The sequence below is a fragment of the Populus nigra genome, chromosome 1 (genome assembly GCF_951802175.1).
Source record: "Populus nigra chromosome 1, ddPopNigr1.1, whole genome shotgun sequence".
In the NCBI taxonomy this organism is placed as follows: domain Eukaryota; kingdom Viridiplantae; phylum Streptophyta; class Magnoliopsida; order Malpighiales; family Salicaceae; genus Populus; species Populus nigra.
The window spans coordinates 22,652,690-22,768,049 of NC_084852.1; the positions used below are offsets into that span (position 1 = coordinate 22,652,690).

The 115,360-nt window shown below is 34.1% G+C and overlaps 12 protein-coding genes, 2 non-coding genes and 1 pseudogene across 16 annotated transcripts; 9 read left to right on the forward strand and 6 right to left on the reverse strand.

The window, feature by feature from the left end:
* The first annotated feature begins 20,701 nt into the window (after positions 1-20,701).
* LOC133697494 (polyamine oxidase 1-like) lies at positions 20,702-26,910 on the forward strand. The gene is made up of 10 exons (XM_062120091.1): positions 20,702-20,787; positions 20,879-21,128; positions 21,285-21,404; positions 21,529-21,590; positions 21,783-21,937; positions 23,334-23,477; positions 24,754-24,903; positions 25,717-25,971; positions 26,128-26,209; positions 26,323-26,910. The coding sequence occupies exons 1-10, from the start codon at positions 20,736-20,738 to the stop codon at positions 26,532-26,534; spliced, it is 1,482 nt and encodes a 493-aa protein (XP_061976075.1). The 5' UTR covers positions 20,702-20,735; the 3' UTR covers positions 26,535-26,910.
* A 1,001-nt stretch (positions 26,911-27,911) lies between these two features.
* LOC133677158 (notchless protein homolog) lies at positions 27,912-31,181 on the forward strand (annotated as a pseudogene).
* A 431-nt stretch (positions 31,182-31,612) lies between these two features.
* On the reverse strand, positions 31,613-33,498 carry LOC133687691 (phospholipase A1-Igamma1, chloroplastic-like). Its single transcript, XM_062107059.1, has one exon. The coding sequence runs from the start codon at positions 33,419-33,421 to the stop codon at positions 31,832-31,834; it is 1,590 nt and encodes a 529-aa protein (XP_061963043.1). The 5' UTR covers positions 33,422-33,498; the 3' UTR covers positions 31,613-31,831.
* Positions 33,499-38,621: 5,123 nt separating this feature from the next.
* Positions 38,622-38,695, forward strand: TRNAR-UCG (transfer RNA arginine (anticodon UCG)). The gene has a single exon. It is a non-coding gene; the product is annotated as a tRNA-Arg (tRNA).
* Positions 38,696-40,844: 2,149 nt separating this feature from the next.
* Positions 40,845-42,906, forward strand: LOC133669633 (polyubiquitin-like). Its single transcript, XM_062089850.1, has 2 exons — positions 40,845-40,935; positions 41,537-42,906. The coding sequence occupies exon 2, from the start codon at positions 41,537-41,539 to the stop codon at positions 42,680-42,682; it is 1,146 nt and encodes a 381-aa protein (XP_061945834.1). The 5' UTR covers positions 40,845-40,935; the 3' UTR covers positions 42,683-42,906.
* Positions 42,907-43,626: 720 nt separating this feature from the next.
* LOC133677303 (F-box protein CPR1-like) lies at positions 43,627-45,084 on the reverse strand. Its single transcript, XM_062099293.1, has 4 exons — positions 44,792-45,084; positions 44,239-44,705; positions 44,015-44,133; positions 43,627-43,917 (listed from the first exon to the last, which is right to left on the reverse strand). The coding sequence occupies exons 1-4, from the start codon at positions 45,082-45,084 to the stop codon at positions 43,627-43,629; spliced, it is 1,170 nt and encodes a 389-aa protein (XP_061955277.1).
* Positions 45,085-46,657: 1,573 nt separating this feature from the next.
* Positions 46,658-50,044, reverse strand: LOC133701846 (receptor-like protein EIX2). The gene has a single exon (XM_062125982.1). It carries the CDS (start codon positions 49,942-49,944, stop codon positions 46,858-46,860), a length of 3,087 nt encoding a protein of 1,028 aa, XP_061981966.1. The 5' UTR covers positions 49,945-50,044; the 3' UTR covers positions 46,658-46,857.
* A 7,344-nt stretch (positions 50,045-57,388) lies between these two features.
* Positions 57,389-57,460, reverse strand: TRNAG-UCC (transfer RNA glycine (anticodon UCC)). Its single transcript has one exon. It is a non-coding gene; the product is annotated as a tRNA-Gly (tRNA).
* A 2,363-nt stretch (positions 57,461-59,823) lies between these two features.
* Positions 59,824-74,576, forward strand: LOC133704647 (structural maintenance of chromosomes protein 5). Of its 3 annotated transcripts, XM_062129541.1 has the most exons (30): positions 59,825-60,131; positions 60,680-60,857; positions 60,940-61,093; positions 61,747-61,820; positions 62,368-62,517; positions 62,612-62,716; positions 62,788-62,933; positions 64,405-64,516; positions 64,624-64,779; positions 64,998-65,119; positions 65,210-65,354; positions 65,443-65,508; positions 66,608-66,736; positions 66,817-66,915; positions 67,079-67,244; positions 67,365-67,510; positions 67,689-67,752; positions 67,837-67,961; positions 68,059-68,136; positions 68,591-68,663; positions 69,160-69,263; positions 70,842-70,958; positions 71,046-71,123; positions 72,194-72,293; positions 72,380-72,434; positions 72,860-72,908; positions 72,986-73,073; positions 73,159-73,231; positions 73,871-73,974; positions 74,097-74,576. In XM_062129541.1, the coding sequence occupies exons 1-30, from the start codon at positions 60,076-60,078 to the stop codon at positions 74,156-74,158; spliced, it is 3,174 nt and encodes a 1,057-aa protein (XP_061985525.1). In that variant the 5' UTR covers positions 59,825-60,075; the 3' UTR covers positions 74,159-74,576. The 3 variants fall into 3 exon arrangements, with proteins under 3 accessions (XP_061985542.1, XP_061985525.1, XP_061985534.1); XM_062129550.1 differs by lacking the exon at positions 66,608-66,736; XM_062129558.1 differs by lacking the exons at positions 72,194-72,293; positions 72,380-72,434; positions 72,860-72,908; ... (2 more) ...; positions 73,871-73,974; positions 74,097-74,576 and having other exon boundaries at positions 59,824-60,131; positions 71,038-71,109.
* A 353-nt stretch (positions 74,577-74,929) lies between these two features.
* LOC133704664 (large ribosomal subunit protein uL1c-like) lies at positions 74,930-79,921 on the reverse strand. Its single transcript, XM_062129572.1, has 7 exons — positions 79,413-79,921; positions 78,782-78,961; positions 78,619-78,673; positions 76,594-76,721; positions 75,835-75,918; positions 75,393-75,518; positions 74,930-75,271 (listed from the first exon to the last, which is right to left on the reverse strand). The coding sequence occupies exons 1-7, from the start codon at positions 79,767-79,769 to the stop codon at positions 75,134-75,136; spliced, it is 1,068 nt and encodes a 355-aa protein (XP_061985556.1). The 5' UTR covers positions 79,770-79,921; the 3' UTR covers positions 74,930-75,133.
* Positions 79,922-86,555: 6,634 nt separating this feature from the next.
* Positions 86,556-91,103, forward strand: LOC133680852 (protein RETICULATA-RELATED 4, chloroplastic-like). Its single transcript, XM_062103864.1, has 9 exons — positions 86,556-86,991; positions 87,095-87,310; positions 87,805-87,873; positions 88,337-88,468; positions 88,555-88,608; positions 88,689-88,733; positions 90,015-90,154; positions 90,609-90,734; positions 90,814-91,103. Exons 1-9 carry the CDS (start codon positions 86,674-86,676, stop codon positions 90,860-90,862), a joined length of 1,149 nt encoding a protein of 382 aa, XP_061959848.1. The 5' UTR covers positions 86,556-86,673; the 3' UTR covers positions 90,863-91,103.
* A 3,304-nt stretch (positions 91,104-94,407) lies between these two features.
* LOC133680835 (small ribosomal subunit protein eS8-like) lies at positions 94,408-97,704 on the forward strand. The gene is made up of 5 exons (XM_062103843.1): positions 94,408-94,552; positions 94,633-94,705; positions 95,603-95,936; positions 97,128-97,297; positions 97,420-97,704. Exons 1-5 carry the CDS (start codon positions 94,549-94,551, stop codon positions 97,499-97,501), a joined length of 663 nt encoding a protein of 220 aa, XP_061959827.1. The 5' UTR covers positions 94,408-94,548; the 3' UTR covers positions 97,502-97,704.
* Positions 97,705-98,936: 1,232 nt separating this feature from the next.
* On the forward strand, positions 98,937-100,533 carry LOC133700402 (uncharacterized). Its single transcript, XM_062123921.1, has 3 exons — positions 98,937-99,104; positions 99,190-99,242; positions 100,147-100,533. The coding sequence occupies exons 1-3, from the start codon at positions 99,014-99,016 to the stop codon at positions 100,267-100,269; spliced, it is 267 nt and encodes an 88-aa protein (XP_061979905.1). The 5' UTR covers positions 98,937-99,013; the 3' UTR covers positions 100,270-100,533.
* Positions 100,534-104,482: 3,949 nt separating this feature from the next.
* LOC133694764 (protein PNS1-like) lies at positions 104,483-107,471 on the forward strand. Its single transcript, XM_062116455.1, has 5 exons — positions 104,483-104,623; positions 104,731-105,045; positions 105,499-106,410; positions 106,734-106,967; positions 107,115-107,471. Exons 1-5 carry the CDS (start codon positions 104,606-104,608, stop codon positions 107,286-107,288), a joined length of 1,653 nt encoding a protein of 550 aa, XP_061972439.1. The 5' UTR covers positions 104,483-104,605; the 3' UTR covers positions 107,289-107,471.
* A 2,506-nt stretch (positions 107,472-109,977) lies between these two features.
* Positions 109,978-111,481, reverse strand: LOC133685165 (N-terminal acetyltransferase A complex catalytic subunit NAA10-like). Its single transcript, XM_062106883.1, has 2 exons — positions 111,076-111,481; positions 109,978-110,517 (listed from the first exon to the last, which is right to left on the reverse strand). The coding sequence occupies exons 1-2, from the start codon at positions 111,373-111,375 to the stop codon at positions 110,233-110,235; spliced, it is 585 nt and encodes a 194-aa protein (XP_061962867.1). The 5' UTR covers positions 111,376-111,481; the 3' UTR covers positions 109,978-110,232.
* Between the last annotated feature and the right edge of the window lie 3,879 nt (positions 111,482-115,360).

Genomic DNA, 115,360 nt, shown 5'->3' on the forward strand with positions numbered 1-115,360 from the left:
TAATTTCAGATTTGTTTTAACCATATGGTTAGTCATCATATCATTTGAATTAATTGATATTCAAATCAAAATATATTTCTCCAAAACTAATATTAGGCACCCATTTTTCGGTTTTTAACTACAATTTTTATCTATCTTCTCTCATATTCATATGATCATACGCCAGCATTGGATTACAGATCAATTTGAAATATATTTCGAAAGTGCAGTTTCATTCTGAAAATCATCTAATATGCCACTCAAGATGGGAAATTGACGTTTAACATGCCCTTTTCATCCATTAAAAACAGCAACTTCATATTTAACAGGAGAAAAAAAACAGAAAAAGAAAAACAAATGTAAGTGTGAAAGGAACGACACATACAGAGCGGGCGGCAAAAATGCAAGAATTGAAAACCTTAATGATGAGTCTTCGGAGGACAAGACCTTTTCTGGTTAGAACTCTCAAATTGCTGTGACACGGCAGGAGAGATGAAGTTGACAATTGACATGACCGATATTATTTATACTCTTAAGACAGGCGAGTAGCTTCTAATGGAGCAATCAGCATGACTAGAAGAACATGCTGTTAGTAATCATGGTATCATATCTTTTTCAAAGACAAGCCTCAAATAATATTATTACATCTACGAAAATTGCAACACCCCAATAGTTTAGGAAAAAGGGAGACTAGACGTCCGAGGGTCAATTCCAAGGATTTGTTTTTTTGGTAAGCTTGCATTATGAGCTTGAATGTGAAAGCACCTTGATCCATGCTCATTTTTCCTAGGTCAACAGTAAACCGACTGCCTGCCGGCCAGACCACTTAGACATGGTGGAGGGACGAGCCTTGAACTCCATTTAGAATGCTGAGTACACACAGTGCTTTTGGATAAATTATATGTCGACACATTTACCATGGCATCGTTTGATTTATAACCGAGTTTCGCTTCTAGTTGATAACTAATGAGTTTCGTTTTTTATATTATCATTCAGAGTTTTATAACCTTGTTTTTTATTCGATGGTAAAAGAATTTTTCAAGTGAGATAACGTGTCAATGAATATTAGATTTTTCCTTCGATCTGGAAGCATATATATTCTCTATGTTATTATGGTATATTAAAAAATCCAATAAATTTATTTGGCTATTGCTTTTAGATTTGGTCCTAATAAATCAATGAAAATTGATTATATTTTTTGGATTCAAGGAAACCCCACCCCGCAGAAAATATATTTTGTGGGTCCAGGTGAGTGAGTAAAACCTTGGCTATCCTAAACTTTTAGAAGTGATGCACGCTCTGACTCGAACTCGAGACCTGCTGTACAAATCTCAAACACTAATTATTTATGTGTATCATGTTAACTTTTGAGATGCTTAACTTTGTTTAGGTAGCAATAAATCAGAGTTTTATTCAATTATTACCCAACCATGGTTCAACCATTTGTAATGTGAAGCCTTGTGTTAAATTTGGTTAAATTTGTGCAATATGGTGATTAATATTCTAAAACATTACAAATGAAGTTGAAGAGTTATAGAATATCTAGAATTAATGACCTTTCTCTTTTTAAAAGGTCCGAGTCAGGATCTATCATCTATAAAAAAAAATAAACAATAAAAAATAAAATCAGAGCTCGAGTTAATTATCAGAATTAAGGGTCTAAGCTAGGTTCAATGATTCTCTTGAAACAAAAATCACATCAAGCTTACGAGACATGGACGCAAGATCATGTATTTCAACAAGTACTTGAAGGCTGTTCATTTCGAAATTCCATACTTATCAAAGTTGTGTGTATATGATAATTATTCCTGTCACTTTTCTCTACATATGTAATGTAATTATGTAACATCATGTGCTAAGATGAATAAATGCTGCTTGTTACTTTCACAGCCAACTTTCTCAACTACTGAGAAAACTGGCATTCTTGTAAGCTCGTGTGTGTGTGTGTGTGTGTCCTGTCCACCTACTAACACTAGAACAAAAGGAAAATCATGCTAGATGGATAAGCATCGCTGCTCTAAAGTCTTGCCGAAATGATTTCAAATATCGTCTGTCATGATTTTCCTTCAGAAATGTGGTTTCTAGCTAGTAATGCCATTCATTTCTTCTATCTTCTCCTTATCAAATACATGGGCCACATTTACGCGTTTAATTATGCTGTAACGCGGAGGAAGGTGTGCCTGAGATATAATGGCAATGCTGGATAGAAGATAAACATCTTCTTCGGTGTCAGTTTCAGCTATCAACCATGGTTTTAATTGTGGTTTTGGTCGCACTCACTGTCCTTGTGTAATGCTTTATTAAAATAACCTAGCTATAATCCATGATTATAATTTTATAAAATCAAGAGCTCTTCAAAAAACTTTCGATGGATTGTTATACTCTTAACAGAATAGTATCTTATGTTGTCACCGGGAAAAGAAAAAACGTATAAAACTATGTCACCGGACATTGATATGGGTGTCCATGGCCCAAATTTGTACATGTAAAAATTGCAGTGATCACCGATCATGGACGGCGTATTCTTTGTTTCAACCTATCCCAAGTGGCATGGAATTGAACATGGAACTGTATCGGCAAGTTGAGTTCCTTCATCGATTCTCTGCCACCGTTACCACGTACAATTACTTTGGAATTATTATGTTATAAGCTATATATATATTGACATCTTTATATCTAAATGTCTAATTATACATGTCCGTACTTCCATGGAAACTTGGAGAAATGTTCTTCTACATGTCTCTTTATTTTTCTCTCTCTCAAGCCACCACAATAATGCGTCTTTGAACCAGTATTTGGCATTTGGTGTTGTAGAATCAAGTGATAAAAAGAACAATTATACCAAAGGTGAAAACGAAGTTTAATGATGGAATACGTATCTTTCGGTTTAAACAGGAGTCTTTTCTGTTTGTAGAAAGTATATACTCGGAGAAATGAAACAATTTGACAAGTCTTTGTCTGGAACAATAAGATCTAGGGATGGTTTGAAGTGTGGTTGCGGTTATTTTTTAAAATATTTTTTTATTTGGAAATACATGAAAATAATAATTTTTTTAATTTTTTTTATATATATTTCTAACATCAGCATATCAAAACAATTCAAAAACACCAAAAAAATTCAAGCAAAAAGTTTTTTCAAAATTTTGTAAAACACAATTTCTACTGCAAAAACAAAAAGGTCCTTAAGTACTACTATTCATCTTGAGAGATGGTCATCTAGAACTTTCAAGATAAAGTAGAAAGCCACCACCAGAAAATTAGCAAATACAAATGGAAACACCAACATAATTTTTCCGTTGATATATTCCAATGATCTTTACCGATAATTTTTCTATCTTTGTATCTATTGGTAAACACCGACAAAAAAATTCTCTCGGTATATACCGAGGGAATTGTAGTGGAAAAATAAGAAATGAAAAAAAAAATCAAATAGTACGATGCCATGTAACTTTTACAGACAACATTATCGATGGAATTAACTTAACAGTAGAGTACATCCATAAATGTGCCTATAATTTTTTTTTCTCATTACATATATCGAGGATTCAAAAAAGACAAATTGTATTACATTGTGATTCAAAAAGACAAATTGTACTGTTACGTGATATTTTTATCACAATGATTGATGGAGTTTCTAACAAAATAATTTCGTCGGTCATGTCATCATTAATATTTAATTTATGATCTGACAATCGACCCCTTCCCCCCGCCCCCATTTCTTATTCTTCCTTATACATTTTTTTCCTACAACAAACAACAACCCCTCCCCCCTAATCTTAACACAATTCAACCTCCCACAAAATATTCGAGCACTAGAACACTCAGTTTGTTAGCATTTCGTGTTTTGATTCAAATTTTATTGAGGTTTCTCCATTTTAAGTAAGTTAATCTATCTTTTTTTTTATTTGAACTCAATTTTAAAATGTAATTTTTTCTTGCATATTTTTGAAGTATATGTATTTTGTTTGGGTGTTTACTTGTTTTATAGTTTTTTCTCATCCAAATTTATTTTATGGATTTATGATTTGTACATGTTAGGGTTTGTTTTAAATTTTATAAAATTATATTTGTTTGTGCATTGATGAAACTTATGTTGAATTTTGACTTAGGTGTTTTTTGATGAAATAAATAATGACTTATTTAACGGGTCTGTTTTATATTTTGTCAATATATTGTCGAGTTGAAATTTTTGGTAAATGTGTACAAAATTTAAATTTATGTAGATAATTGATAATGAATTAAGAGTACTATTAAAATAGATTGAATAAGTTTGAGTTAGATCAATATTTTTGAAAATTTATTTAGTTAAAGTAGTTAATTAATACATGTTGTCATCATTATTTTATATATATTTGATATAAGTAATAGATGATCGTTTATGGATGTATAAAAATTCACCCCAAGAGTTGTAGATGATGAATTATTGTAATGAGATTCAGGATTTTATTAATTACGCATTATCTAATCTGAGAAATATTAGTGGAGGGGATATTAGATGTCTATACAAGAGGTGTAAAAATAAAAAAAAGATTTATGGAGAAGTACCTTTGTTGGTATGCACACGGAAAACCATATGTTCCTCATGATACCATGGTAAAAAGGATGGTTAATTTAACTTCTAGTTCTAGCAACGTCCATGGAGATATAGATGACAATAGGAATTCTTATAGGAATATGGTTATGGATGCGATGAGAATGAATCAGGGTATGCCGGTTAATGTTCAATCGTAGATGAAGAACATAATGTAGAAGCAGCTATGGTTTTTAATCTTTTGAAATATTCTAATAAACTATTATGGGATGGTTCACAAATCGCAATAAATTATTGGCTATTACACAAGTGTTCACTATTAAGTCAGATCATGGGTTGAGAAATGTCGATTATGAAAACATTGTTGAATGAGCAAAAAACATTTTATTTGAAGGGAACAGACTGAAAGAGAACTTCTATGCTACTAAGTCCATGATGAAGCCCCTCGTTCTAAGAAGAAAATTAATAAGTGTCCAAACTTCTGTATGTTATACTACCTTGAAAATGTATAGTTAACTAAGTGCAGAGGTTATTCATATTACAAAAGGCTACTGAGCACATGACATGACACCAATCACATGGTACAATGGATGGAGTGATGGTGCACCCTTCTAATGGTGAAGTCTGGAAACACTTTAACAGAGTGTATGCTTAGTTTTCGATAAAGACAAGGAACGTGCATCTTAGGTTATATACAGATGAATTCAATCTATTCAGGTAATTTGTTGCTTCTTTTTCTTGTTAGCCAATGATATTCACGGTTTACAACTTGTCATTGAGGATGAGTATAAGGTCAGAGTTCATGTTTTTATCTACGATCATACCTGGTCCTAATAGTCTGATTCGAAATATAGATGTTTGTCTTCGATCGTTGACTGTTGAGTTGGAGTAATTGTAATCATCCTGGGTTTTGAATTATGATGTATTGAGGAATGATATTTTGAGCTATAGCGGACACACACAAGTCGATGAAGATGATAGCGATGAAATCAACATAGAAGATTATGATGGAGATAAAGACAAGTCAATTAATGATGAGGAAGAAAATTCTGATTAATTTATCCAACACAAATGTGTAATGCTATAAACTATAATGTAATATTTATGAATGAAATTTATTCCAATGTAATGATTATGATGTTAATTTATTATTGAATGACAAGGAAATATTTATTTTATTATTGTGATGTAAATTGATGTTATGATGTTGTGTGTGCAGCTATAAATTTAAGAATTTGCAGGATGATTAGATATGAAATACAAATATAATTTGGCATTAGACACTATTTTACATCGATGAAAATACCAGAAGACTGTACATTACATACAGGTATACCAACAAAATATGTCCATCGGTATTCCAATGACAATAAGAACTGTTCCCCTTCCCCAGACACTGTTCATGGTGTTTATTAGATACAGGTATACTGATTAAATATGTTCGTCGATATATTCTAGTGGCTATGAGAACTGTTCATTTCTCAATATGATGATAATTAATGTTCTTTTGACTGATTAGTTTTTTCCTAACAGCATCATCAATGGGATGAAAAGATGTCTGTAATATTTGGAGGGCTTTATGAAAATTTTCTTACAAGTTAAAATTTTTTATTTGACTTTACAGAATGAATCACCAGCATAATTATTAAAAATATTAATATTTAATTTTTCATTTGTGATTTCATTGGTAAAAGGCACCCAAATTAATAACAAAACCATTAAATTTTCATTTCACTTTACAAACGAAATCACTGATTGAAATATTAAAAATATTAATATTTATTATTTTGTAGATAATTTTGTTGGTAAAAATAAATTAAAAGACCAGAATCAGAACAAACAGAGCTTCATCTTTTTCTTTCTTCTTCTCTGTTCTTCTCTCACAGAGTTGTTTCTCTCTCTTTCTCATCTTTTCTCTCTCTCATTCTCAGCCAAAATCAAGCATTCTCTTCTCTTATCATCCCCATGTATGTTGTTTTTCTTAATTTTTCTTCTTATTTTTGGGTTTATTAACAATCTCTTTTCTTCTTTTCTTCTTCTTTTTTTAATTATTAGCTGAAATTAAGCACGCCATTAAAGTAAGAATTTTTCATTTCTTTTTCTTCCTTTTTGTATTTATTTTGCTTTATTCTTATTTTTTGTCATTATTTGTTTTTCAATTTTTTGCTCTTCATAATTTTATGAATTAATAAATGTTTGAATTTTAGTTGTTATTGAAATAAGTTTTGTATTTTTTGTTGAATTTTAGTTATTTTTTTTTCAAATTTGGTGTTCAACTTCAATTAAATGAGTAAGATTAATTTTAATTAATATTTTGTATTTATTCCATTTACAATAATTTTTTTTAATTTAGGATTAAAAATATTATCACTTAGAAATAATTGTGTTGAATTTTAGCTGTTATTGTAATAATTTTTGCATTATTTTGTTTAATTTTTTTTTTCATTTTGTTGCTAAATTTCAATTAAATGTCTAGGATTAATTTTAATTATTGTTTTTTTTTTTGTAAATTTAGAATATATTTTTTTTTTGTAAATTTAGGGTTAAAAATACTATCATGTAGAAAATGAAAATTTTCTATGAAATTAAATTATGCTAAATTATTAGAAGTAAAATAAAATAACCTAGTTTGTGGCATTTATGTTATCTATTTGTAGGTTTAATAATTTTGGGTAGTCTCCTGTATATGGAAGGTGTCATCAAATTTTTTTAAAAATACAAATCAGTTAATGTTTTTATATGTTAATTTGTGTAGATACCTAGAGAAAAGTCTATTGCATGTCACGAGTACATGATCTCGCTAGTTCTTTTAGCAGCGATGCTGACGACCATGAGTCATTAGGTGTCGATCAAGAACAGGTACTTGAGACACAAACATCAACTCACGAGGCGGGATTGTCGAGTGCAATGCCGCAACATAAAGGGAGTCCTTTCACAATGAGATCCATTTAGCCACAAGCATGAGGCCTGGTGGAAGGATGACATTTCAATGTAAGTTTGTTTTGCTTTCACAATGTCATGGTGAATCATTTTTTAAGAAATAATTTCATTTAATGAATGCAATTCCAGGGTTTATAAAACATTGAGGTTGCGAGAACAATAACATCGACCTTTAAATCATCGATGAAAATTCAATTGTTTCAATGGAGCTAGGTTTCCAAACATCCTGAATTAAAATCGCAAGTCAATGCATGGTTTTCAAAGTTTAAGGTTAGTATTAATTTAAATATTATTTTATGTTAATTTTGTTAGTTTATTGAAATTACTGAAATTTTTTTCCATAAATTTTTGCTTTAAGTGAAAATTTGAATGGGAGATAGCTGGTAATAACGTTGCGATGAAGGTTTGAGAGAATCACGCTGCAATTAGATAAGATCAAATTTAAAATAATTTTTTTATTCCAAATATTAAAATTTTATTTTTCATTTACTAACAGATAATTAATTTGTATCATATAGGTTGCATGATTTTTTGTAAGAGGCGCAAAAGAAAGTCAAAAAAATATTCAAAAGAAAAGGAGCTTCTAGGTTGGAATGACTTGGTGTGTGGAAGGATTTCAGACCACCGTACGTCTCAGAGCCTGTATTGACATAATACATTCAACGTGTGACGTCTATGCATTTCATGTGACAGTCACAGTTTGGTACGGAAAATATAAACCGACGTGTTCACAGTTGCTTTACCATAAACACCATCGACTCTGTTCTGTTCGTTTCGCATGTGAAGTTGATGGTATGATTTTTTTTTATTACATCTATTTTTTATTAATTTTTCTTATAAATATATTTAATTGACACCATTTTTTTCTTGCAGGCTACAGTTCTTGGACGCGAGCCAAGCCCGATGAAGATTTTTGTTGAAATGCATATGCGGAGTGATAACCGCCAAAAAGAGATGCAGTAGTTCGTGGATAGCCGAACTCATCACTTTATGGTATGTTGGTTTTCAATCATTTTTTCCGGAGGACCCGATAGATATTGGGTGTACGGACTCTCTAATACTACGACCGAGAACTTGCAGACGACCCACAATGTTTGAATTGTTGGATGCTTGTAATTGATTCTAAGCACTAAAACCTCGGAGTTCACAGCAATGGTGGACCAACTAGTATAGGCTCAGACATCCAATTTTAATGAAAATATGAACGACTCACTGCTGATTATGAAGAACTTCGCCGATTGGTAATGGAGATGAGATCACATATAAGTGGTACAAGTGTACCTCGTAATTAGCCCCACAGTTTTAGTGACAACCAACCTTTTTCTCCTCCAACGCCAACTCTATTTTAGATTTATTGTATTTGAATGTAATATGTTTAAATTTGCAATACATTTTTTATTTTTATATTATTTTAAGTATTTGTCTACTTTTGTTCATTATATGTTTTTGTTTAAATATTTTTAAAATATTACTGATGGGGTTACCAACAGAACAACTCCATCAGTATATTTCAGAGAGAGTTGAAAAAGAATTACTACAAATATAACTGTTACTGTTAACTCAACGACGAAATTACAGATGATATTTTGTTAGTGACATGTTATATTTTCCGATGGATTTACTAACGGACAAATAAAAACACTGATGACATTACATATGGTTTTCTTATCGGTGATATGTTAAATTGACCGATGGAATGAAACGAGTAGTTTTTTTTGACGTGCTTTATCCATCTGTAAATCTATTGGTATATTTATTAACAACAGACAATAAATTACTGATGAGAGTTTTTTTGACGGATTGTTTCTGTCCATGAGCTCATTGGTAATATACATATTGAAAAACTATGAGTATAAATATAGATAAAAATTTCAATATGTAAAAGTGTTACATCTGATAGTTAACTATGGCTACATTGGTTATATATACATGAAATTATGCTGTGAAGTATATTAACTAATCACTTCAGAAGTGAACTTTTCTTAACCATGTCGGAGTGTGGAAAGAGTATCAATCTCCTAGATAGTGTCTGTTATGGACACCCCAAAAGTCAAAAAACAGAGGAAGAAAAATACACCTTTTGTCCACTAATTTTAGTATGTGCTTAAAACTCGGTGCTAGTAAATGGACCATGATTGAGCCCGAGAAAACAAGATATAATGACATTTTCCCGACCATTTTTGGCTAATGGAAGAACAAGACATGCATAGATTGCATGTTGTGAAAAAAGAATAATGGTGTTTCCGACCATTTGTGTCAATTGGATGAATGAACATCGAAGTTTCTAAGAGATGATCGAGTCGATTTTGAATTATCTTTTATAGTTTCGATCATTTTAAATCAAGTGAGCCCCGCACGTCTACAGCACCCGTCTTCGGCCCTTTTCCTGTAATCTATTTCGTTCTCGTCTTAACGTGTCCACCCCCCCTAAAAAAGAAAAAAGAAAAAAAAAAGAATCATGAATAAACATTGTAGTTAAAGCGAAACCAGCCCTGTGTCGTGGGGTTCACCTAAAAACATAAAAAAAATTTCACCGAATATATCAAACTATAGAGTGTAGTAGAGTGAGTCATTGAAAATCAATTTTTAAAATTGAAAATTTCACCGAATAATTCTTAGAGGCAGAGTCATCAATTTTTTTTAAAATAAATTATAAAAGTTAATATTAAAAAAATCTAATATTAAAGGATGAAATTAAAAAAAAATTAAAAATTAAAAAAATCCACAAAAATTTTAAGGACCAAAATAAAAAAAAATTTAGCATTTCATTGTTTATTACTGCTGTGAAATGTCGAAACCATGTTAATATTTAGACCCTCATCAAGTGCCCCTTGCTCTTATCTTGTGCTGCACAAAAGATTTAAGCGTGTATTTGTCTTAACAAATAAATTAAATTGATATATTTTTTTTTCTAAAAATATTAAAAATTAAAATAATTAAAATAATGGCACAGAATCTCTTAATTAAAATAATGATAGCAAATTATACCGTATATGGATAAAAGGCAACAGCATTAATTGCATTATAAGGTTGTTTGCATGTCAATTAGAGAATTGTGTGGTGGTTAAGAGTTTATTAGCCGTTTTGGCTTGTTTTTATGCCCCCACTAGATTTAAATTAAAGTGATTTTTAAATTTTTTTTATTCAGAAATATATTAAAATAATATTTTTTTTAAAATTATTTCTAACATTAGTACACAAAAAATGATATAAAAATACTCAAAAAATTTAAATTTAAAATAAAAAATAAAAAAATTTAATTTTTTTTAAATATATTTTTAAAACATAAAAATAAACATCAACTTAATTATAGTTATGACAGCTTTTCTTGTTCAGATTTTTGCATAGCTATACCCAAAAATTTTAGATTTGGCTGCAACACTTGATCCAAGAGCAATATTTATAATATTATTAATAACATTAAACTAGCATGACCTAGGTTTAAGTGGGTCTGACTGCAATACCAGACCCAATAGCTTTGGATGTGGGTTTTGCTGCAAGGTCGTGTTCTAAAAATGTGATAATTAAATGGATTAATTAAAAAGAAAAAAATAAAAAAAAACCCACATGAAGAAAAAAACTAATGAAGAAAAAGAAAAAAAATATGAATTAACTGGGTTAACCCTTCAAATCAGTTTAACCCGTCAAACCTGAGATTCGTGTCGTGAAACTTTGATAACTAAATAGGAAAAAAAAATTAACGGGTTAACCCAGAATTAACTGGGCTAACCCATCAAACCCGGGATCCGTGTCATGAAAGTTTGATAACTAAATAGAAAAAAAATTTAACATTAACAAACTAAACTAAATGAAAAAAATTAATTAAAAAGAAAAAAAAATTATGGGTTAACTCATCAAACCTGGTTAACCCGTTAAACCCGGGATCCGTATCATGAAAGTCTGATAACTAAATAAAAAAATTAACGCTGACAAACTAAATTAAATAAAAAAATTATTAAAAGAAAAAAACAAAAAAAATTGACGGGTTAACCCAGATTTAACTGGGTTTACCCATCAAACCTGAGATATGTATCATGAAAGTCTGATAACTAAATAGAAAGAAATTTAACATTAACAAACTAAAGTAAACAAAAAAAAACAAAAAAAAAAACAAAAAAAAAAATTCAGGTTAACTCGTCAAATCAGGTTAACCTGTTAAACCCATAATTCGTATCATAAAGTCTGATAACTAAATAAAAAAAATAACATTAACAAACTAAATTAAGAAAAAATTATTAAAAGAAAAACAAACAAAAAAAAGAAGCAAAAAACAAAGCCTGAAATGCATAAAACACAAAAAACAAAACAGCTAAAAAATAAAAAAACAAAAAAAAAGACAACTCAAAAAAAAAAAAACTAAAGAGTATTTTACTGTGGATTGCACTATGCAATCCACAATAAAACACTGATGCTTTTAGTACATGTTATAATATAATAATAGAACTAATTCTTGCCTATGAGAAAAAAAATCATTATAACTAACCTGTAAAGGTAGATAAGTATTTTTATAGGGTTCATTTTTTCATTCTTCAATTGTTAAAGGGACATTTTTATCCTATCATAAACTTTTTATATAGTACGTTTATTTTAGTGCTCTTAGAAGCAATTTTTAACTTAATTATAGTTATGGGCATGGTTGATTTTTCACTTTTTTAAAACAATATAATTACTCTATTATCCTTAAAAAGAAGATTCTCAAAGCATCTTTGCATGGGTCAATTCATCATATCATGATGATTTTTTAGCTATAATTTTTTTTTTTTTTTTTTTTTTTTTTTTTGTTTGGTCTTAGGGTTGATGTTGTCTTTTGACACATAAAAAAATGATAAGCTATTGACATTTGTATAGCATGTGTCGGCCACTCCATTACCTTTGGACAGCGCGCGCGTGTATGAAGATGATGTTTGGTTTGACGCTGGTTCAATTTTCTTTTTTCCCCGTCATTTCTCTCTCTTATAACTTGGTTTTTGCATTGCCCATGCGAAAAAAAACATAGTAGCCCTTGAACTTCTTTTCTTTTTAGATTCAATCCCTGTTTTATTTGGAAAAATCACTTCAAATTGGAAAATTTTTTCAATTTTATCCTCAAGTTTTTCATCTCTCGGATTTGGTTCCCACTCTTTTAATTTTTTTTAGATGGCTTATAGATTTTATTTGTTTCTTACAATTTCATCCTCATTGTTTTTTCTTCCTTGGCTCTTTTGACAAAGTTTTTATAATTTTAAATTTTATACTTCAAATCAATTTATGATTTTTTTCAAAAGTAATAATATTTTTTTTAAGTTTGGTCCTTCTTCTTTTGATTTTTTATTTGTTTCCTTTGCCATTTAATCAAAGTTTTTACGGTTTTTAATTTTATCATTCAAATCAAGTTTATGATTTTTGTCATACTACTAGTAGTAATAGTAGTAGTAGTACTAACAATGTTATTAATAATACTACTAATAGTGATGATAATGTTAATAATAGTGATGACGATAATGATAATAATAATAATAATAATAATAATAATAATAATAATAATAATAATAATGAAACTAATAATAATACTAATAATAATGATAATAATTGTAGTGATGGTAATAGTTTTTTATGACAGTAATAGTTGCAATGATAGTAATAATTGTGACAATAATAATAATAGTTATGATTATGGTAGTAGTAGTAATAATAATAATAATAATATTAATAGTTTGGTAATGATAATAGTAATGCTGGTGCTAATAATAGTAATAAATGATAATATTAGTAGGGTTGTGATAATGATAATACTACTGATTATGATAATTGTTGTGATAATAATTATTTATTAATATAGTAATAGTGACGATGATAGTAGTAGTAATAGTAGTAGTAGTTTATTATGATGATTGTAGTGGCAATAATAGTAATAATTGTGGCAATAATAATAATAATTGTGATGATAATATTAATAACAACTAAAATAATAATATTAGTAGTAGTAGTAATGCTATTAATAATAATAGTAATAGTAATAATCAAAATAGTAATTGTAATATTAATTCTATAGTTAAAGCAATTATAATAATTATAATTATAATAATAGTCACAGTAGGAGTGATAATATGTAGTGATGATATTAATGAATAATAATAATGTTAATGCTAATAATAATAATATTATAATAATAGTTTGTTATAATAATAATAGTAGTAGTTATAACAATAATAAAAATAATAATAATAGTGATAAGAATAAAAATAATAGTTGTAGTATAGTAGTGGTGGTGGTGTTAATAATTATAATAATATTATTAATAATTATAATAATAATGGTAATGATGATGTGATAATGATCACAAAGATAAACAGTAACACTAATAATAATAATAATAATAGCTGTAATGATAGTGGTAGTGGTAGTAATGATACTAATAACGATGATAATAGTAATGGTTATAATAATAACAGTGATAATTCATCGTTATGTGTTCTAAAAATTGAGTTTTATCGTTTTTTCATGTACGAAATTTCCAATCTAATAACTCAAATTATAAGTTTAATTAAAAGTTTACTTGGCTTTGCGTATTTGTTTATTTATTTCTTATTATTTTTTAATTAATTTTATCGTTCATTACTGAAGAACCATCCATATTTCACTTTAATATTTTTACAAGAGATGATATCAAAATCGAATTACTTCAGATTCTAGTAGTGTTGTTGGTCTGATTATGCAACCACAACATTTTTTTTAACGTGAATATACAAAAAGTTATTTATGACCGTCCTTTCGGTTTCCAAAGGTCATATAAATAGATAGGTGGTGCTGACTTTTTTTTGTCGTGAAATATTTTGTTTTTACGGGTGAATCTTATTTTAACGACGGAGAACGTTTTTGTAGTGAGGAATGTTTTTTTTTTTTTTTTGAATAACTGGAAAAAGCATTGAGTTGGATAATAGTTATTTAATTTTTTAAATAAAACATGATATATTTTAAAAATAAATTAAAAAATTTAAACTAAATCATCAAATTAATCGAGTCAGGATAATTTTTTTACAGGAGAAGCATGGAGTCGAGGCGGGGCAGCCAGAGAACATATCTGCTGACAATACCGTGAAGGGTTTAACAACGAGATATCAGTGTGCTCAGCCTATAAAAGGCACCTTATCACCGCCACCTTTTATTGAAAAAGAGAGAGAGAGAGTTGAATTTGACACTACTCTTCATGTAACTATCAGTTTGTGAACAACGTATGATAAGCATCTCACCCGCACGTACGGCAGCACCATTGGACTATGATTCAGCACTTTATATTTCATTCTATCGGTGCTCGCTTATATGCATACTTTTATTTTATTACACATTTTCCTTTAAAGCAAAGGACAAAATCTTGAGTCGCCAAAGCTAACTCTTTCGGGTTTTTTTCCCTTGTCGGTAAGTGAAAGCTTCCACACAATATGCAATGAAATTTCCATAAATTACGTGTTGAGAAGAAAGACGTTCTAATAATACAAGCAGGGCAGTCGTCAAGAACGGTTTATTAATTAATATGGTCGGTCATTAATGGAGTCGTGACCTGGACGTGCTAGCTAGAGATGTATCAGACTATCAGTACTTTTGTTCCTGTCTGCGTTCATGACTGGGAAGCTGGGAGAGGGCCTGATATTAAAATTATTTATGAGGTTTTAAATGATATATATAGCCTTCAATTTTTTGCAAGAAAAGGCGGGGGAGTGTTGAAGGGATATTCGATGGAAATTGACATTACGTGTCACGTTGTAAATGGTTGTTCAACCAGGAGTTTTGGAGGCTCAGGAAGCAGGATGCAATTTTTAACAATTTATCACGTGCCATGGCCAGCTAGCCCGCCAACCTAAATCAAATTAACAAGGGCTGCTGTCTTCATCCTGTTCAACTGGCATTTGTGATGTTAGGTTTTGTCCAAGAGGATGACAAGGATGAAAATGGATTGTTAGGCTCAATATGGAAATACACAATACTAATGATAAACAATATTAATTTTCTACTTACATTAACTAACCTGTTTTTTGTATAATTAAATTTAATCACACAATTGGGTCATGGTAGCATAAGCTTAACTCTAAAAAAAAACATAAGTCTGGATAAGGGGCATGTCACATAACCAACAAGGCATGTTGTCACGCTCAACCTTGTCGGGAGTGTACCTTAGAACTCTAAGCCCAACGTGTTTGTGTTCAAAAATCGAGTTTGGATCTATTTTTCATTTTTAATAAGCTCGGACACCCTTCTCGAGCCCAACATTTCTTTGTAAGTTTTTTCTAGGACTCCACACGAGTCCCTCAGTATTTTACACTGATCTTATATGTATCGTTTTAAGTATAATAAAACTCAAAATATCACAAGAGTAAAATTACACTTTAGCCCCTCATCTCCACAAAAAAACAAGATTCATGAGCTATAAATATACCACGACTCCTTCAAACTCAAGGTCTATAATCTCTCAAGTCTTAACACTTTCAGCATATATATTTTTAAAGTCTATATCTCTAAAATATCATTGTACTTTCTCTCTCTACAAAGTTACTAACTTAAGAATCTGAGAGTCCCCACATCTATCAAAGGGGATCTTTTGCAGGTATCATCTACCAGCCATCTTGGCTTACCTGATACCACCAGCTATTGGCTACCAGCTACCATGACTTTCCATATCAAGCCACCATACATATTAACTACGAAGAATGAATCAGATTGCTGGAACTAAGAGATTAATTGATTATTCAACATATTAACCTTATTTTTAAGCATTTTAGATTTTAGGACTCATCAATTGGTGTCGTCTTTAGGAAACTAATAAAAAAGCATTAGTTTCTAAAACTTGTTTTTGACATTTCCAAGTCATTTCATAGCGCACAACCAAGACACACCTATGTTAGGATGCATGACAAATCTACTCAATACCACAATACTTCTACCCAACTGGACTTTCAACAACTCACCAGTTAGGTGCAACTTCTCACTAAGACCGTGTTGGCAACCCAAAGGTAAAATTAGACTTTATCACCCCAATAAGTGTTGACACCCACAACAACATAGAACACCCCAATGCCATGACCACCGACCGTACTAGGCGCCCATAAATGATTACATTACTCAAAAGAGACTAAACATGATGACAATTTTGAGAGTCCATTAAGGGGTCATTCGTGCCATTACAATATCTATGTATAGAGCCAATACTCTAAATATCCTTCCCCTAGTTATCGTGAGATGGACACCAGTTACCGTAACCATCATTCCATACCAAAATCTCAAGCTCCCAAGAGCCTAACAGAAAAAAGACTAAAAGAAGGTTTGTACATGAACATACCTAGAAGAATGACTATAATCCTCATCAATGAAGGGTTTTCCCTTAACCAAATGAGTACTGAACACTTTACTCCCTAAAGACTACATTTCCACAAAAATAAGTCTGAGCAACTATGATGACCTCATCGACCTGATAGAGCATGTACATAATGTACGCGATAGCTTAGAGTTGGTCATCTAGGGGTTTGTACGTGCATGATACAATAATCTTAAGCCAAACTCCATTGATGGTTTCAATGACCTCTGTGCTAAGTTAGTGAGGCGTTTCAGCACCAACATACTTTCCACGAAAAGCTCCACGAAACTATTTGGTGTTACCCAATAAGAGGGTGAGTCTACACGAGTATATTTGAAAATGTTCAATGGGAAGATACTTAAGGTGGAAGAATTTCTTGAGTCTGTAGGCTTAAAGATCTTGATAAAAGGGGTAAGAGAACATTTCATCTAGAGAAAATTTTATGCTTTATTAGATAGAAGCTTGCTAAAGGTCAAACAAGTCATGAAAAATCACATACGGGAGGAAGAGACTAGTTTACTATGACACGAGCCTTTTTTTTTTATATAAGAACAATCAACATAAAAGACCTTCCAGGTGAAGTCATTCTTATAGTAGCAATGAAATCTTAAGGAAGAACCATGAAAGATCAACTCGTGGTCATTTAGTGTATCCTAAAGATCACTAATTCAAATTTATCAGGGAAGTCAGCAAACATCTTGTCGCTACCTCCAGGACATGTTTATTATAAGGACCTCTCTCATACATATCACTACGATCACCTTAGGATGCATAAGTCTTAATAGGAATGTAAGTTTATTTTTAAAATAAAAATAAAGTATCTTTAACATATAGTTTCTAACTACAAATCTCTAATGGAGGCTTTCCGACACTTTTCAAGGAAGGAATTGACTTAGTCTTCCTGATGCAATAACATTACTCTCCTTGAAGGGGATGCACTTGGTCTTCATAAGGCAATAACCCTATAATCTCTAATGGATGAGTATAAGATCTCCTTATTGCAATGACACATTCTCTAAATGATGCTTAAAGGCCTCTTAATAATATGTCAAGGGTTGATCTTGGACCCCCCATTCTCCAGTGCAGTCATGGACTGAAATATTTTTCTAGGTGATGCCAAAAGACCTCTGACCAATTTGTCAGGGGTTGATCTCAAATATCACATTTTCCAGTGCAGTCTCGGATTGACACATTCTCTAGGTGATGCCCAATGGCCTCTCACCAATTCATAAGTGGTTGATCTCAAATCCCTCATTATCCAGTACAGTCTCAGACTGACATGTTCTTCAAGTGATGCTAAAACACCTCTCATCAATTCGTTACGGATTGTTCTTAGATCTCTTACCTCTTTAATATAGTTTTGAACTGGCACCACTCTTTAATGGAGGGCTCTCATGTCACATGCCATCTTAGAAAGGTCATATACCACTCACACACCATTGACCACTTTTCAATCGAGGGTTTCCAAGCCACCACACCATCATTAGGAAGGCTATATACCTCCCATTCTTCGGTGAGATTTCCCTCCAATTAAGGGCTTTCATGTCTCATGCCATCCTAGGGAAGTCATATACCTCCCACACTCTAGTGCGGCCACTCTCAAGCAGATGAAATTGGTTTCCTCGGTGCAATAACACTACCCTTCATGGGTTCATCACCTCTACCACTTAGCAATTTTTCTAAGTATAGGCGTTCATATAGATTTGTCCTCCTAGCCATTTAGAAATTTTTCTAAGCATGGACGTTGATATGGGTTCGTCCCCATAACCATTTGAGAATTTTCTAAGTATGGGTTCCCCCTTTGTATACTTGGATTTTTTTTTACCATGGTACATGCATTTACACATGGGCTCTCTGATATATTACTCAGGGTTTTCACTTCTTTTCTCATACAAAAAAAATTCAATGAACTTGTCATGATAACCGAGTATTTTTACAAGTCTTTAAAGATTAATAACACAAAGACTCGTAAAGCTACTAATGGATCCAAAAAAAACGGGCCCAATAAATCCATCAAAAAAGGCAAAAAACCCAAAAAAATACCCAAGAAGCACTTAAGTCATCGCACTCAAGTCCAACATGTTTGGGTTTAGGCAGCGTGTTTTGACCCATTTTTCATCTCTATGGGCTCGAGCACCTTGCCCTAGCCCAACACTCTTTTGAAAATTTTCTAGGACTCCACGCGGGTCCCTTATTATTTTACATTAATCATATATATTATTTTGAGTGGAATACAACTCAAAATATCACAAGGCTAAAATTACACTTTAGCTCTTCTTTTCCAGAAAAAGACAAGACTAATGAGCTATAAATACACCATGAGTCTTTAAATTCAAGGTTTACAATCTCTTCATTCTTAACACTTTCAGTATATCTATTTTTTAAGTCTATCTCTTTAAAATATCATTGTTCTTTCTCTCTTTATAAAATTACTAACATAAATATATCAGAATAAACACATCTATCAAAGAAAACTTTTGGAGGTACCAATTATCAGCCATATTGGCTTACTTAACACCACCAGGTAGTAACCACTTGAGTTTTTAACACCAAGCCACTAGATATCTTGACTAAAAGAAATAAATCATATTGCTTGACTAAGAGATTAATCGATTATTCAACGTATTGGTATTATTTCTAAACAACTTCATTATACAGTTTGTACATCTCGTCATCGATCTGTTCTATTTCAATTGGCTTTCTTTTAAGAGTGGATAAAGGAACATTTCAAATCAAGCTACATTTGTTTCATTTAATATAGTCTAAGAGCCATATCACCCTAACGAAACGTATGCATCTTTGCAAAAGCAATCTTGTGACAAGAACCTGTAATAACTGAACAAACGTCATAAACAAACGGACACCTGATCTCTTTGGTATTTTCCTTCCCCGATACTTGTATGAACTGTGTAGTGGTCGACTCTTAAAAAATGCAATGTAAGGCCACGATTGAGCTGAGTTCTTATTGACAAACGTGACAGCCCAATGTAAACTAGCCGTTAAATCGATGCCACAGGTGTACAAAATAACGAATGTCACGGGCAGCTCGCCCCGCCCCCCCACCCCCCCTATTTAATGCCATTCACACTCGAAAATTGACAGCTCGGACACGCTAACTCCTTGAATTCAATGACTCGCAGAGAAATTCAGGTGAGACGAGCGGAAGAATGAGAGAAGAACCAATTTTTCATTTTACAAGTTAGAGTTTATTTTTTTTTAGGCTTTCCAAAATTAATTAATTTTTCCAAGATTAAAGCTCAACAAAACACAAACACCCCCCTCTAGTTTTTTTTTTTTAAATTATCTTCTAGTTTTTTTAAAAACACTAACACAAAATTATCTTCTAGTAGGCTGCTAGCTATACCAAATCCACAACTAGCTAGTTTTATATTGTGTTAGGATTAGTTGTACCAGCTCATATTAATTCTTGGATCAATGACGGACGAGAATGTTTTTTTATATACTAAGATTAATGTTTTGAAAATTTAAGAAGGGTAAATTGCCCGCTTCACCTACACGTAACTCCCCCCCTTGTCTTCATATATATAAAAAAGAAGAGTATACTTTTTTTTATAATATACTAATAATTATTACTTGTGCTTACAGCCGAGAAAAATAAAAATAATATTACTAGACCGTCACTTGGCCCTTAATATATATATAAAACCTTTTGAATCTCAAAAAATAATTAATAAAATATTACTAATAACTCCATAAGCACAGTAAAAAAATTCGCATATTGATATCACATTCTAAGTTTCGATCTAATACCAGCACTACCTACCTATATCGACGTCAGTCAACCGGTCAAACTTCATGATGATAGAGAAAGAGACACACGTCCATCGACCACCGTTAAAAAATAAAAATAACAGAAAAACACCTATATAAACTGACTCCCGCTATTTCTTCATGTCTTAGCGCACAAAACACGCACACCTCTCTCCCTCCCTCCCTCTCATGGATTCCCCTCCACGCTCCTCCGTCATCATCATCGGCGCTGGAATCTCCGGTAATTCCCAACCTACACATACATACATGCACGAACACTTGTAATTCGAGACTAAAAATTAAGCTATTTTGTTCTGTTTCTTGTCTTAAAGGTGTATCCGCGGGAAAGGTATTGGCGGAGAATGGAATAGAGGATATGGTGATTTTGGAAGCTTCAGACCGTATAGGTGGTAGGATCCGAAAGGATAATTTCGGTGGCGTCTCGGTTGAGCTTGGAGCCGGTTGGATCGCCGGAGTTGGTGGGAAAGAGTCCAACCCTGTTTGGGAACTTGCTTCCCAATCTGGCCTCCGCACTTGTTTCTCTGATTACAGCAATGCTCGTTATAATATCTATGATCGCAGGTATCTGTATCCCGGCTAGATTCTGAGCTTTCTATTTTTCTTCACATGTTTTTTTTTTTTAAAAATGATGTAAAATGCTACAACATTTGGACACTGAAATCTCAAGAACATAATTTTTTTCGGACGCTAAAGAAAGTGGTTGTGTTGTTGGTGTAGTGGGAAAATATATCCTAGTGGAGTGGCGGCAGACTCGTACAAGAAGGCGGTGGACTTAGCAATTGAGAATCTGAAGAGTTTAGAAGCAAACCTTGTCGGTGAAGTAAATGAACCACCTAGGTAAATTCCAAGTCTTTAATGTGATGTTTTGGTTTTTACCGCTAAAATTAATCAATAAAGATATAGTTCCTGATGGTCTTAACTAATTTTATTCTTAAATTTTTGATGTTTTGTGCTTGTTTAGTTCACCAAAGACGCCAATAGAGCTTGCCATTGACTTTATCCTTCATGACTTTGAGATGGCAGGTTGGTTTTCCAATTGATTTTACACTCTATTTTCTGCTGGTTTCCCAGGAAAAGAAAGTATCTTGTTAGTCTGGTTTAGCTTGTAAAACAATTAGTACAGATTAATAAACACAAACGGGTTTATTTTCTTTTATTGTAATGATTGATTGAAGACAGAAACAGAGACTCTAATGGGTTATTTTGTGAAAACAGAGGTAGAGCCAATATCAACGTTTGTAGATTTTGGAGAAAGAGAATTTCTAGTAGCAGATGAAAGAGGCTATGAGCACCTGCTTTACAAAATGGCTGAGAATTTTCTTCTTACCTCCGAGGGCAAAATCTTGGACAACCGTCTCAAACTCAACAAGGTAATTAAAACAGACAAGAAAGAAAGAAAGAAGTGGAAAAGCCTTTTGATTTCTATTTTATTTTTTTGTTGTTTCTGATTTGTTCTGTTTTAGATTTGTTTATCGCTTTTATGCAATTATTAAGGCAAAGGGGCACAGTTAATTCTTAATAGAGTGAAAACATAAAAGAAGGAACAGAAAAAAAAGAAGAAAAAAATCGGAAACTGTGCTCTGTTCTGTATGCATGCAGATGCAAAGCTATCTTGTTGCTGTTAAGATTGATCGACCAACTTCTGGAGCTTGCAGATAATGACGTTTTAAGCCTTTTCTTAGATATTCTTTTCTTACTACCATTTTGCCAAGAATCCAGCAATTTTATTTTCTGGGTTCTATTATTTTTCCAATATTTCAACAGTGGTAAAGTTTTAAATATTTTCCCCTCATATCATTATAACATTGGAGCTACGAAAGGAATATTTTTGCTGGGCTTTTGTTGAAATGTTCACCACCTTTCATGGAAATGGACTCTGTCGATTAGCATTCACTGTTAGTATTATATTATATTTTACATAATTTCAGTCCGTGGAAAAGCTGAAAGGAAACCAGGTCACTAGCAATCCAGCCAGACCTAGAAATTTCCAGTCTTTGACCCTTTGCTAAATCCCGATGATGAAAACAAACCAAACTATCAGTGAACTTTTTGAGTGAGGACCCCTACATAGAGCCATTAAAAACTGACCCACCAACATGCTTCGTTTTTCTTCGTTTTTCAATCATATAGCCATTGATTGGCAAAAGGTTCCTCGTCATCTTTCAATCAGTAAAGTGCTTTTTACCGCTTTTGAATCTGTAGGTCCATGAACACCAAGTTGCTCTAACACTGACAAGAATTAGACCACTACGGTTAGGAGGTTGAGATGTCATATCAACTCAAAGAACATGAGATTAGCTAGGCCTGTCAATTTCTTCATTTATGTTTCCTGTATTCTGTTACCTAAAGCAAAATAGAAGGGGAGAAAAAAAAAAGATTGCCTAGTTTGCTCTAAAAAGTCAGAGCTCAGAACCTAATGAAACCTTAGGGTGATTGAACAGTGAGCTAGCACTACTATATACTTTAATGTTGGGTGTTTTTTTTTTTTAATAGATACATCTAGATTCTTCTTCGACTCTGTTCCATCTCCATCTTTTGCTTTGACTTCACAGAATCTGATCATTTGAGTTGTAATAATTGTTGATTTGCTTGGATTCTGCTAGTAGTACTATTCATTTTTACCCTCTCATATTTGAGAGCTTTAAAAATAAATTTTAAAAAATATAAAAAATACTTTTAAAAATAACCATTAAAATTCTTATAATCTTATTGCCTCTTAGTATTTTTTTTAATGTATGATGATTTTGTGGCACGTATTTGGGGCAGGTTGTCAGGGAATTACAGCACTCGAGAAACGGCGTTGTTGTGAAAACGGAGGATGGTTGCATCTACGAAGCCAATTATGTGATTTTGTCAGTAAGCATTGGTGTCCTCCAGAGTGATCTCATTTCATTCAGGCCTCCCTTACCCGTACGTCTTCTCTTCCTCTATTTAACTTACCTAGCGAGTCATGTGTGTGCTGCTTCCAAATATCCATAAATGATCCCTCTCAGGTGATGGTTCTGATACTCTTTTTATCTGTCTTAATGCACGACGCCTGCAATGTCTTTATTTTGTTTCCCTTTGGTTTGCAATGGTCACATCTTGAGCTTTCAATGTGTCCTGGTCCAATGGAGGGGAATCTATACCTGTATAGGGACAAGGACCTAGGCCCTGGGGAGTAGGAGTAGCAGGATTCTTCCCTCGATATTTAGGGTTGTGGCCCAGGAAATTAAATACTATCATTAAGTAGAAGAGTCAAGAAGTCATGGCAGCTAGGGCCTGTATTAAACAAGGTTTAGGTGGTTTGATGATGCAAAAGATATCTTTTCGAGGTGGCTTACTGTCTTTATGAGAGCAAAAACCGTGGGTTGCATGTAAGGTGATCCACAGAATTGGTAACCCACAGGCTCACAAATGGCTGGCTGGCTGTTCCTTGGTGGATCATTTGGTTGAATCACCACGCGTAGGGCCCTAATGAGACAACTCAAGTTTTTATCTTTTATTTTGTAACAGTTGTTTCCCATCAACACTGCCAGTGAACAATGATAGCTAGGGATCTCTTCAAAGTAAATTAATAAATAAAATCAATGTCAGGGATAACTCTTTTTTCCCTTTTCTTCTTTAACCTTAGCCTACATTTGGTGGATTCCTCTTGGACACACTGGTGTGTCAACTCCAACATCTAGCCATGAACCGTACGTAAGAATCTTTGTGATTTGATCAATTGACCTGGGAAACAGGCAAGTGAGCAGTTTGTGTGATGTAAGATTATTACTCTGAAAAGGAAGAGCTAAACATCGCAAATTACAAGGCACCGGTTAAGAATCTTGCGGTTTGATTGCTTCAATTACGTAATTTTCTTTTTCTTGCCTTGCCGGACTTTCAACGGAAAAATCATTGTCAAATTGCCCAAGCCTATGTGTTGTCAAATACACAGGGGCTCAGCATGTGATCTGTACCTTCTAGTGAAGGTTATAGGATGCCAATCTGTTCACATGATTTGCGTAATTGCTGGGTAGATCTTCCTGGAATGCCTCAGGGGAGTATGAACTTTTATTCCCTTGATTTTAAATTGAGGAAATACATCACCTGGATTATTTTTTTCCGTAGGAAGTTAGGATATCAAAGCTGACTCCCATCATATTATAAGTAATTGTTCTCTGTACAAGTATTTAATTAAATGAAAATAATAATAATAATGCAGAGGTGGAAAACAGAAGCCATAGAGAAATGTGATGTGATGGTATATACAAAGATTTTCCTGAACTTCCCATACAAATTCTGGCCATGTGGTCCCGGAAAAGAGTTCTTCATCTACGCTCACGAGCGAAGGGGATACTACACTTTCTGGCAGGTTATTTCTCCTCCTTGTTTTTGCTTCCCAAGCTGCTGTTCCCCATTCTGCATTGCTTGCTTCTGTATATTGAGTGGAATTTGAAAACAATTGTTTACATTTGGAACTTCTTGCCCTTTTCAAGACAACGATTCGATTCTGTGCCTGTCCCAACGTGCCTTGCATTTAAAATTTCCAATAACAGCAACTCCAGGCCAACCTTTAGTCTAGGAGGTCAACTTGTCAAGAGACTGCATGATGTTGATATTTTATTTCCAATCGAAAATACGCGCACAGCTTGCTGCTTGGCAACTTAGATCTAGCGTCAAACAGTTTCAGCATCATGATAAAAAAATGTTGATTAGCTTTCTTGCACAGATAGCAAACTAGAATCTCTTGCATTATTTGTTTTTTATTGTTCTTCGAGCTACGACGCACCTGGTTTTTCTGTCATTGTATTAGAGCTGGTGAGATTAGTTTAATTGAGGGAATCGGTTGCAATGTCAGCCTGTTCTTACTTTCTATTTTTCTATGCGGAGACATGATAATCAATTTTGAGACCCACAACATCTAAAATTATTTCCTCTCACTTGATTAGGAGAGGATTGAAATAATTTAATGATCATCTGTGGTCTATTGCGGAGGCAATGTGGGATCTCACTATCCCCATTATTTTCAGTGTTTTTTTATGTAATATCAATGCAGATTCTATGCCGTTAAAATGGCAAATAGATTTGATTGATTGATAAGCATAGTATCTCTTAATAATCAAATCATAGTTAGTAACTCACTGGATTTATCCAAGCTGGCTGCTGATTTTTGCTTTGTCATCAGCACATGGAAAATGCATATCCTGGTTCGAATATCCTTGTCGTGACTTTGACGAATGGGGAATCGAAACGCGTTGAAGCACAGTCTGACAAGGAGACGTTGGAAGAAGCCATGGGGGTGCTTAGGGACATGTTTGGACCCCATATACCCAATGCCACTGATATACTTGTGCCCCGCTGGTGGAACAACAGATTCCAGCGTGGCAGCTACAGCAACTACCCCATCATTTCAGACAATCAAGATGTTCATGACATTAAGGTATTTCCATCTTATTTCTGTTGCATGTGTTTGTCTGTTTTCACTCTGGCTGTACATGGCAATTCGAAGTTACAGTTCTTTCATAGAAAGGGAGGGGAAAAATAAATAAAGAGTGTGCTTTGAAATGCATTTCGAAATCTTGCTTGTTTTGATCAGGCCCCAGTAGGACGCATCTTCTTCACTGGTGAACACACCAGTGAACGATTTAGTGGTTACGTCCATGGTGGATATCTTGCTGGTGAGAATACAGAATTTCTTTTTATGACTTCTAATGGAGGAACTCTATATGCCAATGTGCTTTCTGGATCTTACATTTTATATATATATATATATTCTTGATCGACTAAATAGGTATTGACACAAGCAATTCACTAGTGGAAGAAATGAGAAAAGAGAAGGAAAGAAAAAGTGGGAGTCAAACATTCTTGTTAGAGCCCTTGCTGGCATTGACAGGATCATTAACACTCACACAGACAGAGGCAGTCCCAAGCCTTCATAAATGTGACATTCCTACTCACCTGTATCTTAGTGGCAAGGTTGGTCTTCAAGAAGCGATATTATGACTACATGGACCTACTAACGAATCCAGCTTTGATGATGCTAGCTAATGATGATAATATATATGTTTGATGAAAAAGGAGCTGGCTGGATCAGTTTGGACCCAAATTCAATCCAGATCCTTCATGCCCTTCAGAAAATAGAATGAAACGGGAAAAACTGCAGGAAAACGGGCAGATGTATGCGACGGGGTGAACAGACATGTCCAACTCCTGATGCTTATAGATTCGTAGAGGGGCCTTGCTTGTTTGGCGCCTGGGAGGGGATTGTTTTAGGCATACATGTAAAGTTGGCTAATTGGGGATCGATGAAAAAGAAGCAGACTTCTGATTCTAATTGTACTAGCCACTTGTTTATACAAGAAAACCCCTTCTTCCAAAATCATCTACCTTCTGAATTGTGCTGCAACTTGGTGTTTGTCGCACTGGCAACATCTATAGCAATGAACAGTCAAATTCCAGTGATAAAAACTTGGGATCAAGAGGTTTGTTTTTTTTGTGGTCTTAGATTCGAGCTTTATGATTGTTCATATGATAATCACTTGAGGCTTACATGATCGTTTTGCGTGATCGCTCGGATATCCACGTTAAACTATATATATATATATATATATATATATATATATATGATGATGATGATGATGATGATGATGAACACTGGATAAAAAAGTTCAAGGCCGTCAGATTTGGACAAGGCCTTGCTTCTGAATGGAATACTGAGAGAAACGAAACAACCAAAAGATTCTCTGTAAAGCCTAAAATAAGAAGGGCTCCCAGAGACATTATTATCCATGCATATAAATGTAAAGGTTTTTACGGCATTCTTTGCAGTTATGAGCCCACTGCATTGTGTTTTTTTTTAATAAATAAATAAATTGGACAAATAGTATACAAAATAAAAATAAATCACAAACTAACATGGAGAAATAGTATACTTTTGAATACCGTGATTTAAATTAGGGATGAGCAGATCTATTGGTTTATAATTTTCAGTTAAATCGGACAGCTAATTGACACTAAAAATTAAAAAATAACTATTATGTGAATAATAATCTTTTATTAGTTTAATTAGAATTTATTTTTAATTTACAAATTGATCTATATTTTAACTTTTTAAAAAAATTATAAAATTATAGTTCAGGTAAATCGATTCAGACAATTATATCAACCGGCATATTAGTTGAGCTAAAAAATTAACAAAGAGACTACTTATTAAATTGTTAGACTTTAAAAATAAATTATGTTTAAATATTATTATTTTAAAGCGTAATAATTATATTGTTGTGTTTAAAAATAATAGTATTTAATCAATTTTTTTAAGCCCCATTAAATAAAAATATGTATTTCACAGCATCTTTTTGAAATGTCGGCATTCTACAAAATCGTTGTTCTGCGACTATTACTGGTATAATAGTGGTTTCCTTCTTGTATCGAGAGTTATTGTATGAACAATTTAGGGGACTGTTTAACTGCTTGCTTAACTACAGTTATGAGTGATGGAAATGTTGCTTTCTTTCTGCTGTTATATCGGTTTTGAGTAACTAGCTAGTTTCGGTCATCTCCAATGAAACTCTTTTAGTTCTACCTCTCAAGAATTTTATCCCCCATTACATGTACGATCTGTTTTCATTGTTTTGTTTGGTCAAATTACCAGCACCCCAGGTGAGTGGTGTTAAGTTGTTTTTCTTACATGTTCTGCCTTTTCTTTTTATGTTACTCCAGGTCATGCAGAAGCTGTACTTTCAGTTGCCTTTAGTCCAGATGGGCGACAATTGGCCAGTGGCTCTGAGGACACCACTGTTCGTCTATGGGATCTGAACACCCAGACACCGATGTTTACATGTACAGGTTGATAATCTAAGCCATCTCTCCTTTTCATCCTGCTTGCGCTAATTAGTAGTTGAAGTTGCTGCTTAAGAATACAAAAAAAGACAGTACCTGGCCACACACTTGCAACAACTTGCAACAACTTGTATTGTACTTCTCTTGGGTGGGTCTTATAACATTAAGGAAATCAATTATTTGTCTCAGTGGCCACACACTTGCAATAACTTGTGTGAAATGGGGTGGGGATGGAGTAATATATACTGGGTTCGTATGCTTTTCTGTTCCGCAATTCTGTGAAATATTCATCAGACAACCACCACTCCTATTCTTATCTGAGAGCTTAAAATTTACAAAGGGAAGGTCTTCGGCTGATCCACCCAAGAATCCTGGTTTACATTATAGCTGATCAGTACTAGAGAGAACATAGGACTGGAATAAATTGACACTTAAACTACTGGATGTAGATGACTCTGTCCCAACTATTGTCCAAAACCTACTGGAAGCTGATCATATAAACAAGTGAGATAAATTCAATCACTACAGAAGATTTGTGTTTAAGTGACTTGAAAAAATTAGAAGATTCCACAGTCCATAACAAAATTGACTGAATTTCTTTCCTTCCATAAACAAGAAGTGGATGGTGGATGGGGGTCCTTTCTAGAAGATTAGCTGGCATTATCTGCCTTTGCGCTTTTCTTACCATCACAGATTAGTCTTTTGACTGATAAATCTAGTCTCAGAAAATCAAATGCTGTCAAAATGCGGTTCATATCCATTGCTCTTGCGTTAGCCCTATATTTCACCTGTATTCATCACAATGGTGCAGCTCCCAGGATTGTACCGTTAAAGTGTGGGAAACTTCGCAAGGGAAGTTGATTCGTGAATTAAAGGTAATTGTATGCACATATTTTGTTTATTTGACAGTGATTTTAGTACTGTTTTTCTTACCACATTTATCTTGTAGAGTTTTGCTTGTTTTCTGTGGAAAATAATATTCCCTGCTATATTTACCAAGTAGATTTTAGGTTTCCAATTGATAATCTCAAACTTCAATTGTTGATGTGTAACTGTTTTTCCTCTCTTAATGACTCCCCCCTTGGGCATATGGTTCTTGTTTTAGGGTCATGGGCATTGGGTTAACTCTCTTGGATTGAGCACTGAATATGTTCTTCGCACAGGAGCTTTTGATTATACAGGAAGAACATGTTCCTCTACAGAGGAAATGAAGAAGGTAAAGTTACTATTTGCTTCAGTTGTTGCATTGTGATGAAGATGGCTCTAGACATTTATCATCTATGAATTAGCTTAATATTCGAGGGATATGAGCATGGCTTTTGTAATGTAATTTCAGATTTTAAAACCATCATCGGTTAACAAGTGTTCACCCTTGTGGTAACTATCGGTTGTAAATATTCAAGTACTATGTATGCAGTAGTTGAATGGTCAATGGATCTTTGCGTAGTTCTGGAACTCTGTTGATTTGTACCTTGAAGCTGGGCTCTTACTCATTTACTCATAGAAGGATACAGCAATCTAAATATGAATGGGGAAAAAAAGGCTGAAGTTTCTTTTTTGGGAGACTCTTTTGGGCCTGGTCTTCAATCCCAGCATATACCTGTAACCTTTTTCTTTTTGATCTGATATCATACACTCAAATTTAAAAATATTCTATTGCCGAAGCTTATATAGAATATTTTACTATCTGTCTGTCAAGGACATCATTTGAGTTTATGGGAGAGGGGATTTATCCAGGTGTTTGCTTAATTTATTTGCTCCTAGATCTAGGCAATTTAACATGAGAAATGCAAGCACTTGTTTTCTTTTCCCCTTTGGTTTGCTCAATGGAATGGTATAATTGAGTTAGAGCTGCAAATTTAGGATGTTCCATGATTTCCAGAAAACTGCAGCAAAATTAAAAAAAAGCATCAATTTCCAGCATTTAAAGTTTTCTGTGTTACATTGTGCTTTTGTACTAAAGAGTGATTAGGATTCTGTCTATATGGAACTGATTATTCCGACCTATTTATAAATGTTATAGGTTGCTCTGGAAAGGTACACAATAAAATGAAGGACGGTGCTCCTGAAAGACTAGTTTCAGGTTCTGATGATTTCACCATGTTCCTCTGGGAACCAGCTGTCAGCAAACACCCTAAAGCTCGTATGACAGGCCATCAACAGGTACAAAGGATACAAATGATTTTCTGTTTTGCTTGCCATCCTTGTTCTTGATCCTTGTTTTTTGGGAGTGCAATGTGAAGAGCTAATTTTTAACATTTCTGTGAATCTTGCAAATTCTGCCGGTCAAGTGTTATTTTTTTAGCTAAAGTATTGAACTACTTTTTGGTTGATGCAGCTTGTAAATCATGTATACTTCTCACCTGATGGGCAATGGGTGGCTAGTGCATCATTTGACAAGTCTGTGAAGCTATGGAATGGCATCACTAGAAAATTTGTTCCTGCTTTTCGAGCCATGTTGGACCTGTTTATCGGATCAGGTTTGATTTGTTTCAATCACTTTGGAACACCCATACTCTTATTTTTACAGTGGTTCTCATTATAATTGCATGATGCCCCGCCAGCTGGTCTGCAGACAGCAGGCTTCTTTTAAGTGGGAGCAAAGACTCTACACTGAAGGTATTTCTTTTAAGTGTAGAACATCTGTTATCCACTGAAGTAAAAATACGAAAAATCTTTCTACTCTAGCAGGTTTATTAAGCTAGGCGGTCATTGTCTGTGCTGCTAAATGTGGACGAATGGCAGGCCAAGTGGCCAACAAATATGGGGTGCTTTATAACGTTTGAGGATTCAAGAGTTGGTGTTAGCTAGTGCAAAAAAACATAACATGGAACTTTCCTTGAGGATGCGCTCACTGAAATTGTAATTGAATTTCCGAATTTTGTAGGTAAAAAATGAACTTATAACATCTTTTTATTGAATCAAAGTGATATCTGCATAAGCCGATAACTTGGGCCAAAAAGAGCTTGGATGGCATTCGGTTTGTTCCGCCTCTGCTTCGGCTTCAGTTCAAGCCTTTTGCAAATCAATGGCAAATAAACTCGGAACTTACCATTTTAATATAAAAGCTAAAAAAGGCAGGGAAAGCACTGAAATTCTCCTCACAGAACATTGTAATTCTCCTGGAAAAACACTATGAATTGTTATAGTGTCTTTCCATTTTATTTGAATATCGAAGACATGTTGCTTATCTTTTTGTGTCGAGAGACGTAAAAGATTAGAAGCGGAGAAACGCAGCCAAGAATGCTCAGCCAAATTCCAACTCATGATTAACGAATACAAGAGAGAATAATGACAACACGACGTTTCCAGTAGAAAAAAATTGGGCTTCAAGTGTAAAAAATAAAGCAAAGCAGTTACAACTTTCGAGACGAGTTAAAAAAAATAATAAATAAATAAATTTGACGCCTTTATACATATTAACAGAAGAATTGGACCAGTGATTTTGGTCAGTGCGAAATCTAAAATGGGCGAGGGCGATCATGTTTCGGTGGTGTTTCGACACCAAGTGGAGAAGGGATGTCTTCGGGCTGTCGGCCAGGTTTAACCCATCTACCATATTTGTTCAGCACGAGTCCCTTGTATGGAAAGTCGTACCAAAACTCTGGTATTCTTAGATCCTCTATCAGCATGTCACTACCCTTGTTTACCAATGCCAGGTCTCTCCTAGCATTCCATCTATGCTTTGATGTGCTGCTCAAAAACCCATCTATCAGGTGAAGATATAGCTCCAGATTATGACACCCTGACAGGTCAGATTCATGCTTCAAGTATGGTGATGTAAACGCATCAAGCTTCAACTGGGTCCCTACATGCCTATAAACCCAGTTCAACTTTCCAGTTAATCCATGAAACTTGTTAAGCATCCTGTTCAACAGGCCAGGCAGTTTCGGGACTATATCTTGCTTAACAACAACGCGTAGGGTCTTGACTCCTAGCTCGTTGAGCTTCTCCTTGAAGGCGATGTTTCCGACCCTTGGTGCGCCAAAAGAAATGACGCTAACAAACAGATCCGGAATGACAGTCTTTGCCTCATAAGCATTTAGGAGTGCTAATGCTCCTCCTAAGCTATGGCCTGTAACCGTCAAGCTGACCTCTTCACCCTTTCCTCTATAAAAATTCACCAGTCTTACCACTTCTTGCATAACTTGCTCAGAGGCACTTAACTTGTTATACCTGGTGGACTCATCCTTGGATTTGTAAATGCCGAGGAACCCTTCTTGAACCTTCACATTTGTGTTGTCAATAAGCTCTAGACCTGTCCTGAGGTCTGAAAACCACTCTGATGGTGCGATGGTGCCCCGCCATGCGACCATTATGTCTCTACGGCCGATTCTATGCGACTCTTCTTTTCTGCTTACAGCAACATAACCCATCCAATTGGAATCTTTGCTCCACATAGCGTGTGACCTCTTTAACCATTGAGGCACATCGACATGGGACAAGGCATAAATGTACCTTTTCACCTTGTAACCATGCTTGGTAAGGCCTAACGTTTCGAAAATCTTATGTCGGTTGTACCTACAACTCCCGCAGTACTCCGATAAAGGATCAAAGTCGAAGGCATCATAAGTAGCTTCAACAAATTCTCCATATTTGAGAATTTCTCGTCGAAGATTCGGGTGGAGAGGGTCAAGAAGGTTGTCCCAATTACTTAAGCCATGGATTTCTTGCCACATTGCTGATATATTCTGCTTGGGAGACATTGTAGGAGTCATGTGATCTCCTAGGTCTACAAAATCCAATGCTGTATACGGCACATGGAAGAGATGAGAAAGTGTTTTGTTGGGATGGCAGGCCTTTTTCTTTGATTTGTTATCTTTATGGGGCTTTACATCTGACTCTTGATGGATTCGGTTAGTGGAAAGCTGTCTCAGGCTTCTTGCACAGCTTAAATGAAGACGGAGACCCGTGGGACGTTTCTTGATGCTGCCATTGACTGCCTTCTTGATAGCCTGCCATGTGATATTAAGCTTCAACTTCCACGCCCTTCTGGTTTTCTTTGACCTTGTTTTCTTTGTTGTGACTTGTGTTAATGGTGACATCTCCATGGTGGTTCACTGGTTGTAGAATTCCTGAAAAGCTTGTGATTTGAATCAAAGGAAGCCAAATTCTTAGGAAGGAAAGCGTAAAGTGTTTGTCAGGGTGTTGATGAAATCTAGGGAGGGGCTTATATAGACACACAGCACTGATGAACATACTGGTTCTAAGAAACTCATCATACGAGTAATTGAACCATCAATAAAGTTGACTTGTTCTTTTTTCATTTTTTCTGACGAGTAAATTATACAACCTTTAGAAGAAATATGAAATTAGAATCCTTCTTGAAGATTTCTAAATTACAATCTTTTAGTCTTTTTTTTAATGATAAATTTTATGATTTAAGTTTATCTTTACTATCTTGATTTTGTTGACTATGTTAATGTAAGAAAAATTACAGAGACATGGTCTGAAGAAAAATTATCTATATAATTTATATTTTCGCTATGGTTTTAGTCATAGCTTGGATTTCTCTATCTCCCACCTGGTCCCACAATTTGCTATAGTTTATAGTTTTTTGCGACCTTATAGTCTCGATCGCTCTTGGTGTATATTAAATTATAATAGCATTTGATTTTTTCACTTACAGGGATTTGAAAATCAAAGCTAGACCATGCATGCTCTGACCATTCCACCCAGTTGCATGCATGGACCATGTCAAAATTGAGGAGCCCACGACAGATTGGTATTCTGAATGTCTGACGTCGTTTGTCTGTTTGAATTAATGTTTGCAGGAAATATATACATGTACTCGGTCCTCCCATCATAGGGGATTAGGTGGGCTAATACTTTGCAAGAAATGAACAAGGAAAATTAACGATGCTTCGCATTTCCTGGAAATTTCTTTTACGATTTTTGGTTCCAGAAGTCTTAGCAGAATGTGGATTTTAAAGTAGATTTCTCACATTCAACACCTGGTGCAAGTTACCCCTACTGTTGATTCCAACTTCCTCTGAGCCTGAGGAACCTGAAGTTTTGACGAGTTCCAAGTCAAGCAATTCGTGAAGCCTTGAGCTTTATAAAGCAAGATTTGAGTTCAAAAACCACTCCGTTAAAATAAACAAGGCAGATTATCAATTGATATGTACCTGTCTACTGACTATTGCCTGATAAACCAACTGATAAACCAGAGGAAGAGTGTGTTACGTAACTAGCAAGTCAGTTACAGTTAGTTACATATAACAGAAAGTTAGTTAGGCAGTTATGTTAGTTAAGCCAGCTGTGCTGGCAGTTAAGTCGTCTTCTTGTAACATCTTGAATATATATATATATATATATATATATATATATATATATATATATATATGGTTATCTCTGCTCTTAAAAATGCAGAGAAACAGAGATTAATATTCTCAAATTCTATCTTGGTATCAGAGCCTCCTCTTGTTAGCCATGGCTTCTGCATTTAATCAATCTTCATCTACCTCTGGTCTGGTTGACTCTGGACAAAGCACAACAATGGCGTCCATCCCCACTCATCAGATGCTCAATCATACACTGCCTGTTAAGCTTGATCGATCGAATTATGTCTTATGGAGGTCTCAGATTGACAATGTTGTCTTTGCCAATGGATTTGAGGATTTCATAGATGGCACAACCATCTGTACAGAGAAGGAGTTAAGTCCAAGAGTAATTAATCCATCATTTGTCGCTTGGAGAAGACAAGATCGCATGATTCTTAGCTGGATATACTCATCTCTCACGCCAGCTATCATGGCACAGATCATTGGCTACAATACGTCTCACACTGCATGGAATGCTTTGGAGAAAACCTTTTCGTCTTCTTCAAAAGCCAGAATCATGCAACTCAGGCTTGAATTACAATCCACGAAGAAAGGATCTCTATCCATGATAGATTACATCATGAAGGTTAAAGGCGCTGCAGACAATCTAGCAGCCATTGGAGAACCTGTTTCAGAATAAGATCAGGTAATGAATCTTCTTGGAGGCCTTGGTTCTGACTATAATGCAGTAGTTACTGCCATCAACATTCGAGATGACAAGATCTCTATTGAAGCAGTTCATAATATGTTACTAGCATTTGAGCATCATCTTGAGCAACAAAGCTCAATTGATCATGTCTCCTCTATGTCTGCTTGTTATGCTTCTCCCTCTAATAACAGAGGTGGTGAAAGAAAATACAATGGCAGCCGAGGACAAAGCCATATCTCAAATACCAGCAACTACACCTACAGAGGTCGTAGTCGTGGGGGTAGGAACAATTATAATGGGAGACACAATTCAACCAACTCTGAAAAGCCACAATGTCAATTATGTGGCAAGTTTGGTCATACTGTTCATGTTTGTTATCATCGGTTTGATATTTCATATCAAAACTCACAAAATAATGGTACTTCCTTTGCTGGAAATCAAAACACAATACCTGCTATGGTTGCATCTTCTCATAATCCTGCAGGTGATGATTGGTATCTTGACTCTGGAGCAAGTCATCATCTGACTCAAAATGAAGGGAACCTCAACAATTCTACACCTCAAACAGGCACAGAAAGAGTCACAGTTGGTAATGGTAAGCATCTATCCATTTCCAACACTGGTTCTCATTGGCTAGTCTCTAATTCACATTCTTTTCAGCTCAGAAAAGTATTTCATGTTCCTTTTATCTCAGCCAATCTGATCAGTGTTGCTAAATTCTGCTCTGATACCAAGATAGAATTTGAGAATATTAATCTCTATTTCTCTGCATTCTTAAGAGCAGAGATAACCATATATATATATATGTGTGTGTGTGTGTGTGTGTGTGTGTGTGTGTGTGTGTGTGTGTGTGTGTGTGTTCAAGCTGTTACAAGAAGACGACTTAACTGCCAGCACAGCTGGCTTAACTAACATAACTGCCTAACTAACTTTCTGGTATAACTAACTTTCTATTATATGTAACTAACTGTAACTGACTTGCTAGTTACGTAACAGACTCCTCCTCTTCCATCGTTGGTTTATCAGTTGGTTTATCATCCCCCCGCAAGTGGAAGGGTCTGGGAATGATACACAGTTGAGACTTGAGGAACAAGAACCTTGCACTTGGGAGATGTTTGGTTAAGAGATCAGCTGGCTGCTCTTCAGTGGGAACAAATTGCAGCTGTAACTTGCCTTGGAGAACTTGGTCACGAATGAAGTGGAGATCAATCTCTATGTGCTTCGTTCGTGCATCAAAGACAGGGTTTTTTGCCATATGATAAGCACTAATATTGTCATACCAGAGAAGAGGAATAGCAGGAGGAGAAATACATAGCTCTTGTAGTAAAGCCTGCATCCAAATGATTTCAGCAGTAGCTAAAACCAGGCCACGATACTCTGATTCGGCACTGCTGCGAGACACGACCTTCTACTTGGTAGAGGACCAGGAGACTAAGTTATCCCCTAGATAAACTAGATATCCACTCACACTGCGCCGATCATCAGGTTGAGCTCCCCAGTCTGCATCGGTGAAACCTTTGACTGTCAAATGAGTTGAAGGACGTAGCAGCAATCCATCATGCAATGTGCCTTTGAGATATCGAAGGATTCTTTTGACAGATAACCAGTGAGCTGTGGTTGGTTGTTGCATGAATTGGCATGCCTTATTAACAGCAAAGGTAATGTCAGGCCTGGTAATGGTAAGGTATTGAAGAGCACCTATTATACTGCGATATTGAGTGATCTCTTCCACAGGAGTACCATCAAATTTGGACAAATTTTGCCCAACAGCGCCAAAAGTTTTGGCAGCTTTGGTATTAAACATTGTCGTGCGATGCAGTAAGTCAGAGGTATACTTAGTCTGGCTTAAATGCATAGATCCTTCATGGTAAGAAACCTCTATTCCTAAAAAATAAGAAAGTCGCCCCAAGTCTCGTAAAGCAAAGACAGAATCAAGTCTAGTAATGAGTGAAGAGATCTGTTGAGAGGAGCTGCCGGTGATAAGAATATCATCCACGTATATGAGAACTATTAAAGTTGTTGATGCACCAAAGTGAAGGAACATGGAGCTGTCAGTTCTAGAGTTGCTGAATTCCCATTGTAAAAAGGCAGAGCCAAGCCGTTGAAACCAAGCTCGTGAAACTTGTTTCAAACCATATAAGACTTTCTTCAATCTACATATCTTGGTGGGAAACTGAGGATCCGCGTAGCCTAGAGGGCTGAGCCATATAAACTTGCTCCCCTTATTACACTCTCTTTCACAAAATGACTGAGTACAAGTCTTTCAGAGTGACGAGAAATGGATTTGAAACGCAAATTCAGTTCGTGATGCATGATTTCTTTTCTTTTCTTTTTTACGTTCAGAATGCATTTATTACGATACCATTCACTGTGCTACTGACCACACATTTCAAAAGATAAGAATTGAACAGTTGTTTTGTTTGGTCTTTTTTTTTAATGATGATCTGGTTCGGAAGTATTAAAAGATTTACCAATTTTTGTTCTAAGAGTATATTTAATTCTAACTTCTGTCTATTCATTTCTTTCAAATGACTTTGATATGTCAATTCTAATTCAGTTGTTTCCCCTCACTGAGTATGAGTAAGCAGTAAATTTCCACCTTCCGGAGAGGATCAGAAGCACCACTATCGCTGATGTCTTAGATCAGTGTTTGAACTTGTCTTATATTCCAGATTTGAGAAAATGGAGTTTATTTTGTGCTAGTTGATGATGTAACTACTGATGCGTCCTAAATAGAGCAAAACAAAAGGATAGTTATTGGATCTGTTAGGTTGGATCAAGCATATGAGTTATGTATTAGTTACAGTTTACACACTTCTGTTTCTATTTTGGAGGAACTTGGCAGTGGTGCCTCCTCCATACGCTGTAAAACCCTACTTGATCCAACTAGATGAACTGAAGAATAAAATTTTTTAATTGAACCATTCAAGTATTTGGTGACTGAGTCAAAACTTGAATGAATAAGAGGAAATTGTCTGTGGTTTATTATGAAAATCCTGCTAACATGATGCTATATATATAATAACCATGTCAAAAATCCTGTACAAGAGCGTAAACTCTAAATCCAAGCAATGCCATAAATCATCATCACCTTTCTAGTTTGACAGTTGGGCATAGTACAACATCAAATCAAGCTATATTTCTTCGTTTAAATCTTTATCATGATTTGCTGTTACAATGATAAGGCTAGTTAGATTGCATTTCTGGCTGATAATAGTGTTTATTGAATTTTTAAAGAGATTATAAAAATATATGATGCTTGACAAGAGAGACAGACAGGACCGCATAGCGCAGTGGATTAGCGCGTTTGACTTCGGATCAAAAGGTCGTGGGTTCGACTCCCACTGTGGTCGTAGAGTTTTTTTAATTATAGTGAAATGCATGCGCACATTAATTACCACGAATTTTGAGTTGTTTCCGACAGCCCTTCTCCTTCCAAGCAAGATTGTCAATTTCATTTTGATAGGTATTTTGTTATTTTAATTAGAATGAAATATTTTAATTTTGAAGTATTTTATTGTTTTATTTTAAGATTGTATTATATATATATATATATATAACAAATATAATTCAAATTCAAGATAAATTAATTATAAATGATGCAATACAAATATAATATCAAACAAATATAATTTTAAAATTTAAAATATTTCTAAATAGTTAAGATTAAATAGATCTTTAACTTAAAGTAATTCAACTTAAACAAAATATCATGAAAGTAAAATGTTTTAACACAAATATTTTAAATATAAAGTTAGATCAATGTTATCAAGGCTAATAGAATCTAAAACATCCATTGTTTTGCTTAAATTCCTACAAAGTATAAACATGAAAAAAACAACATGAGTATAAACCATATATATTAGTTATAAATCTAATTTTAAAAAATTAATATAATTGTTAATGAAAATAAAAATATTAATTTTTAATATTATTATTAATATCATTGTTATTGAAAATAGTAATGAAAAAGAGCTTTTTTATAATTGGATGATTTAATTAATTAAATTGAACAATGTTCAATTTGATTCAATGACTTTTCAAGAGCGGAACGGAACATGTGGAATGAAACAGGAACGTTCCGAGCGGAATTTAGCAGCAAAATCCGGAACGGATCGAGATTTAAAATGAGATGAAATTTGTTCCGTTTTGTTTCGTTTTTTGAATTGGTATGGAATGTTTCGGCCATTCCGGACGAAACGAAACGGAATTTACAACCTTACTTTAAAGCCCTGCTTTGAAACGTGATTGAAACCTTTTTCTTTCAAACTTAATTTTTAAAAAAAATAATTATTTTTTTAATATTTTCAAATAATTTTGATATGATAATTTAAAAAGTAAATTTTTTAAAATAAAAAAATATTATTTTAATATATTTTTAAATAAAAAATATTTTAAACTACAATTACTGCTAGTCAAACTTATAAAGGTCGTTTCCAATAAAAAAAAAAAGAAAAAAAAAAGAGTGAGCTCAATTCCCAGTTTGCTGGGTATTTATGTTACTGTTATTTTATAAAATGTTTTTTAAAAAAATATATTAAAAATTTGATTAGCATCAGAATATTAAATTGATATAAAAAATAAAATTATACCAACTGTTTATTTGAGCCGCAAACCCAAAAAAGTAAAAATAGAGAGATTCATGGATCCAAAAATCTGATAACACATATTTACGCAAACCAAATATAGGACACTTATGTATTTGCTGACCTCAGCACTTTTTTGTTGCGCTCAATTTTCACAATAGTTGCGTCATCGACATCAGCTTAAAAAGACATGTTGCCTTATTATCGAAATAGATGGTTCTGGAAAAAAACAGTCTGCAATAATATATATATATATATATATATATATATATATATATATATATGGGAGGGTTGTACACGTGTGTGCGTATATTATATTAATATTAAGATACCAAAATTTGGTTTGGATTGAATTTTGAATTATAATTTTTATATTTTATTTATTATTAAAATGGAATAATTATATATATAAAAAACTTCACATATTTGAATTAATTCAAATCTATCCACTAAGATTAAACTATCATCTTTAATTTTAATATTTCAATTCAAGACAATACTGGGTTGGGTGAGCGACAAACCCTAAAATAAAGCAAAGCACAAGCACCACTGGCTTTGAAATAAAAAATAGCAGTATATTTCGTTTTTTTTTTAAAGTATTTCAAAAAAAGTTGGGGGTTGGGAGTCTTTTGGTTATTTTTTAAAATATTTTTTATTTAAAAATATATTAAAATAATATATTTTTTATTTTTAAAAAATTATTTTTGATATTACATAAAAACATATTTTTTTAAAAAATACTTTTAAAATATAAAAATTAACATAAAAATAAAAATTTATAAAAAGAAACTGCGCCGGCCATATGTTTTAGCGCGTGTCCTCACGCGCGATAAAAAACCGTGGCTTGCTTCTTTCCAAACCTCCAGGGCAGTCTCGTAACTCCGTGCTCTAATTCCTCCTATAAATAGAGCTCACATTCTTGTCACAAGCAATCGTTCAATCAAAATCCCTAATTAACAAATCTCTCGATCTCTCTCTAACAAATCAATCTCTCTCTCTCTGTCAAGGTATGTACGATTCAGCTTCATTTCGTTTTTAGTTATTACTTTATTTATTGATTAATTGCTGTCTTTGATTTGTTTATGAGTTTTCTCTCTTGATTCTTAAATTAGGGTTTCTTTGTGTCGTTCTGGGTGATTGATTTTGATTGGTTCCTTATGGATTTGATTGGAATTGATAGAATTTTTAGGATTCTCACAAGTGCTTGAATTCATCAGGGTTTTGTTAATACAGAGATCGTAATTATGTATAACTGCGTCTTGTTCTTTGACTGAAATAGTTGGAGTATCTATTTTAAAGGTCTGAGAACCTTCATTAACTGTGATTTTTTTTCTTGGTATACGTTCCTCTTTCCCCGTGTTACTGTGTTTTTTATCATGTTAGTTTGATTTAGGGTTTTGTTTGTTTTCTGATATTACGTGATCATTTGTTGTAAATTTAGATGTTTTTATCCCTATATTCTAATGGAATTTGCTCAGGTCTCTTATTCTTTATTGAGCTAGAGGATCTGTTTGGTGGATATTTCTATATTGTGATTAATTGAGGTTGATTGCCGTGGATAAACTTTTGGACTGTTCTGATCATGTCTTGTGTTTGTTATATGAGCAGATGCAAATCTTTGTGAAAACTCTTACTGGTAAGACCATCACTCTTGAGGTTGAAAGCTCAGACACCATTGATAATGTCAAAGCTAAGATCCAGGATAAGGAAGGGATCCCCCCAGATCAGCAAAGGTTGATTTTTGCTGGCAAACAACTTGAGGATGGACGCACTCTTGCTGATTATAACATTCAGAAAGAGTCCACCCTCCACCTAGTGCTTCGTCTCAGAGGTGGCATGCAGATCTTTGTAAAGACTCTCACTGGCAAGACAATTACCTTGGAAGTGGAGAGCTCGGACACAATTGACAATGTCAAGGCCAAGATCCAAGATAAAGAAGGCATCCCTCCAGACCAGCAGAGGCTCATTTTTGCTGGGAAGCAACTTGAGGACGGTCGCACCCTTGCCGACTATAACATCCAGAAGGAGTCCACCCTACACTTGGTGCTCCGACTTCGAGGTGGCATGCAGATCTTTGTTAAGACTTTGACTGGAAAGACCATCACCTTGGAGGTTGAGAGCTCTGACACTATTGATAACGTGAAAGCTAAAATCCAGGACAAGGAGGGCATCCCCCCAGACCAACAGAGGCTCATCTTTGCTGGCAAGCAACTGGAAGATGGACGCACTCTAGCTGACTACAACATTCAAAAGGAATCCACACTCCACCTGGTGCTTCGACTTAGAGGTGGTATGCAAATTTTTGTAAAGACTTTGACTGGGAAGACCATCACGTTGGAGGTCGAGAGCTCTGACACCATTGACAATGTCAAGGCTAAAATCCAGGATAAGGAAGGAATCCCACCAGACCAACAGAGGCTTATTTTTGCTGGTAAACAACTTGAGGATGGACGTACCCTTGCTGACTACAACATTCAGAAGGAATCCACCCTCCACTTGGTGCTTCGATTGAGAGGCGGTATGCAGATTTTTGTCAAGACACTCACTGGAAAAACCATTACCTTGGAAGTCGAGAGCTCTGATACCATTGACAATGTCAAGGCCAAAATTCAGGATAAGGAGGGTATCCCACCAGACCAGCAAAGGTTGATCTTTGCTGGAAAGCAGCTGGAGGATGGACGAACTTTGGCAGATTACAATATCCAGAAGGAGTCGACTCTGCACCTTGTCCTTCGCCTTCGTGGTGGTTATTAAGCATTCGATGTTATATGCTTTGAAGTCTGGTTCGTGTTTACTGGCCATTGTTGGATGGTTTCAAGTAAGATTGCTGAACAACTTTTAAGTTTGCATTTTGGTTTGGTTTGATATGTTGAATCTTGAAATGGTCTTCTGGTCATTTTATGTCACATCTTTGATTTGCTGCAATAAATTTCTGTATGCGAACCAATTCTCTATATGCTCGTCAGAGGCTTTTTTTCTCTCGCTCCTGGCACGTTTAACATCCCATGACAGTAGAGTGTGAATTCTCATGATGACTGACTACATCTGATTGCATAAAATCTCGAATCAAATAGAAATTTGAAAAGTACCATGAGCCCTTCTACGCTTTCATCATGTTCCCTGTTTGTCTTGAAATAAATATTATAAATTAATGGTTTTTTTTCCACGCACACATTTATTAATTAAAAGACCATGATAGTTCGTTCATAAAAAGAAAATCCTACAACCCAGCTAGCTAAAAAAATTATACAAAGAAAATGCTTCAAGATTAAAAAAATAAGTGCGTTAATCACAATTTTTTGAGAAGGAAAAATACAAATAATAAATCAACTAGCTAGAAAAGGAATATTGCATTTATTATCCAAAAAAATATTCAAGATTCAAAAACAGAGTTGCTCTGCACCGGTTCCCTCAACCTGGAAATAAAATCAACTGACATGTGAGAAGATTTTCCAAGAAAGTTACTGCCAGAACTAAGAAAATAACAGGAGCTCAAATTTATGTATTGGACCAATGAATTCAATATGATATCGTTTGGCATCAAAGGTAATATAATTTGCATGTCTAAGACAAAAACAATACACATTTCATCCAAGGCCTTGAATCACTAAGAAATATAAAATATAAGAACAAATTGGAGATAACATTCAGCCAAGAGCTAAAGAAACAGACTCAAATGGCGTTATTCTTCCTCTTGTCTACACTGGCACCAAATGGAAAAATGCTCCATTGATGCTTGACATGTTTAGTTTTGAACAATGTGTCATGCAGAACCAGACTCCAGAAGCATGCTCTTCATTTACTCCATCTAGTAAAGGTGCAATCTCTTTATTCTTCTTGTCTGCTCCATCCTCATGGTCCCTTGACGCACCGCTGGCTTCTTCAATTCCAATTATGGAATGATCACCGGAGGCATCTGCAGGAAGCACTATTTTTTCTTCATCCACTGTCAGAGGGCCCTCCCTGTTTTTATTCCCTTCAATATTCTCCTTCTCCATTGCCAGAAGTATTCTCAACTAAGACCCTATCTGCTTCACTCAGTAAAACAAGACTTTCCACAAAAGTATCCAAATAGAACGAGTCTACATCACCAAATAGTTTGCAATCCCAATTATTGGTATTTGGGTCATATGAAATCAGCTCGCCATCTTCCCCAGGCAACAGAACCTCATTATTTTCTCTAAATGCAACTAACCTTTGTATCCCTTCCAAATGTTCAATATTGAAAAGCTTGGTCCAAGATTCCCCAACACCATACTCTTTCATTACTCAGACAGAACAAGAAGTCTCTTCCCACAACCATTTCTTACATGGAACCAGTGATAGCATTCCATCAAAGACTGTAAGAGATATATCGATAAAATCATCCCATACCAAACAATCTGGAACTGTCATTTGCACAAATACCTCATTCCCCAAATTAAAGGCAACAGTTGCATGGCGTGGCTCATCCCTCTCCAGTGAATTATATCCAATCCAATGACAAGCTCCATTCAAAAAAGCACATGCCGATTGCTCCCTGATAACATACTTTAGATCATTGGTAATCATTCCCCAACACCCTCTTCTCATTGTGTAAACCTCAACCATCGGAGGAACCTCATCAAAGCCAAAACTACAATCTTGCAAATAGACTACTCTCACCAACTTATAGTCATTACTGATGGAATCAAACCCAAACCCGAGAGAGTGCACAAAGGATCCATGTGACGTGAAAGTAACATTTGGCCTAGGAATACTTACAGTCTTTCTAATACTGGGATTCCACAGAGCAGCCCTATCATTATAAGTTTATAACCAAAACCATAATCAACTAGACAAAATACTCCATCACATGAACCAACTATATTACTGTAGCCATACCATGTGCTTTTAAATGGGCAATCAAGTTCCTCTAGATGGTTATCAGGAAAACCCTCATCTGGGTATAAGAAATAATGCTCTATTTCCCCATTTGATTCCCTAGAGCAATACCTAAATAGAAGGATGTCACTGTTCTTGGTCTTGGTGGTTTTGTTGAGGTGATGAGTGGCGAAAGTAGATCTTGATATTAAAGAGTACCATGTTTTTGAAACGCACCTGCATTGCAATATTGTCTTAAACGGCAATCTTGCAAGGATGCCTGTCAACATGTCTTGTGGGAGAAAATACGACATTTTCTGTCGTGTTAACTTTCTGAATCCGAAATCCTCCAAAATACCGATCTTGCAAGGATGGTGATTCTTATCATCGTCTGAGGGGACTCGCTGCCCATCTGCTCTTTCTTGTTGAGCTTGGTCCTCATTTTTTCAGCCTACAAGCTGGGCCTGTTGCTCTTTGTTTCTGCGTTTATTGTTTGGAAACAAAGGGTTGATTGGCGGCACAGCTTTGCTGATTTCTTTTTGCACAGCTGTTATGTTCCTCAACAACAAATCAGTCAGTGATTTTATCCACAAAAATAAAAATACAGCAGGCATCATTCAAGCTTTCCTGATTGCTAGTTTTAGCGCACAAATGAGAGTACCAGCTAGAAATCTCAATTTGATATACAAGTTAATTCGATACTATCTTCTTATGGAATATATATCAAAGAATTATTATTGGATTTACTTGAGCGGAAATTCAAGTGTATCAAATCTTTTCAACCTATTATTTCTCTTAATATATATATATATATATATATATATATATATATATATATATATATATATATATATATATTACATTGAAGGCTTGGGCCTTTGCCAAACCTAAATTCCATACCTTTGTTCTACAAGTTTTATTTGTGGTTGGCCTCATGTTAAAAGAAGGTGTGTTTCATCGGCTCCATCGGCAGCTTCTTGAGTATATTTTACGATGTATTATCGGTTATTTTTCTTGGTTATTTTTTATATAATTTTTTGTATTAAAATATATGTAAATAATTTTTTTTATTTTTTAAAAATTATTTTTAATATTAGTACATCAAAATAATTCAAAACATACAAACCATATTAAATTTTAATAAAAAAAAATATTTGAATTTTCTAGAAAAACAATTTCTTCCATTTAAAAAAATTTAATAGTAGCATGAATTGTTTGTGGTTGCTATTACTATTTGACAGTGATGAACAACAAAATGATTGCTTTTGTGTTTTAGTTGATTAATTGTATACGAGATATAATAAAATATTAAAATAGATATTTTACTATTAATATGTATTATTGTTAAATTTAAATATTAAAAAAATAGATTTTTTTTTGTTTTAGTTAAGTCTTGTCTCGAGTCATCTTTGAATTTTAAAATTATAATAATAATCACTTTTATTTTTACATGCTTTAATTGGATAAGTTTGGAATTAAAAGTTTTTTCAAGAATATTTTATAAATAAAAAATAAAAAATATTATTTTTGAAGACATATACTCTTTGTATTTTTATTTTCAAAACTACATAAACTCACTTTAAAATTAGTCTAAAAAACATATTTATTTTTATATCATATCCCTATCTTTTTAATCAAATATATTTTTATTTCTATTATTTATATTTTTCTTATACCGAAACACTAACTAAACATTATTTAACTTTACTCAAGATATTATATTTAATCCTAATAAAAACCAGTACATACTATAAAAATGTCAGAATATATATAACTTTCATCAGTTCACGCATTTCTAGCAGTGCATTAGCGTGGAGCCTTTGATAAGTTATGTTGCCTGCTATGGAAAATAGATTTTGTCAGCATCACAATTCACAGGCATGCAAATTTCAGGAAATCAGTAAACAAGTAAAGTAATCTCAAAACAGAAGCAATGTCCTTTCTCACAAATTCCTTTCACGACACAAAAACAGCAATCAACATTCCATCTACGATTTGTACATGCAAGTTAAAATGAAATTAAACGGAGAAGAGTGTGCTTTGGGGCTCTGTTGATTTCTAGTATGTATAGCTGTTTAGTCTTGAACTCACAATGCTCGGTCAACGATTTTGTCCACAAAACCAAAGTAGGAAACTCTCCATGGTTTCTTGATTGCAAATAAAAGCATAGGAACCAGAATACCAGCTGCAAATCCCAGTCCAATACTCAAGTAAAACCAACTGTCAATGAAGCCATCATCACTGTCTTCTATAGTACTAGTCCCTCCTTTACCTGAATCATCACCTTGGCACTGGAGGACCAGTGGAGGTCCGCAAAGACCGGGATTCCCAGAAAAAGAGGATGCTTCAAAAGTTGTCATCTGCCCTCTATACGGGATCGTGCCAGATAAATTATTGTTGGACAGGTTCAGGTAGCTTAAAAATGATAATGCTGGCAAGCTGGAAGGAATTGCACCTGAAAGTCTGTTACTTGAGAGGTCAAGAGATGATAGTTGGCGCAAACTTGAAATGTTATCAGGAACATGGCCGCTGACCTGGTTTTTTGACAAGTTCAAAGTCACTAAACCAACCAACTTTGTGATTTGATCAGGGAATTCTCCATTTAAGCTGTTGATGGAAAGGTCTATGCTAGTGACTAGGGAAAGAGTTTTGGTGTATTTTTGAGGACCACCTTTTATGTTCATCACAAATCTCTCTCCATAGTACAGACCTCTGTATTTCCCATAGAGTAGATATTGGTTTACGTATTGCTCCTTCGACATGGCTTTAAAATCTCCCAAAGTTTCTGGAATGGCACCAGTCAACTTGTTATCTGCAAGGTCAAGGACTTGCAGCGAGCTCAAGTTTGCCAGGTTGGATGGAATTTCACCAGAAAATGCATTTGACCTTAGGCTGAGTATTCTAAGTTGTGGAAAGCCACCTCCAATCCACAGTGGAATGTTACCTGATAGTCTGTTGTTTCCGAGATCCAATGTTTCCAAGCTCGATAAATTTTGCAAAGATGATGGAAGTTTTCCTGTGAGATTATTGTTGCTCAGGTGAATTGACTGAAGCTGATTTAATTGACCTAAAAGTTCTGGAATCACCCCGGATAGATTGTTGTGACTAAGGTCTAGAGCCTTTAAAAAAGAAGAATTCCCTATACTTGAAGGGATGTTGCGTTCTAAGCTGTTGTTTGAGAGGTCAATGACTTGAAGAATCAACATATCTCCTATTGAAGCTGGGATAGCTCCTGTCAATTGGTTATTCGAAAGAGAAAGAAAGATCAGGTCTGGCATGGATTCAGTTATGTTCTGTGGAATAGAACCTGAAAAGTGATTATTAGAGAGGTCTAGCGATTCAATCCCCACAGTGGGAAGTGGAATAGGTCCTTCCAAAAGGTTGGAGCTGAAATCAACATCTGCAAAGGGAGCTACACTTAATGGATTTGGTAGAAGGCCCTGTAACTGATTGAAAGAAACATTTAGCAGTGATAGGTTGGAGGATATTTCCCAAAACCAGTTGGGTATAGTATCTGAGATGCTAGCGTTCGAGAAATCTAGAAATCCCACTTCCTTCTGAGTTCTAAGCCAAGCTGGAAAAGAAGGACCCAAATGACAGGAACCAAGATCAAGATTTCGGAGCTGAAATGGAGGTATCCAATTGGAGCTGACATTGAAACTGAATGAATTGGAAGACAAATGCAAGAACTTTAGTTTATGAAGCCTTGAGAAATGCAATTCAGTGATAAAACCTGAGAGATGATTAAAAGAGACATCCAAGCTCCACAATTGAGAAAGCTGTCCAAAACTATCAGGGAGACTTCCATTTAGTTGATTCCCCGCGAGTCCCAAAATAGTCAGGTTATGTAAGTTGCCTAAAGAAGCAGGAATTGGCCCTTGAATCATGTTATAGTCCAGAGTAAGTTCTGCAAGATTTTCAAGCTCGCCTAACCAAGCTGGCAAATTCCCCACTAGATGATTGACACCTAGTCTCAAGTTTATTAAACTAGGCATGGGATTGTTTGAAACACAGCTAGTCCTTTCAAGGACTTCAGGCAAACTACCTGTCAAGTTGTTTCCAGATAAATCGAAAATTTTCAAGTTGCAAAGTTTGCCAATAGAGCTAGGAATCCCACCCTCGACAGAATTGGAAGATAAATCAAAGTTAGTGAGAGATGACATATTTCCTATGGAAGAGGGAAGTTTACCGTGCAGTTTATTTGCAGCCAAACTGAGAACCTCTATTTTTTTCCAACTTCCTTGAAACAACTGAGAGCAACTTGCAGAAAGATCATCGTTCATAGCAAGACTCAAGTACTGAAGACGTGGTAGCTCACTAAAACCAAGGGGTATCCTACCATACAAACCACAATTGCTTAAATCAACGTAGGATAGGCTGCTAATATTTACGAGCCAGTCAGGGAAAATTGAATCAAAGTGGTTCAGACTAAGGTCTATCACAGAAAGAGAAGTAAAATTTACAGAGCTATGAGATAGAACGGAACCAGATAGACCACAACCTGAGAGATGAATTTCAGCCAGATGTGGAAGCATGTTTAATACCCCAAGCCAATTGGATCCTACCATGGAAAGGTCAACTCCATTTATGGCTAGATGTTTCAGTGAGACAAGACCCCTGACCCACTCAAGACTACTAACAGCTAGACCTGAAAATGGAGAAGAAACATCAAGAAACTCCAAGCTAGAAAGGTTTCCTAAATTTAAAGGAACTGCACCACTAAACCCAGCCTCTGACAGATTTAAATATCTCAAACTTCTCATGGATCCTAAGAATGTAGGAATTGGGATATTATTAAATGTGTTGAGACTCAAATCTAAGTGCTGTAACGACTTGAGTTTTAGCAATGAAGGTCTAATCTCCCCACTCAAGTTCCAATACCCATACCTGCTTGAAGATTCAGCAGAACTTACAGGATATGGGTTGTGGAGATCAACGGAAATGACAGCTCCATTAGTATTGTCACAGCTGATTCCCCTCCACTGACAACAGTTTGTCCCTTTCCACGACGAGAGCCTGTTCTCAGGATCTTCAAGTCCATGTTTGAAGTCTGTAAGAGCTTTTAGGTCAGACAGAGAACAATTTATGTAAAGGGTGTCTCCATTACAACCAAATTCTCCAGCCAGGACACCTAGAACTGCAAGAACCAAACCAAGAATCGAAACTTTCCCCATTATTAGTTTTAACTTTTAAATCTCAAGCTGTGGATTAATGCATACAAGAAACTGTTATATAAAAGGTAGCCTCCAGTTTCTTTCGCGTAGTCAAAGTTTGACTTTCATGGGAGAAGAAAGGAAGGAAAATACAGGAATTTAGAGGTGTAGAAAGTCGAAGAGCTGCAAATATTTTATTACGTTTATGCATATAAAAATTCGGGGTAGGGGAGTTGAAAGTTAAGGCAATTGAAAATACAAGGCACGCAGCTGGCAGCTGCTATTATAAAATGCAAAAAAAAAACAGGCTAAGTTAAAGAACCAATCTTGTTTGACATTATAGCAAGATTTGTTGTGATGTTCTGAAAAATAAAGGGAAAGAATTAATACGAAAATGCAACAATACACTTGAAGACTTAGAATTACATGTAAATAAATACTTTGTTAAGTATAAACAGTGTAAGATTCGAACTTTTAACTTATACTCAATTTCAAGTCTAAATCCAATCTAAATTAACCTAATTATATAAGAAAAAGTTATAAGATAATTGTTTTTTCTTTTTCAATTCTTATGGTTGTTGTGACCCTCTTCTCATCAAACTAAGAATTTTAGTTTTTGATCTTAAATTTTTTGGGTTCAAAAAAAATGAAAGTAACAAGTGAATGTTTCTCTCCTATATTATTTTTTATTTTCGAGTTGTTTATGGAAGGATCAAAGAAGATATTGGGGTTTATAAAGATTTGAAGTTTATGTTATTAAGATTGATTCATAATTATTATAGGTATAATGTTAAGTAATTGATTTTGGGTGTGTTATTAGAAATAAGAATTTATGAATTGATTTGTTATGGGTTTAGAAATTTGTTTCAACTTTGCTGGAAAATCTGGACAGAATGGTCTTGAAGTTGAAAATAACAGAATTTTATTATAGTTTTAGATTTATGAAAATTACAGTTTAGTCCATAAACTTTGAAAAATTATTATTTGATCACTGCAACGTATTTTGGAATTCTGAGCAGTTTTCTTATAAGTTTAAGGATGATGAATTTTAGTTTGATAATTTATTTGTGTAATTTTCAGTTTAGTCTCTTTATTTTAGATATTTATAGTTTAGTCCCTGAACTTTGAAAAAATTACAATTTGATCTCTGGAATGTAGATTGAGATTCTGGACAAAATTGAGGATGAATTATGGGTGAAATTTTAGTATGGTTATGTATTTCTTATATTTACAATTTGGTCATCCAATTCTGGTAAAATCATGTTTTCATTTTTTATTTCTAAAAATTATCATTTTGGTTCTTAAACTTAAGAGACTAAATCTAGTTTTCTTTTATGCATTGGAGTCTTTTATTTGTGTTGTTTTAAGTTGTTTTTTTTAGTATATTTTGTATATTCGTTGTAAGTATATATAACAATCTTCTATAAGATTTTCGAGTCTTTCATTTGATATTTCTTTTACTTCTATATTTTTCAGGTGAGTAGGATAATCTTTAATATGCATGTAATATAAATAAATATATATGATGATTATATGATGAGTATGACTAGTTAATTTATTGAATATTTATATTTGTTGCTTTATTTTTCAAGTACTTATCTATTCTTAAATTTGCACTTGGATTCTGTTAAACTAAATTTTATTCGATATGATATACATTACTTTGATGATTATGTGAATATATATTATGTCTTGATATAGAACTTGTCAGTAATTTCATGCTAACAGAGAGTAGTTGGTCTATGTGCACATAATATTATGTATACTTAGCTGGTAAGAGAGGCATCAGCATGTGGCAACTAGTCCTCTCACGGTAGTCACCTTCGAGTATCATCCAGTCACCTTTCGGTGTCACCTGATCTCTGACATGTATTCCACCATTTTATGATAATATGCTTAGTATGTATACGTATATCAAGATAAATTGACTTGTAAATTATTAATATCTTAAATGTATATTAAATGTTATTTTATCATTGAGTTAGTTGAACTCACCCCTCATTTTTTATATTATTTCAAGTTCTTAGTTTTTGTTAGCAGGTGGACTTTGTTAAGTGTTCTTGTTTCTTCAATTTTGGTTAGTATGTCTTGTTTGTTTCACAAGGTTTTCTTTTATTTTTTATTCGATGTTTTAAATGCTCCAATATTACCCTGTTTTAATTAAGTTTAGATTTTAACAATGTAATAAGTATTATGGATTATTGTTTTTGTTTTAATTACTGATGAGAAGTTTTGAACTATCATTTGGTTTCATAGTTTGAATAATATAATATTTTAGAAGATTGTGAAATATTGTGTATTTTTAAATAACTTGTTCTTTTGATATGTTTGTTATGAGGTTTAGCGTAGGTGAAGTGTCCTTACGACACCACTTCAGCGTTGCCGATTATGGACTCGGGATTCGGGTCATGACTAATAGGAAGTAAAAAAAAAAAGAGAAATCTGAATATTTTAGAGAGAGAATTGGCAGGAGAGAAAAAAGGAGAAGAAGAGAAAAGAAAGAAGGATTAGGGAACTATGTTATTAAGGTAAGATTTAAGTTTGAATGTGTATAATTGATGTTATTGGTTAAGATTTTGAAATTGTTGAGGCTTAAGGGTTTTTAAGTTTATGTTTTAAGTTAATTGATGAATTGATTATAATATGATGTGTTAATTAAATTGTTATGAGCTGATTATGTTGGGTTTTGAGGTGTTAGTTAAATTATGTTTTGAAATTTGTCATTATTGAGAGACTGGTGATTGAGAATCTAGAATTATGATGAACCGGTCAACCGTTTGGCCAGTTAGATATCGATCTATTGATTGGATAGAACTGGTAGAACGGTTGGTGTGTTGTATTACGGTCGACCAGTTGATAAATTTTGGTCGATTTGTTTGTCCTAGATGATTTCGATCGACCAGTTGGGTTGAGTCGGTTGACCTAATAGTGAGGTTAGATAATTCTTTTAGGTTTGATTAATTTATGTTATATTTGGGATCAATCAGGTGGACCAATTCCAGTTTATAGTTACGTTTTATTCCTAAACATATAGGTTTATGGGTTAGATCCTAAGTTAAGTGTATTAAATAGTTTGTATGTTCTTTTCGAGTTGTTTTTTAATATGTCTTCTTTTATATTTAGATACTCTTGACACCCTACCTATTGTGCATCATTATGATTTCCTTGGACATCTACTTTTGTGCTTATTCTATTTTTGAGTTAGGTGAGTGGATAATATTTCATATGCTAGAGGAGTAGTATAAATATTCAAATTGTTAATATAAAATTGATCATGTTTCTTGGTAATTCACATATCACTTATTATCTTTTATCTATGATAAAGCATGATCAATTGTTGAGACTAAATTCTTGATATGAATAAATATATATTTATGAATTGACTTCTGAATTGAAAGTTTCTCATTTGATTAATTGTATGAGTTGAGTCTTGACATATAATTCTGTTTGTTTGATTATGATATGAATATATGGTATATCAGCTAAAATACTCATGCTAACAGGGTAGTGTTATTATTTGTGCACATCGTATATGAACCCTAGTTGGTCGGGGGAGTCACCGAGCGTCATGCTCATTATATTTTGATTTTCTGACAAGTTTTACTCGGTGATATTCTTGTTATGGCTTATTTTAGAAACTTTCTTGTAAGAACTTAAAGCTATATTTATTTTTTTATATGTGTTTTTCTCATTGTTGTATTACCTCGTGTACGTATATTAAACATTATCTACTCACTGAGTTGTTGAACATATTCTCTCTTTATTTATCTATTTTAGACTTATAATTTGTTAGGAGATTATTTTTATTGGACCTTCAAAACCTGTTTTTTTTTAATTAATATTTTTTTTATGTCTAGTTAGTACTTTTAAATTATAATATTTATATTAATTTTTTTATTAAAATAATCAATTTATATTATAGAATTAATTATATTATCATGTCGGAGAAATTTATTTTGTTTATATAAAAAAAAATTATGAATAAATTTAGATTTGTATAGGTATAAAAACTTGAAAAAACATCTTATCTATATACTGATCATGAATTTGAAAATCAGATCATGACATCTGTGGACATGATTAAGGTTTCTTTTGATTAAAAACAAGATTTAATGAATGAGTGAAGATAAAATAGTTATTCAACGAAGCCTTTGTCCTGATCCCCATGTTCCGTTTGAAGTTCTTCGGCGTTGTCATTCAATATATATTCTGTGATTAGGACAAGTGGGATCAACGTTAGCGAACCTGGTCTAATTGTTTTCTTCTCCATGTCTGTGTAATCCTGTATTGATTGTTATCGCTATTATGGTTGTTTTTATTTCTAATTTCTTCCGTTGACTCATCATGTCTAAAGTGGTGGTGTTCCTGTCAAGTTATTATGCGACAAGGAGATGAAATGAGGAAGAGATCCCATTTCCACAAAATTGAAAAATTAAAAAGTTTATTTTTTAATTAATTTAATATTAAAAAAATTTCAAAACATTTTAAAAACGCGATTCAGCTGCACCCTTAAACACATCTTTCATCTCTGACCTTAAACAAAATGGATCTGTCAATTAAGAGGCAGTTATCTTATTCTCAGCTAATTGAAAGGAATGTTAATGCATACATAGATGTTCACTGGTCATGACTTTTGTTGTAAAATACTTCCGGCCGGTCATTTTCTTAAGCCAACTCAACATATTGATTCAATCAACAATAATGAAATTTTACCTAACAATGTTGATAAAGTCGCCACTAGTTGACCCAGTCATCCATGATGTAGACTGGCCATGATCTCTCCCGTGCTTTTAAACCAGCGAGAACACGCCGTGTAAATTTAGTGATAGATATCATTGCCATGACTTGTTCTTCCAGGTTTCCACCTGATGGAGATTTTGGAACGGTACTGTGTCAGAATTTCAACACTGCATGTAAGCAACAATGTCGTCTTCGGTGAAACCGAGGAAGGATCACACTTTCTACGTGGTAAATAATTCAGTAAGACAGATACCATCTGTTGTTGGAGTCAATGGTTTTTAACAATTAATAACCTTTCGTTTCCTATTGTTTTTCTTAATAATGAAAGGTTAGAATTTAAAATTTCTGAAGAAAATGAAACTTCCTTGCAGTTCACTCAAATAGAATTCGTATAATTTGTAATATCATCGTTCATGGACTTTTGCATTGGTTCAAAAGGACTGTTTTCGATTTATGTAGAACTTTTAAGTTTCTAGCATTTCATTGCTTCACATCTTCTTAACAACAAGAGCATTTGTTTGTCATGGAAATGCACAAACGATGAACTGCAAAAGATCTGATAGAGAAGCTCTTATGGATTTCAAAACGGGTCCTGACGATCCTGAGCACTGGCTAAGTACTGTCGTCATGGAAAGGAAGCAATTGCTGTCAGTGGTGGGGAATAGCTTGCGACAATAGGACAGGAGCTGTTGTTATGGTTGATCTCCACAACCTAAGTTATGGTTTTTGGGGCGGGTATGGATCTGAGGGCTTCAGTGGGGAGATTAGACCTTTCACTGACAACTCAAGTCCTTGAAACATCTGGACTTGAGCTTCATCAACACATTCAATGGCACAATTCCTGATCTCATTTCCACTTTTTAGAATTTACAATATCTAAACCTATCAAATGCAGGATTTAGTGGTGCATTCCCTCCAAATTTTGGAAACCTCTCCAACTTGCAGGTTCTTGATGTCTCTTCAAACTCTCTTGGTTTAACCGTTAACAGTCTTGAATGGGTGACTGGTCTTGTGTCACTGAAATATTTAGAAATGACAGGAGCAAACCTTTCAGCAGTAGGATTAGGATGGGAAGGGGCACTAGATAAGCTTCCATTTTTAACTGAGTTGCACTTAATTATCTGCTTGTCGCTTATCCAGTTTCACCTCTTCTCTTACCTTTGTTAATTTCACTTCACTTGCTGTCAGAGACCTTGGCAAGAGAATAAGAAAATGTTTTAGCTAGTTTATATGTTTACCTTCAAGGCAAACATTCCAAACAAGGACGAACCTTTTAGAGCATGATAGACACTAGCAGGAACATCAGGAGGCACATTGAAGATGAATAATCCGTATAAGCCCGTGCCAAATATTAGCATCACAGTCCCAGCAAGATAAACATCTACATAGAATGCTTTGTGTTAGGATACAAGTTTATTTACTACAGAAACTCCAAGGAAAATGAATTATTTGGAGGTGCCAAACAAGCGCTCAAGTATGAATCAACGTAACATCATGTACATTGACATGCGCGTTGAGAAAACATGCACGGAGATAGTCGTGTTTGTGCTCTTGATTATGAGTTATGAAATTCCAACTGAATGGTCGACGAGAAGGGGAAAAAAATGGAAGTTTGAACACCCTAGACATTGAATGGGTGTGAACATTGACTGCAGACCTCAGCATCTGCAATGTGTTTTGAACTATCTTACTGTTGCAGTTGTTATTTCTGAACTTCTGAAATAACTAACAATTAAGTTAAAACTGTGAAAATGCGAAGTTGGATGCAACTTGGAAAACTGGAAACCATGGCGAAACGGTTGATGTTCTACTGATAATTCATGTCAAAGCTGCCAAAAAATCAGAGCATCTCAATAGCATAGTATTTCACCAAAAGCTTCAACTAGACGTAGAACCATCTGTCCTGGATGAACTCCTTTGACACAGCTTATCCAATAAACTTGGTATGCATCGATAATATAAACACAGCCCTGAAAAGAGTAGAAGTAATCAGTATTTGGGTGTAGTTCTATGCTATCATGAAGAACTGAACTCTGTTCACAATCCATCAAAAACCAGTATAAACTCTTCTGATCAAATTAGTAAACCCCCACTACACCTTATTTCTAGTTATTCACCTCTTATGCTCTCAAATCTCACAATATTTTAATGGATAAAGGGTAATAGAAATTACATTTAGAAAGCACAAGAGGGAACCAGCAAGTGAGCCTACTACAGCCAGAAGCGCCAAGAAGCGAAAGTCAAAAATTCCCTGTTTAATAAAGGACATGAAAAGGAAGAGCACTGTAGACTTGATATGTCTAGAAAAAAGAGAAAGAATGATGAGATATTGAAGAAATATAAAACTAATGAAGACCATCAAGCATGAGGATGCAAGACCACAAATACATTTCCAAGTGCTTCGAGCAGAATTAGAGGGTTAGATTGACTATAATTAACATAGCATACAAACAGATTTCCCTTCATTACTTGTTACTTTCAAGCTCTATAGTATCTTTAAAAAAACTTCACCATTTTCAATGATGACTAATTTCCACAGCTCTGCACGAAATATTGCTCAACTTTCCACGTCCAGAAATTTTCCGAGCGTCTTGTTAAGTTTGCAACGTTTTGCCAGATTTTGAAATGGGAAATTATTTCAGATGTGAAAAAGAATAGGAGTAACTAGTAAACATAACAGTAACATCAAATCAGAAAGCCATGACGCCTGATGAACTAAAATGGATGCGTCTGCCAGGAATCGAACCCGGGTCTATTGCTTGGAAGGCAATTATCCTAACCGTTGGACTACAAACGCTAGTTGATTTTTCTTAGCCGTATTAATAATTTAAACATTTATGTGGATCGATCTGTCTGCAAAGTGTCAATCTAATCGTGGAAACCTGCATCAGGACTGTTAGGTGTGCTCGGAAGTCTCTGCTTACAAAATTCGGTGTTCCCTCAATTTTCAGTACAAAATCCGTCTGCTTATCTGTCTTTTAATTCAAGCAGACTCATAAAAGGCGTGATTGGCCTAGTTGGATCTTAAACAACTCAGGATTCTGACCTGCATCATAGCATAAATGACCGGAGCCATACCTCCGGAGTGTCATGCTATTTTGACCCAATATCGCTTGATCCAGTTTAAAGGGGGATCTCCTCTCAAAACCTTTCACGTTGAGCGCTTCAGCAATCTCATCATAGGACGGTGAACTCCTTAATTTGTTACCCAGGTCATTGTTAACTCCTGCAACTTCTGCCACCATCATCCGGCTTATCACCAGCAAAATAATACTAATCTACGGTAAAACAACAGGAAGCAGATGTATATTTTTGAAACATGGAATTTCATCACAAGACTCAAACAGATCAGAAAACTCTATGAGCTACAACCCACAACAATGGGGAGAAGTGACACATTATAGCACACCTATAGTTGCAAGGCATCAATTTACGTTACTTGTTAATTCAGCGGTGGCAAGAACTTATTGAATTAATCGTTTGGGCCGATGACGGAGAAGAACTAGTCAGGTTCATTGGGTCTCTTTACCTGAGTCAATGGAACCAGAGACGATTTGATCCACCAGTAAACATATGTTGATAGCTTATATCCTCTTTGTGGATCAAATCTCTCTGATCAAATCTCTTTGCCAATTAAACCAATAACCCAATGAAGTTCCTAGATATTACTTGGAAGAAGAACCGACCAAATGGCCTCTGGCTATGGTATACTCATGTTCAGTGAAAGTAGAAGCAACCAGATATTAGCCATCTCTGTGCAGCACAGACTCATGAAACAAGAAGATTATGCAATAAACCCTGGTAGTGAAAACTACAGTGAGCTGATTTGACGAAAGAGCATAAACAAATTAAAACGGCCTGATGTTTCATGTTCATCGCTTCATAGTTTCCATCGTTAATGGTGGCCAATACCCTTGTCAATTTGCCATCTGTTGTCTGATGTGGTCACCGTCATAATTCCAATAGCATCCACAAAAAAACACAGCCATCAGACTCAGAGGCCCATCAGTAGCATGAGGTAGAAGAAGACAGACAGGGTCCATAAATAGATAAAATTATATGTCTACAAATCAGTGTCATTTCTTTGGTTGCTCGACTACTGTAAAAAACCACTCTTCGTTCTGATCATCAAATTTCAAATCAATACTTGAATGGATGCTCCAAGCGCCTATATCAAGTTAAACTTAGCCATGAATTGATAGAGTGTATTCATTCGTAGTCTGCAAGGTGATCATTGGAATACTTTGTGGTTGAAATATAATTCCAAGAAATTCAGTTGAATAGTAAAACCTATGGATTTGAGCATTCGATCGTCCAGATACAAAGAACAAGGAAAAAACTTAATTGTTTTTGTGGTGGAGGAGTTAATTTTAGCATATAAAATCATTTATTTTTAGAAATAATTTACTTGTTTTTATTCAAGTATTATTTTATTTAAATTCAAACTTTAAATGTTAAGTTGATTACGTGTGAGATTTACTATTCACTTTTTTCTTTTCAATCAAGTTAGTTTACACTTTCTACTTGAATTACAATTAAATTATAAAATCATGATAAATATTAATATTGTAGTTTTAATATTAAATTAATTCAGCTTTATTATAATTTTCTAATTAAACTAGAGTATAGATATACAATTAAGACCTTGTTTATTTGTTGGAAAGTAGTTTTTTTTTAGAAAATAAATTCTAGAAAAATAAATTATTTTCTGATGTTTGGTAGTGTAATGAAAAATAAATTGTAAAATACTTTTCAATGTTTGGTTATGTCATGAAAAATGAGCTGGAAAATAACTTATTAATGTTTTATTTTTTTAAAATTTATTAAAATAATGAGGAACAAATCTTACAAATTAAAAAGTTGAATGAAAATAAAATTGAAAGAAACTATAATTTTATAAATTATCTCAAATAAAATAAATAATAATTAAAATACTAAAGATCAAATCTTAAAAAAATAAAATAATTAAAATAATAATAATTAACATTTTATAAATTATTTTAAATAAAATAAATAAAAATAAAAAATATTTCACCATATAATACCAACTAAGCATTCAATGACTTAGATATGGAAGGTTGACTGGATCACGAGTGGGAGAAGAGGGTCATGCTAAGGAAAGAAAATTAATTGACAGGGAGCTATATTAAAAAAATTACGAAAAACAGGTCACGTTCACTAGCCACGAGCCAATAGCCGCAAATACCACCCTCTCTCACTCCTCACCAGTGGCTTCCCTCTTGTACTTTTTTTTTCGCGCCAATTTTCTCTTCTCGACTTTCTCTGTTTCTCAATGAAACCCTAACCCTCAATCTCATGCCTTCAAGGCTTCAATCTCAACCAACTCAGGGTTTCACAGAGATTTCAATTCCAAAATATCACTAAGTCCAACAAAACGACAACGCTATAACTATGAAACGGCCTTCAACTAGGGAGGAACCTCCCTCAAAACGCGCCAAAACCTCCAGGTCAGTCACAAATTCCAATCTTTTACGATTTCCACCACCTTATTTAATTTTCATTGTATGCCTCGGGGAATTTTGTTCATGTTTTATTGTGTTTGTGTTGTCTCTGGTTTTTCAAAATTAGGGTTTTCGGCTTTTTTTTGTTTGGTTATTGAGAAATGCGGGGGAGAAGGAATTAAATTGACTGTGATTGAAAATAAATTTGAACTTTTAGTAGTTGTAAAGAAAATTATGCAATATAATTGAATGACTTATTGGAAATTATGTTATTACTTTGCTTTCTATAATTGAAATTGTAGTTAACTGTGTTTTGATTTTATGAGTTACTTAAGCAAACCCTTTAAAAAATTGTTCTCGAGGTTAAGCTACAGTACTAATATATCCAATACCAGGACCAAGAAAGAGCCCTGCCATTAGCATGTTTGTGTACCCTCAAGCTTAATTTTATGTTTGGATTATGCTGGCATGATTTGGAAAAATGGAACTTCCAAACTTTTCCAAATTTTCGTGTCAATTTTGGCAATGGCTAATTTTTTCCTTTTTTTTTCCAGAGGAGAAGATGATTACATGCCTGGAAACATAATTGAGATTGAACTTCGTAACTTCATGACTTATGATTGTTTGGTTTGCAAACCTGGATCACGCCTGAACCTTGTAATTGGACCAAATGGGTCGGGTAAGAGCTCAATTGTGTGTGCCATTGCACTTGGACTTGGTGGTGAGCCTCAGGTTGGTTGCAGTCTACTGAGATTCCTCATTTGAGTTATATGTGATTATAATTTTAAAGAGTTTGGGCACTTTATTTCTGCAGTTGCTTGGGAGGGCAACGAGTATTGGGGCATATGTGAAGCGCGGGGAGGAGTCTGGGCACATCAAAATATCCTTGAGAGGAAGTACAAAAGATGAGAAGATTACCATAATCCGCAGAATTGATGCACATAACAAGTCAGAGTGGTTGTTCAATGGTTAGATCTCCATACTTGAAATTGCTTAGCATCCCATTTCATGCTCTGAAAGTTGTCCCAATAATTGAAAATTTTCATGCTCATGTTCATTCAAGTTGGGAAGGACTGTTAGAGATGAATAACAGTCATTCCTTGCAAGATGTGAGATGTTTTTATCTGTCTCATTTGAAATCACTTTGGCTTTTTTTTTCCCCGCAGGGTCTTAATCTTAACACAAACATATTCTTACTTGAAGTTCCTTATAAATAAATATTATCTTGATGACATGTTGAATCTTCCTGTTCCACTTTATGCATAACTGCGGGTTTCTGGTTTCTTTCATCATTTAACTATTCTATATTTCCAGTTCACAATTGTGGTTGGTGCTCTGCCTATAATTTTTTCACGAGACATCTCTTTCACTTGGTATAAACAAATGAATACATGTAATTGAAACTTCCTCCATATTCTGTTGTTTCCAGACATATATATTATTTCCAATGCTAGTAAATAAGGAAACTTATAAGAGTGTCTATTTCTGTCTTCTTCCAAAAGGCTTTAGAATAAGAAAGAATGATCTTAATAGATACAGAAAGGAGATGTCTAGATGTTATTCCATTTTAATTTGCGAAGAGATGTTGAGCTATTGTTCACTCATGGTACATTTATTTCAGGAAAAGTGGCATCTAAGAAAGAGGTCACTGAAATCATGCAACAATTCAACATCCAAGTCAACAATTTGACTCAAGTAAGTTCCAGGACTTGCAACTGACACACTGTTCATGCCATCCTTAATATGACTTCATGGCATGCATTTCCTTTCAATATTTGTATGCCTGTAGATATTTAACTTTTGCCCTTCACGTGGAAGAATGATCTTCTTGTTGTATTTGAGCTCATTGCTTGGCATCCTACAAGTGTTAAAGCTGCTGAATGCTTGAAAACTGGACTCTTAGACAGCCAGTGAATTTTTATAGCTTGCTAGTTTTTAATTAATTTGAAATTGAATGCCACGAGTCTCATACACTACAGCTGCTGAAAAAATAAACAAATTATGAAACTCAAGCATGGGTGAAGAACGTCCGATACAAGTTATTTCAGAAACTTGTATGCTGTCTTCTCTTCCCAGTTCCCCCTCCACTTTTTCCTTTCATCTCAAATAGGTTCTAACATCTCTATTGCTTGTGATATGTTGCTGATGTGTGTATTTGAATCTGGTCTTTTTCAATATTTTTTTCCTCTTTTTTCAGTCTTTCACCCTTTCTTTTCATTTGGTATTGGCACGAGCTTTGCAGTTCTTGCCACAAGATAGGGTATGTGAATTTGCAAAGTTAACTCCTGTGCAACTTCTAGAAGAGACTGAAAAGGCTGTCGGTGATCCTCAACTTCCAATCCAACACCGTGCTCTTGTTGACAAAAGTCGTGAACTGAAGACCATTGAAATGGTGAGGTGTAAATCCATCATTCTCCCTGAAATAATACTGTTGATCTTGGGAGGCTCATGAAATCCTCCTGAACACATTATCTATTCTGTATTAGGCTGTTAAGAGGAATGGGGAAACATTGAATCAGCTGAAAGCTCTTAATGCTGAGCTTGAAAAAGACGTGGAGCGTGTCAGACAAAGGGAAGTGCTTCTAAAGAAGGTAATTATTTAGGTTGATTGATTATTATTTTTTTTTTAAGCTAGTCTAACATCTTAATGGTGAATCTGTAGGCTGAATCCATGAAAAAGAAATTGCCATGGCTGAAGTATGACGCGATAAAGGCTGACTATTTGAAAGCTAAAGAGGCAGAAAAGGACGTAAAACAGAAGCTGGAGGAAGCTGCAAAAACTTTGAATAACTTGAGAGAACCTATCGAGTATGATGTTCTGTTCCTTTTACCAATATACATAATGGTTTGGAAACATTGATTGAGTGATTTGTGGTGTTGGCATGCCTAGTGTGGATTGCTATCAAACTGTTGAAAGTCTAATGCCCAGTATGTCTAATACTGATAATCATGTCATGCTTTAATGGTTGAAGAAGGCAAGGTTAAATATTTCATGCTGGTAGACGAACTGAATCTATTATTTGTTCAAGTGAGAATTTTTTTTCCTCGTGATTGCAAGTAAACACTGATTCTGGAAATGCAAAAGCTTGCAAGATGTTATATATGTTGAGGTTGATTTCAAAGGTCTCCAGTTTGGGCTCAACCTTTAGCTGCCTTTCTGTTATTCAAGACTTCTAAATTTTGAGTCTTGTAAAGTTCTTTTCCTCAATTATCTAAGAATCACACCTTCTTAGGGGTCAAACCTAAAATTCACTGCCCCAAACAACTTCAGAGCATACTTTTTAAAACTATAAATTTGCAGAGCAAAATTTTGTAAAGTATCTCAAAATAGCTGCTCCCTTGTTGAAAAAGTATATAGCTATACTAAAAGTTTTACTACTTGTAGTCCACTAAGGGCTTAACAGATTTCGAAATAAGAAATTACTGTTATATGTATTTAGAATAGTAAAGTCCTAAACAAAAAAGATTAATATTTTATTACTGCTAAAATAAGCCTAAACCTATAAAATTCGCAGAAAATTTTAAATACTGAAATGTACCCCAAGGTTTTAAAGCTAGACTTGACCCTGACTTGAAAAATTAAATAAAAGCACATAAAATTGACCTTTTTGATGGTTGCGCCATCCCATGTTGTAGTGGCAACCATAACCTTGATTGTTGACATGGTCACATGATATATATTTCTGAATGCATGCAAGAAGCATTGGTAGAAATTGGATCCTTCATTGAGATTGGCAAAGACAGCTCCAGCAGGATTTGAGGTCATTGTGAAGGCATCTGCGCTATGGTTTGTGTAAGCATCCATTGAATAGACTTCAACTTGGATGGCGGTACTGTCATTATTGTTTTCATTTCTTGCTATATGTTGCAAGAAATTGTTGGAGGGTTGTAGTAAAAGCATTCAAACTCCAGTTTGTAAAATCATATACTGCTTGACTTCAAGTTGAATATCTATACTGTTAGTGTTGTTTTCAATCTTTTGTGAGATCTTCACTTATTTTTCAGAAAAATGTGAAACTCCTTTTCTGTCTAATTTTCTAAAAGTGATTATTTATGAGCATGCAGAGATTCTTTGTTAATTTCAAAAGAAGCATCTCCCATGGTGATTTTGTTTTCAATAGACAGGACAATTGGAGTGCTGTTTTTTACATCTTTTTGTTGTTATAATGTTGGCAAGGCTGAATGGCTTCTCTCATTTGTTTGTTTTCTGTATGGCACCTGGGGCAAATTACCGTATTAATTTTTTAAATTTACCTTTAGTAAAACAAATTTATTGCAGAAAACAGAAGCTTGAAAAACCCCAAATGGATGCTAAATGTAAAAGATTAAGCAATCTCATGAAGGAAAATGCTAAGCGACGTATGGAGTTACTGGAGAAGGAAAGCAGTTTGGTATGATAAACTTCTTACTGTGTCCTTGTGCTTTGCAGTAGTCCTAGTTTATGGTTGCACAAACACCTTAACTTCTCATTGCATGTTATGTCTATTTACACTTACAGGGGGTGCAAATTCGTGGAAAATACAAGGAAATGGGAGACTTGAAGAAGGAAGAAGAAACACGCCAACAAAGAATCATAAAAGCTAAAGAGGATCTTGCAATTGCTGAAGCAGAACTTCGAAATTTGCCTGTCTATGAACCTCCAAAAGATGTGCTTGTAAGTATACTTTTTAGCTGGAACTGGCATCTTCTTCTGGTGGTACTCAGTGTACCAGGTCAATATGGTAACTTGACACTGGCATTTTTTTACTCAAACATATGGAAGCTGTAGTTTTCTCCATGAACTGCCCTTTAGAGGTTACGAATCCACCTATTTTGTTATGTATACATATGTTCTGCATCTTTTTTAAATTGGCTTTTTTCCATATTTTCCAGGATAAATTACGCACTCAGATTTCTGATTTAAAAGTCTCTGCAAATCAAAAAAGAATTCAGAAGCAGGACAAGGAGAAAGTTTTAAATCAAAAGAACATAGCACTGAGGCATTGTGTTGACAGGTGGCGTTTGAATCAATGATGGAATTCATTCATGGGCCTATATTTTAATTAAATGACATTCATTTAGCACATTTGAATACCCTTTTGCAGGCTGAAGGATATGGAAAATAAAAACAATAAGCTCTTACAAGCATTAAGAAATTCTGGAGCTGAAAAGATATTTGAGGCTTATCATTGGCTGCGAGAACATCGTCAGGAATTGAATAAGGAAGTCTATGGGCCTGTTTTGCTTGAGGTATTTTTTTTGAATTTTGGCTGTCCTGCTTGTAATTACAAATGTTCCTGCTTACAGTACCATAATTTCATTGGGATTGCAAACCCAGGTTAATGTCTCTAATCGGGATCATGCTGACTACTTGGAAGGTCATGTCCCATATTATATCTGGAAGGTACTTTCAAGTCATGGCTTTTCCATAGTTTTGTTTTTAAATTTTGTTTGTCTTAACATCAGAAAATGAAAAAAAAAATCTGTGTTGAGAAGTTCTTTCGATTCTCACTTTAGTGCAGTATGCTTGCTTTGTGTTGTATCCTACACCCATGCCTGCACCTGGATTATCTATTGCTTCTTTTGAGAGCCTCGTTGCATGAGATGAATGCAGATGGAAAATGTGAAAGTGTTTTGGTGCAAGTATGTGGGGAAAGGAGATGCTGACTTACACTGATTTTACAAAATTGAATAAGATTATGTGATGAAGTGGAGGAACGAATCAGAGGTGAATGGACTCAAAATTTAATCTGGAACAAATTCATTAATGAGGGAGTTATCAAGCATTTCCCCTGCACATTTTTACATGTATAGGCAAATAACTCGGTAGGAACAATTCTGTGATACTTTTAGAGGAAATAAAAGATTTGAAGTGCATGTTGCCTAGAGATATGAAGTTGTTTCCTGAATTACTCCTTGCTAAATAAAGGGCAGACCAGGATGTAGCCAGTTGGGTTTATAAATGAGAGATGAAGGTTTGGTGAGGGGACATGAATATGTGATGCCTATTTATCTAAATTTGACCTAGAGCAAATTGCTAAAGGCTTTTTACAAAGGAAGATTATTCTCAAGTTTATGATTGAGTTGATCTAAGAAGAAACTCGTGCATGAGAGTTAAATGTAAATGTGACTTCTGATGGAGTATTCAGGTCTGCATCTCAAATTTGTTGTAGTCATGCTTGGGAGGAATCACAGAAAGTTGTAGAGGTGGCATAATGCATAACCATATCTATATATCTGTATGAACTGTAATTTTATTCTACTCATTTTCTCACTGTTTCTTTAGTGTTGGGTTAGCTTTTTGATATGTTGAATTTTATTGAGAGTTTTTGTCATCCTTTTGTTTTGTGGGCTATCTTTGATGTACATCTGGTACCTTTTTTTCAGCATTCATTCAGCAGAATGCTTTCTCAACATATTTCCAGCATGTATCTATTTGGCCATTTGCAAAAATGGTAGAATTCTATTTATCACATTGGTGGTCAATTTTGCTTGTTTTGTAGTCTTTCATAACCCAGGATCCTCATGACCGGGACTTTTTGGTAAGAAACCTGAAGTCATTTGATGTGCCGATTTTAAACTACGTGAGGGATAAATATCGTCATAAGGAGCCTTTTTTCATTTCCAATGAGGTATCTGTCACATTTTCCTCAAGTACATGTTCCTTGAAGTAGCTTAGCTTACTGTGGTTTTTTGTCTCTGTATCGGACAGATGCGTGAGCTTGGCATCTATTCACGGCTCGACCAAGTTTTTGAAGCTCCTGATGCTGTTAAGGAGGTTTTGATCAGCCAGTTTGGGCTGGAACATTCTGTATGCTCTCTAAACTTGATTTAATAGTTGTTTGGTGTTTGCTCTCTGAGAAGATGTTGCCTTGTGTTATTGAAAACTTTGCAGATATTCTTTTTGCCGTACAGCTTAAATATATTGTGTGTGTGATATTTATGCATGTTTCACACTTGTCTGTTTCTGTCAGTATATTGGGTCAAAGGAAACTGATCAGAAGGCTGCTGAGGTGGCAAAGTTGCGAGTTTTAGATTTTTGGACTCCTGAAAATCACTACCGGTGGTCTGTTTCCAGATATGGTGGTCATGTATCAGGAAGTGTTGATCCAGTTGATCGCTCACGTCTTCTTCTCTGTGGTATGGTTCTTACGAATGATTTTCTGAATCAACATATTTTCAAGCACTTAATTTTTTTTATTCTTTTGTAGAGATTTATTTCAATACTCTGAACTGCCACTTTTGGTTTTGAAATTATAGGTTCAGATGTTGGGGAAATTGAAAGGCTGAGATGCAGGAAAGAGGAGCTGGAAGAAGCTGTTAGTGCTTTAGAGGAGGATTTAAAATTGCTGATGACCGAGCAAAGATCCATAGATGAAGAAGAGGCTAAACTTCATAAACAGCGGGTATGCTGAAAAGGATGCAAGAACCTGTTCTTATGCTATATGCTGAACCCTGATTTCTTGTATTGTATTTTCATGCATACCACTGAACTTGATATATGGGATAAGTAACCACTTGTTGTCTAGCTGACAAATTTAGGTTTCCAGTCTGTAAAATATTCTTTTGTAATGTAATCTGTAGGAGGAGATTGTCAGCAATGTGACACTGGAGATGCGAAAACGGCGTGAAATGGAGAACCGTGTTGGTAAGTACAACAGATTTACTTATTGCTCCCAACAGTACCTTTTCTGTCTGAGGTGACAGTAAATGAAATATTTCCGTGGTTTAGATCAAAGGAAAAGGAAACTAGAGTCATTGCTGAGGGAGGATGACCAGGATGCTGTTATGGCAAAACTGATTGATGAGGCTGCAAACCTTAACACTCGGCGGTTGCAATGTGCAATTGATATTAAGGTGAAATTGGTTTTGAATCTGGCAGATGTGCATATGAAGAGTTGATCCCCTCCAGACTTTTCTTTACCTTGACAAAATGTTTTACAACATTTGACAGAATTTACTCGTCGAGGCTGTTAATTACAAATGGAATTTTGCTGAAAAACATATGACCTCCATTGAGTTTGATGCGAAGGTATTTCCATTGGTCAAGTTGTTATTGGATTAATTATCTTCTCTCAAAGTTATTGGATTAATTATCTTCTCTCAAAAGTTATCATTGAATACCAAGGATTACCTTACTGCAGAGGATATAACAGTTTCCTGCCACCATCTTTTTGAATGTTTCTTAATGCACTGTAAATTCTCATATGGCAAGTGGATCATGTTATCTGTTTGATGTTTGTGATTCAAAACCATCTTGATATTTGCACGGGATTTTTTTTGGTGGATTTTCAATTAGTTAGGGAGGTACAAAAGCTAATTGTCTTCTGCATCAAGAAAAGTGTTTGTAGACAGGATGTCTGTGCATTTAGGTGTCATGTTTTACCTTTTATGTTTGTTTCAGAAAATATTGCTCATTTGAGTAGGCATAATATCCTGTCTTTATTTTAATTTTTTGATATTTTTCTTGTTGCACAATGTCATAGATTAGAGAACTGGAACACGGTCTGAAGCAGCCTGCAAAATTTGCTCAACAAGTAGCATGCCAATTGGAGTATTGTGAGTTACTAGTTTTCCGGGCATGGTTCTGATTTGTGCTGTTGCTGGAAATTTTCAAACTTTTTAGTTCTTGCAGAAACGACAATTTAACACCACATACTTGTGTCTGTGTGCCATGCATTTGAAAATGGGATAGCATATCTGATAATTTGCCACATGATTATGGCAATTGCTTATCCCTGTACTTTTCAGGCATCCCCTCTTCCTATTACCGTGCACTCTTTTATTATCAAGTATGAACATTGAGTTCACTAATCATTTCATTCTTTATTTTCTATCAATGAGGAAATTGGTGCTTCTTGCTGAGGATTTGTTATACGGTTCATATATCTCACAATCATAGATAAAGATAATGCAAGGGTAACAAGTGCTTATGGTTCAGCTAAAACTTTCGTGTAGCATATTGATGATACTTGGAAAATTTCAAGGAGTATTTGAGTATGGCCTTAAGACATTATTTGCAATATTTCTGACTTTTCACTTTCTTTGTGACAAGGCAAGAAGGAAACAGAGGATCATCGACAGCAACTCTTGGCTGCTAAAAGACATGCAGAATCAATTGCTATCATCACTCCAGAACTTGAGAAGGCTTTTCTTGAGGTTTGTTAGTATTATGACTGGAATTTAGATTTTTAAATCTGAGGATTGTTAATTTAACATGATCTAAAGTGTTAAAGAGAGTGTTTGGTGCATAATAAAAGCAACTCTTGGCTTCCATAAGTTGCTGTTTATGAAAGCATGTCTGAGGATAAAAGAACCACTCCACAACATTTTTTAAACCAATTTTTGTACCAACTTTTGTATTTACTTTTTTACTCTGCCTGCAATGTTTTGTCAAATAATGATCTGGATTCTAGAATGAATGAAGTCAAATTTGATTAGATGAACTGTTTAAAGAAGAGTTTTCTGTAAACAGCTTTAGCCTTATGTTTGATGATAGTGCGGCTCATCCTTGTTTAATTCATAAAAATGGTAATGTAATTGGTTAGAATGTTTCAAACCTTTCTTTGGCTTGAATGATCATTTATTTGGACATTGATTCTGGTTGAACCAAACATTGTTAAACGTGGCTTTTGCAATAACATGAATGTGGTTCCTGGCTCAGAATCATAAGTGATATATAGCATTCGGCTTGAGTTGCTGTACCTCATTTCAATTTATAAGTTCCCCCCCCCCCCCCCATGTGGTTGTTATGGCCAAAGTGGCCTTTGAAAGCCTCATGTGGTGCAATTTGGTCCTCATAGTGTCCAAGCGCTAAATAAGACCGACCATCCCCTGCCCTACTAACTGGTAAGTGCTAAGTCCCTGGAGGAGCCATCTTCTTAGACAGCTTAAGATGTATGAAATTTTACTGTCAAAAACAGTGATTAGGTTAATCAAACACTACTTGATCTAAGGTGGGTGAGATGTTGCAACATGGGCCTTACCTTGGAATAAGCATTTCACAATTAAGTGATTGAACTCTCCCAAAGTGAACCTTCAGTGGCATGAGTCCTATTAATTTAGTCAGAATACCTTATGGAAGCTCTGACGGTTTACATTGAACTTTCCTCTACTTGTTTAATTATATGGGCAGCATGAGTGGCCTGCCTTCTTAAAATGCTCTTGCTGAAGTACATAACACTGGATGCAGTTGAAATATTAACATGTATTTCCTAAGAATTGACCGCGGAAGAACAGAAAAGATACTTCCACTTTAGAACCATTTTTTTAAGCGATTAAGATCATGCCTTCTACTTTTCTGTATTATAAACTTAATCCTGCTTTGATGCATTTGCAACTGTGTTCTGTCTTATTGGAAGACTGTTGAGTCTTCATGTCTTCTGTGCCACTCAAATCCTTTTGACTTAACAAGGCTTGCCTCTGCAGCTGGAGTAGCATGTTAACTCACAAATTACAAATCTATTTGTACACAGGAATTTTCAAATTACAAAATTTTGTGTTCTTGTCAACTTTGTTGACTCAGAGCATGAATTAGAATTGTTCTTATTTGGTGATATATACTCTTATTTGTCACGTGGATATATGCTTATTTGATGCTTTAAACTCTTATGCTGTCTCGTGAATATTTTCATTTACTGTTTACACGTGGCTTTTTTGTCTTATGAATATGATGAGTGATGCTTTTTTGTCATGTGAATATGATGAGTGCTGACTCATTTACATGCTTACATGCAGATGCCAACGACTATTGAGGAATTGGAGGCTGCTATTCAAGATACTTTGTCTCAAGCCAATTCCACTCTTTCCCTGAACCAGAATGTGGTGGAAGAATATGAACACCGTCAGGGAAAGGTAATAATTGAGAGTTGAGACTATTTGTTTTTTATATCATTTATAGTTCTCGCTTTGAAACTTCATTTACCATTACAAGCACTGCAGATAGAAGCCATTACCAAAAAACTTGAAGCCGATAAGGAAGAACTAAAAAAGTGTTTAGCTGAAATAGATGCCTTGAAGGTAAGAGATGTTTCGTTGCTTTGCCACACAACTGGCATATATATATAACTGTCATTTTGCTGGATTGCATTTCAGAAATTCTGGGATTGTCTATGGCTACAAATCATGTATGTAGGATGTGATTGAGATTTAAATAGAACAGTGGAATGCAAATAATGAGATAAGTAATGAAAGCTTCAAAAGTGACCATTTTTGGGAATCATTTAGTTGATTTTAGTGTAAAGTTGGAGTTTTCTTATTTTGTTCTAGGTTTTTTTTTTTTAATTATGTTGTCAGCATCTATTCAGGTTAATTTGTATCACAAACCTGTTTTAGTTGAGGTTCATGTAGCGCTGGGAAAACATTGGAAACCAAGAGTATCTTGGAAACTAACTTTACTAGAAATCTATGCACATGAGTAGTGTTAATAGATCATGCTGGAGAAAAGAAAGCTCAGATTTGGTGTTTTCTAGTTTTTCCATTGCTTCATATTCCAAATTCAGATCTGTTGCTACCCAGACTTTGATTCAATTTGGCTTTGTGATTCTTGAAAGTATGTTTATTTAATTTGCATCTGTAGATTCTAATTTGACAAACTTACTAGAGCAGGATATTGAATAGAGATTATTTTTGGGATAATTTGAATATTCACCCTCCCCTCCAGGCGGTAATCTTTGTCGCTGAAGCTTGATATAACTTTAGCATCTTGCTGTACGATCCAACTACTATGGGCACTTAGCAAAAATAGTAACAAGTATAATTGGGGACCATGTAGGTTTTATAAAAATTGAAACAGCAACTAGATAAAAATTAAGATAAATTATGGTGATGCATGAATGGTATGATTCAAGGAGCTTGAGCCAAGTATTTCTTTCAACTTCTTAGTTTATTGTATTTATTTCAGCCAAGCAAATGAATAGACAAAGCAGATAAACTGTATTTAAGTTTGCCATAATTCATCCTATTGTCTATATTAATTCAACTCGCATCTTTTTAGTATTTCTCTCTGTCGCTGATTATTTATTTAGATTAATGTGTAGAATTTTATTGTCTTGTCTCCCCCTAAAAGTTGTTCCTTGGTTAATATGCAGGAGAGTTGGCTTCCAACTTTGAGAAGCCTTGTTACTCAGATTAATGAAACTTTCAGCCATAACTTCCAGGAGATGGCAGTTGCAGGAGAAGTTTCATTGGGTAATTATTATGGTCTTCTAATTACAATTGACTACATAATATATTACCAAATATCACTTGCTCATTTGATTTAGTGTTCTTTGTAGATGAGCATGACAATGACTTTGATCAATTTGGAATATTGATAAAAGTGAAGTTCAGGTGACTGCAGTCTTAACCTTCTATTTGTTTTAGCATATCCAGTTTGGTGTCTTAGAGGTATTTAAATTGGTGAAGCATAAGTCTTTGCTTGTTGAGAATTGCTAATCCTCTTTTACCAAATTTTGATTGGAACTGGAGCTGCAAAAACAACTTTGATTTGAAATTCTCCTTTTCGTGAATAATGGTTATGCAACAACCATTGGACCTAATGCTGAGAGCCAACTCAGTCTCTCACCTTCCTCTTTTATGCCATGCTCTTTGGGAGACAGTCTTCTTCTGGATTTTGTTTATGAGGCCTATGAGTGATTATAAATTAAGTTCCATGATATTGATTTTTTGAGCTAAATGTTTAAGTCTGTAGTTTTAAACTATGCATTGGACTACTTTGGTTCACAACTTATTTGGTTTCTTGTTATTGTCCTCAGAGAAGCCGGACAACTTCAAGTTCTTAGTGCTCATCATCAATCTGGAGGGGTATTTCCCTGACATGAAATTCTGTATTCATTGTTGCAAATACAGTGTCTTTACTGTGTGTTGATTTTTTTTAATAGGAGCGTTCAGTTTCAACCATTCTGTATCTTGTTTCTCTTCAAGACCTCACAAACTGCCCGTTTAGGGTAGTTGATGAGATAAATCAAGGTTAGATGCCACTCAAAGCTTAATTACTTAACGGTTAAATAAGATATAGATGGTGCTGTTGGATATTTTTCCTTTTCCTTTTCAGGAATGGACCCCTCAAACGAAAGAAAGATGTTTCAGCAACTAGTGAGAGCTGCAAGCCAGCCAAACACACCACAGTAAGAATAAATATCGATCTTACCGTACAATTTGAATCTTCAACTTATTATCTCTACCTTGCACACATTTTCCATGACAAGAAGTTTAAACTGTCTCTATCAGGGTTGTAGGATTTTTGGCAAACTCAATGAAAAGGGCTTAGTGAAATATCTGGCAGGTGTTTTAATAACAATTTTTACTAACAATGTGCAGGCACTTTTCAGTTTTGACCGAGTTCATGCTTTGTTAGTCGTGTGCCCTGTGTGTGCTCAAATGCATATTACATGCAAATATCGTCCTTAGACATTAATATATACACGCTAGTGGGCTTGTTTTTGTAGGCTTTATACTCTTGATTTTGTATGCCATCTGCAGTGGTTATTCTGGAGCACAGGATGCCTTTTATTTTGCGAACAGTAAATATTTCAACTAATTGTTGGAAAGTCCTGAGTTGTAATAGCATGACAATGTTATCCGCTTTTAGTGGAACCAAATGAGATCCTGAGGCTGTTTCTGATGGAAGTAGAGTGATTCATATTGGGATTACCCTGCACATATATATTTCCAATTTTCATGCAATTGTGATTGGCTTCTCTTCCACTTTCCTGCAACAAATGAAACGGTAACTGAAATCATATACCTGTATGGATCTTCTATAGGTGTTTCTTACTCACCCCAAAGTTGCTACCTAATTTGGAATACAGCGAGGCATGTAGCATTCTTAATATAATGAATGGACCTTGGATTGAGCAGCCTTCCAAAGGTTAGTGTTAGTTCAAGTTTTTTTGTTATTTATTTATATATTGTTATGATATGGGATGTTGGAAGTTAAACATCTTGTTTATAAACTTTTCTAAGTGGAAAGTTATATTTTTGTTAATTCAGCATGGAGCAGTGGAGAATGTTGGGGGGCTGTCACAGGGCTTTTGGGAGAAAGTCGATGCTGAAATGTCAGTTCTAACAAAGACGCCACCGTGGAATCCTTGACTACTAACGTCCTGTTGAGTCTCCATCTTCAAATAAATGCAAGCACCGTTTAACCCCTCATCAGCCGGTTTTGTGGAAAGCTTGAAAACTTCCTTGAATATGGCTGTATAATTTATCACCTAGTGTCCTTTGCAGTAAATAGTTTTATTTTCATTTTGCGGATGCATTTATCATCCGAAGCAGGGATGAATGGCTGGTTGATTTGGAGATTTTCTTAAGTGATGTCAATAGTAGATTAATAGCCTGCTTGTGCTTTGAGAGCTCACTCATTTGAGAATTTCATGGACAGTTCCCTTGAAACTATAGTGATCAAAAACCTCTTCCCCGGATGCTGTAAATATATTAAATTGAGCAAATCAGATGTTATGTATTTAAACATCCTTGGCATTCTATGTTGTCGGATAAAATCATTGTTCGCATTTCACTTGCTTTTGCTTGTTGGGACAAACACATGAAAATGCTACTGTTGATGTCCTTTGTACTTCAGATCATTTAAAATTTGAGAATTTATTCACCGTCCTTCAATACCCATAATCAGTTGCTTATAAAACATGGAAAGATACCATGAATTTTTTAGGATATGAGGAAATTCTTAATTAGCGTTCTCATCAGGAACAGCTACAGCATTCAAGAAATCCAGCCACAAGCAGAAAACAGTGGTTTAAATGCTTAACCATTGTCCCTCAACAAAACATTGCAAATTAAAATGCCTGGTGAGAGCCGAAAGCGGGTGATAATAAAATGTAATGATATTGATCATCATTGTCATACAAGACTTTCCGAGTCTGCAGAGGAAGACCATGCAATATGTAATACAATTTCCTCCAAAAGCAACAGCCATGGTCACCTCTCTTCATCCTACCTTACCTACCTTTACTGAACATTGGCAAGCTCAGAAAGAGATCCTTAATATCATTTACAGGTGTTAGTTACATTCAGGCATTCGATGGAAGCTTGTAGTCGAGCATCTCCCTTGTATTTAACCGAATGGAAGGCCCCATTGATGAGCATATATGGGCGCTTTTCCAGTACACTCCCTTTGCACCTGATGGCTTGTTTGCTTCAACTGATTTCTGCAAATTGCAACAGCAGACGATAAACAAGTCATTGCCATGCAAACCATCTTGGCAAAAAAAAAGAAGAAAATGAAATGTAAATATATAAGGTGAAAGGGGGGTCAATTTTGAAACATACTACTGCAGCTAGCAAGTTTACAAGGAGGTCTTCTTCTGAGAAGTCAGCTTTTCCAAATGGTATGTGAACAATCCCAGTTTTATCTGCTCTGTACTCAACTTTCCCCCTTTTGAATTCGGCTATTGCCTGAAATGCATTTGATCAATCCATTTAATTAGCAAGATAATAATTGGTAGCAGCCACATCATAATTGTTACTAAAATTTGTATATACTGAGATACATTCACTCAAAGCATGCAGTTCTACCCTTGTCTGTTGGTTCATGCTTAACTCCAGCAATGGTGATAAGAGTGCACTACTTTTTATATTTTTGTAGCATTTGGTAAGCTTATGTGTGTCTAATTGCATGCTAAAGGGATGTTAAGAAAACACCATTTGAAGGTTGAGAGAATGATAGATCCAATTTGGAGGGTGGGTGGGGGTTGGGAGACGAGACCATTACCTGAGGTATGTCGGTTGTAACAGTACCAGCTTTTGGGTTTGGCATGAGTCCTCGTGGTCCTAGAATCTTACCTAAGCTGGCAACCTGATGCACCAAACAAACAGATATAATAAGTAAAGCTCTGCTCAATTAAAGAAACAAGCTCTCCAAAATGAAAAATTCTCATTCCACACACTCAAACAGATGCACAATAAAATGCAATTTGTCTGATCGGTAAATTAGCCATAATAAACCATAATCACATCATAAATTGAAAATGTTCTTAGTGGGAGTGTCCTTTTTCATAATTTATGCTCAAGAACCATGATGCAGGTATTTCCTAAGATTAAATCCCTGATCTAAGTATCAATTAGCCAATCTAACTGTAGACTATACAAACCCAAAAAGACATGTTCTCTTGAAGGGATTGCATTCTACATTAAACTATACATTTTACACCAAACAATACACTAAAAGATTGTGTACGGTAACTTAATGTCATAAATACTTTTTCACCTTTTCTTGTCTGTCATCGGGGGTGCTGGGGTCAAGAAAACAATTGCATGTCTTGGATTGCACATCAAATAGTAACATTAAAAAGTACTGCTATTGATAGGAAAGCATCTAAAAAAAAGATTTGAATATAGGAAGGATATAAAATAGCTCAAGTTTCAAATTTACTATTCCCTGTGACATTTAAAAAAAGTTTCAAATTTACAAATTCAGTTCACAGGCATGGATGCTATTAAAATATCAAACAAAAAGATAGCAGAGCAGCACCTTAGGCATCATATCCGGAGATGCAATTAATTTATCGAACTCCATATATCCTCCTTTTATTTGTTGTATCAGGTCCTCACCACCAACCAAATCTGCTCCTGCATTTTTTGCTTCATCGAACTTTTCACCTGCAAATCTCCGCCACATTTATGATATCAAAGGTTTTTTTTTTTTGGGGGTATAGCTGTGACAGAGATCTAACAATATTAATTTAGCAAAATCTATGATCATCCGGACTTATTCTGGATGAACATACAAGACAAGGAAAAGTGAGCTAGTTTTTGGCAGGCATGAGAAACATTAACGCTTGTTTTCCACAGTAGAGAAAAAAGAGATGGATAGAGATGGCATGTTCAGGGGACAGATGGTATAAGAATCAACAAAAAGCAGGATCCTGAGATAATTAATAGTCAACACAATAGTTGGAACATCTGAAACTCCATGTTACAAATTCCAGAAATTCAAAATGTTCAATGCTTTCACAGCATGGAAGATATTGCAAATTCTGAACTATCTTCTCTCTCCAAAGACTACAAGCTCCAGCAATCATCCCTCAAATCTCTTTCTTCCATGGACTCAGATAACAAAAATAAGGAGATGCAAGTAAGGAATCAACACTCAAGTTTTAATTTTAAATAGCATGCGATACATTTACTTGTAAGAACCTCAGCATCTTAGATTAAGAAAGTCTAAGATCAATACCAAACAAAACCACCTGAATAGACAAAGAAACATTTATAATCCTGACAGCATTCCTAAGGAAGACTTCTTGCCAAGTGAGTTTTGCAACTTTTCTTCTTCTTTCAAAATCATGAAACCATTAAACCATTAAGTATGAAAGAAAAAAAAAATTCTAGAAAAGCAAACACAATCCAGTGTGCTATCATGATTTGTGAACCCAGGCAAGACATCATAATGGCCAAGGAACAACGTCCAAAAACCAATTACCAAGCAAACCATCCAACAAAATTCCCAGTGAAGCAAAAGCTCCACTAGAACCTAGGGAAGACATATTGCCAGATGAGTTGTGCAACATTTCTTCTTTTTTCAAAATCATGAAACCATCAAACCAATAAAAGTAGAAAGTAAAAATTCTAGAAAAGCAAACAAAATCCAAAATGCTATCGATTTGAGCGCAAAGGCAAGAGATCATAATGGCCAGGGAACAACCTCTCCAAAAACCAATCACCAAGCAAACCATCCAACAAAATTCCCAGTGATGCAAATGCTCCACTAGAACCTCCTGAAACCACCTCTCCCCAACTCAATAAACATTTAAATCAAAGTTTCGAGGCTTTTTATTTGGAAGAGTACACAACCAAAAAATCCTCAAAAGATACTAGACTGCAAAATTTCACATAAAAATGGTACTGTTGCAACACAACCACCTCAATCACCAGATTACCTCAAAGAAAGAAAGGAAACAGAACAGGAATCTAACACTACCATCCAATCATTTTCTTAATCACACCTAACTCCTATGCTTATCTTTGAGTTTGTACCTGAGAAGAATAACAATAACGCAAAGGTCAAACATGTTTGAGGACAGCACTTTTTCTTGGGACATTGGCACGTATTTGAATCCTATAGATACAGCTACCAACTCTCAATAACAACAGTACACTTGTGCATCACAATCCACAGGATTCATATATGAATTCCTTAGCCCAGTCAAACATGAAAGTCGTGATGGCTTTCTCAATCAATTGCCAATAAATAATTGGAACAACTTTTAGCCTAAAATGAACTCAAATGGGATGCTACGATAATACAACAGAAATATCTTGGCAGGGTTCCTCATTATGTCTGTCTATCATTATGGGAGTTGGTGATTCAGATTGTCCTCTACGAGACACAGCCAATCCACATGAACTGATTTTTTTGTCTGTACAAAGTCTCTCCTCAATGTCCATTTTTTCCACCGATCAGAAGATACTGAACTGAAACTGATTAACACTGACAGCTTGCTTTCTAAATACACAACTTTATATCTGGTCAAGTCTGAAAATTGAATAGAGCAATTACCTTGAGTAAGGACTGCCACTTTAACAGTCTGTCCTGTTCCCTTGGGCAAATTTACCTATGCAAGGAGAAACAGAAAAAAAAAAAGAAGGAAACTTTAATGCCGCTGCAATAGTTGATTAAGCCATGTATATAACTTTTTATAAACATAAAAGTGATAACTCACTGTTGCTCGCAGCTGTTGGTCATTATATTTGGGATCAATGTTCAGACGAAAATGTGCTTCAGCACTTTCCACAAACTTCGTGCTTGCTGTTTTCTTTAGCAAAGATATTGCTGCCCCCAGGTCATACTCCTTTTTTATTTCCCTCAATTTTTGAATTTCCAAGAACCTCTTAGACCTTGTCTGGCATTTCCAATAAAAGGACAGAAAGTTGAATTCTTGCAAATGTATAATAATCTTGAAAAATGAAAAAAAAAAGTGCAATTCAAAACTCAAACCAAGAGAATTGTCAGACTCTGCCTGCTCTATTAAACAGTTTATTGGACTAAAATTCAGTAGAAGCTAAACCCAGCAAAAACCACCACTCTCGCTTCCTCGATAACCAATCACTCCTTAAGCATTGAAAGAAATAGAGCTCCTTGAAAATAGTAACTAAAACGTTCATCATTCCTTCATCAAATCAAAGAATAAAAGCATCAAGCGATCTCAATCTATCTGCCAAAACAGTCGCCTGTAAGCATATAATCCCCTAAATTGTTGGGCCAAAGTTCAAAAGAATCAGAACCCACACATCAAATCAACCTAAACCCCCGAAAGTCATTATAGAGAGAGAAGCAAACAAGAACACACATACTCTGTCTCTCTTTAGAGGCAATGCAGCCTTGCCTTTCTTGGGCTTAGGAGGAATAACTGTAGCAGTTGCCACGCCACCTCCTTCCTCTCCCTCCGTCTCTTCAACCTCCTCGCCCACCTCTGCCTCTGCAGCCAAAGCAGCAGCCACAACCACTCTGCAAGGTCTAGACTTTGCCTGTGTCTGGGCATAAAACTTGACCCAATTGCTCGATTTTCTCTCTGAAACCAATGGGTAGAGAGAGAGAGTTTTGGGCTTGAAAGAAAGGAGAGAAGGAGTTAGGTCTTGTGGATGAACTGGGGAGGCGGCGTACGTTAGCACGAGGGATGATGTTGTCGAAGTACAAGCTGCCGTTGCCATTGTTGTTTTGGTTTTGTTTTAAATCCGTGTCTTCCTCTCTCCTTGGGAAGTGAAGCTCTCTATATGCTTATCTACTCCACTGTCTCTATACGTCTTGAAATTAAAATAAAGATAAAAAAAGATTTCAGGGTCTGGTGTGGAAGAGAGACTATTTCTGTGGTGTGCAGGGCTCCAAATACCCCCCCCCCTCCCTTTTTTATTCTTCTTTGGAGATATCCAGAAAAACTAGCACCAAATAATTTTGTCATTGAAAAACAAAATGGTATTGTTTATTTATTTTAAAAAGGAGAAGAAAAAATAAAAAAAAAAATTGGTAACGCTCGTTCAGCCCTTTTACGTTCCAAAAAAAAATGTTTTTTTTTAACTTCAAATTAATTTTTTTTATAATCTTTGTTCATCTTAATATATTAATATCAAAAAAATATTAAAAATAAAAAAATATTATTTTAATATATTTTCAAGAAAAGATACTTTAAAAAGTAATACCATAATTTTAAACACTACTTTTATCCATGTTTGTTTTTGTGATCGTGTTTTTTTAAATACTTTTTTAATTTATCTTTTAAAATATTATATGATTATTTTAAAAAATAAAATTTATCTAAACAAAAAATGAAAAAAAGTTATAGATGAATTAAAATAATTTTTTTTAGGAGTTAAATACAAACAACACCATTAAAAATTTCTCTATCCAAAAAAAGTTAAATAAACAATAAAAAAATCACAAATGAGAGATATTAATTGAAATATATGTTTAAAAAATTTAAAAAAAAAACAAATCAAGAAAATATGTCAATTAAAAAAAGCAATATTAGAAGGAAAAAAACATTCTGAGTATTTGGCTTAATTCGTTAAACATGTAATCCAGGTCATGAATTAAATTAGGTTCAATAGATATATAAGCCAAAAAAAAGCTCAGGTTTGCAAGCCTATGGCCTAACACGCGTCGACTACTATAATGAAGAGCCCACACGTGTAGGTGAACCTTTAAACCCGGACCTGCAGGCTAGGAGTTGATTTTATTTTTAAAAACTTTTTTAAAGGGATAAACAACCTATCATCCATCTTTATTTTCTTTTTAAAAATATGTAGGTAACAAATTGTCCACTAAGACATACGACGTGTCGTATACAAGCCTAGATTCCTTTCACCACTATGGTGCCTGAAAAATCTAGCCAGTGCTTCTTTTGCTTAAAAAACCCAATTTTTCAATCATTTCAACCCAAAAAACACTATATCAACACCCTTATAATATTTACAAACCAATTCATCAACTCAAAATACCTAAAAAATAGTCCAAAAAACAAAAATCAAACCAGGATAGTATTGGCTTCCTCGGCTTAAATCTGTTTTTCAAAAAATATTAAGACTTTAAACAACCATCATTAAGTCTCTCTTATCTCATAAAACTTATGGACACCAAGAAAGTTTGGTGGTAAAAAATGGCGTGAACAATGAATTTCTTTCCTATCTTTAAAATCTGACAACCCCTATCTCTCTCCTTTCTCTAACCAAGAATTGAAAAATATACAAATAAACTTTTAAACCAAAACTGATTTGTTGAAATTTAAAGGAACCTGAATTGTATAAATTGCATTATTTTTAAAGATTGAGGACCTATATGTACTTTTATACCGACTGCTAATCTTTCATCCGAATAAAACATCTATATGACTTGTAGAGTATAAGTATTCTAAATATCAAACAACAATAATTCAATGGAGTTAGGTTAAGTTTTTTATTTAACAAATGGTTCAAAAAATATATGAATAGCATGTTGTCTATCTAGCTCGCTCCGATAAAATACCAACACATGTGTTGGATTATTATCAAATATTTACTAGCACACCACCTAACATTATAAATATGTGAGTTTAATTGTATTTTTCTAAAATTACAATTAGATAATATAAATACATATAATTATAAAATAACTTTGCAATACTTGCATCCTAGTAGAAGCTGAAGTGTAACCTCCATAGCTTACACAATCATAGGCCAATATGGGTATTTAGGGCCGACTCACATGAAAATGCTCCCGAGACCATAATTGTTATCAAATAAAAATAAGTTGTTTATTTCGTGTTAACAACAAACATTTAAAATGTAAATAAATATTTTAAATTCTTCAATTCATATATGTAGAAATAGCAAACATGTAGGGGATGATAGCAAACATGTAGGGGATGTTTGCTATATATATATATATATATATATATATATATATATATATATAAGCATGCTGAAACAACAAATCCCCAACTATATATGGGAATGATTTCAAAATCATCCTACAACATCAAATAAATTAAAAGGCACTTATCTCCCTATAAGGTTTGTGAATAATACACTGCAAAAAAAAATACAATATACATGCTCAACATATCTACATAACACATTAAAATTATCATAATAATTAATGCAAACTTAATAAATAATCAACACATTCAAATCATAATAATTAATCGATACCTTCTGAAGACCTCATCGTTACCATCATCTAGTAGTATCGTAAATGTTTTTTCAATCCATTTAAGACATATAACACCCCTTTAATTCAGAAGGAAGGGTTGTCAATCTAAATTATCACTTGTATAACACAATCCAATTATGAACACTAGTAGATGTGACTTCTCGTCCATTAATAGACAATCCAAGCAAAATTATAACGTCCTATAGTATCAGTGTTATCTCCTCATGCCTAAAATAAAATGTGTGTGTCTCATGTCTCCATCACTCAATCAATGTATGAATTATGTTGTGGTCAATCTTGATGTGTTCTAAACAACTAGCATATAAAAAACATGTTTGTAACATATATGGCTGAACTCGTTCATGTAGTCTCATTCACCCATGTGTACAATAATAAATCATGGTCTCATCATGCATAATAATTTAAAATATAAGTATATGAATATATAATATATTTAATGTAAAGTAAATAAAAAAATATATAAAAATTAAATATTCTTACAATGCCAGTGAAAATATCCTCTAATCGATGTCTGCAGCCGCATGACAAAAGTGTTAACGAATCTGGCAGGCATGTACTGTGATGCATACTCTTTATGATTATAGTTATGCTCTTCATGGATGTCATTATTATGTTTTTTTGAGAATATCATCATTGTAATGTGGAAGCTCAGATTGAGGAGACGATCTACCACCTCGAGTGACAACATTCTATATAATAGTATTCATGTTTGATGTTAAATTTAATCAATTTATAAAATATCATAATATATCATAATAAATATATGTTTTTTCATACATACATTTTCAATTAGGACATTTTTTTTCTTTTTTGGTTTGTGTCATTAAATTTGTCACATCTATAATGTGCATAACCCTCTTTTACATCCATCTTGTTATACGAATAAGTAGACATTCGTTGACCACTCCTGGATTTCCATTTAGATGAATCTGTTTGAACTCGAGATTTAGTGTAATCACTCTAATCTAACTCGTCTAGTAATAGACAGAATGACATGTCATATGTTAATCTGTAACTCTAAATCGTGTAATGATTACCAATAAACTATATAAAGTTTAAGTGATTCTCGACACAAGATAAAAGAACATGTGAATATGAACATTGAAATGCATGTCATTTACCATATATGCATGTTTTATCATTCAATCTGATTGTCCATCTGACTTATTTTATAACATATGATTTAACAAGGGTGTTGACTAAGAAAACCTGTTGTTCAGAGTCGAATAACATTACAGTATGATTTTTGATCTATCCTTGTTCGTTGTTAATTCAATCTAAATTGTCGAAGGCCAAATTATTTCATATTGAATAAAATCATTAGTTTTGTGTCTCTGCTTAGCCCAATAACCATTGCATTTGTAAAATGTCAATTGTACTAGAGTTGAAACAGACATTGCATAAACACCTTTCAGAACATGATCAAATGATTTTGAAAAATTAGTTGTCATGTTACCATACTAGTGATCATCATCATAACATAAAGCCTATTTTTCTTTTGGTTCTTGCTTAAGCCATTCTTGATATAATGGGTCCAACTTATATTTTATTTCATATCGCAAATTAAATTTGCACCTTAAATGTTCATAACACATCCTTATCAAAAAAAATTTCATAACTAGGTTTTTGATTTTATGATTGAAGTTGATAATAAAACATGGGGCACAATATTAATGATATCCTATAGGTTCACACTAAATTTTCATTATTCCATTCTTTATGCCTACATATTTATCTGATATTACACATATATTTGTTTTATCACCGATAATGTATCTCTACAAACAAAGAAAAAACATCTCCAATTAAAATTATTTTATTTGATAATGATTGCAAAAGCCAAAAAGAATATCCCATTATTTGCATAAAAAACAACCACAATCAATAACTTCCTATCATAATGCCCGTATAAATATATGTCATCAGCATTGATAAGTGGTCTATAGTACTTAATACCTTCATTATAAGGTCCAAGTGACCAAAAAACTCTTTCAAAAATCATTGTACTATCGTCAAAATTTCTTTTGTATATCCAATCAACAACTGTTCCAGGATTTGATTCATTTACTACCAAAACCAACCTAAGTAATTTTTTAAAAAACTAGTCATGTGAACTAAAAAAATGCTCAAGCACCTTTTATTTTGCAACTCATGCTTTGTCATATAACATTTTATACTTGTAATGCAATTTTACTTTATCATATATGCTTGTAATAGCCATTGAAAGATTATCCATAATAAGGGTTGATATAGCACCATTAATAAAATTTGCATTAAACTGGTGATGGTTTTTTTGGAAAAAGGTCAAAATACATACATATGACTCTTTTAACTTTGTTATCTTAAATGAATCTAACATTTTATGATATCCCCTACACAAATACTAATTGTATTTAGGTGTTTGCACACATTATAATTGAACAAATATAGAGTTCGATCATTGAACTAAATATTCAACTGAATGTGTAATATGTTATCGTTTAATTGCATTAACTAATTCATTTTTACTGCTGAATGTTTGTCCAGCCTCAAAATCAAACTCTCATGTCGTATGTTTATGACTAAGTGCCTAAACATGATAAACAACAAAACTAGATCCAAAGGCATCTCTAAATTCAGGAGTTTGAGGTATCATTTTATCATTATCATTGACAACATTAATATCAACATCAACATTTATTGTCACATTATGTTCTAATGTCTCATCATCTTCATTGTCAATAGGCTCAGAATAGTCAAATATATGTTGATCAATAAATAGATTGTCAAACATAGTATCATTTATCATTTACAACAAATCATCCGATAATAAACTATTTTTACCTTTATTTACTGATTTTGAAGGACCAGAACTGATTTTGAAGGACCAGAAAAAGTTGGAATAAACATAGATTTTGGTCAACTACCCACATACAATATCATCATGTTCAAACCACTTTAGATGAAAGAATTAATTATTTTCTTAAAACTATCATCACACACAGTTGATATAGGATAACTATTGTTTACCAATTTGAAATCTCGAAGTTATTTCAACATCAATATCATTATAATTTCACTGAAGTTCATGACAAATAATTTCTTTCATTTCTGCATATGACATGCCTAAATTACCATTTAACAACAACTTGCTCTCGTTATTATATGTGATACTAATGTTCACATAATAAACAATAGTGTCACCACAATGATATAAAAATAAATATATTATAAGACATCCTATAAAAAAAACAAATCAAATTCTGATCAAGTAGATATAATTTTAACTAATTTTCATTACCCCAACCTTAATTGGAAAAAATAATAGCAAATTCAATCAAATTCCTAAACATTAATGCAAAAACATACTTGACCAAAATTAAATATAATTCATGATACCAAATTTAATTGATATTCATGTTTAATTACATTAAATCAAACCCAAATTAGTAGTAAATTAATATAATTCAAAGAAAATATAAAATTAGTCAACTTATCAATAATTCAATGAACGTGTAATTCGTCATAATTCTACCACATTCATGCTCTGTTTCATTAAATTATCAAGTGTACTTAATTACATTATTAGCTAAATATTCCAATAATCCACACAAGATTTCTAATTCAACAACTTATCCAAAATTAAACGCAACGCATAATTAATTTAATTTATTTTAATATTCAACTATATCAAATTAACTCTTATCGATGATATTCATAATTAATTTATCATTAATTCAATAAACTTTAAATTCACCTTAAACCCTGAATTAAACATAAACAATTATTTCATTTCAACTAAACCAAACACAAATTATAACAATGTAGTATGTTTACCTTGTTTGTAGAGCTAAAAAAAAGATTAGGGTGTTGGCAGTAACAACAATGAATTTTAAACAGAAAAACATATCTAATTATATTTAGATACTAGAATTGATTTGATTTTTTTTAATGTTTTAACTTTTAAGGGAAAAAAACTAGTGTTTTGTGAGTTTTTTTTTTAGAAAGATCAAAGTCTAGAACATCGGTATAGAAAAATAAGGAATTGTTGTGTTTATGTGTTTTTTCATCTAGAGGCATTTAAATTACATGATATGTTGCACTCTAAAATAATAACATTTAAAAATACTGTGCTTTTGAAGTAGAACCATATAAAAATATATTATTTTATCAATTTTTTTCAAATATTATTGTATTGCTAAATCTTTTAACCTAGTGTACTATATTTTTTTTTTTAAAATAATAATATAATAAATCATAATTGTGGAGGAGCGTGTCATACAGTGACATGGAAGACTGCATGTATGGTTTTGTTTTCATTTGTTGAGTCATCGCGCCAGCCCGTACCTAAAACACTCTCTCAACCACCAAACTCTAACAGTCTGATCCTTCTTACCTCCACTGTCCTAAAAGAACACAAACTCTCTTCAAATGGCGCTTGCCACCTTCTCTACACGCGCCTTTTCTCTTCAGTCACCGAACTACCACCATCAATATCACAGCAACAACTTTGCCACAATCTCTCTCTGTGTTCCCATCCCAACTTCTAAACCCTCTGCTACTCCTCTTTCCTGGACCACAACTACTTCTCGTTTTAAAAGATTTCGAACAACCATCGCTCTCTCCTCTGGTGGAGGAGACGGTGGCGTAGGTGGTGGTGGGATTTCTGGTGGTGGAGGTGGTGGGAATGATGATGGTGGTGATGCTGGATCCCGCAACAAGAGTGAGGCCATTCTTGCATTGGCAGAGGTACGTACACATTTACAATACAAATATAAAAATCGATGTATTTGTGATATGGTTTGGTTTGTTGTTTTGAGTTTGATGATTTGCAGTTGGTGATCATTATTAGGTGGGGAGGTCGTTGGAGAGCTTGCCAAAGGACTTGGCTGCGGCAATTGAGGCAGGGAGGGTGCCAGGGTCGATTGTTAGCAGGTACTTTGAACTGGAGAAATCAGCAGTGTTTAGGTGGTTGCTTCAATTTGGAGGGTTTAAAGAAAGGTTGCTTGCTGATGATTTGTTCTTGACTAAAGTTGCCATCGAGTGTGGTGTTGGGATCTTTACCAAGGTTTGTACATCTAAATATCTCAGAGTTCATTATCAACTACTAGAACTGGGTGTATTCATTTTCTTTAATACTGTACTATTGGCAAGAAAGAATGGAAGTTGCTCGTGAGGGGCTGGTTGAAATTTCAATGGCTGGTGAGATCAATTAGATTGGTTGTTGCATGTGTAACTAGCAAGTCAACTAGAGTGGGGTTGACCTTTTTTTCTTCTTGAGAATCTCTGATCATCTGATGATTTGTCGCGATTCTCAGAACATTTAATTTACGTGACATTCTTACCACAAAATATTAAGATTATCAAGCAGTAATGCTAATTGGCTCTATAAGCATGCCTCCTGGATTTGTGGGGATTTTTTTTTTAATTTTTAACCAAGGCTGTTCACGTTCCAAATTGGCATTGTAGCTCTATCTATAAAGCATTGTTAGGTATTTAGCAGATAGTGAGGTATGTGTCACTGATCATGGATAATCTTTCGCAATTTTTCTTGCTCTTCAGACCGCTGCAGAGCTGGAACGGCGCAGAGAAAAGTTCACCAAGGAGCTGGATTTTGTTTTTGCCGATGTGGTATGGCTGTCTATGTAATTTTCTCATGTACCATAAAACTTTTATCAGTGGAAGTTCAAAATGAGTGCAGGCTACCCTTTTGAGCTTGTACCGAGGGAAAATTAAGTGGAAAACTGTCCAAGAATCTTGAACACTAGGGTCTCATAAGAAAAGAAGTGCCAGTGATCCTAATTTTCGTGAAGCTGCTTCCAAACGATTTAATTTTTTAGTCCACTTAATACTGAGTGCATAGAGGACATATTTAATGTTATGTCGGAATCGAGCTAATCATAGTTGAAATCCTTTAGCCTGACCCAGCCTTTTTGCATGTAGACAGAGCCAGCCATGCTTGGATAGGCTTTATTTCTTCAAGTGAACTAAGAAGAGCTGTACTTCTTTATTCTACAGTGAAGACATGCACAATCTATTCCTGCTCTTCTGTTACAATTTATTATATTTTTACTCAATATGGTTCCTGTTTTAGATAATGGCCATAATAGCAGATTTTATGCTCGTTTGGCTTCCTGCTCCTACTGTTTCTCTTCGACCACCTCTTGCACTCAGTGCTGGTCCAGTTTCTAAGTTCTTCTACAGTTGTCCTGATAATGCATTCCAGGTTAATAATTATTTTAGTCTGCAAGTTGTTGTTGATACTGTTAAAGCTTGTTCACCAATTGTGAACTTGCAAAATCCTGCATGCAGGTGGCTTTGGCTGGAACATCTTATTCATTTTTACAGAGAATAGGCGCTATACTGGTATGTACCAGATCATCTAGACAAACCAAGTCTTTTTTATGGAAATTTCAAATTTTCTATCATGTTAATTTGTTTTGCAGCGTAATGGAGCCAAGCTATTTGCAGTCGGTACTGGTGCATCTCTAGTAAGTTATCACCTTAAAGAATCTGAATTTGATATGGTTCCTAGACATTGTAGTTGTGGTGTTTAGAAGTTGGATATTTTTTTAGTGCTATTGGAGAGCGTTGTGTCTCATCGTCAACCAGGAGGCAGGAAGAAATCTTCCTTTATTTGTCAAACTTTCTTTACATAAAATTCCAGCGGAAGAAATAGCCACTCCTTTTCTTTTCCCTGCTATTTTTAAGTGATCGTTTCTTTTTATTTGTGCCATGCTGAAGATATGTTCGTGCGGTGTTCAATTGCCCATTTCATGTCTTTATAGTTTGACTCTTTGAGTACTGAAGATGATGGAGATCCTGCATTGCCAGTGTCATTACACATTCAAATTCATAATTAGATAGGCAAAATGTTCAAAGTTTGAGATTGATGACAGGAACATCATAATGAACTTTGAGACGCTTGTCCCTACAAATAGTTTCAGATTTGATTTGATGCAATTTCATTGTGTTAATTATTGCAATTCCTCTAAGATTAAAGATCATACCCATGAGAACTACCCAGATGATAGAACCAGTGTTGGTATATTCTGATGTCAAGGTAGCAGTAGCACTCGATAAGCCCATGAACATATGTATCTACAAAATGCATCTTGAACGGAAATCATCGATTGAGGCAACAGATCAGTTAATTAAAACTAGACCAGCTCAAGCAAAGAATATTATGGCCTATGTGTGTGCTGCATGTTGGTTTAGCACTTTTTTGAATGCACCGAGCTTTGCTAGTGCAGTTCATATCTATATGCTTGATTGAATTGAGAAACTCTCAAGCAATATCAACTTGGGATTTTCTTGCCAATGGGGGTTTTACTTCTAAGTGCTTGCTCATTTATCTATGAATATATTCATGTATTGCATGCATTGATTACATTTTTACTTTCCTCTGCATGGGGGAAACCTACTGCTATGTCCTTCTGAAAGAAGGATCTTGCTGTGTGGTGGGAAACCTATAGGACAAGCTAGTTGGCCATATTTTCTTCTCTTCATAATTTTGATCTGAATATATGTCTTTACAAGTGTGTTGTTCTTCCAGAATCTCCATTTTCTTGACTGACGGCAACTGAGCTGCATTCTAATTTTCTTGAGAAATTAATTGAATTCAAACGATCTGGTTAAGTGCAAGAATTTCCATAAATCCCATCCTAATTCTCAGTGGATTTATGTATGATTTGCATATCAAGTTATTGCTGTGTGATTGGTAGCATCAATTTTGTTCTCATTGCATTGGACTGATAGCAGCCTCTTTACAGGTTGGTGTAGGTATGACAAATGCGTTGATTAATGCACGAAAGGCTTTTGATAAATCTTTTGCTGGAGAAGCAGAGGACGTGCCTATATTGTCAACCAGTGTTGCCTATGGTGTGTATATGGCAGTTTCCAGCAACCTAAGGTAATCTTTGGCATTTACATTCTAATTCTCTTACAATGCTTTAACCTGCTAATAATGATACGAATCAACATCTTTAAACTTCAAGAATCTTAATTTGGACGAAAGAAAAGATACGCAGCTATGAAATGTAAGTTAGCTGTTGCTTATATAATATAACTTTAAGCCCACACACGATGAAAAGAGAAGGTTGTGCGCTCATGCTCAAAGGTAACTGGGCTTCATCAACTTAATTTAGATGAAGCTGCTCCAAATACAATTTTGAATCTTATGACTAGAATAGGAGAGCAAGACTTAACCGAGTATCTTTCCTATAACCACGAATGTTTTAGCCATCAATATCTGTCAACTTGTTTGTAATTGTGCACCATGTATCTGTCTGTAAAGCAGTCTCTTGTCTGAATGGCCAGCATGCCATCATGATACGTTAACAACAATCGCATTCGTTGTTTAACAGGTACCAGATCCTTGCTGGAGTTATTGAACAGCGAGTTTTGGAGCCTATGCTACACCAGCAAAAGGTTATATTGAGTGCAATCTGCTTTGTTGTTCGAACTGGCAACACATTCTTGGGGTCATTGATGTAAGATATTATAAACTCTCTCCTGTCCATTTCGTGGTGTTTCCTCAGACGGTAAAGGATTGTGAGTATTCTGTTGCAGGTGGGTGGACTATGCACGCTGGGTTGGAATCCAAAAGATACGAGAGTAGAGTACAGGGATGGTAAATTTGGTTGTGACCTTTCAATGGATGACGACGACTTGATGGATATTTAGACAATGAGGGTGAATCCATTTGATGACCTTTTGTTTTGAATATCTATGTAAAAGAGTTTGACAGACGGGAGTATGGCTGAAAGTCTCCTTGCAATGTTAAGGAGAAGTCTATCCATTATATACAATAATGATAGTTATGTGATCCTATATAATAAGAAAGATTAGAATACAAATAATCAAGTAATATTCTATAGCTATACACACGCAGATGTGTAGATATTGCAATAACAGAAAAGGAATGCAACACATATTATGGAGAATCATTCGATTCTCCCTCATCACCCCTCTGCAAGGTGAGCGTGGCAGAAGAGATAACATTGAGCTTGCTTTGAAAAAGAAAAAACTTAGGCTTGGTGACGCTTTGGTTAGCATATCAGCGAGTTGCAGTTGTGAAGGAACAAAATCAATTTTCAGGAACAAAATCAATTTTCAAAGTGCCATTAGCAACAAGTTCATGCAGTCAATTTAATATGTTTGGAAGTCAATTGCAATATGTTTTGATTGAGGATGAGTAACCGGATTGATTGTCATAAAAATTGCACTTGGATTGTTACAAAGAATTCTAGGTGAAGCTGATAGTGTAACACGCAAGCCATGCTGATAAAGTAGTTGAACAAGCCATGCAATACCAGCACCAGCACCGGCAACAATTAAGGAACGATGTTCGGCTTTTGTACTTGAACAAGAGATGATGCTTTGTCTTTTAAAGGACCAAGAAATTAAATTGGCGCAAAAATAGATAACATAACCGGTAGTAGAATGAGTGTATATCAAGACAACTAGCCTAGTCCGCATCAAAATAGACAATAAGATCATGAGTAAACTGTTTATGAAGTTGAAGTTCATGATGAGTGGTGCCTTTAACATAGTGCACAATACATTTAAGAGCACGAAAATGATCCTTAGTTAGAATATGCAGAAATTGACAAATAAAATTAACAGAAAAAAATAAATTTGACTTATAATGGTTTTGAGTATTAAAGAATACCAGCTAGTAAGTTAAACAAAATAGAGTCAGAGAACAACTTGTCTTCTGCTGATAGATGTTGACCAACTACAAAGGATGTAGAAATAGATTTGGCATCAATCATGGAAGCTCATTGTAAGAGATCAAAAGCATACTTTATTTGTCTAAGAAACAGAACCTTATCATTAGTTTGAACCTCAACACGAAGAAAATAATGAAGATCACCCAAATCGTTCATGAAAAATTATTTGGAAAACCGAGTAATAAAAGTATGAATCATAAAAGGATTACTGCCAGTAAGGATCATGTCATCGACATATAAAATTTAGTAAACAATCTCAAGCATGGAGTGATAAACAAACAATGAAGAATCATCTTGACTAGAGAGAAAATCAAGTGTAAGCAATGTTTCAGGTTCTCGTAAAGTCTTTTGTATTTTAAATTTTGAAAGTAGTATAATTACTTTGATGTTTTGAAAACAAAACCAACATAGTTCTCATAAGGTTTTTTTTTTCATTTTACACTAGTTTTATTGTAAATTTCAAGGGTACTCAAGGGCATTGTTGTAAATTATATTTATAAAATAATTTTTTAAAAAAGTTATTGGCGTGTTCGGATGTGGACAACCCCTGCACTGTTTAGGTGGCGCATACGGGGCCGGTAGGCCACTAAATACTGCTTTTCGAGGCGGTGTTTGAAAGGTCTGGGCGTCTCTATTGCAATGAAGTGGCACGCACCCCTGACATGCATCAGGCTTGGCAACAACGTCTATTTTTTTTCTTCTTTTTTCCTTACCTTGAATTTCGCATCAGCACTTTAAAAAAATCAGATGAGCTCTTGCAGACTATTTTCCCTTCACATTTACTCCATGTTTTTATTATTATTATTATTATTATTATTATTATTTTGAATAAACTATAAAATTACAAAAAAATTTCAATTTCACCCCCTTTTTATTTTTTTAATCTTTCAAATTTAGTTCTTATTCTCTTTATTGCTATTTATTTTGTTCGGAATCATTTTTTAGGTTGTTTTTTTTATTCAATTTCATCCTCTTATGATTTTTTTCTTTCAAATTTGATATTTGTTCTTTTTATTTTTATTTGTTCTGGCAAGTTTTTCAAATTGATTTTTTTTCACAATTTCTTCATTTTAAATTAAATTGGTTGGGAATTAAGTTTATTGAATTTCTTATTATTAAATTTTTTCTTGTTCATTTATTGTTGTATTTTTTAATCACATTATTTAAATTATTAATTGAATCAATAATTCGAGTGTTTGGTTTTTTTGCTTTGATATTTTTTTTATTGAAAAATTTTCATTCTGCCTATGGAGTAGCTAGTTATTATATTGAAAAATAAAAAAATTGAAAGTCGGTTTAACAACAATTTTAATATATATGTCTCATTGTTTTAAATAAAATATATGTCTTAGTGTGTTTTATTTCTGTGGTCAATTTTAAAGCTATAAGTTCAAGCAGAGAGGTCGTGGTATTTTATTTAATGGGCCTGGCCCATTACTATATCTTTTTTATTTTATTTTGCTCCTCGTTAAAAAATTTACTAATTCCGCTTACTTTTCAGTTCTGATAATATTCTTAAATGTTATTATATATATATATATATATATATTAATTTTAATAATTTATTCTCAATTATGATATTGAAATAATAATACAAATAATAAATCTTTCAATTAAAATTGTTTTTTATTTTTTAAAAATGTTTTGAATATAATTTTATTATATTTTTAATTTTTAATCACACATATTACTATTTTGAAATTTTTATTAGCTTGATTTTACAAGTAATATTTTTTTATTTAAAAATAATTTTAGTTAAAAACATTGTACTCATTAATACAAACAATATATATTTCAATAGAAAATTTTTATCTTAATAAAAAATAAAATTTAAAATAATTACATTTTGAGATCCAATAACAATAACAAATAATGCAATGAAACTTAACATATTTTTTTTTATAGAGTTTGTTTGACAATGTGGTTGTGGTTGCTTTTTAAATAATTTTTTGTACCAAAATATATGTTAATAATATTTTTTTATTTTTTTAAAATTATTTTTGATATCAATACATAAAAACAATTCAAAACATATAAAATATATTAAGTTCTAATAAAATAAAAAAATTAAATTTTTTAAAAACTTGTTTGACAAACCTTATAACATGAGAATACAAACTACTGTCACCTAACCTAGTTGAATCAAATTATTATACAGTTCTAGCACCTATATTTGTATTTAGGGTCCCATTTGTTTTTAGATTTTTTTTAGATTTAAATTAGTTTTTTAACTTTTTTTTTTTTTTGAATAGTTCAGATATAAATATTTAAAAAATAATTTTAAATAATTAAAAAAATATTATTTTAATATATTTTTTGATAAAAAAATATTTTTAACCTTAGTGTAACATGAAAGTAAAATTAAATTAATTTTATATTTTTAATGTAATTGACAGCTTAACAACCCAAGACGCTGTCGTTTATCGAGCAACGCTAGGGCAAGCTAGTAATTTAAACGAACTAGGGTTTTATATTCTAGGAGCAAAGCCTCAGTCCCTTCCAGTCGTCTCGTCTCAAACCGAAGCACCAGCAGCTCTGTGCAGAGAAACCTCAAAATCTTATCTCTGCAAAAATGGGTAACTAATCTCTTTTCTCATATACTTCTTTTTCCAACTTGGAGATGTTATTAATTCAAAACTTTGCACGGATTGATTAGGGATTTCTCGTGATTCTATGCACAAGAGGAGGGCGACTGGAGGAAAGAAGAAAGCCTGGAGAAAGAAGAGAAAGTAAGACGTTCTCTAACACTATCTTTTATAGCAAAAACCGCACTTTTTTAAGTATTTTTTTCCCGTTCTGATTCGTGGAAAATTTTTGGTGATCTTATATCAATGTGCACCAAGTGCTTGAAATTTTTGCTCTGTACTTTGTTTCTTAGATGTGCATGCGGGCTGAAATCCCGCTGATTTGGGTCAACTAGTCGCTTGCCGGTGATTATTCCTAGTCTGTCTTGCATCTTGTTTTCCTGATATTTTATGTATGAAGCCGTTTGTCCACTACTTCGGTAAAAGTCATCTAAGAAAGAAAAAGGTCTACAGCCATTGCGTATGACAGAAATTAGAGAAGCTTTGAGAGCCCATTGTATTCGGTACTCTTAAAATATGAGAAGCACGATCCTTATTTTTATTTAAAACTATTATCTTGGACATTGGGATTTCAGAAAAAAAGTTTTGAACAAATTTTCCACTTAACATAAAATTGGGATCAGCAAATTTTTTAAAAAACAAACAGGCTCTGACCCTTTTTCTCAAGCTCGCCTCGCTGGTGTTTCTTTTTGCACTTTTTGTTTGGTCAAGAAAATGAGAATTTTGTATCCTCTGTTGTAATTAATTATTGGTCATCAGAAAGGAACTATGCTGTGCTGGCCCTTCAATGAAAGGAAGCAGTTCATTTAATATTAATTTTTTTCCTGATGGGCTCCTTCGAAACATAAAGCTTTAAGCTTGATAAGGTTTGTTGTTGCATCCACTAGTTTTAGTATCCTCTGTGTCAAAAGCAGGCATGTGTTCTGCTTAAATTATGAATTCAGACTGATTTAATTTGTAAAAGTACAAATTGTGCAAGATGTTGGTTAATTTATATTTTTTGGTGTACCTAATTGTATTCATGTCGTTTACCTCTTGAAGGTATGAGCTCGGAAGGCAACCTGCAAGCACTAAGCTCTCTAGCAACAAGACAGTGAGGAGGATTCGGGTTCGAGGAGGAAATGTGAAGTGGCGTGCTCTGAGACTTGATACTGGAAACTACTCATGGGGGAGTGAGGCTGTGACCAGAAAGACCAGGATTCTTGATGTGGTGTACAATGCATCTAACAATGAGTTGGTCCGTACTCAGACTTTGGTGAAGAGTGCCATTGTTCAGGTTGATGCTGCACCTTTCAAGCAGTGGTATCTCCAGCACTATGGTGTGGACATTGGTCGCAAGAAGAAAACCGCACCAGCTGCCAAGAAGGAAGGAGAGGTAGGATCTTTGCCTTTAATACTATTTTATAGTATTCTTCTATGCTGGTTTTTTGTTTTGCGTGCAATGCTGCATGTATTGCTGTGGGCATCGGTAGTTAATTTTTCCTCTGTTGATTTTAAAACCTGGAACACTGTGCTAATCCCACTCATTGTTATTTTCACTCCATGATCTTATGAAATGGCTAAACTAACCCTCTATTATATTTCATAAATTGAAGTTTTTGGCTAAATGAAAACTAATGACCTCCTAACATAGAACTAAACAAAATAAATTAAATGCTAAATTTAAAATTGTATATCCATGGCATTTTTAATGAATTTTTTTTTCATTTGAATTGACATTTATTACAAAATGGAGTGTTACTCTTTTTTTCATTTAATTCATAACTAATGTCTCGTCGTGCAAATACTATTTTTATAAGATGTTATTAGTATCACTCATACTTATTTAGCATATTAATGATTTTTATTTTATTGAAATTGACTTTTCAAAAAATTATGATGTTTAAAATATTATGAAATTTAAATGTAAAGAAAGAAACTACAAGACGGTTAGTTTGGTCACTTAACAAAATTTTGGAATGGTTATCGCACCGCTTGCAGTTTTTAATAGATTTTAATCCATTGCAAGTTTTTTCCACGCTGATGTGTTAGTTGCCACTTCTATTGGCTAGCTTTTGTTCATGTGAGATTCTTATCTGGTGTGCAATTCAACAAGTTTTTGCTTGGTGTCTAGAGTTGGTTTTAGATTTTTTCAAGTGCTTATCACTTCCATACATAAATATGAGAGGGATCATATTTATGCTATTTGGAAACATGAAGAGGTGATGGTGCTTAATGTTAATCGATTGTCCATATATGGAGATTTTAACTGCTTTGATAATTATTTTTCACTCATTCTGAAAATTTATATCTGATGCTTATGTGCCTTTTGAGTGCATGAGCATGACTTAGGCTACTGGTATGTTTTGCTGGTAATTTAAGTTTGAAATGTCCATAAACTTCGCCATTGATTTATAGGATGTATATATGGAGATTTTAACTGCTTTGATAATTATTCACTCAATTCTGAAAATTTATATCTGATGCTTTTGTGCCTTTTGAGTGTATGAGCATGACTTATGCTACTGGTATGTTTTGCTGGTAATTTAAGTTTGAAATGTCCATAAACTTCTCTATTGATTTATAGGATGGTGAGGCTGCTGTTGAGGAGGAGAAGAAGAGCAAGCATGTCCAGAGAAAGCTGGAGAAGAGACAACAGACTCGCAAGCTTGACCCACATATCGAAGAACAATTTGGTGGTGGTCGTTTGCTAGCTTCTATTTCATCACGACCTGGCCAGTGTGGGCGTGCTGATGGGTATGTTATTTCTGTTCTTTTAGGCTTTTAGACATGGTTTGTTCAAGACATTGCAAAAGAATGTTTGTTAAATTTCAAGGTTAATTTTTCATCTCATCATAATGTATGTCCTTTGGTTATAGATACATCTTGGAGGGCAAAGAATTGGAGTTTTACATGAAGAAGATACAAAGGAAAAAGGGCAAGGGAGCTGGGGCTGCCTAGAGTTTTGTTATTTGAATTTTCTTTTCACATCAGTTATCTATTTTCACCTTATTTTACTTCATTTTGGATTTGCAACTTATGATGGGAAATTAAACTTCAAGCTAGACCTGTCATTTGAATTTTTAGTAGAATATTTGGTGTCGTGCACCACACATTAAGATTGTTGTGTGTTGAGTTGAATGATGATGGGCTTCTTAGCGGAATCCTACTCCTGACCTGGTCACTAGTCGTCGTTATACCTGTGCTTGCACGAGATTGATCCGAATCATTCATATGCATGATGCGATACACTTGAAATCATGCATTTGCTAAGCTATAGAATGGATTCTCTGATATTTTCTACCAAGCGGCAGTATTTTTCAGAACCTGTATAAATTTTAGTGTAGCTAGGACTTCTACAATAATTTGTAGTGTTGATCGATTAAGCCCAGCTAAGAATCATCTGCCATTGTGTTAGGGATTTGATGTGTGCTTTGTTTTAAACATGCATGCAAAGCTTGCTGCTACCCTTGGTCACCTAGCCTTGAAAAACACCAAAATTGAAAGTGATTGCTGTAGAGATGGAAAGCATTACAGAAAAAAAAATCCCATCAAGAAGCATGGTCGATTGTGTTCGGGTAATTTACCGAAGTGAAGCACTATGAGATTCCAAGTTGTCTCGGAAAATTTTGCATTATTTTCAGATTTCTTCTGCACAAGCTATTTCCAAATCACACTTAAATGTTGAATATTTTCCAGTTGCCGGACCTTCATCTAGTGTGGAGGTTATCTTATAGGTTTATAGGCTGTGGTGGTTGAATCTGATACGAAGAAAATCCTCCGGGCCGACAAGATATCAAACAGTCCATGAATATACGTTAAATGAATGGAACAAAAGAAGAACAGCTTCAATTTGATACTGTAAGAGTAGAAACATGAGCAAAGAAAAAATTTCTCAAATGATTTAGTTTGGGTGGTCTAGAAAACACTTGTTCACCTTTAAGATTTGTATGCCTCATGTTTGAATCTCGCCATCAACTTTTTTTTAAAAAGTACTATATGTATATCTTATTAATTTGTTAAAACATTTTAATTTTTGATCATGCTAGAATATAATATGATGAGATAAATACAAGATATTTATTAATATATAATTGATTCATATATTTTTTAGGAAAAAGCGATATAGAAAGTATGGAAAATTTATTGTTGAGCTAGCTAAATTAAATGTGTGTTTATTATTTTGATGTAAAATATTTTTTAAAAGTGTTTTTTATATAAAAAGCAATTAAAATATTTTTTTATTTTAACTTCAGCACATTAAAATATTAAAGAGAATTAAAATAAAATAATGATTTAATATTTTATCAAGTTAAATTCATATTTAAAATACAGTTCCATGAAAAAATCTGATTTTTTTTTCAGAAAAAGGGCCGGTTAAACTACACGTCGGTTTTGCAACAGATGTGGCAGAGGAATAAAACCCTAAAAAGCCACGGGAGGAGCAGGAAGTGAAAAACCCTAATTTTTGCGATGACACAGAAGAACAGTCTGTTCAAAGGCCAACAGAAGAGGAAAACAGTCCCTTCTAATCGACATGGCAAAACTCCTCACATCCGCAAAGGTCTGCTTTTCTTACACGCAATCTTTATTATCTATTTATTTCTTAGTTTCAGTAAATAAATTAGTAAGTTTTGATTTTTTCTCAGGGAAGAGATTTGTAAAGCCATCAAAAGTCACAGAGGAGATGGATGCTGATAGGGTATGATTTCTCAATTTTGTAAAAACATTACCGCTTAATATTTGTAATAAATAAATAAATTTTACTTTGCAATTTTTTTTTCCTCTAATTGCCGGTTTCGTAAAATGCACTTTGATTTGCTGAAGAGTGTAAACCCAAGATAAACTTGGTTCTTTGGGTGATAATTATGCGTCAACTACCGATTATCATAGTAGGCGGTGAGTATGAGCTGACGCTATAACTTCTCCAGTGTTGCAAGTGTGGCTGGCTCAGCTATTCCCTTCATGCAGCCGTCGAAGAATTTTCGTTATGTTATGCATTTAGTTTTTTCCTGCTGCACAATCTGATTGTTGCTGAGATTTAAAGAATGATTATCTCCCATATTATTAACTGAGATCGTGCCATGCGACTGTTCTTTTAGAATGCAAGCCAGTTGTCTGTTCCATCTTTGTCTTCCCTTGAAACCTGCATTCTGTTATGGTGAAATGCCTTGTGCTGAAGAATTCAAATTATTTAATCAAGGATTTTCTCTTGGATGTAGTAGTAAATTCTACTGTGAAATATTGAAATGGCCGTTGTATGTTATTTCCATGATCCCTAAGGTGGGGATGGCCAATCATTCAACTTACTTGATTTTAATATGAGCTTGGATCATATAAGATTACCTCAAAGTTTGTAACATGGCAAGTAGGCTGAAGTTAGCCTCTACCTGCTTATTTTATAGTAAATCCGTAAAAATAGATTCTTTTATTGCTCCTCAAATGTGTACAAGTTGGTTTTGTTTTACAGTTGCATGAGGAGAATCACGGCTATTGCCGTCAATGTATTATGTATTATGTTATGTGCATGATGACCTTTTGTTGGATGCATTTGAATCTTGTTATGCTTCACTCATTGCTTGTCTTTCTTATCTGATGCTGGCCAGGAGCTAAGCAAGTTCATCAACAACTGCAATGAGATCAAAGCAGCTACTGCTGCCAACAAGGAAGGCGGCCAGCTGAGTATTGTCAAGCCACCCACAGAAACTGCAAGTGCTGCAAAGAAGTAAACCTGATGCTGCGCAAAATGTATGCTATAGAGAATTACATATTGATATTTTAAATTGCTTGTGCTGTGAGGTCATATTCTTCCTGGTTCTTTTCTGTAGCTTTTCAGTTCTTGTGTCTGATACCAATCAGTTTTGATTGCATATTACGATTGAATATGAGCAGTTGTTACCTGACTGAGATATAAGCGATTGATTAGGTTGCAATGTAAAACAATTTTATTTTTGTTGCTGCTATCTAAAGTTCTTTTTAGGCCTGTGGTGCCACCATGGTGTTTTTTTTTTTATTATTATTAATGTGGATGTCCAGGCTAGCTTGCGTATACCTCGACTAATCTCACGGACCCTGAAGTTAACCTCGACTGATTCCACAGGCGCTGAAGTTAATGACCATATAAATCTCTAGTAGCTATTATATTAGCAACCACATGGTTTGAACCTGAGATTATAAAAAAAATAAATTTTTTAATCTCAAAATCTTATCACGATCACTTAATATATGGTTAACTCCTTAATTTATAATTAGATGCAGGTGAAAATGTTGCCAAATTGACAGTTCTGACTGTACTGTTGCTTCTAATTTGGTCTATCGCTAGATAAATTGTCTGCATTTAGCTGGGAGTTGGGATAATTTTTTTACGGCTTAAAAAAAACTATGCTCATGCGCTATGATTGTATTTTAAAGAACAAAAAAAATCCACCTGAAATATTAATTTATATTTATGAAACTACCCAATCACAACTCACCTCATATAAGAATTACAAAGAAACCATGAAGGAAAACTGAAAGTGCCCCTACCTCCGATGTTAATAGAGATTATTTTTTATGGGCATTCAAGTAATTTACCGGTACAAAAAATAATTATAAAGCGTGAAAAGCCTCTAATCCAAGAGGATTTGTTTTATTCTTCAAGGGCCTTCTAGTAATTACATTGTAGTTAAAAATATGAAATTACCTATTAACCTCTAAACCCATGCTTGCCCACCAAGATAAACCCATGCTTGCCCACCAAGATAAAGTCTGATTTTTTCTAAAAGAGAACTTTTCTTTTCAGCTTTTTGGGGTAAATTTAATTAAGTTGTTCAATGGAACCCCTTAAAAACAAAAATTCGGTAAGAAACCGAGTTTCGGTTTTGTTTTGTTTTTAAAAGGGGCTGGGAATTACCGCCATGGCCATAAAATATTGGTTTAAAATGCTGTAACAATATAAACACTATTCTCCCCTTCCGGGTAAGAGGTAACGGATTCCGATCAGAATCTTGACGGGGATGGGAGCCGAGGGAGAATGTTGTCTCCCTTGTTTAAGTAAGGGAAATTTCTAGCTGCCATCCCCGAACAAAAGCAAAGGGTGGCTCGGCTAGCCAGTTGTTGCTGTGTCGTCATGTTCCACTGCGACTGATCTGAGAGAGAGGGGGGGGACAAAAAGTGAGGTGGATCCAAGTCATCCATGCCATCTCGAACAGACCCCCACCGACAGACCACCCGATTGCCACTATAAAGCATGATGGATGCTTAACTGTCTTGCAAGTTTACGTTAAAGCTACCATTCCCCTCTTTCTCTTGCCAGATAGTATAGTAGAAAGGAGAGGTCGTCGGCCTCTCTCTTGACCACGGAGCAGCCCTCTTTAACGTCCTGCCAGAAACTGGTCCTCAATACTGTTGATTAAAGAAGCATTCATTACTCTAAAAAAAACGAAAAGAAAAAGGAAGAAGAAGCTTATATTCTCTCTTATAATGCACATTAAACTCATTAATTGTCATTCCTCTGTTACTCTTTTATATTAAAAAAAAATTCAATTTAAGAAATAGAATATTTATAAATATAAAAAATAAACTATTTTAATAAAAAAATATGATTTAAATTTTTAGATCTAACATGTTAAATTAAATTTTTATGATGTGTTATTGTTTATAAATAATTTATAAACTTAGATTTTTGTTTAAAATATTTTAAGGATAATTTAAATATTTTTTTATAAAAAATAAAAAAATTATAAATCTCATCATTTTAGATCAGCCCAAAATTGCTTGGATCAACATGAGCGTCAGCCCAAAATCGCAAGGGTCGACGTAAGCGTCAAACCCAGAGCTCTAGAGTTTGGTATGGTTGCCAAACCTGAGCACCGGTTTAGTACTTAAGTCTCGTAAATCATACCAAACCCAAGATGCGGTGGTTTAGTTTTGGATCTACCAACCATGTCAAACCCAAAATACTTGGATATAACAAACATGTCTAATTTGACAAACAACAAACAAAGAAAACAATTGTACACATAAGTTGTCAAGAAAGAGAAAAGAAAAAAACACAAACAATATATCATTGACAGCAATCCAACCATTATTTGTTTATACGCGTTACACCATGTGGAAAAGAGCATGACCATGCATTTAATGAGACGACGGATGACTAGATTTGTCCACTGGAAAGCATCACACGTGTCTTTTTAATAGCGCGGAGCCACTCACTCACTAGTAAAAAAAGAAGCTAAAGAAATGTCTCATATAAAAAGATAAGAAATTAAAAATAAAACTACTATTCTAATCCATAAACAAAATGTCTCTTTCTCTATGTCATTCAGTTTTTGTTATATATATATATATATATATATATATATATATATATATGAATGCAATTGAAAGTGTATTATGTTGAATAATATTTACAAAGATATAAAAGAAAATAAGTAAAAAAAAACTATTTCTTATGCTGAACCAACCTATATCAAGGCCATTTAAATTATTCAAAGGTTCATAGTAATATAGGAGTTGAATTATATATTGCTTTATCATTTATTATTTTTCAATTAGTTATTTTTTAATAGAAGTACAAAATCAAGTGACATGATAATATTTTTAAATACAAAAATCGAGAATAATTAAGAATTTAAACATGACGTGCGCCAGGAAAACAAACTATATTATACACATATTTTTAAAAAACTTATTACCTTTTTATCTTAATTTCAAAATAAAAGTTTTCCAAACTCAATTTCAATTAATAAAAAAAAAATTAATACCTAGTTAAAAATAAAATAAAATAATATAAGATCTGGATTAAATTTTTTTATATATATAGATATATGATCTATTATTATTATTAACGTTCAAACATGAGTGGCCTAGTGGTAAGAGCTTGGGACTAAGGGGTTTGCTCCCTCTTAGGTCTCAGGTTCAAACCCTATGGCTGCTCATATGATGGCCACTGGAGGCTTACATGGTCGTTAACTTCAGGACCCGTGGGATTAGTCGAGGTGCGCGCAAGCTGGCCCGGACACCCACGATAATAAAAAAAAAAAAAAATATTTATAAACATAATCATGATAGTATATAAACGATATTATATAATATAGTCAAATCAGTAAATAATTAATTACATATTAATAATCTAGGAACTAAAATTATATTACATCGCTTATAAAAGGTAAAGCCACCGCTAGCAAAAAATAACGGTAAAAAACGTCACTATAACAACACACAAACCGAAGAAAAAAAAACCGATAATATGTGAATTTCGTTACACACACACATATATGTTATTTAAAATATTTTTTATTTAAAAATATATTAAAATAAATTTTATTTTTGATATAAGTAAGCGAAAATGATGTGGAAATATTAAAAAAATAATTTAATATAAAATTTTAATTTATTTTTCAAAAACATTTTTTTTCGAAAAAAAGGCTCTGCCTCTTATCATTTTGAATCATGTCTGTACTTTTCCTGCATCAAAGTCAATCTCCACCCTTCTTTTTCTATCATCATCAACCCATCAGAAAGAATATAAGCCGTCGATCACATCATCTCTTCCTTACAGTGTCTGTATACACGCAGTATAGACAAACCTCTCTGCACGTGCTTTGTTCGTTAATGAGATAGCAATATCTAGCAGAGGTGTCAAAATAAAATGCCTCAGGTGTAATATTTGTATTATTTTATGTAACTTAACTCGTTAAATAGAATAATATAAATATTATAAATTATAATAAATTAAAAATATAAAAATATAACCCATCAAGTTTATAATTTATAAAATATAAAAAGTTAGCATCCAATTACGAGTTTACACCTGATCCAACCCTAATATCTAAGTCCCTGCAAGATCTCTCTCATTCCTGCGTGCATTACACTTTATAAAAAGGCGCGTCGTTTCTGCAACATTCAGAGACTATGAATTAATGCATTAAAAGCATGTTTTCAAAACTATATAAAAAAAATTTTAAAAATGAAAAAGACATATCCGTCACTTCAAAATATTACACGCATACAAAATCCAACAACATTTCTATACAAGCATAACATCTCCACACCATAACAGCCACCGTAGCCACCACCACCATAATGGGGGCTTCAGAACCTGTAAGATAGGATATTGAATTATTTGCACTTTATCTTTATGTTTTATTAACACCAATATTAGTGTCTTGTTTGAGTTGCTAACAGTTTCAAGCTTTTAATTTTTTTAGGTGGTAGAGAGAGAGGGTGAAAGGAGAGAGGAGGAAGAAGAAGAAGATAAGGGGGAGGAGGAAGGAAATGAGAGGAAAGAAGAGGAGAAAGATGTGGAGAAAGGACAAGTGTTGGGTGTTAAAGAAAAGGTGATAGACAACAGTAACATTGGTGTCAATAATGATCTACCTAACCGGCTGGGAGATTCTCATGTGGCAATGATGCAGAGGTTGAACCCAACAAATCCTTTGAGGATTGTCATCAATGGTTCTTCCAGAATGCCTACTCCTTCTCCTTCTCAGACTTCTCTGCCTCGGTCTACACCAACCCCACAAGTAAGTTTCTTGCTTTGGAAATTACTAGTGTACAAGATGGCGTCAGCTCTCTTTCCTTTTTCGTTTTCCTTTTGTTTTAAGGTCTTGATTTTTAGTTGATTTTTTTTAAGGTGTTTGCGTTTTTAATTTACTAGTGATCAAATTCGTTGATTACGAAGAAATTTTGAAGATTTCTTACTAGACACATTTTCCAAGTTTTATTTCATTTAGTCAAAACTGTTTTGAAAAGGCAATTAATTTGAACTTCATTTAGTATGTTTATAGGTTATAGAAAGCCAGAAAGGTTTCATAAATTCTTGATCGTTTTTCAATTCAGTTATGTAAATTTAACAATCGTCAAGTTATATGCTCCCTTACTCTCTCTCTCTCTCTCTGGCAAAAAGTTGAAGCTTTTACTGATTTTTCAAGTTACTAGTCTGAAATATTTTTTGGGTTTTTCCTCCTTCTGACCAGCCATCACTAACAACATTGAATTCAAGAAGATACACAAACAGAATATCTCTGTTTCTGTTTGTCCTGCACATGGTTGTCGCTGTTGGACTGGTATCGTTTCTTATATTCAAGGGAATTCAAGGATTGACAGAAGCTTCGGATGGTGTGAAAAGAAAAGAGAGGAGGATATTGAAGTTCTACCTCCCACAAGTTGAAACCGCATCTCTATTAAGCATTACCCTTGCGTTTGTTTGGCAAAAGGCAGTTAGACAATGGCCTAAATTCATGGTTCAGTTCATATTATGGAGCTCTTTTTTTCTGTCGTTATCAGCTGGAATTCTTTTAATTTGCTTCCAAAGGGCTACTACTGATGGTGTTGGAGTTTGTCTTATTGCTTTTTCAATTGGCAATGGCTTGTATGCCTGTTGGGTTACTCAAAGAATTGGGTTTTGCAGCAAGATTCTGATCAAATCACTGGAACCGGTTCCGAAATTCCGTGATTTGAACCAACCCACTTATTGTATGCTTGGAGTTGGATTCTTGTGGATGTCCCTTTGGATTTTAGCCGTGGTTGGAGCCATGAATTTCTACTTTACGCCTTTGATCATTATTGCACTGGTGTTGAGCTTGGCTTGGACTGCAGAAGTTATGAGGAATATAGTTAATTTGACAGTTAGTAGGGTAATTGCTCTGTATTATCTTCGAGGAATGCAATCCAGCAGTCAATTTTGTTTCCAAAGAGCTTTAACTCGGAACCTTGGAAGTGCTTGTCTGGGGTCTCTATTTGTGCCTGCTATTGAAGCACTGAGAATTGTTGCTCGGGGTTTGAATTTGCTAGAGGGGGAGGATGAGTTCATGTTTTCTTGTGCTCATTGCTGTCTTGGAATTATGCAGTCTATCTTCAGATATGGAAATGGCTGGGCCTTTGTACAGGTAATATCTCTTTTAAAACTTAACCCCAACAAATTTGCTTACCTTTTGCTGCGTTTCTTGTTAGAAATTGAAGGGGCACTCTGCCCGAACTGAAACTAATGTATAATCTGGCATTGCAAAACAAATCAGTTTTGCCTAGTTTTTTGCCAGTTCGCAGACTTTTTTTGGTGCTGTTTCTGATAGCTTAGTTACCTGTCACTTGTCCAAGACATCATCTCCAATATTTATTTAGTCCACGTCACATTGCCTGTGGACTCAATTCTTTGTCAGAGAATGGCACATGACCAACTCAGAAGGATTGATCGCTTAAACCATTGTTGCAGATAGCTGCATATGGAAAAGGGTTTGTGCAGGCATCACAAGACACCTGGCAACTCTTCGAAAGACGCGGAATGGAATCCATTGTTGACTTGGACATAACCAGCTCGATTTGCTTCCTCACAGGTGTTTGCAGTGGATCTATTTGTGTAATTGTTGTGGCTGCCTGGACTGCCAAAGTGCACCAAACCTTCACTGCCACTCTCTCGCTCCTGTCCTTTTTCATTGGATACCTCATGGTTGGTGGCAGCTCTTACTTGACAAACATTACTTTAATTGTCTGTGTTTGGATCGCGTGATCAACTTGGATATTCTATAATCTGTAACAGAATCTTTTCAATCAGCAAGTTGATTAACACAATTCATTGTTTAATTTGATTTCTCAGACCAGGATTGCCATGGCATTGCCGCATGCCTGTGTGAGCTGTTACTATGTTTGCTACGCAGAAAATCCTGATACCAGGTTGTTTGATCGAACCATCAAAGATCAACAGGACATGATGAACTCGGATCGAGAAGTGGTCTTGCCCATACCCCGCAGATTTTCAACTAACTCATGAGCTGAGGCGACCCCGCAGGGATTCCAAATCAACAAGGCTATAATGACAAAAGTGTCTTTGGTCCTGTCCCTTGTATCATAGTAGCGCTTATACTTTTAGGATGTTCCTCGGAAGTAATTGAGATAAAAGCTTCATCACCATATATTATTTCTTCTATATGCTAAAACAACCCATCATTGCATAGCCTAGCTGGACATTAATCCTTCATGTGATCTTGTAGCTTGCAAGGGGCATGATCGTGACGCTCTTCGTGATCTTTAATATTAAATATGGTGTTGGCTAATCTAAGATGATGCTCAGAACAGGCAAAGTGTTAGGGTTTGCGAAAATATAAAAAAAGACACGAACAAGCAACGAGCCAACAACAGAGCCTCCACCGCCGCAAACTATTTGGAGGCTATATAAATCGTGCTGTGCCACGACTCCTCCCACTTTCATTATCAAACCCAACATATAATTATAAAAATCTCTTACCGGAACCCAACTCTGCAAAGAATACAAGTAGTTATGTGGCTTTACAGATTCATGCCTGATGCCTGATGCCTGATGCCTGATGCAATCAATACATACCGAGTAAAATTACCTTACCTTTCTTGGAATCCTCAAAGAGAACATGTCGAAAGTCGAATATGACAGCCACCAAAACTGGTGGGGCAAGGCACTGTTTTTTTGTTTTTCCCAATGTTTCAATTATTGCCCATCCAGCTTTCAGGGGGTGTGGTGGAGAAGAATTGCTTTTATTTTTTATTTTTCAGATTTTTAAAAAATATTTTTAATTTAAAAAATATTAAATTGATGTTTTTAAATATTTTTTATAGTTTTAATATACTGATTTTAAAATTTTAAAAAAAATATTCTAATATATTTCTAAATAAAAAAACATTTTCCATCATAATTACAGCCTCATAACTGGAAATATAAAATTGTAGCTTTTATTGCCGTGCACAGCTAACAAACAATATTCGAGATTTATAACTGGATTAGAAACCAAGATTTCGGTTTCTCTTCTCTCGCGTGAGCTTATGGGTTTTTGATAATGATCTTTTTCTTTTTTTCTTTGTCTATAGCATCATCCGTTGACTCAGACTTGGCTCAAAAAACCCTAAAAAACCAATGAATCATGTCACGACTAATTGATAGCATCTGACGTCTTTTTTTTTTCCCTTTTTTTTATCTATGTTTCTTGAATATACAATAAGATAATGGATAATTTTAAACATTGATAAAATATAATATTTTTTAAAAACATATATATATATATATATTGCTACATGATGTTTTTAAAAATATATTAAAATAATTTTTATTTTTTTTATTTTCAACATCAATATATTAAAATAATTTAAAAAACATAAATTATCACAATATTAAACCGAAACTAATCATATGTAAATAATTTTTTTATTTTTTTAAATACCCTACTTTAAAATATATTAGCATAGTTAGTTGATTAGGTGAAGTTTCTCCTTTTTTTAAAAAAAAAATTGTTTCTGGCACTCTTTTTTTGGTAAATGGATCTCATTTTTACGGAAAAAATATTTTGCATTCAATTTTAGATGGACCCCGTCCTTAATTTATTTTTCTTTGGCAGCTAATCTACCCTTTCAAACATGAAAATATCATCACTTATGATTGCTATTTAAGTTTACGGATTTTTTTTTAATTTTTTTTTTGCAAATCACTCTCGAGAGGTCCTACCTAGTGAAAGCCAGTAGAGTGGCTCAAACAGTTCTTTGGACGTCCCAAAATGGTGAAAAATTGCGAAAAAAAAGAAGTGAAAGTAATACATTTGAAAAATAGCACATTTAATAAATTAACGCAACCTGCAAATCCCCCGCCCCAAATATATAGTTTTTTTAAAAAAATCTTTAATTGTGTTATTAAAACTAATGATGTACAAATAAACATGAATTATACCTTTTCTAAATAAAGTTATTTCTTCACGGATAATTGTTTTTCCCTTGCCGTGCTATTTTAAAAAATGACCCCAACATGGTGGTGTTTTGGTGCAGAAACCTGTTTCCAAGTCCCACTGACGACACGCCAACCTTTCCATAGCAATTAATCCTGTTCAGGTATCAGCATCGTAGACAGGTAGCTCAACTGGTAACAATTAATCCATTTCAGATATCAGCATCTAAAAACGTGTAGCTCAACGGTCACAATTACTCCTGTTCTGAAATCCGCATCGACAAGTATAGCTTAATTGATCAATTTTTAAATTTATTCTTTTAAAGTCATCAATAATTCGAGTCTTACAAACCTCAGAACCACTGGAAACTTACATAGTTGTTAACTTTAGGATCCATAGAATTAATCAAAGTGCAAGCAAACTGACCCAAACACCCATATTAATCAAAAAAAAAAAAAACCTAACTAGCATATTGAAGGACCATGGTGCAAAATGACATGAAGCAGGTTCTTACCATCCTATAGTCACATGCACAAGAACAACAGTGAGAGGGACATCTAGGTCTTGACAAAATCTAAAAATCATCACAAATCTCCAACTCTTATTTCATCTGGAGTAACTCGGAAGAGATGATTCGAGGGGATAGACAGAAACAAAATTATCAATCAGTTCACAGTTTTTGGGAAAGAAAACACATGGGATAGGTAGTGCAAATGCTGTATCCTAATAGTAGAAGTAAAATCGATACTGTATAGTAGCAGCGGCAGATTCTCAAAATTGCAAGAAAAAGAAAAAACACTCTCAAGAAGAAGGTGCAAATACACACAGCAATGCTAATCCCAATATGCATGGAGGAAGCAGTAAATAGAAATAGCAATGCAACTCCTGGTCTGCCAGTGCATTGTTAACAAGGATGAACAAACTAAAATACTCGGTAGTCAGTACAAACAACAGTATTCCAATTAACATAACAAAAGCGTGTAACGCCCACTTCTCCAGTGAGTCAGTTACCTTTCACCATCAACCCATTTTTTATTCCACCTTGGTGCTGGCTTTTGCCTCTGATTTTGATTCTGGTTGAGCTTCCACGAGCCTGGCATCAGCAGAACAACACCCACCACCATGGTGGTGGTGGTGGTGGTGGTGGTGACTCTGCTTTACCTTGAACTGCTTCCTCATATCATATGCATCCTCCCCATCTGCATAATACTTAGCCTCCACATCATGAATCTTATAGCCCAATGTTTCAGTATAAAGATTGAATGCTGCCCGATTACTCTTCCTCACATGCAACGACACATACTCTGCTCCAAACACCTGTTTCACAAACTTAAGCAATAAGAAACATACCTAAATTGTAAATCGAGCATGATAAAATGCAGATATATGACAATAAAAGGACATAAATCTAATCACTAGAGATAGCCGTGTAGAGCTAAAATGCAAATCAAATATGTCAAAATGCCCTCAAAAAATTTCTATCAGATCACAATAAATTACATATATTTTACTCATCAAATAAAAAACATAAGAAAAAATAACTTAAAGGTACCTAAACTAGAAATGGGTATCAATTAATGCATCCACCCTATTGATTGATCTGCAGTTCAATTACATTCCACGTATACTTCCAAATTCTACATAAAACACTGATAAGAAAATCACCAAACATTCCAAAAACAACAAAATCGCAAATTCTCAAAATTTATGCATTTCATCCAACAATTTATCTAAAGAGATAGAACCTAATCAAAGCATTTCATTCATCCATTAGAAATAATCAAAATCTAATGACTAACATCCCTAATTTTTCGTTTGCAAAATCAAGAAAAAAGACTTAAGAAAACAAATGAACTAAAAGCCAAATTGTTTGACCTGTTCCATGGCGGTTTGGGCGGCCTTCATGAGCTTGGTAGCGAGGCCAAGCTTACGATGAGTACGGAGGACAGCGAGAGAAGTGATATGACCGTGACATTCGGTAGATTCTTCTTCCATCTTAGCCAACACGTAGCCAACAATTCGGCCGTTGTAATCTTCGGCGACATAAAGGAGATGCGGCCAAGAGAGGATGTGGTAGAAGTAATATTTCATCTGGTAGTTTTCGGGCAAGCATAGCAAGTTGCATGCTTGCATCGCCAACAAGTCGTCCATCGTCGCCTTCCTTACGCAAACCATGTTAGAGATTTTGATGCAGAGGTTAGGGTTTTTTTTTGTGTGTGTGATTTTGCCTGCAGGTCTCGTTTCAGTGCCGAGGAGAGAGACTTGAGTGTATGGATTGGAAGCTTAAATCATAAATAGATGCTTCGGCTAATTATTTGGTTTTGGGTTTGATCTCAAAATGTGATTTGGGCTTTGGGCTTTGGGCTTTGAGCTTCTTTCAATTTATTTATCGACCAGTCCATTGAATAATCCCAACAGTAGTTGTTAAAATAAATTTAAATTCAATTGATAATCTAAAAAAATTAAATTTATTATACCAATTTGAAATATCATAAAATTAAATTAAATAAATTATTTATTTTATCCTTAATTTAAAAATAATTTTGGTTATAAAAATTATTAATTTTTTTTTTACAAAGACTCGTAAAATGACATAAAATTTTATTTGTTAAATCGTTCAAAATATTTTCACTCGAAATGATGAGAAAACAAAAGGAAGAAATATTCCAATAAAAATTCTTAAATCTTTCTTAAATATCTAACTTAGCAGCTACAAAAATGAAACAGGGCCGGGTTCACCATTCATTAGTTGGGACGCCCAGGAAAGGATGAAGTGAACCACGCCAATGGGCTCCATTTAACACTCGCCAAGGGGCTCCATTTTAAAATTAATATTTATATTAATTCTTATGAAACTATATTATAAGTAACATTTTTTATATTTGTTTTTAAGATTCGGTTCAATCAATTTTAAAAGTTTTAAACTGAAATCGATCTAAATTGAATTTTTTTGGTTTTCTAATTTTTTTTTTCTATTTTTTTGTTTTTTTTTATTCACCCCTAAATTTTACACATTTTTTTTTATATAAATTGAATTCCATTTATAATTAAAATGAATAAAAATGAATTTAACCATGTGAATTAAATTCAATGTTAACATGAATACAAATAGCCTGTTAGTTTCTTCTAATTATAAAAGCACCTTAGATCATCCATTTAGTTTCATAACAGATGAAATGAGAATGCTGGAGGTATATGGGTGTTATCGGCTGGAGGAAATTTTTCAGTTGACATTATTGATTTTATGGCTCAATGCTGTACTATTAAGATTACTTCTGCAAATCAATCTTGGAATTTCTCAGCGGTGTAATATGCTTCTCTCATTCCTAGTTTGAGAATGATTCTGTGCATGGGAGTACCTGGTCTCGCTGAAGCCTACGCTAACAGGACCTTGGCTGTTGATCGGGGACCTTAATGAGATCATCCTTCCGTCAGAATCCAGAGGGGGTAAGTTCTTGATCAACAGGGCTGCTAAATTTCAAGAGGTTATTAGGGAGTGGTGCTTGTTGGATTTGGGTTTGCAGGGTCTTGATAGAGCTCTCAATGACTGTGACTGGCGGATTCAACTCCCTGAGGCTTTTGTAGAACATCTTTATCGCCTTCACTTTTACCACAATCCCATATTTCTCCGTGACAGACCTTTCAGGTTCGAAGCTGCCTGGACTTCTCATGAAGGTTATCTCTCGATCGGGGGTTCAGGATGCTTGGGTTTGAAGTGATATACCATAATGTCTTTAGGGGTTTAGAAGCAGTGAGGGGGGATTCTATTAGTTTCAACAAAAAAGACTCTGGAAATATTTTCCAGAGGAAGAGACATTTGGAGCAGCGGTTGTGTGGTTTTCAGAATTGCCTGGACAGTAACCCTTCTGATGCGTTAGCCTCCTTTGAACGGAAATTGCAGAAAGAATATAATGATGTGCTTTGTCAAGAAGAACTGGCTGCGGTACCAAAAGTCTCGAGGAAACTGGGTCAAGCATGGGGATCGAAATTAATAGCAGGTGCTTTCATACTTTAACGGCAGTTCAGAGGAAGAGGAATCGCATTCGTGGCCTTTTTCTAGATAGCGGGGAGTGGTGCCCTGACGATAAGCTTCTTCAGGAGGAGGCGCTGAAATATTATAAGACTCTGTTTTCTTCCAGTGCTGCTGATTGGGTTCCTCGAAGACTTGGGAATAGATAGTTTCCTGAACTTTCAATGGAAGGTAATCAGGATCTCACTAAGGAGGTGACGAAAAGGGAAGTTTACGAGGCTCATGAGCATGAATAGCAAAATAAATTTAATAAATTATAAAATTTAATTTTCAATTTTTAATTAATTCAGTGTTTAAAAATAAAATTTAAAAATATTTTAATTAGAAAAATGATATAAAAAATCACTTGACTCAATTCAAGTACCCAGTCAAACTCGTTATCCGAGTTATGAGATGGAGATAACTTTATAAAAAGCAAACGGAAACAAATTACAAAATTTAATTTTTAATTAAACTAATATTGAAGGATGTATTTGAAAAAAATAATAATATGAAAAATGAAAAAAAAATCAAGTCAACTTGTTAAATCTACGGTTCAGGTCATGAGATTTGGATAACCTCATAAAAATAAATTAAAAAAATTATGAAATTCAATCCTTAATAAACCTAATATTGAATGATGTAATTAAATTTTAAAAAATATATTAAAAAAACACACTAAACAAGGGAAATAAAATATTATTCCAATGAATAGTATTTTATGAGGAGGGGTACAGTAAAACTTTCTTCTCTTTTAGTTTTTCGTTAGTTATATCACTGGCTCGCCCTACACTGCGAGTCAAATTAAGATTTTTTTTATATAAAAAAAATACTTTGGCATTGCTAATGTTTTTTCAAGTAGATAAAATCTTTTAAACCATGTAAGGATTGTTTCAATGTGATTCGACCAACTTGGCAGATCTAAAAGACAACCAAACGACTGGTAAAATAAATAATTTGATTCAAAATAAATATTCAAGATGATATTTTTTATATAAATATTAAGACGATAACATATTGGAATGCCTGATCATGAGACTATGATGACCCTATTAAAAGCAAATCAAAACAAATTACAAAGCCTATTTTTCAATAAATCCAATGTTGAAGGATGAAATTGAAAAACAAAAAGAAAGAAAAAAATGACTCGAGTAAACCCTCTTGAAGAAAGCAAATTAAAAGAAATTATGAATTCAAATTCTTAATCAACCCAATGTTAAAAAATAAAATTAAAAAAAATAATTAAAAAGGAGCACAAAAAATGACTTAAGTCAACTCGAGTTAAGAAACCAAACTCGCGACGCGAGTCTTAAGAAGAGGATAACCTTATAAAAAACAAACCGAAGCAAATCATAAAGCCTAATTCCCAATCAATATAATGTTGAATGATGAAATTGAGAAAAAGGAAAAAAAACTCGAGTCAGCTCGTTAAACTCACGATCTGAGTCATGAGATTGAGATAACCTCATAAAAATAAATTAAAAAAATTATAAATCCTAATCCCTAATAAATCAAATGTTAAAAGATAAAATTAAAATTGAAAAACCTATTAATAAGGACACAAAAAATGACTTAAGTCAAACCCTCAACCTTGTGATCGGAGTCATGAAATGATGATAATCTTATAAAAAAATCAAAATAAATCATGAAAATTAATTTTTAATCAATACAATGTTGAAGGATGAATTTAAAAAAATTAATTAAAAAAAACTTGATTTAATTGAATTAACCTATTAAATTTGTGATTCGAATAATAAGATTAAGATAACTTAATAAAAAATAAATTAAAAATATTATAAAGTTTAATTCTTCATAAACCATCTTATTTTTTTAAGGATAAAATTGAATTTAAAAAAATTTTAAGGAAAGAAAAAAAAAATATTATTCCATTTTGTTTTTTTGCTAATAAAAGTTTCAACTTCTTTTTTCTCTTTTTTTCCCATTTTACGTTTCTGGTATGTGCTGGGCTGGGCTAGCAGAACAGGTATGAAATTAAATTTCCTGTCGTGACCAGTGAACCCCCCTCCGGACCCGATTTTGATTCTCTAAAAAAGGCAAATTATATTTCTTGTCCTTTTAGATTTATGAACGTTACACTTCTACCTATATATAGTTTAGACCTTCACAAAACTACTTTTATATTTCTTAAAA

Excerpts from the sequence above, each read along its gene's own strand:
- LOC133704664 (XM_062129572.1), bottom strand. The coding sequence starts at position 79,769 with ATGGCAACGGCAGCTTGTACTTCGACAACATCATCCCTCGTGCTAACG. Across the intron at positions 76,722-78,618 it reads AGTGGCAGTCCTTACTCAAG|GTGAAAAGTTCGATGAAGCA; the intron begins GTAATTGCTCTA and ends GGAGATTTGCAG. Across the intron at positions 75,272-75,392 it reads TAAACTTGCTAGCTGCAGTA|AAATCAGTTGAAGCAAACAA; the intron begins GTATGTTTCAAA and ends TGCAATTTGCAG.
- LOC133680835 (XM_062103843.1), top strand. Across the intron at positions 94,706-95,602 it reads GCCTGGAGAAAGAAGAGAAA|GTATGAGCTCGGAAGGCAAC; the intron begins GTAAGACGTTCT and ends TACCTCTTGAAG. Across the intron at positions 97,298-97,419 it reads CAGTGTGGGCGTGCTGATGG|ATACATCTTGGAGGGCAAAG; the intron begins GTATGTTATTTC and ends CTTTGGTTATAG.
- LOC133697494 (XM_062120091.1), top strand. The coding sequence starts at position 20,736 with ATGGATTCCCCTCCACGCTCCTCCGTCATCATCATCGGCGCTGGAATC. Across the intron at positions 20,788-20,878 it reads CATCGGCGCTGGAATCTCCG|GTGTATCCGCGGGAAAGGTA; the intron begins GTAATTCCCAAC and ends CTTGTCTTAAAG. Across the intron at positions 21,591-21,782 it reads TCATGACTTTGAGATGGCAG|AGGTAGAGCCAATATCAACG; the intron begins GTTGGTTTTCCA and ends TTGTGAAAACAG.
- LOC133704647 (XM_062129541.1), top strand. The coding sequence starts at position 60,076 with ATGAAACGGCCTTCAACTAGGGAGGAACCTCCCTCAAAACGCGCCAAA. Across the intron at positions 67,753-67,836 it reads TGAAATGGAGAACCGTGTTG|ATCAAAGGAAAAGGAAACTA; the intron begins GTAAGTACAACA and ends TCCGTGGTTTAG. Across the intron at positions 73,074-73,158 it reads AGTTGATGAGATAAATCAAG|GAATGGACCCCTCAAACGAA; the intron begins GTTAGATGCCAC and ends TTTCCTTTTCAG.
- LOC133700402 (XM_062123921.1), top strand. The coding sequence starts at position 99,014 with ATGACACAGAAGAACAGTCTGTTCAAAGGCCAACAGAAGAGGAAAACA. Across the intron at positions 99,105-99,189 it reads AACTCCTCACATCCGCAAAG|GGAAGAGATTTGTAAAGCCA; the intron begins GTCTGCTTTTCT and ends ATTTTTTCTCAG. Across the intron at positions 99,243-100,146 it reads AGGAGATGGATGCTGATAGG|GAGCTAAGCAAGTTCATCAA; the intron begins GTATGATTTCTC and ends GATGCTGGCCAG.
- LOC133701846 (XM_062125982.1), bottom strand. The coding sequence starts at position 49,944 with ATGGGGAAAGTTTCGATTCTTGGTTTGGTTCTTGCAGTTCTAGGTGTC.
- LOC133680852 (XM_062103864.1), top strand. The coding sequence starts at position 86,674 with ATGGCGCTTGCCACCTTCTCTACACGCGCCTTTTCTCTTCAGTCACCG. Across the intron at positions 87,311-87,804 it reads GTGTTGGGATCTTTACCAAG|ACCGCTGCAGAGCTGGAACG; the intron begins GTTTGTACATCT and ends CTTGCTCTTCAG. Across the intron at positions 88,734-90,014 it reads TCGGTACTGGTGCATCTCTA|GTTGGTGTAGGTATGACAAA; the intron begins GTAAGTTATCAC and ends GCCTCTTTACAG.
- LOC133685165 (XM_062106883.1), bottom strand. The coding sequence starts at position 111,375 with ATGGTTTGCGTAAGGAAGGCGACGATGGACGACTTGTTGGCGATGCAA. Across the intron at positions 110,518-111,075 it reads CCCAAACCGCCATGGAACAG|GTGTTTGGAGCAGAGTATGT; the intron begins GTCAAACAATTT and ends TTTGTGAAACAG.
- LOC133669633 (XM_062089850.1), top strand. The coding sequence starts at position 41,537 with ATGCAAATCTTTGTGAAAACTCTTACTGGTAAGACCATCACTCTTGAG.
- LOC133687691 (XM_062107059.1), bottom strand. The coding sequence starts at position 33,421 with ATGGAGATGTCACCATTAACACAAGTCACAACAAAGAAAACAAGGTCA.
- LOC133677303 (XM_062099293.1), bottom strand. The coding sequence starts at position 45,084 with ATGTCGTATTTTCTCCCACAAGACATGTTGACAGGCATCCTTGCAAGA. Across the intron at positions 44,134-44,238 it reads AATGCTATCACTGGTTCCAT|GGATACAAAGGTTAGTTGCA; the intron begins GTAAGAAATGGT and ends AACATTTGGAAG. Across the intron at positions 43,918-44,014 it reads ATTGCAAACTATTTGGTGAT|GAGAATATTGAAGGGAATAA; the intron begins GTAGACTCGTTC and ends GCAATGGAGAAG.
- LOC133694764 (XM_062116455.1), top strand. Across the intron at positions 105,046-105,498 it reads GGTCTACACCAACCCCACAA|CCATCACTAACAACATTGAA; the intron begins GTAAGTTTCTTG and ends CCTTCTGACCAG. Across the intron at positions 106,411-106,733 it reads ATGGCTGGGCCTTTGTACAG|ATAGCTGCATATGGAAAAGG; the intron begins GTAATATCTCTT and ends CCATTGTTGCAG.